The following is a 142,500-nucleotide window of genomic DNA, read 5'->3' on the forward strand; positions in this document are numbered from 1 at the left end:
AAAGGATTTATTTAGATTTATTTCCTCGTGTATTTACATTGTTGCAAGGAGCTCTTTATAAATGCATTACTGATGAATATTGAAAACCTTCTTGGGCACAAGTATTTTCTTGCAGTGGTAATGCATCAGAGGCTTGGCTGGTGGTTATTCTTCAGAGTTACGAGGCATTAGACGTAAATTTAAATATAAATGTAAATTTTACAGCAAGATCCAATACTAAAATGTTCTGGATCTTATTTCAATTAAAGGAGAAGGAAAAGTTTTTAAGAAACACTGGAATCTTGTTTTGGTCATAAACTTTCCTAAGATCCTGAAGTGAGCTGCTTTCCCCCAGTTTCTTGTCCACTTTGCCCTAAAGCACAACAGCCTATGCAGAGCACAGGGCACCCATCCACGGCAGCTAAGCCGGTAACGCCTTGAAAAAGCCAGTTTGCAAAGCAGCCTAGGTATTAAAAAGTGATTGCCAAAGAGTCTGAAAACACAGCTAACAGGGAAGATTACTCCATGAAAATAAAACTGTTATGCAAAGCAGTTTCTGGGATTCATGAGCAGCCAGCACCGCGTTACCAGCAGTCCTTCAGCACGGGCGGGGGGGTTTGGAGAACACGGGACAGCGTGAGCGGCTCCAGCACCGGCGGCAGCCTCGGCACCCGCACCCGGCTCCCCCGAGTTTCTTTGAGGGAAGGAACTTTAAAAAGCCACAGGAAAAAAAAAACCAAAAAAAACCAAAAACAAACCCAAACAAAATAGACCCCCCCCCCAAAAAAATCCAACTTACGCCGCAGAAAAACAATGAAAAAAAGTACTTTTACTTTCCAAGATTTTCTCAGGGGTGGGCTTCGTGTCCGGCTCTGGACGGCCCCCCCGCCTGCCGGTACCGGCCCCGCCAGCATCAGCGACCCTCGGGCTCCGCAGCTGCGCTCCGAGCCCAGGGAAGGGGAGGAGGAAAAAAAAAAAGAGAAAAAATAAAGAAAACACGGAAACCCCCCGAAGTTGCCGCTTCCTAGCGCGGGCGGAGCGGAGGTGGCCCCGGACGCTGTTCCGTGAGGGGACCCCGGGCTGCGCTTCAGCGGCCGCCGGGCTGAGGGGACAGCGGGTCCCGGTCCCCATCCTCATCCCCTATGGTGGACCGCGACCCTGTCCCCACCGCCGTTCCGTCCCGGTCCCCATTGCTGTCCCCGGCCCAATCCCCACGCCGCTGCCGTTCCCATCCCCGCTCTCGTCCCCGTCCCGTCCCGTCCCCTCACACCGCCGCCCTCCGCCTTCCGGGCCGCGGGGAGGGCCGGCCTTTCCCACAATGCTTTGTGGGACGTTGACAAGTGGATCCAAGATGGCGTAGAAAGTAATGACAGGTAAGTCGGGACTTCCCCGACCGCCCCCGCGGGCACCGAGCGCGGCCCGCACCGGCCACCCGCGGCCCCGCCGCGCCCTCGGGGGACCCGCGGGGCTCCGCGGCCGGCGGGGCGGGCGCTGCGGGGCGCGGGGGCCGCGCGGAGCCGGCGGGAGCGGGCCCTGTGTCCGCGGAGGGCCTGCGGCGGCCGCCGCTCGCGGGGTGTTTACGGGGCGCTCGGCCGGACCCCGGCGCCGCCGCGCTCCCCGGGGCCCGCGGGCGGGCGGAGCGGCCCCGAGCCCGGCCGGGCCCGCGGGAAGGGCCGCAGGGCCGGGGATGCCTCGCACCAGCCGGGGGTGCTCCGGGGGGGATGCAGGGGGGGTGGGAGGCAGCTTTGTTTTTGTACCGGGCGGGGCGGGAGGGGATGGGAGAGACGGCCGGAAAATAACAATGGTGAAATAGAAGTGGAAAAAAAAAAATGGGGTAGGTAGGGTTTGTGGAACGATGGAAAAATAAATTGGAAGAATTTAACAGCTGTTGTAAAATTACCCCCTCGGAGCGGTTGAAGGGTGGGCAGATGAGCTTATGTTTTTGTTTTCTGCAGGAGGCTTTGGCAGGGAGAGTGAACTGAAGTTGGGAGGTTTAAGACAGGTCCTAAGAGCAGCTTTTATACCCTGGATCAGCTCTGAAACCGAAAACAGGAGAGTTTCCAGTGCACATTGCAGCACAGCCCTTCCAGCAGCCGCTCACATGTGTATTTTTAGGGCACATCCCCAGGCAGGAGAGGGATCTGTGTTACCCTTCCTGCGGTGGGACGTGTCCTTTTGTTAATTCCAAAAGGAGCGCAGTTGTTTTGGCTTCAGCACTTTGTTAGGCAATTGTTGTTCGATTAGGGTAACACGATTAAACATATCATTGATGGAAATTAAGAAATAACTGCGGGGAAACAGTTGCAGGGCTGCTTCCCAGTTAATGACAAAATGAGTAAGAGTTAACAAGATAATAGGATTTTTTGCATTATCAAAGGTACAGCGAGCTTGAGAGGAAGTTTTAAAATAATACATTTCAATTTTCATTGAAAAAACAAAAGAATTTAGTTATGAGACAGAAAAATACTCTGAAAATGGATATCCCCATTGACAGATTGAGTGTATCACCATGGCTGGTCCTGTTGGGATGGTTTGGGTTGATGACATTGTCTAATGTTGTTGTTCTTAATAATTAGTGTAATTGAAGCAAGGCAAAGCATAAAATACACCACCTGCCATTCTTTATATAAGAAAAGGCAGGTTCCTTTATAAAAAATAAAAAAAATATGCAAGTGATACTTGGCAAGTTTGCATTATTTTCCAAGACTGATAGGTAGGTCAGGGAGGATTTAAAATAATGTGTGTTAAATTGGATTGTTTCAGTACTTTTGAACCATGGCAGATTGTGAATGAAAACTCCCTTTTTATTTTATTTAATTTTTTTTTAATGGGAAAGCTTTTGTGATGGGGACAGTCTGGGAGTGCTGGGCAGGTCTATAGGGAGGAGCTGATTTTGAACATTCAGTTCAAACTTAGAGGAGGGGAAAGTGAATGAGGGGCCACCACATTCCCTCCTCCTCCTTGGGGTGCAAACCAGGGAATCAGACTTTGGTAGGATTGGCTTTTACAGTGCAGAATTGTAAGTGGCAGAAGCTGAGTTAAGCTTTTTTTTGCTGAACTTTAATTAGCAGAGCAGTTTTTCTTTATTGGTAAGTGAAGGAACATTTTATGTGTTATTACTGATAAATTGAGTTCTCTTTGTAATTTGTTCTGAAAGCAGAAATTACTTCTTTATTTTTCCTAGCTGAAATGACATTTCCTTTATCACTCTTCACCTCTGTGATTTCTTTGGACTTATGTACAGTGTGTATTTTCCCTCTTTTAATTCATACAGGCACTGTGCCTTTTTAGGTGAGCCAAATGAATTTTTCTGTGCTAGAGGCTTGTTAAAGTCATGGCTTAAAGACTTGAAAGGTTGTAATTGCTGATTTTGTTGGGGTTTTTTTGGGTCTATTTTAGGATTTTTTTGTTTGGTTGTTTGAGGGCTTGTTTTTACCTGTTCCCATCAGACTAAAACTTAAAGGGAGATGTAGAAGCAGCATCTTATTCTCTAATTTATCCCAGTTCTGCTTCTTGATGTGCCACGGAGGATCCTTTTCCTTTGTGAAATCTCAGTGGTTTCACAGAAGTTCCTGCTGGGCTTTGGGATCAGTGTGAGTGGATCTGGTTGTAGAGGAAGGGCTGTGGTTTGCAGAGAACTCCTGCTCAAAGCCTGGATTTGTAGAGGAATTCTCATCTCTAAAGATGTAAGTCAGAGTGCTGGAAAGCTTCAAGAGGGGACATTCCCAGCTGGGTAAGGTACAGGTCTGGTGCTTGAGAGATGTGGAGAGCCTGATGCAAATCACTTCACCTGTTGGTGCTTTTTGTGCTTCTTTTGGAGGAGTTTAAAGTAGGGATGGTGAATCTCACTGATTGTGAGGAGTCCTGATGCCTGTGGATGAAAAAGCCCATGCAGGAGCTGGGCAATAATATTAATGATGTTTTCCAGCTCTGTTAATTTAATAGTCTGATGAAATATTTTCTCCATTGTTTGCAATTTTTTAAAAATAAAATCCCCTTTGCATTTATAGCTGGATAGTCTTTCTGAATTTCAGGGTATTGGTTTGTTTCTCTTTTTATTTGTTATTTACTACCATCTTATATTTGCTACTGAGCATTATTCTTGGTGTTTTCATTTTAGTAGTGGCAGAAACAATTGCTGGAGCAGTTCAGGTTATTAAAGCCCTTGAATCTCTCACCTCAGTGGCGTCCCCTCCTGAGGTCAGTGGGACCTCACAGGTCTGGCAGCAGCAGTGAAATCTAAATTAACAAAGTTTTGGAATTTGTTTAAATGCATCCCCTGTGTAGAGCCTGAGTAGCTGGGGAAGGTCATGGGAGCTGGAGCAGGAGAAGGAAGGAAGGAGGGATGGATGGATGGATGGATGGAGGGAGGGATGGATGGATGGATGGATGGATGGATGGAGGGATGGATGGATGGATGGATGGATGGATGGAGGGATGGATGGATGGATGGATGGATGGATGATGGATGGAGGGATGGATGGATGGATGGAGGATGGAGGAGGGATGGATGGAGGGATGGATGGATGGAGGGGATGGATGGATGGATGGATGGATGGATGGATGGATGGAGGGATGGATGATGGATGGATGGATGGAGGGATGGATGGAGGGAGGGATGGTGTGCACTGCTCCAGCTCAGGGAGAGAGTGTTGGACAGCTGGAATTCCCCTGCCTGGGGCATCAGCAGGCCAAGAATCCTGTTGGGAATTTGAGAATCCCAACAGCCTCAGCCCTGTCCTGGCGTTCCTCCTGGCACTGCTGGAGCTTTCTTCCTGGAAGGAAGCAGATCCCCAGTGTTCCTGTCTGTGCAGCGCTGCCAGTGCTCATCATTCCAGGGAAAATTCCAGATTTTGTAATCCCAACCCTCCCTCCTGCTCGTGTTTCAGCTGTTGAATCCTTTCTCACTTCTTTTGCTGAGATGCTGTGGCAAAATCTCCTTTTCAGTATGTATTTTCCCCCCATAAATGGAAGGATTGTGAGTTAGATTTTCAGAACAAACAAGACCTTCCTTTTTCATTCTTGTTTGTCTTGCTATCTCTGTGGCCTTTGGCAGCAAGGCAGCATTTGTGTTTATATGTATCAATGACATATATTTAGGGACATGGTACTTTATGTGTTGGATTTCTTCCTCCCCTTAGTGCAAACTTCTGTGGTTGCCATTCTTTTTCAACAAGGAAGAGAGATTGTTGTAAAATAGACTGGTTTTTCCAAAGTTTCCATCAGCATTGGTATGGAATTAAAAAGAAATCTGAAGGAATGTTTGATCTTCTTTTGGTCTTCTAGAGATACTGACTGGGAAAATAAACATTTGTTGTCCCCAGATGTTTTGGGGTGGGAGAAAATAACTGAACTTCATAGACAGGGAGATTTGGAGTCTGCAGGGTCAGAGCTGCTCCCCAGGAGCAGGCCCAGCTTTGGGGGATTTCATGGTGGTGTCACTGATATGTGACTCTGGTTCCTTATTCCAGTCTTGCTTACTGAGCTTTTCTCTTCACACCAATGTTTACAACAGAAGCAATCCCTCATGTCTGAGAAACACAGAAAAGTGAATTTTATTGTAGGAAAAGAAGGGATTGGGAATTGAAGCAGGGAGATTGTAACTACCCATGGGTGAGAATTTGTTTTTCTGTTGCATTTCTATTGCACTGCCAGTTGAAGTTAAAGGATACTTAATGGGGCTATAACGTCATACCCAAATATTCCTCCTTAATTTTGTATGCAAATTCATTGTTGTAAATTAGAAATGGACTGGTTATTTATCCAGTCTTTTCTCAGAGTCCTCCATAATACCAAATTACAGCCTTATTACAGGAAATCCAGATAAGAAATGATAGATTTCAATCTTTTCCTCGTTAAATGTAATTTTTCTATACTGAGAGATTCCATTTTGGTACTGTAAAGTTTGAATGGTGACTGTGGCCCCATCCTATTTCCAAATGAGTACAAACTATCAGATTTTCTGAGTGGGATGGAGTCTTTGTCAGATGTTAGAAGGCTTGAACCTTAGCAGGAAGGTAATTTAGAATTAATAGCACTGAACTGCACAGGCTTTCCAAGGTGCAGGGGATACACAGTGCTGCTGAGCTGGGAGCAAGAAGTTTTGTAGGTGATGTTATGTGGAGATGTGACTGGGAGCTGTTTTACCATTTCTTGCTGTTAGACCTGGGAAATATCCCTTGCATGAAGAATGATGTGTCTGAGGTGAACGTTTTGAATCTTTGGCTTATGTGTGGTTTGGGGAAATAAGTTTTGTGCTCCTGTTTGTAAGCAGTAGCAAGGCTAGTGATTCTTGGAGCTGTGATGCTGAAATATTGGAAGAAAAAGAACAGTAGGTTTGTGTTTGGTATGAAATTTTGAATGTTGCAGCAGCAGGAAGTGAAGGATAGAAATGTGAGCACTGTGTGGACTCTCTGAGCTGGTTTTATGGTAGTTAGGGTAAGTGTTACTTAGAAATGATCTTTCAGTCTGTGAATTTCACGGTCTGGGTTTTTTTCCCCCCATAGTTATATATAGCAAAAATACTGTATTCATCAAAACACTAAAAATTATGGTGCTTAAATATGCTTAAAAGGTCTTTCATAGCCCCTCAGACCCCACTGGCAAGAGGGAAACCTGTAACATGAGCTGTTTTTGAGATTCTTGGTTGTTAGTAATGTGGCACGAGTGTTTAATTTGCTGGAAAATGTTTAGTGGTTCAGCAAACCAAGAAGGTAACAAATCTTTGTGGCCATCATAAATGGAGAATGCCACAAATGAAAAGCGCAGTGGTTTTGGCACCACCTAAAATTAACACTTCTTCCCTGTGTTTCTTTTCACTTAATGGAAGATAGTCTGTTTTTTTTAAGTGAAAATCTCATTTTCTCCTGGGGTAATTTTGGGAGGACAGGGATGGGCAGTTGGCCTCTGTTCCCAAGTAATGTTCCTTCATGGGTCTCAATAGGCTGGGATTCCCAAATAGTGTTGGACAGCCACAATAGCTGCCTTGCATCTCCTCCTCTGCTATCTTGGGAGCCAGAATTTGTTGGATTTCTCTCATTATCTACACAGGGAGGTCATTAAGGGGGATGTTTTTTGCATACTTGGGAATCTGTGCTAAGGCAGCGCTGTGGGTCTTTTATTCCAGTGGTGTTTTTGATTATGGTTGTTTGTGTGAATGGTTTTGAGGTAACTGTGCTCTGGCCCTATCTTGAGACACTCACACATTTGGAATGGTGCAGGACATTTGTTTTGTCGTTTGAACTGACTGATATTCCTTGGCTGTAGCTTTGTTTATGTTTGTTTGGCTGGGCTAGACAGCGCTCCTCTGCTTCCCAAGTTTTGTCAGGATTATGCCTAAACCACAGCAGGATCATTCCTGCTGATGCAGTTCTTTAAGTGGGGTTTCAGATACGTGACTGAATCACTAATGTTCGTTTCAAAAGGAATGAGGAGGGAGAGTTCTGTTGGGAAATGTGTTCTGGATGCACGTCCTGGTGTTGATTGTAGGGTTTGCTGTGAGGGGAGAGCTTGGGAATCCATATTCGAGTCTTGAAAGGGTCTAAAAATGGAACCTGTTGGGGCTGCCATGGTCAGGCATTTGAGGAGAGGAAATAGGGATGTTTGAAAGCATTATCCATATGCAGAAAGGTTAATGTCATTAAAATACAGAGTTACAAGACAACTCCCCAAACTAGGCTTAGCTATATTATGCCAACCTATTTGAAGCATGGTCATGTAAAAATAAATTTCAGGGGTTATTTACAACAAGGATAGCAGTTTTTAGAGGTGGAGCGTTGGTTATTGCTTTGAACTTTGAAAACTGTGCACAAAAATACCATGTACAGTTACATAATAGGCATGGTTTGGGGAAAGATGTGTTTGGAGGATCTGTGGGTGGCATGATTGTGTTATTAAATCTGTTACGGTAGGACCCTTTTGTGCTAAGCCCTGGAAATGCCTAACAAAAACCTCAGTCACAGTATTATTCACTACTATAATAAATTAAAGTTCATTATAGAGCTGCAGTGAAGGCTGAGGTATATTGAAAGAAATTTTTCCTGTTTTGTGCCACAGTGTTCTGGCTGATTCTGGCTCAGTTTGTGACCTGTGCAATGTACCTGATATTCAGCATGAAGATTTTTTGCAATCTTTTTGCCTTTTGAATGGATTGAAAGAGTAATTCAGATTTTGCATCTCAATCAGCAAATAAACTTGGGGCTTTTGTTTTTTCCCAATTTTTCCAGCTGTAAAACTGTGATAGATACCTGTAGCATCTGCACTAGCCCTGGGGTTCAAAGCTGTATTTTCAGCTAGATTTGCTCCCAGCAGAGTGTTGCCTTGCAGTGTCAGGTCAGGGGTGGAGAAGGTTCTTGTGTGAAAGTGAAAGTTTGACATTTGAGGGGAGACTGTTTCAGCATTGCTACAATATCCTGTTAAAATGAGAAAATGTGGATTGAACCACTGAGCTTTGGAGCTGCTGGGGGTGGGAAGAGTTTGCATGGGGTTTTTGAAATGGGAATATGCTGTGATAAATAATTTCCTAGTTTAAAAACACTTTTATTTCTGAAATCCAAATACAGCTGTATTAGATGAAGCTGTGAATTGAACATGAGACTGAGAGTTAGGAACTGCTAATTTTGATTCTGTCTCTGATTAAATTGGTAAATTTGGCAAATGAACTATGGTCAAGTGCTCTCTGCAGACGGTGCTGCGTGAGTGACAGGTTCAATGAGCACTGGAGAACTTTGTGATGTGATTTTGCATTTAAACTTCTGAAATATATTTGTAAATCTGGTGATGTGTTCTGTGTTGAAATGATGCTTGGGAATCTTCTATGAGTCCCCTTTGCATTCCTTGGGAACACAGTTTGGCACTTGCGTGGCATTTTGGAAATGAGGTGACACACGTTTAGTCACACGGACACAGATGTGACTGTACCATAGAGCAGCCATTCCTCAGAGGGGACTTCTGGCACTACCCTGTGACTCACTGGAGAGTAATATCAGCAATTGCAGGACTGGGTAAGTCCTTAAGATGAGTAGTGGTCATTTTTTGGTGAAAATTATTACTAAACCCTAGTGCAGAGACAGGAACAAGGCCATGTTCTGTTACTCAAGTGCTGAGAAGAGAGGTTCTGACACAATCAAGGATAGTTTGGAAAACTGTGGATGATGATGTTTAAACCAGCTTTTAGAATGTGGATATTCTTCTGTAAATTTGAGTTTGAGTCTTGCAGGTTGGTGCTGCTCCATGGAGAGCTGGCTGCTTGTGCAGTGCTGCTTCTTCCCTTTGTTTTTCTCCAGCAAATTTCATTAAGAGAAGCAAAGATTAAATTACTTTTCTAATGCATTTTTTTAAAGTAAGTAATTGGTGATGTTGTTATGGGGATAAAATGGTAACCATGGGACAATATTTCAATTAAAATGTCCTCATCTTGGGTAAGTGTGAGAAACTCTATTCTCAAAAAGCAGTGTGAACCTAGAGGTATATGGAGTACAAATTCCTGTTGTTAACCAGGTATTATGAAAGATTGTTTACGTAAAGATTTTCTATGAAGGAGCCAAAAACTTTAGGTGGGGCAGAAGCACCACCTGTTATTATGTTACCTGGTGCTTACTGTGACATACTCCTCATTTCACTTGGTTATTGTTTGCCAGATTTTAATTATTTGGGTTGAAATTTCCCATGGTAGGTGTCTTTCATAATCTGGCTTTTTGGGTGCTGTTGAGGAGAGAAAGGTTCTGCCAACATAATTCCACCTTTTCTAGAAATTGGGCAAAATATTTTCTTGCGTTCATGCTAAATTAGAAAAGAAATAATCTATTGACCTGTAGTGCTGCTTTGTGCAAAGTTGAGATGTGTTAGTGTATAATGTTTCTGCCAAGGATGTTCTTGTGATCAGCCTTGTGAAAATCTTCTCAGTGCTGGTCAAATCAGCATTAAGTGCAAATGTAAAAGATAATCCCAGCAGTGAATATGCTTCAGCCTCAGCTAAACAGGATTTCTGTGTAATTTGAAGGCTGGATCTCCTGCATTCCTCCCTGGTGTGATTTTGGATAAAAAATGAGAGTGCAGAAAATTCCCTTTCTGTTCTCCTGATACCAAGTTCCTCTTTCTCCCAGCTCTGCCTTTCTCCAGCACAGAGGAAGCAGCGACTGGATTTAAACAGAAACTGGAAAATGCAGATTTTTGCAAAATTACATACAATAAATGTAGAGATGGGGGTGGTTGAATGAGGAGAAGGAGATTGAGAAATATTAGTATTCGAAAGAAATAGAAGGGAGGCTGTGCAGTGAGGGTACATATGATTTATTTTATAATTATAATACATTGTTTGTTGGAATACAGTTTTGCTATCTGCATGAATTAGAAAGTGTTTCTGAAACGGAGTAGGGAATAGCAAAAAAGGAGAAGGCAAATCCCAGTTAATCCCCATCTTTGCTAAACTTCATTTTCTGTATTTCTAGTGAACTTTCCCATGTTGTGATGTAGAGAAGTGTTGGATGCTCCTAAGTCACTCTGCAGACATGAGGTGCTCTGTGTTGGTCATGTGAAAGGGGTGTACAGTACAGGCAGAGCAGAATGGGGAGAAATCACTTCTACATCTCTTCATGTGAATATAAGGAGTTTATAGAAACTTTTGCCTTGTGTGTTCTTATCTTAATTCTCTGTAAAATGGGAGTATTGTCAGAATGATAAAGATACTTTCTTAATTCTTGTAAAGTGGTCAGTCATAGTATTGTAGGCATTATCAAAAAGTTAATGACAACATTCAAATGCTGTGTTTTGGATAGGAATTGAGCAGCATGCAGTAAATAAGGCCTCAGGAGCAGTGCTGAGGTGTTTCACTCTTGGCCAGTGTGCTGTGTGACCAACACAGTCACAGGCACTCTCACAATAGTGCAGGCACACAGAAGGCCAGCAGGAGCTTGTACAGATGCTCTTGTCCTCACACAACCTCAGAGTATCCAACTTTGCAGCCCAGTGTTTGTTGTGTGCAGTTAATGAATGCAGTACGTGTGTGTGTGTTTGCTTTGTTTAACAGGAGCCTTTCTCTGTTGGCTGTGAGTGGCTCTCACACAGCACCAGCACAGGTCACATCCACGCTGTGCTTTGCCTTGCCAGGCATTCTGCTTGGTTTCATCAGGACAGGTGATGCTTTCAGGCAGCTGGGTGAAAAAGGATCTTTTTAAAGGCAGGATGGGAAGGTATTTGGGATGTGCTGGATGATGGGGTGGTTGCAAGTGCTGAGGCCATGAGTTATTTCCAGATTTTGAGCCGTGTCTGAGTGTTGCTGCTGCTGGCTGCACAGATTGTCCTTCTGCTGCTATTTCCAAAATAAAAATAAAAGAGATTAGTTAAGTGTTAATAATCACTTAGTAGTCTGTACAGAAGTCATAACTGGCATGCAAAAAAATGTAACTAGTTAGTATCTGTGATGTATGTAAAGTGGTTTCAAGCCTGCAGAGGATCCAGCTGCAGAAGGCATTTGCTCTTAAATCTCAATTGCCTGTGTCATTATGTGAATGATAAACCACCCACAGGCTCCTGTTCCTTTCCCAAGAAACGTGGCTGTGTTTTTTCTGTACTTTAGATTTACAGGATCAAACTCAAAGCTTCATTTACGTGGCCAGAGATCATTTGCCCTCCTCATTTATGGTGCTGTCTGATTTTTCAGTGTGGAAGGATAATCTGAGCATTTAATGGCTGAGGGCATCATGAGCCTCTTCTTTGCCCATTTTCCCTTCCCCAAACAGGCAGATCATGTTCCTCAGAGGCCTTGGAGCAGGATTCCTGCTGCTGTTCTGCTATGGAATAAAACCTTGAGATGTGCTTGCCTCATTCTGTATGCTCCATTTCAGATTTAACATCATTTTTGGAATTGAAAGTAGGGTCATTTTGCCTGGAGTTGTACAACATTAGCCAAAGTAATTCAGTTACTTCAGAAAACTGATTAGATTGTCCTCTCTCAAGGGTGGAGGCTTTTCTATTTGTTCTGTAAGGTGTGCAGTGCATTTCTGAGAACTCCTTAACTGCTATTACAGACTTCAGCCATAATGGCAATAAATGAGTGCATGAGATCTCTGCTGTTATATTTTTCTTAAAAAAAAAGAAAGCCAAAAGCACCTTTCATATAATTCTTTCTTTTACACCCTGTGTATGAAAGATGCACCATCCTTTTCATCTCTGTTACGTGGGTACAGTGCAGAGTCATTATCTACTCAAATTTTATTAAATGAGTTTTTTAGACTGAGATATTTATGATGTGTATGTCATGGCAGTAGGAAAGTGCATTTTTTTTCCTGTATGTCTCCATAAGTCATTTCTGTGTTTTGTGCAGCTCTATTTTATTCCATCCTGGAGGCTTGAATAAAGGGACTTTGGGTTTTTATTTTATTTTCTGTCTCAAGGCAAAGATTGGGTTATTTTACCACAGCGGGTAAGAAGAATAAATGGATATTTAATTTTATTTTACTGATCTAAAGGTATTTTAGTGGTATTTGGTAATAATACAAAACCAATTGACATGCAGGGATGCAGGCATGCCTTGAGATGGGATCACAAGAGATGCCAGAGCAACTCTCTAATATGATTCAACAGTAGAGAGATGTGCTATTCCCTGTTTTAGTGTGTGGACTGACAAATGCAGTTTGTTTGCAGAGTTTTGAAATTTTAGTTGAATTCCAGTGTCCCATGATTTCTAACTGCATGTTTACAGTACCTAACTTTTTAATTGTGTCATATTCAATATATTAATTCACATTAAACCCCAGGTGTTTCCATATCTGTATAAAATAAAGTATCTTGTCATTTTTTTCTGGATAATTTTGAGTGAGAGGGAAACTGTTAATCACAGAGATTGTAGCAATACCAACATTGGGACTTCCCAAACATTACTTGAATATATTATGGAAATAACAAATTTTTGATGTGTGAATTACTTACATCTCAGTTTACCAATAACAACTTTGAGAAAGGGATGGGATGTGCTCTGCTTGGGTCTGCAGTCTAAAAAGTTTGGGAACTCTGCTTAAACCTGGAGATTATTGGATGGATCCTGGAGCAGTTAAACTGATGAATGCAGCCTATGGCACTGACTGTTAAGGGCAAGAAAAATAAATAAGACTTTTCTTTCAGTGGTGAGTGACACTTTGCTACAGCTCTCAATGGCAAATGGCAGCACGTGGCAGTAATTGATGGGGTAGCTGATGTCTTGGTATCAATAAGAGGCTGAGTTATAACTTAACCTTTCCCTGGCTCTGTTATCTGTCTTGTTACACATTTTTCATGAAAACTGCAGCATCTTCAAGACCCTTCAGACTTCTGGGAAATTCAGTTCCAATTGACTCGAAGCTCAGAAGTTACTGAGGAAGAACAGAGCAACCAGCCTCGTAAATAAATCTAAAGGTCTCTTCTTGCTCGTAAAAGGAATTGCTGGGAAGTTCTGATAAACCAGCTGTCTTTTCTTGAGTATTGCCTGAATTTATTACATGTTTAAAACTTCTCTCCAGTTTGGTGGCCAGCTTTTCCAGTCTGTGAGACGGGCTGAACAATCCCAAAGGATGGGGAAACAGAGTGCTTGCATTTGTGTGGATGAGTGGAGTTCTGCCGATTTTCGGCTGTTTGGATGGCCTGGAAAGGCCCGGGGTGGCCTTGGGGCAGCCCGCGTATCAAAGGACCAGAAGAGGCTTCAGTTCTTTTCTCGGTCTCGGTGTTTATTAATTGTTTATCTAAAAGATTTTCTCTGGGCCCGACAGAGCTCTGCTCAGCAGCCAGCCATGAGCACACTGTGCTGCCCTCCGGACAGTCACCTATCTTTATACCCAAAGTTGCGTGTACAATATTTATCATTTTTCCCCAATACCTTTCACCCTTATTGACCAGTGCACTTTTAGTAATGACCAATCCCAAAGTGCCACCATCACCACAGAAGATGGAGGAGAAGAAGAAGAAGAAGGAGGACAGGACACGCCCCAATTCCTCCATCTTACTTCTCTAAACCCCCCTGTACAGAAATCCTAAACCCTGTGTTTCACTCTCTAACTAACTAATCCCTTCACCATTCACCCCGGTGAAATCCTCCTGTCCTCATACAGGTGTCGTCTCCTGTGCAGGATCAAAGTCCAGCCACACTTCTGGAACATTCCAGGACTCCCGAGCCCCCCAAGGGTGGTCTCGGTGACACCTCAGTCCTGAGGTGCTGAGATCCCACAGAGTTCCTGCCCTGCTCGCGCTCGCCTGCGCCAGCCTGACCGCAATAGGCAGGGGAAGGGCAAATCCATCTCCTGCCTTCCCTTCCCGCAGGACAGAGAGCTGCTGGCAGGAGGACACGGCTGAATGGCCTTGGCAAGGAGTGTTTTGTGCTTATTTCCCTCAGCAGAACTGTTGGAAGGGTTCTGGATTGTAATGGGAGGCAGCTGGAGAGGCTCTTCCCCTGCACGTTCCCCATGGCAATGGGGCTCGTTCATTCGCTTCACTCTGCCATTCCCAGGATGTGGCTCTTGAAGTAAATTCAATTGACAGTAAATCCCTACCAGTCTCACTGTAGGACTGCAAGTTGAACATCATTGCTTTAGCATAAATCTTTACAAGAGATGTTAATGTTTAGTTAAAATATGCAAATATTTACTGACTTGTCTACTGTTTGTCAGCTTGGCATGCGAGACCTTGGATCTGATCCTTCTGTCTTGGCAGACATTGGGAATTTTGCCAGTAACATTAATAGGAACAGCATTGTGCCCTCTAATCTGTTTGTTTATGAAGTACAGCGAGAGTTATCTGGCTAGATGCTTTACAGTGAATTGAAAAAGCATCTGTTTGAAATTTTTTTAGGGACTGTCACATGCTTTAACTTATTATTATCTCAGTGTATGGACCCTTTGATTCCATGAAACACATCAGTAAGATGTGGAGCATGGAAGTGCACAGTCATGAGTTAAACTGCCATGAAACACTGGATTTTAGTTCATGATGTTCTCTCCTCCTACAGTGATTTTAATTTGAAGTTGGACTCATCAGACTGTGGAGTAGTTCTTCAGAGCCTCCTGTGCACCAAGCAGGCGGAGTGTTTACTTGGAAATAAATGACTGTGGATCACGTTGTTTATCACTCTTCCTCTTCAAGCTGTCCCTTCTGCCTTCCCCAGCCCCCTCTGCAGTTCTGGAGGGGAAACATGCAGCTTTATTTGGAGTTTGGATTTTAGTTCCTCACTTCATGTTTTTTTATCCCCTTTGGCAAGAAGGTGTGATACTCATTAGGAATATTGAGCCTGAAAGTCATAAGTTGTAGGGAGAAGAAAAAGAATTGCCATGGTTAGTTGTAAAAGCCACCAAGGTTTAAGTTACACCAGTTGGAATTAATCAGGTCTTTGAAATAATATTTTGTGGAAGATAAGCTGAGTACAAAATCACAGAATTTCTAGGTTGGAAGAGACCTTTAAGATCATCGAGTACAAATTGGCTTTCAATGAAATGCAAGTTCAGTAAGTTCTCTTCTACTTAAGGGCAGGAGGTTTTTTTGAGGTACAAAGCATGATGCCAGATTATATATTTATATATAGAATTTCTTAGGTATGTCCACCTGTTTTAGATATGCAACTTTAGATAGTGGGAATATGACTCTTTACTGGTTCTTCAAGATTTTGAAGATGTATTAAACTTCACTAGAGAATAAATTAGTTCTCAGAATTGAATTTAGAAGTCTTTTGACATGTGGTTTTTAAGGTCTTTGAGAAAATGAATAATCCTGATGTTTGTTCTGTTACATGTTAGTATTTTAATTTCAGTTTTGCAGACAGAAGTGAAGCTCATAAGTAATTTGCTCAGTTTTGCAAAGAGAGTTGGGAATATAACACAGACCTTGTGTCACTTCAGCTTTCAGTTCCAATTTTAATAAATTCTTTTAGAAATTCCAATTTTATGCCTGAAATCTTGAAAATAAAGATCTGTAGAACTGAAAATAAATTTCTTTTAAGAAAATAAATTTCTTTTAACAAGTGCCTTCGCTCCTTGGCTGCTAATGATTCTATGAATGCTTTAAGGTTGGAAAAGGCCTCAAATGTTGAGTCCAGCGTTGACCAAATGCCACTGTGCCAACTAAACTGTATTGTGAAGTGCAGTTGTATTTTGAGCACTTCCAGGGGTGGGGACTCCATCGCTTCCCTGGGCAGCCCATTCCAGTGCTGAACCTCTCTTCCAACCTAAACCTGCTCTGAGTGCTTTTAAATGGACTTTAGTCAGGTACTTCAACAGAGCAGATTTTAGGAAATGATGGTTGTAATTCATGCTCACAAGTCTCAGTGGCTGATTTAGGGTACCAAAACTAGAAAAAAAGGTTTCTGAAGTCAGCAGGAAAAGTCAGGTGTGTCCTGGAGCAGTGTAGAGCACTTGGAGTGGAGTCTGAAGTAGATGGCACAATTGCCTAATAAATGTGCATGTTTGAGTCTGCTTGTATGGCTATAGATGGGCTTGAAATGAAATCTGAGAGCTTGAGTGCATCATTTTCCATATGTTGTCCACATACTGGTTTTGTTTGTTATAATTTGATTTTTTTCCAAACAGCTTACACTGCAGGGCTCCTTATTTATCATTGTGTCCCATGCACTGTGATTTTGGTGGATTTTTCACACTGAAATATCACTGGTGTGACTCAGTTATCCAAGCCAGTTATCCAGCTTGGTCCTTACTGCTCATGTTTCCACTTAATTCACAAGATTTAGCTCAGTTTAGCTTCAGTTATATCCTCTGAAGTGCTCTGGAGTCTTCAAATTGACCAGAGAAATTGCGTGGGCACTGCTTGGTGTGTAAAATCCAGCTTCTCAAACAGCTGAGTTCTGTATTTCTCCAGCCAGTCAGCACAAGGCAATGATAAGGAACACCTTTGTGTTTTTCATGGTGCCATGGTGGAGGAGAAGGGTTTCAAATCTGTCAGCTGTGCTGGCCAGGTCACTCAGGATGGGATCTGTGTTTAATCAGCTCTTTGGGAATAAACACACAGAAGCTCTGCTCAGCCTTTTGGTCAAAGGAATTTTGGTTATATGTCAGCCAGGAAGTGAGGAAATCAAAAGTACAGCAGAGTTCATGGAGTCCTCTATTTTCAGTCCCTTAGGAGGAAAACAGAATGTACATGAGAAAAACATCAATTAACTGTTGTGTCACTGTGGAAGCAGATCCTGGATTTGTGAAATACACAGTGGCCTAAAATGGTAGTGAAGTGGAAACCAGTGCAATTTTTAGTTGTATCTAGAAAAGATCTTTGCATACACAGCTTCAGAATACCTAACATTTATGTAATTGAAAATCTGTGCTAAGTGATCCAGCTGAATCTTTAATAGAATTACCTCATGAATGAATTTACTCATATGTATGGAAATGCAAAACCTACTTGCCTGTTCCTATTGTTTGAAAGTGCAGACTTATTTTTAGCAGAAAAAGAAATATCTGGATGAATGAGGTAATATTTTGTAAGGCTGTTATTGAGGAAGAGGCACACGTCACAGATTTGTACCAGCATAACTGCAAAATTCATGCTTGCATTCCTTCATTTTAGGGAAGATTTTTTATTTGTTGTAAATGAGAAATTTTTATATTAGTGTTTTAAAAGGGAAGCTGGTTTAAGTCTTGAAAAATCAATATTCTTGTATGTAATTATTTTGATACTGAATGGAAATTTAAGAATAGAAGAGAACAAATAGAACACTATGTTGTACAATATATGAATAGAGTTGTTTACATTTCTTCTGAATGTTGGCTTAGGCATGTGCTAATGGGAAAAGTGGGATAATGGATTATTTTTCATAAGAGGAAAATGCATTTGTTTGACTAAATTCTTGAAGTTACTTTACCTTTGGTTGAAAATTGGAAAATACTAAGTATAAAGAAAGCTTTTAGCAGTAAATTTTTAAAGTGGACTAAAAGTATTATTTGAGACAATTGTGATAGCTGGTCTCTAATCGGAAATATTGACAATGTGCTGCTTGCTAAAAGCAAAAATCAGAACTCTTAAGATGTTTCCTCTTTCAGTTATCAGAACCCATTTTTGTGAAGTCAGCTTTAATGTGCAGTGTCTCTAGGGATGTGTATCATGTATTTAAATATGTCAGTATGGTCAGGGGTTACAGAAGTGCTTTGCTTTTCTGCTGGTGGTTCAGATGTGGATAACCATTTTCTTAGTTTATTGGCAGATAATATCTGTCTGTGGACAGATTTTTTTTTCTAACTGTCTCAACCCCCCCAAATATTTACTTTAAAATTATTTAGGAGGTTCTGCTTAAAAGTGTTGGTGTGGCAGGGGTATTTAGACTTTCTCAGCCATAAATGTAGCCAAACCAGCAGAAGGAAGAGACAGGTTGTTGGTTTGCTGTTGACCCCCTGGTTTTCCTGTCCTTCCCTGTCCATCCTTGTTGTGCTTCACCCAGAGGAAACATCTCCTCCTCCCAAGTGTAGGTGAGAAGGTGGTGTGGAGTGCATGGCTGCAGGCTCAGAGACAGCACTTAGGGCGTGAGTTGTGTTCCTGCCAAAGCCAAGGTCGTGGTGCCACTGAAGACCCAAAAGCCTCTGCTTAAATCCATGCTGACTTTAAAATTTGAAACCCCTACTGACATTCTTAAAATCAGTCATGGGCTTTAAGTACCTTCTTGAATTAGAATCAGAATTGAGAGCTGGGAGTGATGAGAAAAGCCTGGGAAGAAATCAGCTAGTGAGAAGCTTGGTGTAGGAAATGTGAGTGGCACAGCACGAGGGGGATGTGATGCAGCACCTTGAGACGGGAATGGAAGTTGGTTGGCAAGTTGTCAGTGCCATTCCACAGCTAACCAACGTTTTATCGTCCCCTCTGCCCCCGCTCTAGGATTTCTGTCCCTGAGTCATGGCAGACAGAAGACCAGAGAAGGCATGTGAACAAGCATGTGAATCCCTTAAGCAGCAGGATTATGAAGTGGCAGTGAAGCATTGCACTGAGGCTCTCCTTTCCCTCAGCCAGTACCCCCCAGCTCACCTCCCGGAGCCCTGCCAGGCAGAACTCGACCGCATCAAAATCGAGACTCTTCTGTATAGAATTGCTTCCTTTTTACAACTTGTGAGTGTCACTCTTTATAGTATCTAGTGAACTGGGAAGAAAAGTCAAATATCTGCTATTGTCAAGGTTTAAATACCAATCAGAATTTTTGGCATGTTGCTCTGCCCACAGAATCCCTCTTGCTATAGCATCTGTGAGGTTTCTGTCTTGTAGCTCTCCCTGATCCGTTTATTTTTCAGCATTTGATTTCCTACACCTCTTGGTTTGGGTCTCAATCACAGTTTTCTAAAGAAATAAGGAAAAATACTTTAAAAAATTTTAAAAAATATATATATATTCCAGGAAAGCAAAATATCTGGGTTAAGGTACATATGCTGAATTACATACCAGATTACCTTATCTTTTAAGAGCATCAAATTAAAGTTTCTGCAAATAAAAACACCAAAAAACAAAGTTAAGAAATGCCAGAATCTAGGTAGCTGGTTCATACCTGCTTTAGCTCCATTTGCATAGGTCTAAAATTATTCTGTTTATGCTTAATCCCAGCTTCCCAAGGCTAGGCTGGAGCACACCTGGAGAAAGATGTAACTTTTAGACTCTGGCAAAAGGTGAAAATGGCTCTTGTAAAGGTTTGTAAATGCAAAGCAAGAGCCATAACCCTGAATTAAAGGTGACCCCACTGCCAAAGTTGTGTCCTTGCTTTAAAGCATCAGAGCTACAGTTTCTTAAAGGAAAGGACATTTCAGTGCTTAAGAATAAACCTACAACTTGCTTTTTCTTACCTTTCTGAAATGCTATTACAGATTTACAGCAGCCTTGTCCACTCCAAATCTTCATATATTGAGTAGGAGCAGTTTCATCCTAGGTGGAAAAAGTTTGGCCAAGTCACAAGGCCTTGCTGGGCAGCTTTAAGACCAATTTTGCCCATCTGATTTAGGGAGTGTTTTTAAGTATTCTTTAAATAAATAGCTGGATTGGACTATTCAGTGTGCAAAATAAGAATTGGGAAACCTCTTAAATGAAGAAGTGACTTATGGCTCCTCAGGGGAAGAGATTCACAAATAAGTGAGGTTGGATTTTCTAATAGAAGTTGTGTTATCACAGACTTGACCTCTCAAAATTATTTCTGTAAGCCAATGTGCAGATTGGTGCTTGGATTATTTAATGCATTTCTGACATCACTCTTTGAAAATCCTCTGAGGCACCTATCTGGATGTTCATCATATTATTGCAGTGAGTCTGCAGAGACTTTGGAAAAACACTTGAAATCAAAACCTTCCTAATAAAGACTTGCATTACATAGATACGTAAAGTCTTAAAAGAGGAAAACAATCCAAATGTTCCTTCTTGTTTTATTAAACAAAGTAATCTTTAAAATCACTACTGAAAAGACAGAATAAAATAATCTTAAAATTGAACATTACTGTTTTAGTGCAAGATTAAAAACCAAACAGTGTCTTGAAAGTTAAGTTTTATATTTTTCCTAGGTCTTGTGAGCCAACCACAAACATATAACACACACACACCTTTGCCCATTCAGGCTCCTTTTTAAAATGTCCACATGCTGAGAATTTGGGAAAAAGTCAGCATTTTAACTGAGAATTTGAGAAAAAGTCAGCATTTTAACTGAGAGTTTGAGAAAAGGTCAGAAATTAGTCTTAATTCTAAGAATTAATTATATTATAATTGACATATGACTTATGTTCTTTACATGTTCTACCCAGGAAAAGACAAGGTAATGGTTTCTAAAAAGTTTTTAAAAACTTGTAATTCAAGCATGTAGTTGTTTATGCTAACTGGAATAATGCTATTTTTAAACTTTTCATGTTTTACCTTTCAGAAAAAGTATGGGCAAGCAGATGAAGACTGTAGGCATGGTATGCTTATTTCTTTTTTTATTACATAGTGTTATGAATTGCAGTCAGTTGTCTGAATTTTTAAAACTGATGCCCAGATTTGTTAGTTTGCTAACAGTCGTTTTTTCCCTATTTAAAATTATGTATCTGCTTTATAATACTTTTTCTGCTTTTTTTTTTTTTTCCTTTCTTTTTCCCTTAAAGAGAGATGTCACTATTTTTCAGCTCTTACTCAAATACATGTTTTTGGCTCAGAGGTGCTATTGGGCTAATAGTTATTTTAGTGCACAAATGTAGGAAGAGTTGATAATGTCAGGATTCTCACAAAGACACAAAGACAGCTGATTGTTCTGCCTTTCTTCCCAGGGACATGGTGGATATTTTGGGTTGCATTTGGGACTTAGTTCAGAGAAAATCAAGATGATGCACATTTGTTAAAGCTTCCAAATGTGCCTATGTCACATTGAAGTCGAGCCTTTCATGTGTCACTGCCTTGCTCAGTTTGGGTATTTTTGAAGGAATTTCAAAAATTCCTAATCCTCTGTTGTTCATTTATAATGCAAATTATTCAAAATTCACTGAGAACTCACTGGGTTTGCAGAGTGTTGAAACAGAGTTTATCAATTAGATTTGGAAAGTAAAGTTGGGTAGATCCCACTTTTTGGTTTTAATTCTTTAACTACTCCTGAATGTTAAAGGAAATTTTTTCAGGTGACAGTTTTGTTGCACAGACTGTGTTCTACTCTTCTGACATTCCTATGCTAGCAATGATAATCTTTAAATTGTTCCTTTCTGGGTTGGTGGGTTTTATATTGTTTTGGGTTTTATATTGTTTTGGGGTTTTTTAATGTGCTTGTCTTCACTGATAGTCAAATCCTGGTTTGGGGACTTTGTGGGGCTCTGCAGGCTGCTTGTGAAGGTCCATCAAAATTGACTAAGAAAAATCAACTTGATTTCTGTAGGTGTAAAATTAAAGTTTAACACCTTTTAAAAAGTCTAATTGTTGCTTAATCAGTATAATTCTTGAAATAGTCTGAAATGTAAAAAAAATTTCTTTTACCTTATTGATGTGTGCTATAAGGGTGTAATATTCTAACTTCAGAGTTGTCTTTCATGATGGCAAATAAAAGTGAGAGACATATGGAAAGCTGAATGATGGTTCAAGGAGGTGGGAGGGAGAATGCTGTTTTTAATGAGCAGTGTTCTCATCAGTGAGCTCTGATGGGTTTGTCATGGGGGACAGGGGGGACTTTCATCTGTGGGACTTCTCTTGGTGTGTGTGTCACTTGTCAGTGTCTCAAAGGAGCTGCTTGTCATCTCTCACTGGACAGGCACAGACGTGGGTGGAGCAGCACCATTGATGTCTATCTTCTTTTTTAAAATTAAGTAGAAAAAACAGCCTTTAAATGTATATTAGTTAACAAAGAAATAGCATCCAGATTTATGTTAATTTACTTCATTAATGCCAGCATATTCTGCACATGTTATTTCCCAGATCTAAAACTGAGGACAGTTTTGAACTTACTAATGCCATATTTATGTGTGTATATCAAAGTGTTATCTATGTGTTTATGTATTAAAAATAAATAAATATATATATTTATGAATATATTAATGAATGATTTGGTTGTGGTTCTCCATGATGTGTGGTTATCAATTGTAGCCCAGCACCTGACATTCAGAGTATCTGCATTTATGATCTTAGTTTTGGTTTTATGTTTGAATTATTGTTGGAAAGAAACTACCTAACATGGGCTACTTGATACTCACACTCCTTGGTACTCACAGGTTTTTTATAATGGGCAAAGCTTTATTCAAGCTGCTCTTCTGCCTTTTTACAAGACCTGACATGTTGCACAGCTGTGATGGTTTTATTTGAACCTGAATGATCAGGGTGTTCTGGAATAGCTGGAGAAATACGAGTTCTTTATAGTTCTTTACATGTTCTTCTGTATGCTGCTTGCAGGGTTATAGGGAATGATGATAACTTAAAATCTGTTAAATTACTCCACAAATCTTTCCCCAGAGAGAGTGCTTAATGTGTTGCAACTTTTTATGTGGAACTGTATGTTTTAGCAGGGTGATATTATGCAGATAATGATATGAAATATAATAATTACAGATTTATATCTTTATATTAGTGGAATATATTAATTGGAGATTTAATATTTGAGATTAAAATAGCAAGCTGTCAGACATGTTAAAGCTATTTTTGGTGCTTCTGCTTCTGATTTGGGAAGTGAGTTCTATTTTTAGCAATGTGGTCTGTACTACCAGAGTGGTGAATTCAGACTAGGCTTTGAGGCACTTTATGGAAGCAGATTTAGTTACCATTGCAGTTTGCAGAGATGCCTGTTGTTTTTATTTATTTATTGAGTCTTTAGTGCAATTTCTGTTGATGATGTGAATGTCTGTTGAGTGAGGAGTTCTGATTTATTATTCTAAAATGCAATCCTGAAGTTGTGGTGAATGTGAAATTCCTGGTACACTGAGAGGGGCTGTTTGCATCTGCATGAGTAGCAGTATAAACACAGATGTTGATGTTGCTTGCAATAACAGTTATTCTATAATTCCTTAATTTTAAACAACTGTCCAGCCTTCTTTTCAATTCACACCCGTAGCTTGCTAAGCTTTTTAGTCACTCTGGCATTGCATTTTCTGGACAGGTAACTGGTGTGGTGAAGTGTTGTTGCAGCTTGTCTGGAGCACGTCTGTGTGGTGAAATAAATCTGTCCCTGCCGCAAGTTCACAGAGTGTCTGTTTGGCACCGCTGCTGCCGCTCCCGTGCTAGGCAGCCTTCAGAAAGTTTTCTGTTACAGGAGCCTGTAAATTTCTGGGCTCAGACAATCGTTCCTATATGCCACACTTTGCAGCATAAGTGAATAAAAGGCCTTTTAGAGGAGCAGGAATTGCCCATGAGGAGGTTGGCTATTTTTGGAAACGACAGGGCATGTGTTTTGTGAGCATGAATGGATCTTCCTGAGCATGTTTGTGTTACTGAGAGGTTCTTGGTTGCTGTTTCTTTTTTACCCTTTCTGTGAGAGGAGGTCCTTTGTGTCTGTGTCAGATATTTGAGTTTACCCTTCCCATATTTAATTTATGTCTATTTTAGCATGTAAACATGACAACCTTTTTTGAGCTCATGTGCAGCATTTATGAGCTGGTGGGAGACAAGCTTCAAGTTAATATTAGACAACAACACAAGATTTTAATTTACACCCATCAAGCCATGGATTTAACCTGAGCTTCAGACTTTGTTTTCTTGTTGAGGATGAAGGAAAACTGTATGTCTGAGTGAAATGGGTGGTGTGCTGAGGGTAACAGTGGCTGATTTGTGTTGCAGTGCTGGGAGAGGGGCTGGCCAAGGGCGATGGATCTCTCCGGGCAGTGCTCTGCTGCATGCATCTCAAAGGGAAGCTGCAAATTGTGTCTAATGTTCTTTCCAAATCACTGATGGGGGAATCACTGGTAAGTGGGTTTGCTGCAATCTACATCATTTCAAGAAACAATTTTGTATTTCCTTCTTGTAAAAAATCTGTTTAATAACAAACGTCCGAACATATGTTTCGCTGGCAGCTTGCAACAAAAATGGTTTGTGTGGAAATGATAAATATATGGGCACACAGATATCACCAGGATGCCAGGTTGTTGCATAACCAGTGTTTCAGAGTAGTTGTGATTTTGAGAAGTTTTTTTATTGCTGGCCCTGAATCCTCAGGGAATGTAAAATAAATTTGCATATTTGTGTGATTGACAAGAATAATATAAATCTCAAACTTTTCCTTGCTTATTCTAAATTGTACCTGACCCCATTTTGTATGGACTTCAGGATTTCTGTCCATTAAAGCAGGAAAAAATATTGATTGGACTTTTAAATAACTGGCCCATGATAACTAATAAGACACCATAAAAAGCTTTTTAGGAAAAGAGAAAAAGCTTTACATTTCAAGATGGAGATAAAGGTTTGAGTTCAAAGCTTCTATTTTACCCTTAAACTGTTAAAACTTGTAAAGATGCTTTTAACCCCAGACATGTAAGTAACTTCAAACTTTTATGTGACTATTATATGGGTAAATGAGGGACACATGTAAGCCTCTAAAGAAGTGTCCTTTTAATTTCTGTAGTCTGGATTAAAGAGGCAGTGAGTTCATCAGCATGAACTGCTGGAATTAATACACCCAGAAACCTTAGTCAGACTGAGGGGAATGTGTGACATCAGGAACTTGCAGGAGAGCCTCTTACCTTGAGATTGGATGCTGCTGAACTGAGTCAGGAGGTTGTTTGTCAGAGTTCTGTTTGTCTGTCTGCTCTGTATCCTGAATTCCCTTCCCCCCTGCCATTGGCTATTTTTACATAAAAGGTTTTTTTTCTTTGTTTAGCTGTTTTCTCATGAAAAAAACGTTTCATTGAAAAATTCCTGGTGAGGTTGAAGGAAACTTGCCTTCAGGAAAAATGAGTAAAATAGTCTTATTGCAGGGAATGTGGAGTGCCCTTGTTTTGAGCTGTTGTTGTGCAAATAAAGGTACCTTTGTTTGGAGTTCCTGAGTGTCATCCCAAAGCGGGGTTTGAGAGGTTTTTACAAGCTTTAGGTTGTTAGACACAGTTGTTTTCAGTAGGAATATTAAAATCAGCAGCTGATTTACTGACTGTGCCATTGTCTGAAAAAAGAAGTGAAACAAAGTTTTGGAATGAATTTATTGAAGAGTTGGAATCCATCCAGTTTCCTCCCCAGTGGCTAAAGAGAATGATTCTTGGTAATGTTTTTTTGCTCTGTTACATTTAAGCTCAACAAGTTCAATTTTCAGCCTTCTGCAGAAAAAGTGAAAAATCATTTTGGAAAAAGCCTTAAGTGTGAGGATTGCTAAGTGTGTAAGTTTTGAGCAAAGAGTAATTTCTCCTGCTCAGTAGCACAGTCTGAATGTGGAGAAGGCTAACAAATGTAGTAGTACTTAATTAAATTTCTGCCAGAGATTATTGAAATAAACCCCACAGGTCTGGGTTCCTTTAATCAAAGTTTTGACTTACAAGAGTGTGAAATTGTTACAAATACCTATGTATTTCACATAAATTCAATTTTGAAAGATTTTTACTTCAATTGTACTTGACTATGCAGTTAGTCACATGGCTAATCTTTGCTTTTGAGGGAAAACTCCAAAAATTACACAGTCTACATCAGAGCAGGAAGAGTTATGGAGCTGCAGAAAGTAAAGTAGATCCTTAAAAAGAAATGAATCCATCACTGCAACAGCAGTGAAAGATTATTACAATAATTCTTCAGAGCTGAAGTGTTGCAGTGACCATGGTATATTTTTTTCCTCAAGTTCTTGTTAATATGGTGATTTCCTGAATTGTCCTGTATTGGTACTTGCTGTAAGTCTAGTGCTGGTTTGGCCATTGTGGTGAAAAATTCCCTTTTTCTCCACAATGTTTACTCAGTTTTATTTAGTGTCATTTCAAACTGGTGCTGTAAGCCAAATTCATTTTTATTTCTCCTGGTGTTGAGGGGGAAATGAACTTGGTTGCTGTGGTTTAATGCAATAATGAAGGTTTATTTGTTTAATAATTAATATTCTTTCTGCCCCCAGAACGGGATGGTAACTAAAGATCTCACACGACTGAAAACACTTCTTGCTGAAACAGAGGTAATGATGAGGATATTGTTGGGAAATAATGAGCAGGACCTGAAGCTTCCCATGTGTCCCAGGAGATCCAGGCTCACTGGAACAGGCTGCTTCAAAAATTATTGTTTCTGCTGTGTTGGTCTTTACCCAGCAGCCTCTTCAGGAACTTTTCATCACAGTCTTGCAGGATGTAGGAGAAAATAAAAAATGATGCTAATAGGTTGTTGATTCCTTAAGTAGCAAGTAGAAAGAATTCCAAGCATTTAGATCTGCAGTATTTATTTATTTATCTATCACATTTTTCTCTGTTGGAAATTAGTCTGGAGTAATAAACATGACTTCAGAAATTTTTAAAGATTATAAATACCTTCTTAACCACCTTTTTTTCTTTCCTTTTTTTTTTTTTTGTACTGGAGGTCAAACTTATGTCTGCTGATTAAATTGTCCCCTCTCTTTTTTTTCTTTATGCTTAGTCATTTATTTGAGCTTTATTTTTATTGTAGATTGAAAGCTGAAAGACTTAGCAATGTAGTTTTGTTTTATTGTTTCAGAAATTCACTGCAGTCCATGTTGAGTTGATTGTAGGGTGGAATTTGGTCTTGTAAAAATCTCTAAAAGTTTTTTCTAACCAGTTGACTTGGTATTCCTGTCAGAATTCCTGTTTTTATCAGAATCCCTGTTATCAGCAGGGTTTGTGACTGGAAGTAATTTCAACTTATGATTGATGTTTTTTGTAATAATTTTTCTAAAACCCATTTTGACAGCAGTTCTTGTTGATGAAATTTGTTTGTGTTCCTTTATAACTGTGTGCTTTTTTATATAATTGTAGGCAGCTGGTAAGGTACCATCAGGATATCATGTAGAAGATTTAGAAGAAGGTATGTAACTCCATTTTAAATGATAATTTCCTAGTGAGAAGACTTGGATCCTGCTGAATGCTCAGCACTGCATTGCAGGCAAAAAGCAAAAAAGGGACTTGACTGTTGTGATGAGCTCCAGTGAGGTAGAATTGTCTCAATGTTGACTGAATTTGGAGGCAGAAGTTTCTGTTTATTGACCAGGGGGCTGTATCAGAGCCTGCTGCCTTCTGCAGATGGTTTGAAATCCACCTTCACCACCTTTGCTCTAAATGAGCTTATCATCCATTGTAAATCAGTTTGTGGGGAGGGGTTAATTTTGCATGTGTTCAGATACACCTTGGGCTGATGCTCAGGATCCCTGAGCAGTTACTGTCTGACTGGAAAACAGAGAATTGAGGAATAACCACTGTTCTGTCCCAGCAGGGTCACGGGATGGTTGGCACTTCCGCCCCCCTCCCAGGGGCGTCACCAGCAGTGAGGAATACACACTTTGTAAAAGGTGAGAGCAGTGAGAAATACACACTTTGTAAAAGGTAAGAGCAGTGAGGAGTACACACTTTGTAAAAGGTAAGAGCAGTGAGGAGTACACACTCTGTAAAAGGTAAGGGCAGTGAGGAGTACACACTCTGTAAAAGGTAAGAGTAGTGAGGACACACGCTCTGTAAAAGGTGAGAGCAGTGAGAAATACACACTCTGTAAAAGGTAAGAGCAGTGAGGAGTGCACACTGTAATGAGAGCAGTGAGGGATACACACTCTGTAGTAAGAGCAGTGAGGAGTACTCACTTTGTAAAAGGTAAGAGCAGTGAGGAGTACACACTTTGTAAAAGGTGAGAGCAGTGAGAAATACACACTTTGTAAAAGGTAAGGGCAGTGAGGATTTTACACTCTGTAAAAGGTAAGGGCAGTGAGGAGTACAAACTCTGTAAAAGGTAAGAGTAGTGAGGAATGCACACTCTGTAAAAGGTATGAGCAGTAAGAAATACACACTCTGTAAAAGGTAAGGGCAGTGAGGAGTACAAACTCTAAAAGGTAAGAACAGTGAGGATTTTACACTCTGTAAAAGGTAAGAGCAGTGAGGGGTGCACACTGTAATAAAAGCAGTGAGGGATACACACTCTGTAGTAAGAGCAGTGAGGAGTACTCACTCTGTAAAAGATAAGAGCAGTGAGGGATGCACACTTTGTAAAAGGTAAGAGCAGTGAGGATTTTACACTCTGTAAAAGGTAAGAGCAGTGAGGATTTTACACTCTGTAAAAGGTAAGGGCAGTGAAAAACACACCCTCTGTCAAAGGTAAGCTCTTTTTCTTCACCCCCTCCAAGAGAGCAGAATGGTTCCTCTTTCATTCACCTGCTGACAGAGTGGTGAAGAGGCCAGGAAAGTGGAGGTGCTTGTTAGAACAGGAGCTGACCTGTTCACAGCTTTTTGGAAGGGTCAGTTTATCCAGCAGCACTTCAGTTTATGGAATAGAATCACTAACTCAGTTTTCATAGTACTGTATTTGAGGGGCATGTTTCTAGTGGCAGGTCAGCATCTCTCTTTCTCCCCTTCCCTTTCTGATTTGGGTGATTTCAGAGGTGTGAGAAGTTCCCCAGGCAGCAGTGTAAGCAGTCTGAAGCACAGTCAAGTTTCAGTGCTGCCTTCTGAAAAATGAACTTTGTTGGTAGATGGGCTTTGTCTTCAGATAAAAAGCCCAGAATTTCCCTCAGATCTCATTATTTTCCCTTTTGCATAAAGTCAGATAAACAGAGAGGATCCAATGGCTTGTATTGGTGTTTCTCCTTGTCTTTTCCAATAATCTGGTCAATATTGCCTGTACTTTGTGTTGTTAATTGTCATTGCTCTCCATAAAACTGTATTAATATATATGGGGAGGAATCATCATTATGCACTTGGTTCTGCCATTTATGTAACTAATGCAAATTATTTTCAAAAGCTCTGGCCTGCTTTTTAAGTGGCATGACTGAACTGCTGATTTTGAGCTACTTTTGGCATGATTTTCTAGAGATGCTAAATCTTGGCAACTCTTCTTGACTCTTAATCATGTCTGGTGCTTATTCAGCAATTTAAAAAAAGCAGATATTTACAATTTTTAGCTTGTGGTGATCTTTTGTTGAGTAACATCTATCCCATGTTTCCAACCATTGCTCTGAAACATTTTTCCACTGAAGCTGTAATGAGCTTTAGGCTCACTGTTAACCCTTCCAGTAGGAAGGATTGTGCCTTGCTCAGCAATTCCCTGTGAGCAGCATCATTCTGAGCAGGGACTGAAGGTTTTAGTTCCTTAGGAGGAGGCAGTTGCAGGTATGAATATGAATTTTTGAAGGTCTGGTTTATTTTCCTCTGTGCCATAAAGCAGTAGGAGTGCAGAATATTTATTCTAGATAATGAAGCTATGGAATTGCAGGAGGTATTAAATAAGAAAGTAAAACTGAGGGGAAAAAAAGTGTTAAAAATATGAACAATAGGATCTTGGAAAACCTAAATAATGATGACAAATTTTAAAGTAATATGCTTTCCTGTTAAATAATGAAAAGGAAGCTCACTTGATTTTAAATCTGCTATGTAGGTTATAAGAACAGGTCAGCAATTTTTTATGCTTGCACTCCATTTACTTTAGGAAGTGAATTCATAATTGTACTTTAGCATTCTAATGCAGTGGTGAATTGGAAAATTGACAGAAAGGATACTGAAATTGACTGCCAAGAAAAAACATTTTAATTTCAACTATATTAAGAATCATAGCTTGAGAAGGCCTTTAGTGACACGTTATATATCATGTTTATTTTGTTTACAATTTGGGCATGCAAACTTTCAAGTGCATTTCTTAAAGGAAAATTTCTTTGCTAAATCAAATTAGAGCCACTGATGCAGGTGTGACCTAGATGTGCAGGTCCTGCAAGGTTTTCAATGGCACAGGCAGGGCTGGCTTGGCTTTGTCTCACAGCTCAAAGTTCACACTTTAATTTGCATTATATAACATATGTACTGTGGAAAAAATTTATGCAAACATCACATCAAAAAATGTGATGTTTGCATAAATTTTATAGTTTCCTTTTGCAAAACAAACAAACAAACAAAACAATCTCCTGGCCAAATTTTATTTTGTATAACCAGTGCTTTCCTGGTAGCTTCAGAACTTAAATCTCTCCCCTTATTTAATTTTCATTTTGTCATCTATTTTTTAAGTGCTTCAGTTTTAAAGAATGATGGAGCTGCAGCTGCTGCCTTGTGGTTTATAATTTTAATACAAAGTTCAATTATAAAAATAATCCCCAAATTATACAGGCATTTGCCCAGACTTGCAGTAAATTCTGAGAACTAGAATGCTTCAATTGTGTACAGGCCTTTGGAATAGCATTAATTCAATGCATCAGCACATGCCACTAAGTGGAAAATGTATTTCTTTAAGAAATTCTTAGTGTGTGCAAGAATAGATCCTTTTACACTAATACACCCTTTGCAAAGAGGAGCATTAAACCTTTTCCTGGAGGTTTCTGTGCAGGTGTATTTAGTAGAAGGGACCATGTGATGTCACTGTTGCTCCAGGAAAAACTGCTGATTGAGTATTTATCAGCTACTAATGGAATCACTGGAAGAAATTATGCTGCATCTTTCCTTTGCCCTTGATTAACAGGGGGCTTTGTGCATATTAATAGAGTGCCTAGTCATTTCAGGGATGCTCTGTGATCTCCTTGTGTTAATTGCTGTACAAACACTTGATTCTGTTTTCTTTAAAGCTGGAAATTTCTTAAGACTTCCATCCCCCTGTATTTCTAAGAAGAAATTTTATATATTTTATATATAATTTATACATATTGGGCTTTGCAATGAGAGAAGCTGCTGCCTCTTTTAGAAAATGCTGTATAAATATAAAGATATTTCCAAAGTAATTCACATGGACTAAACTGCCTTTAGTTCTGTGAGAGAAACTTAAAATCTCCTTCTGGCTTTACAAGTAAAAATGCGTTTTTTTTTTTTTTAATCATGTTTTTTCCTATTTTGTGTAGATTTTTAGAGCAAGGGATCTGCAGGTATGGTGCCCAGTGTACTTCAGCACATTCCCAGGAGGAGCTGACAGAGTGGCAGAAGCGCTACGCTTCCCGCCTGATCCGCCTGAAACAGCAGAAGGAGAACAAGCAGTGCTCAGGCACTTACATGGAAACCCTCATTGAGAAATGGATGAATTCCTTGTCTCCTGAGAAAGTGGTAAGGAGAATATCCTGCTTCTCTGTGTGATCAGAGTTAAAGCTAACAGAGCCTGGTTTTGGCTCTATCAGAGCTGGTTGAATCACTCCTCCCCAAGAAATTGTCCAGCCAATTTGCCCTCCTTTCCATCTTGCCCTGGGTCTTGCAAAGAGACTTAAGCTGAATTTTGGGTTAATCACAGCTCATTCTTTTTGCATATTCACTATTCCCAGTGTAGGATGGGTCAGCAAGTCTCATGGTAGTGTTCCTGTTCCCTGACTAGATGGCAGAGCTTCCTAAAGTGGAGAATAAGTAGTGAAGGTTTCACAGCTTAGTGAGGAATTCTCTAACTCTTACTCTAAAACTCTAACTCTAAAACTCTAACTCTAACTCTTACTCTTACTCTCTAACTCTAACTCACTCTTACTCTCTTAATCTTACTCCCTTACTCTTACTCTAATTCTTACTCTTACTCCCACTCTTAATCAGCAGGGGAATACTCTTACTTGTGTGTGGCTCCTTTCTCTGCCTGCAGCTGCAGGCCCTGGTATGAAGAGCAGCCAATCCCCCAAATATTCAGAAGTGTTTGACTACCAAGGAGTGTGGGATATGGATGGAATCAAAGTCAGCAGCTCTTTGGAATTAGAAAGATCATTTTTTGTAGCATTCGACCAGCTCTACTTAGCACTGACCCTAAGGAGTTTTGGTCCATCTATTGTTGATTAAAATCTGAGAAAAATGGACTTTAACAAAATACATTGATGATAGAAAGCCTGATTATTTTTTCATGTTGTCTCAGTAGTCTCATTGATGTCAGTGAGATCTGAGATCTTCTGGGCCTCACTGTATCATAGATCCTTTTTACCAAATGAAATTCTGTTCTACTTTAGACATTTACAATTAAGTTGTTTATTGAAAATCAAGTCTTGTGGCTAATTGTCCCTAAATGGTTCTATTCTTCACTTACACAGTGTGGTCTGGCAGATTTAGCTTGTCTCTCTGCATTAGCACATATTTACATCAATTCCTGTGTGGGACTTGCATCAATCCTGCACAATCTGGGAGGCCATTCTTTCCTCTTTCTATTAAACTAAATGCTACCTTTTCCTGAATGTTTGTGTTTTGATACTGCCTGTAGAAGTTTAATGTTATCTTCCTTTTTTTTAAATCTAGCTTAGTGAATGTGTAGAAGGAGTGAGAGTAGAACATAATCCCGAGCTCTCAGTCACTGTCACCACCAAAAAGTCTCACCAGACATGGACATTTGCTCTCACATGTAAGGTAGGACTACTTATTTTTTGAAAGCTACTAATAACTAGAATGCTACCCATAACCTTTTGCAATTAAGATTTCAGTTGCATCTTCCTTAAAATAGAGAAACCTCCTAGCACCATCCCTTCTCCCTCTTTTTTCCTAGCAGTGATGATGTATCAACTGCCCAGATTTCTGGAAATCAGGCAGGACCTATAGCTGCTCTGAGAACTGATAGTTCTTATTAACCCTTTTGATGTGATTGCAAACGAAGATATTGCTGGAATGATTTCAGTATTTCAGCCTTTGCATTTCCTTTGCAGCCTGCCAGGATGCTGTACCGAGTGGCATTGCTGTACGATGCCCATCGGCCCCACTTCAGTATCGTTGCAATATCTGCTGGAGACAGCACTACCCAGGTATCCCAGGAAGTCCCAGAGAACTGTCAGGAATGGATAGGAGGGAAGATGGTCCAGAATGGAATAGATCACTATATATACAAAGTCAGTATAGCCTTTAACACAGAAATCTTTGGGACTTTCCGCCAAACTGTGGTGTTTGACTTTGGATTAGAACCAGTCCTCATGCAACGAGTGATGATTGATGCTGCTTCCACTGAAGGTAATGTACTAAAACTTTATTTTCTTTTTTTTTTTTTTTATAGTGGAGATCTTTCATGCCATCTCTTTCCTTTTCAGTTTTGGGCAGAACAGCATCTCTGTCAGCTGCTCATGAATGTTGTGTGCTGTATGTTGTGTTCTTCATAGATGTGAATAGAAATAGTGGGCAAAAGCTTCAGAGGGTGCAAATCAGGCAGATAATTGGAATATGACTTACTTTGTGTCAGGATAGGGCTCCTAAGTATGATTAAAATGCTGGGGATTTCTAGTTTGGTGTGTGTCTGAGTGCAGCATGGCAAGTTCTGCCTTTATAAACACATGTTTATGTTTTTATAAACATTCTTATATTGATGAAGACATTAAATATGTCAGAAAAGGTCATTAGAGAAATGAAGTGTTTCTGTATAAGAATACACAGGGTAATAAAACAGTAATTAAAACAGACTATCTGAGAAGTTGGTATTTTTTTTCTCTTGTAATACCTGCCTAGGTTTGTCAAAGGCAGGAGGCTGAGTATAGGCTTTAACTCAATAATTTGCTGCTGACATGAATTTTGAAAATGTTAAGAAAATGTAACTATATTTGTGTTTTCAGATAAAGAAATGAGCTACAAATTACTGTGTTTAATCTGTTTCTTAAACTGATCTGTGTCTCTCAGTTCAAACCTGAAATAACTCCAGTATGAGAAAAATGTCAAAAAATGGAAAGATGTTTGAAGAGGTGCAAAAAAAGAAGGAAGCACTTTGATTTATGGTGTAAGAGAGCTAAATATAGGTCACTATATCACTCAGCAGTAAGCCATTGGGTGGGATACAGGATTTTAATTATTAATGAAAATTTGAGAGATAAAAACACCAATGAAACAGAATTGTAGCACTGGGATTTAAGCAGAAAGAAGAAGAAAATGGAAAAGGAAGGAAAAAAGATGAAGCTGAGCAGCAGTTTTCTATTCCTGGCCTTGATTTCCGTGTAACAGATTAACATTTGCAGCATTCATGGAACAAAGCTGTAAATAGCAAATACCAAAGATCATGATCTTTGGGATGCCTCCAGTGGCTGTAGGCAGGAGCAGGGGGCAGAGCACGGTGTGACATCTCTGGAGCAGAGATGGCACTGCCAGGAGTGGGAGCCCTCCATGATCCCCATGGAGCACGTGGGTGATCACAGATCCCCTAAAGCCCTGGAGAGCAGTCCTTGCCTGGTGAACCTGGGCAAGAGAAGGGAACCAAGCCACGAGTTACTTGCAGAATCAGAGTTCTGTCACACCAATCTTGGTCTGGAGCCTTAAACCAGGTTCTGACCACAGGATCCCAGAGCAGCCAGCTGAATTCCACATGGAGGTGATGGGTGAGGTGGAGGTGGCAGCCCCCAGCATCAGGTGCTGCTGTTTCCTTCACTTGTTTTCTCTCTGTGTGCACAGGGACACTGAAGTCTTCAGGCAGGGCACCACTAATAATTATTTCAAATGGAAAGAGTGTTAGGAGCTTTACTGATACTTGTAACTACAGAATCCTGGGCTTTTTGCTGTGTGTGTAATAGGCAAGGGAAAGGGATCTTTGTCACTGCATTGGATCTGTGTCATGATGGGTGAGGTGGAGGTGGCAGTCCCCAGCATTAGGTCCTTCCTTTACTTGTTGCCTGTCTGTGTGCACAGGGACACTGAAGTCTCCAGGCAGGTCACCACTAATAATTATTTCAAATGGAAGAGTGTTAAAAGCTTTACAGAAAATTCTAACTGCAGAATCCTGGGCTTTTTGCTGTGTGTGTAATAGGTGTGTAATAGGCAGGGGAAAGGGATCTTTGTCACTGCATTGGATCTGCATCATGATGGGTGAGGTGCAGGTAACACCCCCAGCATCAGGTGCTGCTGTTTCCTTCACTTGTTTTCTGTCTGTGTGCACAGGGACATTGAAGTCTTCAGGCAGGGCACCACTGTAAAAGTGCAAATTATATGGCTCTAGGCAGATATCACTATGTGGATTTTGATGTATTGATTAGTAGTGCTGTATTAACATTTTAATAATATAGTAAATGGAGTCTTGTAGTTAAAAGGTAACTTTTGTAGTTAAAATAAGAACTATGTAAGTGGGATATTTTTTTAAGAAAGGAATGAGGCACTCACACCAGATAGCAGCCACAGGACACCTGAATCTTGCAGAGAAAAAGAATTTATTGCCCTCATATCAGAAGAAACGAACTTTTTCCCACCTTGAAGGCGCTGTTAGGATTAAGAGGAAGAAGCTGACACAGACTAGACAGAATCCTGTGTTTGAATGGGATTTATGCATCATGTATGAAGTGTATGAATATGCAACAGGCTGTTGTTTTTCAGGGTTAATATTTGGTAATGTGTGTCCTTTTTTGGGCTCGTGCTGCCCAGAAAAAGGTACCTGGACGTCCGTAACTCTTTTGTCTTTATTGTCTCATATTGTCCTAATTCAAATTGTCCAAATTATTATTACTCTAATTGTATTACTATTTTCATAACCATTTTATTACTATTAAACTTTTAAAATTTTAAAAACAAGTGATTGGCGTTTTTCACAACCACTAATACTTATTTCAAATGGAAAGAGTCTTAAGAGCTTTACAGATAATTGTAACTACAGAATCTTGGGCTTTTTGCTGTGTGTGTAATATTATTATTATTATTATTATTTATTATTATTATTATTATTATTATTATTATTATTATTATTATTTAAGATACTGAGGTTTCCTGTTTCTTTTAACTGGACCTGAATGAGTCTGGAACAATAATATTTGGAAAAGGTCACCAGCGCTTAAATGTACATTCCTGCTAATTCATTGAAAACAAAGAGTTTGTATCAGTCTGTGTAATAGGCAGAGGAAGGGGATTGCTACATTGAATCTGTGTCCAATTCCATCATTTCTTTTACTTTTTATATATATGAATATATAAAAAGTAAAAGAAATATTATATATATGAATATATGAATTGAGATCTTGTGGAAATGCTTTTCTAACAAAAGATGCCTGAGGTCTCTGTGTTTGTGTGTAATTCAGGGCCCTGTTGAGATGTTTAGGCAGGAATGAAAGGTCAACATTAAAATATTTTAATAGAAGAGCCTCCATTCTGCATGTAGAAATCTTTATTTCCAGCAGAGGAAGGGAGCTGTAGGAAGGTTTCTGTGCACTGATGATGCACGAACTGCTCTTTGAGGAAGTGTCCCTGTGTGTGCAGGGTGTGCTGCCAGGGAAAGCCTCTCCAGGGCTGGGAATTAAGTGGCAGTTCCAGCAAGCAAGGAGTCATTCCCAGCATAATCACTGAGCTTTTGGGATCTGAGGTGTGATTTGTGGCAGGGAAAGCTTCACTTATGGTGATGTTATTTCAGACACACAAACCACACAAACTTGGACTTTTTCTTTGCTGTACAACTGTAGCTACTGCTATGGTTCAGGCTTGAGGGATATATTTAAATGTGTCTTCTTAGTGAACACATGAGATCAGTAAGATAAGCCATGTTCTTGTAGTCAGAGTCAAGCTGAACGAGATTTCTTTTGCTAAAATGTTGGGTTTTTTTCTTATTTAGACTAAAGACAGTCAAGATGATGTTAAGCATTTAATTTGAATTTGAAAATGTCTTTTTTGCACATTTTCAGCGTTGGTGTGATATCCTGGATACCTATGTTAAATCTTACTCAGAGATTATACATTAAGATAGCATAGCTTGACTATAAATGCCAAATATTTTCAGCTCTGCAATTTAACTGCAATTCTGTGAACTGATTCACTGTTGTCATAGTGGTTTTGTGGTTTTAATGGATATATTCTAGGGGGCTGTAGACAAGTGCTTGGTTTTCTGTTTCTTATCTAAGTTATGTGGTCCCTGAAATTAATAGTAGCTGAAAAATCAGTTTCCTTTGAAAGGAAAAAGATGAAAAATTAATTTCCTTTGAATTTTCTAATTTTATATCATGTTAGGTTACATTTCCCAAGTTTTCTTCGTAAAGTATCTTTAGCTACTTTATGTAACTGCACCACACACAGATTAGAGGGCTGTAGAACTTTTTAAAAGCCTTTCACAGTGTTGCAAATGCAATGATTCCTTACCAGCTGATTTATCAACTTTATAATTGTTTTTTTATTTATCAACTTTATCATTGTTTTTATGACCTTCTAAATTTTGTAATATACATTGTGGGGTTCCACACTATTTAATGAGTTTGAAATGAGGGGATGTTGCAGTTGGGTTTTAAAGTTTATTGCAGTGCCAAGTCCTTCAAAGCTGTTCAAGTAAAAGTGCTTTTTTGTATTTATTGATACTAACTGATATGTATAGAATGATTTATTTTCTGGTACTCTTGGAGAGCCTGCTTGTTCTATGTGCACACCTGAAAAGCAGAATAGTAAATACCAGCAGAGAACTTCCTGAAGGCGTTGTGGGCAGAGGAGACTCTGAGGGTATCTCTGAGGGGATCTCTGAGGGTATCTCTGAGGGGATCTCTGAGGTATCTCTGAGGGGATTGGTTTTGCTGGTGGGTTTTGTTTGATTGGTTTATGTTTGTAAATAAAACCAAGCCAGTTTTTGGTCAAACCAAAGCTCCCCTTCCCTGCTGTGTCCACGCAGACCTCGAGTACCTGATGCACGCGCGGCAGCAGCTCCTGACCACAGCCAAGCGCTGGGATTCCACCTCCAAGACCATTGTGGAGTTTGAGCCCAATGAAACTACTGAGCTGGAGAGGAGCCTTCTCAGCAGATACCAAATCCCTCTGTCTGCTGACCAGCTGTTCACACAATCTGTCCTGGACAAATCACTGACCAAGAGCAACTATCAGTCCCGGCTCCATGACCTCCTGTACATCGAGGAGATTGCACAGTATAAGGAAGTTAGCAAGTGAGTGATTCCTTTATGAAAATATTCCTATTAAAATCAAGGTGACAGCTTTTTTCATTAAGATTTTATAATTCTTATTTTATTTTTATTTTTATTTTTATTTTTACTAAACAAATAATTACATTTATTTAATTAATTATTTAATATTTAAATATAAAATAATATAATAAATAAATATAATAAACAATAAATATATAATAAATTAATAATGAAATATAAATATTTATAAATATAAATAATAAAATAAATAATAAATACAATATAAATAGCTATATTTATATAAATATTTTTATAAATATATTTTATATAAATATATAAATATTTATATTCATTTATTTAAATAAATGTTTATATTTATATAAATATAAATAAGTATAAAATAAAATAAATATTTAATTATTTATTATTACTATTATTATTATTAATATTATTATTATTATTAATATTATTATTATTATTTAATATACTGAGGTTTCCTGTTTCTTTTAACTGAACCTGAATGAGTCTGGAACAATAATATTTGGAAAAGGTCACCAGCGCTTAAATGTAAATTCCTGCTAATTCATTGAAAACAAAGAGTTTGTATCAGTCTGTGCTTACAGTTGCAGGCACTAAGCAGCTGTTGGATGTGGTTTTGTTAATTAATTTTGTTTGTCTATACAAACATATATTAATCATAGTTATATTTTTGTTCTGTGGGAAAGTAGGTTATAGCAAAGGAATATATAAAATCGTTGTAAAAAGAGTTGAATTGTGGGTGGATCAGACTGATCTTGTGATGATGTGGCAGCTGACTTTATTTATTTCCTAAATAGGTTGATACCCAGTTTCTGAATAAAAGTTCCTAATAAAAGGCATGTAATATACATTGTTTGGTTTGTTGTGTCTTTAGGTGTTAGGTACAAATTACCCAACTCGTGTAGATGCTTGAAAAATGTGGATTTAGGTAAAAGATGTGAAATTCACACTTACAGACCTTCATGTGGACTTTTTTCTGTAGTTTAATATTTATGGTCAAAAATCTTTCCTGTATTCATGGAGTGCTAAAGAGTTTTAGAGTTTTGTCACTACTCAGAGTGGAAAGTCTAAAAGATACAACATCATTGTAGCCTAATTTGGCAGCAAATTTAGTTTTATCAATTACTTGAAGTTCCAAATCAGGAAGTCTTTTTTAAGATGAAGAACCATTCCTGGAGCTAGAGAGGTTCAGTTGAACCAACCCCTAGAACACAGAAAGAAAATACTGTGAATAGTTGTATTTCTATTGCTTTTAAAGCAGAAAAATGGTTCAATTTCTTTTTTAAATCTCAGCTGAAGGGCAGTATTTGAGCTGTTTCCTATCTTTTATCCCTGCTGCACTCTGCTCTTGAGCTGGAGCCTAACACATGGAGCAATCGTGCTTGAACACTGTTTCCAGCTTACAGAAATGTTCTCCATCATACACATTTATAAACAGGTTGGCTCTTAGGCCTTTTGAAATAAAAGTGGATTTAAAGTAAATATTATGAAATACCATTAAAACATGAGCAGTATTTTTACTGATAGAATTTTCACCTTGGGAGTTACACTCTCATGCCTCATAGGAAACCAAAGAGTAGCAAACCTGGAGAAATGAAAGATAAATAAATGTATCCTGTATGCAGTGCTTTCCCTTTTGACTATTTGGTGCAGCAGTAATTTATTGCTTGATTAAGTTAAAAGTAAGTTAATATGTTCTTGAAATCTTCTGTTTTGATAGTGTTGATGACAAACATTCTTTTGATCTTGTAGCTGACCCACTTTATTGCAAGGAGGCTGAAACCAGCAGACATTTCCACTCCTCTGTGGCTGAGATCACACACTTGGTATTCTCTAGTGAGGTGTCAGGGTTGGAAGCCGGGAAATGGCTCAGAAATCCAGATGCAAGTGGGTTGTAACAGCTCTGAAGCGGTGCCACAGTGACAGTGTTGATGAGCTGTTGCACTTTCAGGGCTTTGTGAATGTGCATTGTAACAGGAGGAGGATTGGCAGCCTGCTCTGCTGACAGCCCTGGGGTAACACCAGTGCCAGAGTGGAGTGGGTCCTTGGCTTTGGAGAAGGTTGATGGTTTCTCACTTTTAGGAAGGTGCTGGCTCAGACTTGGTGTGGAATCACCTGGGTGGAACTGGACAGTGTTGGGTGAAAGTTGCAGTGGCTCAGTCATATCTTGAATTCAGTTATAAGGGAGTTCTGGACAGTCTCAGAGAACTTTACTTTAAAATTGTGTTTATTTATACAAGTTATTCCACATGAGTATCACAAAATAGAATAATAAGAGAGTCACTGCTGTTGAATTTCCAAGTGCAAACACACCATTTTTGAGGAAAACCAAAACAATGTTCCAGTCTTGAAAACTCTAGTAGTTGGGTTTTGGAGAGTCTAAATATCTGTTCATGGTTTTAAAACTTTTCCTTTCTCTCTTGCATATTGAAAGAAAAGCAATATATGCTTCTCAGAGTGACTAGAACATTTTCTTGTATGAACATTGAAGGGTGTGAGGTGACAGACAGCTCCTTCCCTGCTCCCAGAATTTCAGAGCAGATTTCTCCTCAAGGCTGTGAACACGTCAAGTACTGGCTCTGATGGGAAATAAATTGGCTTTTGTTGTTGCTGTGTGTTGCACTGGTCCCTCCCCAGTTTGTCCCACTGCACACCCTGGGCCCTGCAGGTGTCACAGCAAATGTGCTGAATGTGCTTTTGCACAGTGGCACCTGGGGCTGTGGCCAGGATGGGTTTGTTTGCCTCTGGGGAATTTATTGTTTGCATTGGTACTGGGTGATTAATGATTTATGAAGTCATTCTTCATAATTATTCTGTGGTTTTAAATGTGAACAACAGGTTTTCGTGTGGCTGCTTCATGAACACTGCAGGTAGGCTGGCATTTGCAGTGCTTAGGAGGAAATAAAGTTTTTGGTTTTTTTTTTTATAAACCTGACTGAAAAGCTTATTTTGTCTAACCCTGCAAAACAAGGGTGAGAAATGGATGAAAGAAGATTTTCTGATTTTTAAAAAATCAAATCCTAAGAGGATTTTGTAGTTTTGTAGTTTGCCAGAAGGTGTCAGCTTGCTCAATGGAAATTGCTTGATAATCTAAACTTGAGATTCCCTTTAGCACAGCAGATGCAGTTCAGTCATTTATGAAAACACTAACCTGTGCCTTGTCTCAGAAATGCAATGAAACCGTTTTGCAGCACGTTTTTGTGAATCTGAAGTTCAGCTGATACATATTCAGCAGCAAAGGGATCAACTTTAGGGAAGTTTCAACAAAATAAATTCACAATAGCAAATGATTGTATCTCACTAAGAATTCCCAGCCCTTGTTACTCAGTGAAATGTTTTTTATAGTGTTTTAACAAGGAGCTGGGAGTTGTGTTTCACATGTGGCTGACTTGTTGATAGCTGCTTTGGAATAGTGCAGCACGTCAGTAGAAGAGAATTTGTCTTTTTGTTCTGGGGTTTTTATTGGAATTTGTGGAAATGGGAAGGATTGGGTGAATTTTTCACTGTGGCTTGTGCAGTAACCTCTGTGGTCAGTGATAACCAAACAGATCCCTGTTAGGTGAGAAAATTTCCCTCGTTTTTGGAGAGTGGAGGACTGGGAAATTCAGATCTGACAATGCCCATGTTCTGTAAAGAAGGAGCTGTTGCCACATGGGGGCAAACTTGCAGTTTTTGTGCAAGATTCGTGGCTTGGCAGATCTGAAAAAATACATCTGATTGGTTTGGTAGATGTTTAATTACCAAGCTAAAATGTTGGATTTTATTGTTATTATGATTATTGATACTGCAGGGCTTAAATGAGCAATTACCAGTTTGTTAGGTTAACATAGAAATTATAAGAAGAACAGATGAAATCAAACTAGTATAAGTATGAAAAGTATTATAAGAAAATAATGTATTTTTCCAAGAGGTTTTAATTCATTTGAATGGGTTTTACTTTTTTTTCTGTAATTTGTTGCAAATTTAGGAAAAAGTTGCTGGTGAGAAAAGAACAGAATATTGTTACTCTGCTATCAGACTTTTTTCACCTTTGTTCTTTTGAAAACCAGGTTGAAGCAATCTGTTTTAAAAGCCCCAACACACTAGGAAGAGATTATTTTTTATTGGTGAGAGGTCAATAAAGTGTGCTAATAAGTCACTTTAATGTGTTGTGCATGTGACTTCTGGAAAATGATAACTGCAAGGGATGAATTTGTTACATCTCTGATTACAGGAGGAAGCTGCTGCTGATAGGAATTCTGTGGATAGATGGTTTATAGGGCTGAGCCTGTGTTCCATTCCCTCATTTCAAATAAAATGATATCATTTTAATGCCTACAATCTGATTTGTTTGAAGGCATTTTGATCAATCCCTCTGAATTATAGGTATAATACCATTTACTTTTAAGGATGGAGATTGCCCTTTGGTGTGCAGCCTGGAAGAGGCACATGGGATAAAGAGGAATCTTTCCCTGCTTGTCTCCCCCTGCATACCTACCATAAGATTGCAGACTGTTTAAATAGAAATTTTACTGCTTTGGGTCATGTATTTCATTCACTCTAAGCTTTTATTGGTATCTGGTATTTGTGTCTTGTGAGGGTTCTTTTTTTTAAACTTCATAGATGTTGATTCTTTTAAATATGTTCTTTATAAGCTACAAGAGAAAAAGTGTGGATATTTGATAGCTGCATACTTACAAAGGGCCAGTTTGACTGTACTTGTCCATACTTAAAAATTAATTAATGAGGTGAATCCTCACTCTGAACACCTGAAATTTCAGAATCTGAGAGCATTTCTGTGCACTGACTCGATGCTTTCTCTCTTAGGTTCAACATAAAAGTGCAATTGCAGATTGTAGCAAGCTTCATGCTCACTGGTGTTTCTGGAGGTGCAAAATATGCCCAAAATGGACAACTTTTTGGCCGCTTTAAGCTCACTGAGACCCTCTCTGAAGACACTTTGGCTGGACGGCTGGTGATGACCAAAGTCAATGCTGTTTATTTATTGCCTGTCACTAAAGAAAAGTCAGCCCAGACCCAAGGAACCAAAGAGAAGGTTTATGAAGCAGCTATTGAGGAGAAAACAAAGGATTATATCTTCTTGAGGGTCTCCAGGGAATGCTGTGAGGAGCTGAATCTTCGGGCAGATTGTGAAATGCAGGTAGGTCTGCCTGGAGGTGGTTGTGCTGTCACAACTCTTTGCCTTCTGTTTGTTTTGCCTCCTTGACTGATCTGCTTACCAAACAGAAATAACCTCAGATTAAGGTCACTGGAATTGCCTGGAATGAATGCGTTTTCACCCAAGGTTTATCTCATCCTGTTTGTTTTGTTTTGGGGAAACATATGCAAGAATCTTAATGTCTTAATTTAACATGGATAATTGGTCTGGGAAGATTTATGTCATTCTGAGCTCTTGGTTTTGTGTTTGTTTTCTTAAAACAATAATTAAACTTACTAATTGATTGTATTTGAAACTTGACTGGAATGCAAAATGAGCTGGGGCTTCAGGAGCTGGCTAATTTTTCCTTTAGTGTCTTAATAATCTTGGCCCAAGGCAGCAGATCTATTCTGCATTAGAAATTGGGTCCTAAAGTTGTTTGTAAAATAATTTAGTACTTTATATGTGCATCACTGAACTGGTGGTCAGATTCTTTAAGCATTACCTATCTTTAAATGAATTTAAATTATGAGGAATTTTTTATGATTATTATTAACTGAAATTTTGGAAAGCAATCCTCAGGTTAGAACTGGGGAGGTTGTAATTTGGATGTGCAGAGTTTTTGTTAAAGTTGCTGGAGGTTCTGCTGCTCTCTTCAGTAGAGTTGGTATTCCCTGTGTGATTCTTAAGCACTGATAAAAGTGCTTTGATTTCTGTGGATTTTGGATAAGTTGGGTAGTTTCTTTCCTTTTTCTTTTCCTTGTAATTACTCTCAGAAACTTGGTGGTGCCTTGTTTACCTGCTGTTCTGCCTTAACTATAATAAATACACAATTCTGCTTTTATCAGGTAAACCATTGATAAAGGTGGGGTGGAGTGAGCTTTAAAGCACCGTGGCTGCTGCCACTCTTTTATTTTTGGAGTGGTTCCTCTGTTCTCTGTCCTGCTCTGTGAACCTGGCAATGGAGTAACTTCCTTTCCCACTGTTTTCTGATTGTGGAATGTGTATTAAAGCAGGTTACATGCCTCTCCTTCCCAGGTGGCCTCATTCACTACTCTGCAACAGCAAATAAAACTATTTGATTCCATCCCAGCAGCATTCAAAGCAAAACAAATCCCAAGCTGTTAAGGAAGTGGTGAATGCAGGTAGATAATGGGAGGTGTTTAATGCAGGCACCTGGCTTGGACTCCCAGAAGGGGCTGTTAAAGTGTCACCCAGATGAGCATCCCAGCTTTTCTGCATTTAAATTACCCTTGTTAGGTTGTGTGGCTTTCTGTCAGCCTTGGGGCTGCCTGGGCAAGGGTTTTTTCCTTGGATGGATCAAACCAGGAGTTTGGGAGCATTGCCATTTGAGTGACAATCCTTGCCACACACCTGCAGGTTGTGCTTGGGGACAAATCAGTGCAGGGGAGCAGCTCCAGGTGCCCATGGGCAGGATGAGCTCTGCTGTCCCTGCTGAGAAGTGCCAGCCCTGTGTGCAGAACGGGGCTGGGTGGCACAAATTGCACAGAGTGGAAAAAGAATTCTTGAATTTTCATTTAAAAAAAAGTTTTCTTAGCAGCTCCAAACACCTCTGTGAGCTCCGTGCTTAACGCTGTCAGATTTGTTGCTGCCCTTGTCTTCAGACTTATGGTTGTACATCTTGCTGTAAAATGTGGCAGTCAAGATGAATATTTAATGTCTCTATATCTGCCAGAGATGGAAAGTTAATGGCTGCACTCTGCAGGGATACAAGCAAACATTGTTTATTTACAGCAAAGCTAGTGTTGATTTTACATGCTACATAATGATATGAATGCTGTAATGCTGAAATAAGAGTACAAAAAAGAAAATGCTAATTTACAAAGCCTTTTGAAGGAGATGATCTGCAAGTAGTAAACATTGCTGGTACAGCAGAGTGATCCCTGTGGTGGGCAGATAAAGGAGTACAGGTACAACAAGTAGTTAAATCCAGAAGGATAAATGATTCCTCTGTGTGGGGAATTCTCCTCTGCAGGAGGAGGTCCCTGAGAGGTGTTTATATGGCTTTGAAAGAGAAGTGATCATTTTTCTTTTCCTTCCTTCTGTCCTTCTTTTAACTGTCAAGGACTTAAGGTTTTTATCTAAGTTGTCAAAAAAGATAATTGTAAAAATATATTCTGGTATTGCTTTATGTTTGTTGAACTTTCTGGTTGGTAGCAGTAATTACCATGAGATTTAAGTGTGATTGAGTAAGAATGGGCCAACATCAGATCAGTGAGTGCTAGAGGAGAAAATCAACAGATCTGAGGCCAGGTAGTTGCTGTGGGCATGGGGGCACATTGGAATGGCTGAAACCTCCATGGCTTTTCTCTGGGGTGACCCAGGGGCTGCACCTTCAGCTGGGGTGCTGCTGCTGGACCAGGTTCAGCTCATCCTTGCTCTGGCTCTGTTCTCATCTCCTGTTTGCCTGGGCAGAACCAGCTTCTGGCAGCTGGTTCTGGAATCTCTCTCAGAAATTGTTAAATAATTGATATTTCCAGGTAAATGAGGGGTGCTGTTCCAGACAGGTTGCAGTGATGTGGCTGCTGTTGGTAATGTGTTCACACTCATTGTAAATCTCAGAAAGAGAATTATTTACTCCTATTTAATCAAAAATGCTTATTAGATTTGTAGCACAGTAATTACATAACTATATAGGGACAGCAGTGCTTTGGAAATAAACCTGAAAATGTGTATTAGTCTCTTGGAGTTCTTCAGCAGCAGGTTTATGCAGGTTTTTATTAGTGCAGATCTGTGTCAAATTTTGTCTAAAGGCTTCTGTTGTGAACGTGGAGTTCTGTGGCATAATACTGTGATCAGATTCATTTGTTTCTGGAGAGATTAATTACTGCAAATTTAAATCTGTGTAAATGATAATCTGAGTGAACTGTTTTTATGAATAATTTCCCCAGGAGCTGCTTTTATCCCTTGTTCAAATTTAGAATGTGCTTTTCTCTTTACCCTTTCAGTGTGTGTATGTGTCACCTACTTTCAGTATCCATTGTTCCATTCTGAATTGAATCAGGGATGTTAAGTGCTCTGTGTGATGCTTCTGGCTTTGCACCAGAATTTATGTTGGCAATATTTTTATTTACTAGCATTGAAACACCTGTAATTGAGAGAACAAAACCAAGAATGTATTGGTAAGCAGCTAATTGTTAGAAATTAACTTTTGTAGAGTCCTAATAATTGAGCAAAGATGCAAGTGATGCTGTTCCAGTGTGTTTGACTAGAAATAATGTTTGGGGTTTATCTTTGCTGATTTATATCATCCGTTGATATGTAAAATTTCTGGCCTGACATTTTCTTGAGGTTGTTCTTACAATAAGAGATGAAAGCTTACATTTGTAAAAACAATGTTTTAGGACAATAATATTTTTTCAGGACTATTTTTGTATTAAAAAAATTTCCAGGAATGCTTTGCCTTTAATTTTTTCTGAAAGTACAGTGGAATCTAATCTTAAAAGTCAAACAACAAAATTAAATTAGAGAAAATGCTGTATTTATCTTTGATTCTAAACAACAACAAAAAAACCCAAGTTAATTTTATCACAGATCTTTGGATTAAATGCTGTTTGCTGTTTTCTTCTGAGAGCCTGTGGTGTGCAGGAAGATAAAAATGTATCATGCACAGCAAAGTCTAATGAGCATTTTCTGAATGAATCCTTTTTGTTCACCTCTCTGTTTCTTGGTTCCTTGTGCAGGTTGAGCTCCAGTTCCAGCTGAACCGGTTGCCCCTGTGTGAGATGCATTATGCCTTGGACAGGATTAAGGACAACAGCATTTTGTTTCCAGATGTCAGCATGACTCCCACCATACCCTGGAGTCCCAACAGGTACACAGACACTTTGAAATCAAAGGTTGGGTGGGGATGCAGCTCTGAATTTCTCAGAGCAGATGGCTGAGATCTGTCCTGAACAGAAACAAGCCGTGCTCCTCATCAGTGCTGGGGGGTTCTGAGGAGGGAGGGAAACTGCTGAATACACAAGAGGAGTGATCCTCCAGGGCCAGAACACACTGAGGGGCTTTCCCTGGGTTTGGAGGCATCACAGTTGTACCGTGGGTGCAGAGAACAAACCTGCTGCTGGTGATTTCTGTGCTGCCATCCTCCTCTGAAAACATTGTACTTCATAGGAGTGGCAGTGCCAGTTCCAGGAGTGTCCCCAGTGGGCAGAGTCCTGGTGCCAGGGGCTGATCCATCAGTTCTTGTTGAGCTGCAGGGAGCCCAGATCTGGACACATCCCACAGGGTGTGGTTATGGAAGGTGTGGCAATGGCTCCTAAAGAAGCAGCCCAGAGATTCTTTCTATACACATCTCACAGTTTCCTTTATGAAATTATAAACCCCTGTGTTATATAAATACTTGTAAAGAAACTTAAGGCTGATGCAGTGGAAATAGTTTGTCTGGAAGAGGAAGCTTAGGGAGGAGAAATGTGTGGCTCAGGGAATATGGTCAGTATTCTTGCTCTTGGTAAAGAGGAATGAGCTTTCTGTGCTGGAGAGCAGGGAAATGAGAGGAATGTTGATATTCTGCACAGCCTGGGAGGAGTCCTGTGGGGTCCTGAAGGTGAGAATTAGGAGTGTGGTTGTGATGCAGGAGAAGTCAGGAGATAGTCCAGGCATTGAAAGGAAAACAGTCTGTCAGAAGGCTGAGACAGTGAGTATTGTATGGCAAAAAACACTGGAAAAATTGTAGTTTGTCCCTGGAGCTGCAAGAACAGGTCCAGTGCAAGGGTGGGATCAGTGTTCTGGGTGGGATGATCCCTGTGTGCTTCAGGGCTCTGACAGCACTGAGAGGAAGAAGGGATAGGTTCTGTTTAGAGTTACACTGCAAAGCTAATGGAGGTCAGTGACAATCTGTTCACTGACTTAATTAGCTTCTGAGGGAATCTTGCAAGGAAATAGTGCTTAAGAATAGTTTGGAAGTAAGCAGTGATTTCAAAAAGGAGTCAAGTCAAGTAGGATAGAACTTTTATCTTCTATGTACATAGCAGCTGCACGTTGGTATAATGTTTTATGTTTTTTGTATACATAAATAAAATATGTAATGATTATAGTTCAGTTGAAATCAGTTCCATCTGGTGGCTTGATTTGTCCTTCCTTAAGAATCAAGCTAACTCCAGACTGTCTTTCCTGTTTTTCTTCTATGTCTGCTTTATGTCCCTGTTCCTTTCCTGTTTCTCAGTCTCTTGCCAGCTTGTTGTTCATAGGCATCTTTAAAGTTCAAATTCAGTCAATTCCCTCTTGATCTTGCTCTCTGTTGCTAACGACTTCTGAGCAGAAACTTTCCCAGTCTGTGAGAAGCGTGGTGCTTGTACCAAAGCAGATCACATTACTAAAGTATGGCCATATGTGCAGCAGTGACAGGTGTTTTTTACTATGCATGTCTACTTTTAAATCTGGCTGTGGGAATATTAAAAACTCTGTCTAGAAATCTTTAACTTCTTATGCTCATTGGAATTTTCTGAAAGCGTCTTCCTCCCAGTGCTGGCATCACTGGCTGCTTACAACAAAATTCCTTTTTATAGATTGCTTTCCCATTAGAGGTATGTGCCCTGGTGATCTTAAAAAAAAAAGTAAAGAGAAGTCTGTCATTAATTGGTAGCCAGTAGTTTTAAAATTTGATTTTAGATACCTTTTGCCAAGCCCTGGGGTTGTGTAACTGGTTCCTTTTAAAGTTAACAGTGTAAATGCTGCAGGGAAAAAGCATAACTACTGGAACTATTATTTGCATGATAATAGTAGAAAAATCATTGTATGTTTACCTGTTTTTGTTATCAGAGAATGGTGCAGTGTGTCCTTTTTGTAGAATTTGTGCTCTGCAGGTTAACTGTTGTTAGGTGGGATGATGTGAATTGAGAATAGGTTGAAACCCCACCCCACAACTGATTTATTACAAACAGCAAATTTTTATGATTACAGCATGTGATCATTTTACTAGATTTGTTGATTTGTTTCACGTGCCTCAGCCCCACAATCCACACAGCAGCTCTGTAAAGGCTCTTGAGCTTTTGAAATCACCCCTGGTTAGTTCTGGCTGCCAGTGGAAGGTGGGAGCTGTTGTAACCTCGGTGGGCTCTTTGCACAGGCAATGGGATGAGCAGTTGGACCCCCGGCTGAACGCGAAGCAGAAAGAGGCTGTTCTGGCTATCACCACCCCCCTCTCCATCCAGCTGCCTCCTGTTCTTATCATCGGTCCCTATGGGACAGGAAAAACCTTCACTCTGGCTCAGGCAGTCAAGCACATCCTCCAGCAGCAGGACACCAGGTGAGAGGGGGCACTGAGCACACAGCGTGGGAATTTTGGGCTAAAATTCAACTCAAACGTAGAAATACGGAATTTCCACCCAGCTTAGAAACCAACAAACCCAAGCCACCCTTCATTGTTTGGGATGATAAAGTAATTTTATAATCTTGGCCTGTATTTGCCATATAGAACAAAACTAATTAAAGTGGAAGTTATGTAGAATAACTTCCACTGTGATTTGCTCAGCATGGGAGCTTTTGCAGCGTGGTGGATAACAAAAGCTTTAAAATCAAGTCTAGATTAATAATTACAAAATTATTATTGAAAACCTGTTTGATAATTGATAACTGAAGGCTTTGAGCTGAGGGCAGAGGATGGGATTTTTTGGCTAAAATTCAAGTCAGAGCTAGAAATACAGAATTTCCACCCAGCTTAGAAACCAACAAACCCAAGCCACCCTCCATTGTTTGGGATGATAAAGTAATTTTATAATCTTGGCCTGTATTTGCCATATAGAACAAAACTAATTAAAGTTATGTAGAATAACTTCCACTGTGATTTGCTGTGATTTGCTCAGCATGGGAAGCTTTTGCAGCGTAGTAGATAACAAAAGCTTTAAAATCAAGTCTAGATTAATAATTACAAAATGATTATTGAAAACCTGTTTGATAATTGATAACTGAAGAGTTTGAGCTGAGGGCAGAGGATGGGATTTTTTGGCTAAAATTCAACTCAAACGTAGAAATACAGAATTTCCACCCAGCTTAGAAACCAACAAACCCAAGCCATCCTTCATTGTTTGGGATGATAAAGTAATTTTATAATCTTGGCCTGTATTTGCCATATAGAACAAAACTAATTAAAGTGGAAGTTTTGTAGCATAGCTGTGATTTGCTCAGCATGGGAAGTTTTGCAGCGTGGTGGATAACAAAAGCTTTAAAATCAAGTCTAGATTAAAAATTGCAAAATGATTACTGGAAACCTGTTTGATAATTGATAACTGAAGAGTTTGAGCTGAATCATGGGAAGTGCAGTAGGTCCATGAAGAGGAATGTGCAGGAAGATGGCCACTGTTCCCTTTTTGTTGTATTCTACTGCTTTGAATTGTTTTCTGTTTCTTCATTGCTTTTTTATTTGCATCCATTTATTCCAGCAGGATTCTCATTTGCACCCATTCTAATAGTGCTGCTGATCTCTACATAAAGGATTATTTACATCCCTATGTAGAAGCAGGCAATCCCCAGGCAAGACCTCTCAGGTATTTTTTTAAGGCTTATTATATATCTGTGAAATACTATTCTTAAGAAAAGGTGTCTATAAAAAAAGGTTAAAGAACTTTTAAAATATAAAAGCATATTGGCATTACCAGCAGTGCATTTAAAAGCAGCCTAAAAGGAATGTGAAATATTGTAACATAATTTTTGGTCATTTGTTAAATAAAAATAAAGACATCCTTTTTTAAGCTTTTATTATTCTGTTGATAAATGTGTCTTTCCTAATGAGCAAACTTTTGATACACTCCTCTAAAAGCTACTATGATAAAATAAAATGGATTTTAGTTGTGTTTTAATTTCTGAAAAATTTGACTCGCAATTACAAGGTTAATTTGGAAACTGGGATTCCCCACCTGGCTTCTTGAAGAAACATTTTGGTGTCATAGGAGAGATGTGTGAAAGTAGTTTGGCCTCTTCTGATAAATCAGTGTGAAGTGCTTGTTTATGTATTGAAATGTACTTACTTAATGTGCATTGGGGAAATGGGTTTAGGTAAAAAAAAAAAAAAAAAAAAGCAGAATCTCAAGAGCAAGGAGGGCAAACTTGCATGGAAATAGTTAAGGAGGATTTATTTCTGGGCATAAATCTGCTCCTGGGAACGTTTTGCCCAGTAATCACAATGTATACTTTATACTGCTAACTTAGTGTGTGTGTATATATATATATTATAAATTATGGGCATCATTTTCTGAATGCCAGGGGTGAGTTTATAATATTGCTAAGAAAATGACTCTGTGTTTACTTGCTAGCTATTAAAAGCCATCCTGGACTTATATTTTATGCAATGTCAGTGAAGCCAGTGAAGTTATGTGAAAAGGCTGCATCTGCCACAGGTGTAAATTCTCTTGGGTCTGTTGGCTTTGGTTGCCATTGACATTTTACAGACACTGAGGGTCCGGCCAAGGGAAGGAAGGCAGTGTTGTTTTTTAAAAGATATCTTTGATCTGGTTGTGTTTTAACACAGATTGTCTTAAGGTGATTTGTAAAGCACTTTGGGATGAAAACCTTTACGGAGTCTTAATTTTCTGAAGGGAAAAAAATGTGTGTTATTCACCTTTTTGGGAATATTGAAATGTAATTTAACAGTGCAAGGAGTTAAATACAGTTTTATTGTTGCCACGTTGTTGCTGCCTTGTTTTCAACTGTGTAGTCCAGTCTCAGAATTATGAAAAACATAAAAAGTGATATTTTTCTTATGGTTAAAATTTATTTGGATATTTGCTAAGAGAATCACAGCATGTAACTTAAAAGTCACTGAGTGTTTGAATGTAAATTTAATTGTTGTAGCATTTGTTAAAGAGCCTTCAGAAAGTGCTGCTGTAGATTGTCTGATGCTGTTCAAATAGCCAGGACACCTCTATAAAAAATTGAAATTTAAGGAAATGGAGGCACCTCTGGAGTTGTGTGTGTATGTTAATAGAGCCACAAGTATGTATGGTTCCAATAAAAAATCTGACAGATAAAGTTGTTTGAACTCACAGTGCATTAACCTGCCCTGGCAGGAGTTAAAGGTCAATTTTTCTGAATCCAAACTGGAATTGTGTGAGACTCCCAGTTCAAAATCATTTATGGATGTACCTCCCTTATTGACTGTTGTAAAGGTGTGTTTTCAAATTAAAATCATTACTGTTAGATTAAACAGGGGGATCTGAGCCTCTGCAGTATTTAAAAGGAAACATCAAGTGGAGTGGAAGCAGTTAATTATTCAAGGTAGATGTGCTGCTTGCAGAGCTCATTGTGGTTCTAAATAACTGAACACTGCTGTAGATTTTATCTCTTATTTGCTCTACAAGTGATGAGTTGGCTTAGTGGGGAGCAACACAATATTTTATAATATTTATGTTGTTTTTAAAGGAAAGCTAAATTATTTAACGTTTTGTACTGAAAACCATGTAGATCTTTCCGTGGGTAAGATGTACATTAAATAAATTATCCTGTCAGTGATGTGACATAAAAGTTTGAGAAGTAGAGTTGGTGGAGCTTTTTGTTTAAATATCAAGTTATAAATTTGTATTATCTCTTAATAAAATAACATCCTCTGCCCTTTGGAAAATACAGAGTCAGAGCGAACAGTGAGAATTTATGTTAAATCTAACTTCTGCACCTAAATGAAATACCAGCAAAGCCTGAAGGCCAAATTCTCATAGTCCTGATGCCCATAAACAAATTATTACCCAGAAAAAACCTGTGCCCCTGGGTTTGATCAGATGAGTCAACTGTATTAGGGGCACACTCCAAAATCTGCCTTTTACTGGAGAAACTTGACACTGAAACACTTTCATACACTTACATAAATGAATGCAGAAATGTTTCTGAAGGAATGAAACCAAACCCAAGCTTCAGCTGGGAGGAGAGAGCTCGGATGAAGTGCTTCTGTTTGATGGTGAGCCACCTGATTTTTTTAAAGGCAGGCACCTTTAGATGGTGAGTCAGAGCTGTAAGAGGGAGTAATTGGCTCCTGATTTGTATTTTCTTTTACTCCTTGGATGTGCCTGTCTCCATCAGCTGCTGGAACCTTCTGGAGGTGGCTGCTGAGGCAGGAGAATTCACATTATCACCCTCTCCTAAAAACTCCAGCAAGCAGTAGCAGCAATTCCTCTGTATTTTGCTGGGCAGTGGTTGAGGCATTATTATCATATGAATTTAGTGTTATTTTACTTGCATATTTCAGATTTAGTTGTTTCCATACGCTGGAATACTAAGGGAAAAGGAAAGAGGTTGATCCAGCCTTTATCTGTATATTGAGTATTTTTATTTATTCCTAAGCATGGTCTTGCTTAGGAATAAATAAACTAATATCTTCAGTTCAGCAGTGTCAAAAAATAAGTTGGTTCTGTTAAAAATATCTCACTGAAACCCCTTCAGTTCATTTTTTACTACTTTGATCATAGCATTCATATGTAAGTTCTGCATATATCCTGGAACCAGGTAGCTTTAGTATGTGGCTGCTAGCTAAGAATTACCCAGGTTATAAAAAATAATCCATAGGAGCCAGAGTTGAATTAGAAAAGAAAGCAAACAGTAACTCAGACCAAAAACCCTCAGCAGGTTTTAAAACACCATTGCCCCCTTTTCCAAATGAATTCTTGTATGGAAAATGGAATTAATTTATCTTACCAAACGTTAGTTTGGGAAATAAATTACTCTGTTGAAACTCTAGCTTCCACCTTAAAGGAAAATGGGATTAAAAAAAGGGAACTTTCAAGTTGTGGGACAGGTTTTTCACATGTTTTCTGCCTCTCAAGGAACAGATTTATTTGTGAGAATGAGCCTCTCTTTGGAGATGGATCTAAAGAAATGGAAGAAGGAAATCACAGGTGCTTTTAAAGTTTCCTTTAGGCTTCTTGAGACTTGATAGATTTATTTATTTTAGCGGTCTCTTAACAGAGACATGAAATTACCCTGCTAAATTGCTTTCCCTGTGAGTTTTTGTGCTCTTTTTCCTTGGGGGATTTCAGGTGAGAGTTCCCAGCACCAAGGCTGAGGAGGTGGGATGTGTCCCAGAAGGGTTTATTGCAGTGCAGAGTCCTGGCCTTTCTGTTCTGAACTGAGAGGAGTCAAGATCAGAACGGGAAGAGAAATTTTGAAAACTGAAGCTTAGTCCCCACTGTTGTAAGGAGTCACCAGAAGAAATCACTGTTGTAGGACAGGAGTGCAAATTTAACTCTTTTCAGCCTCCCTCAGAGGTTCTGACTCCAGACTCCCCCTTTTATTTCATTTCAGAAGTGTATTTTAAGTGGCTTAGAAGCAATCCCAGCCTGGAACGACTTGATTTAACTGACACTTAGTTGAAATAGTTGGGGAAATTTTCTTTTGTGCTGCCATGCAGGGAAGATGCTGGAAGCACAGAGAGGTCAGCTGCCAGCTCCTTGCATTCCTCATTGGCTGGAGATGCACAGAATTGAGATTTCTGTTGTAGGTACCCAGATGCCCCACTTAGAAATAAATTTCTACAGGAAATGCAGATTCCTTGCATGTTAACCAAGCATTAAATGCAGTGGAAATATTCAGTGCCTTTGTTTGCAGAAGATTGAGCCCCTAATCTATAATCTTCTGGGATTTCCATTTTGAGGCAATGCTCCATGTATGTACAATAATTTCACTGCCTGTGATTTGGGTAAACCTTACCCTGCAAGGTTTTCATTTCTCCAGAATTAAAACTTTGATATGAGGCATGTGATGGGAAAAAAATATCTTGTAAGCTGTGGTTGGGTTTGGGTTCTGTACAAAGAACAAAGTGGTACAAACTGGCTGCAGCCTTTTCCCAAATAATAATAAAATATGTTGTGGGTACTAATGAGTGTTTTGATTAGTAACTACCTGATTGCTGGAGTTCAGGGGCTCTGCTCATGCAGGGTTAAGACTAATAATTTTAGAAGTTTAGTCTTTGTTTAATCAGAAGTTAAGGGCATATTGCAGGGTGAAATGTTACGATTTCTGTTAAGCTGGTAAACCCCATTTTTGTAATTGGTTCTTCCAACTTGGAGGAAAAAATCCACCCAATAATGAAATTATGGGTGATTCTATCAGCCCAAGTTGCACCTGAGAAAGAAAGTCCTTGTTCAGTGAAGCTTAACTTCTCTCATGACATTTTCCAAGTAGTCACATCTGTCAGGTGTTTTTATGCCAGTGGTGAATAATAGCTCTGGGATACCTATTTGATCTCACATCAAAATAAAAGAAATTAATGGGTAAGCAGCAATGCAGTTTGAAATGCTGTCAGCCAATCTGTGAGTCACCCAGAGTTGAATTTTTGTAATAAAAGACAGTGCATGGTATAATAATGTCTAATAACCATAATATTTTGCATTTCAATAGCACCTTTCATCCAAGAATCTCAAAGTGCTTTACAAACATAAACTCCCAATAAACTCAGTAATGCTCACAGTACTCCTGTGAGGTGATGGGTAAGTAGAACCTCAGTTAAGGTTGGGAAAGTGAAGCACACAAAAGCTGAGGATAAAAAGCTGGGATGAGTGGAGCAGGGGTTATCTTGCTCCCTTGTTGTAGCTGTTAGGCCCTGACTTGGTGCAATAACAGTTTATCAAATCAAACTCATCCCTTTGATAGCTGAGAAGAAATAAATATGTGGGGTAACATTCGGAGCCTCTTGTTCTGAGAATGACTCAGGAGCGTGGGGGTTGCTCTGAACCCAGATTTACCTGGAGTTACCTTTGGTCTCCAGTGTGGATTTGCCTTGGTTGTGTTGTCAAATCAAAAGTCATTCAGGGTACTGAGGTGCCTTTGAGTTTCATTTTGTCCAAAATGGGCAAGGTATCTTCACAAACCAGATTTATTCTAGTGCTGGTACTCGTTTCCCTCACATCACATGGAGCTCAGCTGTAATTTTCAGACGTGGGTGGACATGTGATATCCAGAGTCCAGCCAGTGCAATCATGCTCTGCAATTAGGTGCATAATTACACATTTCCAAACACTTTATTAATGATTTGGGATTTGAACTATGGGTGCAGGAGAAATAAAATAATGAATAGATAAACTGAACACCATTAAATCCTATATTTAGAACTGAAATTATTTTAATTAATTTCATCTTCGGAAATAAATTTAGGCTTTAATTTCTGTACAATAATTTCTTGTAGTTTAAAGGTTCCACTTCAGATTTATAGTTCTTGTTAGAGATTTGGTGGTGAGGAGCACCTGATGGAGGTGTCACAAGGCATCTTTATCCAGCTCCTTGCAGGATGTGCTCACCCTGTGGAGTTACCTGTACCCTGCATTCTGTGTTTCTCTTCCATGTAGCCAAACTGGCTGTAACAGATCATCCCTTCCTGAGAAAAATCCATCACTGATCCCTGGGATGGTGGTTAAAATAACCTGATGTGTCGTGGAAGGGTGTCTGAAATCCAGTCAACGTCCTTATATTATAGACTCCAGTCAAACTTCTGGCATTGTTTTCCCATTTTTTTATCCACAGTATCACAGTTATGGCCCTGTGTGATACAAAGATGAATCCACCTCATGTTTGGTTTGTGGAATTCAGCCAACACAGGGGATGGGTGGGAGGAACAGCAGGATTTGAGTGTATTTCATGTATCAGCTGCAGTGGCTGAGATGGGCAGACCACAGTCAGTTCCATACTCTGGGCTATAGTTACATTTCAGGTCAGCAAATATTTACTAAAAATGAGTGTATTGTAAGTTTAAAATTAAATAGGCATTGATGTGAGGATCACAGGACATAAATATTTGAAGAATTTACCGATGTCTATATGTGAAATAAAACCTGCTAACTGTTCATATATGGAAAACTGCACTGCAATTACAGAAGGTGAATCCAAGACATTTTAGCGTGTAATTCTGCACAGTTGCGCCATTTTGCTTCTTGAAGATGATACTTATTTTTCAGAAAACAGAATATTATTGTTTGAAATATTTGAAATATTAAGCAGTGTTCCAAGCTGATGGAAAATAAACCCCTTTTTCTCTCCTAGGGTATATTTCCGAAATCGCTGGGTAAAGACTGTTCACCCAGTTGTGCATCAGTACTGTTTGATTTCAAGCACACATTCCACCTTCCAGATGCCACAGAAAGAAGACATTCTTAAGCAAAGAGTAGTAGTTGTTACTTTAAATACATCACAGTATCTATGTCAGCTGGATCTTGAACCAGGTAAGATAATTTCTAGACCAGAAGTGGCCATGCTTAAGAAATATCTCCCTTTTGACACTGTTGGTCCCTTACCCAATTCTTGGAACTGTTAAAAAATAAAGTAAACAATGATAATCTTAAAATGTTTGTTTGTTTTTTTATGAATAAATGTTTATTACAAAGCTGTAAACTGCTGGCATTCTAATTAACCTTTTGCTTGTTTTTTTTTTTTTCCCCTTCTTAAAAAAAAAAATTAAATAAAGAAGCAGTACTATCTATGATCTGGTGTTTGTGAGATCCAAGAGGGAAAATTCTGTTTGAGATTCTGACTTTGAATATTATGCTCATTAAGGTCATTACTCAGTGGAGCATGTAAGCATAAATAACAGAGAGCTTTTTCCCCTTGTTTTGTGAATTGTTTAGCTTTGCAAGCAACTCCCACACATACAAGCCCTGTCTTTGTTAACATGATACATTTAGGGTTGTTTTCTAAACTGAAAGATATTAGACTGATTTTTGGGGGCAGAGGCTGCTCAGGGTTTATTATTTTCCTGATCTCCAAATTAAATCCATCTGCTTTTTAGAGAATGAATTTCTTTACATGAGTTGTTAGGATTAGTTTTTTATGGCTACATTTAAGCATTTGTTGCAACAGAGAAAACGAATATGGAATTCGTGGTAAATATTTTTGGATCTTTAGATAGAAATAGCTGCTTTGTTTGGCAGCAGGCTGTGTACAGTCATGCCATAGCAATGTCTGTGCAGCTGTATGAAATTCATAATTTCCAAAGAAAATTGCTGCATTTTTATGTATGTAATCTGAATTGGATGGTGCACCAAGTCCTCTAATACTTTGTTTTAAACCTTAATATATCACAGACATCACTGTATAAAACCACTTCTATACCTATCCTGAGTTTAGATTTCATAAAATACAAGACTACAGTGGCCAAGTTTCTTTTCAAGTGCATGTTCTCCAGTGCATAGATTCCCACCAAACCTTTGGTCCAATATTATCAAAAGATTGAATTTAAATTTTCCTTCAACTTCTGTTCCTTTTTTCCCCCCCAACATTCCTTTAAGCCCATAACCAGCAAAATGCTCAGGTATGTGTGCAATTTTAATGGGAAATTTAGTATATAAAATAATTACTAGGACTCAAGTACATGAGGAATTCCTTGTTACTGTCCAAAGCTCTTCAAGTCTCATGGTGGCAAAATAACTTTCAGATTTGAGAAACCTCTTGAGGGATGGTCTGCCAAGAGATATTTCATCTTGGGGTAAGGAGGGCTCAGATAAAATGTGTTTAATTTCATGTGTATCACAAGAAAGAGGCAGACCTGGGGCTCCTGCTCATGTCCCTGGCCACCAGGTGACCACTGTTGGTCATTTGATGGGTGTGAAAATTGTGTGGTTTTCAGTAGCTGCTAGAAATTAATTTGTGGAAGCCATACTTTTTTAAATTCTAGTTTTGGTCACTATCAGAATACAGAATGTTAAATTCAAGTTCTGGTTTTCAATATTCATTTTATCAAATTTCAAATTTCATTTATTTGGTGAAATTTGTGTTTTACAGGGTTTTTTACACACATTCTGTTAGATGAAGCTGCTCAAGCTATGGAGTGTGAAACGATTATGCCTCTGGCATTAGCTAATAAAAACACAAGAATTGTCTTGGCTGGAGACCATATGCAGGTAAGAGCTGTGCAATTTTTGAGTATGAAGTGCATATGTACAATATTTGTATTTATCTATTTAAGTTATTTATCTGCACCAAATCATATAATAGATGGGGAAGGCAAGGAGAATTCCAGGGATGTTATTTAAGATATGAGGGTATTTATTACAGTCAGGAGTTTATGACTGGTAATCCTTGCTGATTTTTAAAAGAATTCAAGAATATGGAGAATTAGGATTGAGAGAACTTTAAATTTTTATTAGAAACATCTAATCTGGTGAAGATTTGAACAAGTGAGAAATAAGAAGCTGAAACTAGCCAGTGCTTTTATGTTGCTGCAAAGTGCCTGGGAGCTGCTTGGTTTGGAGAGTTTCAAACACTGATTCTGCCTGTCATTTTTCAGCCTGTAGGCATGAGAAAGCATGCTTGGAAAAGTCAGCTTTACTTGCTTTATTGATTTAGGGCAGATTTATTTGGTTTTATAGATTTGCCTTTAATTCTCCTTGCATCTCACAGCAGCAGTAGGGGGGAAGTGTGCTTTGGTACAGTAACAAACTCAGAGTGGTGTTGCCACCAATAATTTAATACTGCTGGATAATTTCAATGATATTAATAATGCCAAGTAGTGGGGTAGTGCTTTTTAAATATTACTCTCAAAATGCTTTTCAAGAGCTTGGAATTGTTACTTCAGGCTTGATCTCACCAGCCCAGCTGTGTGGATGAATTCCTCCCAGGGCCTGTGTCTCAGGCTGCTCTGTAGCTCAGGGTCTTACAGAAGATTCTCCATCAGCTGTCCAGTATTTAAATCTCAAAAACTAATATGTAGCTGAGTCATATGAGTTCAGAATGACAAAATAGATTGGCTTAATTTCTGCATTTGGAAATTTTGTTTTAAGAATCTAATTTTCATCTTCTTTGGTTCTATTTTTCCTGCTGTAGTAAATGTTGGCTTTATTGTTAAACAAGCCCAGTAGGAGTTTAGTGTAACAGTAAATAGGTCACTGGGTTTTTGTGTTTTTCAACAACATTTCTGTTTAAGTTTTTAAATGGTACTAAAATTTTTTTGTTTTCTGATTTGTACTATTTGTGGTAATAACTGAATTGTAGAAGTGGTTGTCAGAATAATGGTGTAAAGTCATTCTAAACACAGTAGGGAATGTTAAACTTCAATAGAAGGGCTCTTTGCATAGTTATTGAGTATTTTATTGTTCCTTTAAGACCATGCTGGTCTTTTGTTACTTTTCTGGGAGGCAGGAGCATTTCTTTGGAATAACCATGGTCTGTGTCTTCCAACGATGAATGTCCAGCGAGAGGGAGGTTTCATTTCTGGGTTGATGCAAGTACATATGTTGGGAGCATGAAATTCCGAGTCCACCCATTTAGTTACATTTTCTTTGTGTGTGTGTGTCTATTACAGCTCAGTCCTTTTGTCTACAGTGAATTTGCCAGGGAGAGAAACCTCCACGTGTCCTTGCTGGACCGGCTCTACGAGCACTACCCTGCCGAGTTCCCGTGCAGGATCCTGCTCTGTGAGAACTATCGCTCCCATGAAGCAATCATCAAGTAGGTGTGAACTTTTTCACTCTATCCCGTGCTTCTTCTGACTGCTGACCCTGGACAAAAGAGCCAAGCACAGCTGAAGTGTTGCTGGCATGAAATCTTAACTTGTTTCAAAGTTAATTAGTAATTCTGTGCGGTCATTTGCCAGGGCTGTGGGACAGAGCCCTCATTCAGGTTGGGCTTGCACACTAAACCAAAGAAGAGCCAGCTTTCCCTTTTTAACCACCCAGCAGTTTGTTATGTAGGCTCTGTGCTCCTTTGAACCATTTCAGAATTTTAGATTTACTGGGGATGATTATCTTGGAATGGTGAGCTGTGGGCAATGTAAGGAACATATGGATATCCAACTGTGAATGGAAAAAATAGGTCAAATTTTGAGCATGTTTCTTTACTGTTGACATCTTTTATTACTTCTTTCAAGACACATTAATCAGTGGGTTTGCATTTTTATGCTATGATAAACTAATGGCTGCCAGTGTAATGAGCTCATCCATGAGCTGTGCTGGAAAGAATAAGTGCAATCATGGGGAAAAATGCTAAAGTTTAAATCCTGGCTCAAATATGTACTGAGGAATATTATGTTGGTACCCAGTCATACTAATTAGGTTATCACTGTGTTCAAAGCAAAAGCAGAAATATTTAAGTGCTCTGGGGAATCAAAAGTGAGAATGTAAAATATTTTTTTACATAGCTTGATCTATCTTCACTCTATGGACTTTGTAGTTATAGGCTGAGTGCTGCTAAATTTCTTACCCGTATTCTGAGTTTCTGAGTTTGAAATGAGAGAACATCTGTAAAGGAAGGGATCATTTCAGCTTTTCTTTAGACATCACTTCCATGTCATTTACCTCAGAAAGATCATGAAAATTCACTTCAGCAGCTGGAGCTCAGACAGGGAGTCCCAAGAAAGAGCCACTTTGTTGAACACTGAGGTGAAAATGCAGAAACACCACTGGGGCTGCTTGGCCCTCTGGTCAAAGCCCAGTGTGCCCAATTCCACTGGGAAATGTTGCTGTGGGAGGTGAAAGCAGCTGAACACTCCCATGGTGGTCCCTTTAGGAGATGTCTCAAGTCTCCTTTTTGTGTTTTGTGGAATTTCCCCTGACAAATGGGACCATGACACTTAGGACAGAAGTGTAGGAAGATGAAGGGCTCATTAATCATCTCTACCTCACTGAAGCAGAGACACCATGAGAAATAGAGGAAAGAAGGAGCCATTAGTTAAGCCTGACTTTGGCATTGTAATTGGAAAAAACAGCCCATACAGAAAAGTTTTGTTGTTTAATGAGATCTCATTACTGAAAGTTAATTTGCAGAAGAGATGGTTAGATTTGCCCCCTGGCTGCTGCAGCCTAAGCCAGAGAGGAGCCCAGTGTTCTTCAGGGCTGTCCAGGGTAAGGCAGTGCAGGTCAGGGTGGGCTGCAGTGCTTTGGTGGTGATTTGGTAGCAGAAAAGTTTCTGTGGCTTTTCCATGAGCAGCTGTTTCCATCTCAAGCTGCAGTAGCAGGAATCCTGGAAGAACTGGATGGAGCCACCAGCTGCACAATCTCCTGCTTTGGTTGTCTTTGTGCCAGGCTCTGCTCAGGTTTCTGCAGCCTCTGAGTGATATCCAGAGAAAATTAAGGTTGGAGGCTGAGCACTGAAAGTGAGATGATAGCAAAATTCACTCATTACTGAATCCAGTGCATTAATTTAGCTCTACTGTGCAATAACATTTACAGCACTCTGCAGCCTCTCCTTGCTGCCTTTTTGTCTCATTCCATTCAGGTTGCCTCTTTCCCTCCTGCTTTTCACCATGAAGTAGTTCTTGCCTCATTTCTTTTTCAGTCAGAGGAACTGTCCTGGTTGTGTTTCTGGTCTCTAGCAACGTAGATCAGCCTGGAGTGGAAGCCACAGAAGAAAAGCTTGGTTGACAGCTGAACACTTGGCCTGCATCATGCTCAGTGCACACGAAATCTGTAGTAAATTTATCTTCCAAGTTCAATAACTCTTAACTGACATGAGCAAGCTCATTGTCCAGCCTGGGGAATAACCAGTGCCAGACAGCAAGTGTTCTTCTTGCCCACTTTCCAGCCATCAGAACTTCTGAGTGAAACATCAGTGAGAATGTTCATAACTTTGTCGAGCTTTAGATGAGAGGAGAAAACAGCCTTTGTAGAAAAAGTGTTGGAGAAGCATATTTTTAGTGCCTTCTGCTGTGTCTGTAGAAGGGAAATATCAGTTCAGAGAAATCATTTGAAGATGCTGAATAGTAATCAGTGGTTCTGTTTTCCTTATGAAGTATTTTGTGGTTGCATATTTCATCAGGGAGATTTGCATATTTTATCAGTGAGCTCATGTGTAGACTCCACATTTTCCCCTGTTTTGCCTCGTTACAGTTACACATCTGAACTTTTCTATGAAGGCAAATTGATGGCAAGTGGAAAGCAGCCAGCACACAAAGATTTCTACCCTTTGACTTTCTTCACAGCACGTGGAGAAGATGTGCAAGAAAAAAATAGTACAGCTTTTTACAATAATGCAGAGGTAACTCTTCTTTGCTTTTACTGTTGATTGTTTTTTTAAAGCTCCACTCCCCCAAATTTACTGGTTTATGCTGTGTGGGTGGAAGACATAAATTGTCCTCTGCTAGGAGAGTGGAACATGGAGTTTGCTAAACATGATGTAATGAAAATTGCAATTGTAGTAAACATTTCCACTAATTTACCTTCTTTTTTTTCTCTGCAAATTATAAGCTGCATCTCATTCTCCCAGGCTCATTCTTCAGGAGAGAAGATTTGTCTTTCCTGATAATTTATGTGACATTCTGATAGATGTATCTTAGCAACTGAGAGTAACTGCAATTTGAAGTAAAACTTAGATTTCTTTGACTGTTGTAGAAATGTTCCCACTCAGATAAGAGTCCTCAGGAGTAACATTTCACATTTCCTTTAATATGTTTGGGATCAGTGTCTAACTGATAATGTGCAGATGAGATTCTTTTAGGTGAGAACTTATTCTCTGTTTGTTTCATGTAGATTTATTGATATTCTTCAAAAATTGCTTTCATTCTCATTCCTTCCCTTGTGTTTTAAAGAACCAAACAACCCAAGCCCACAAAAACAAACACATGCAGCAGCACCCACCTCCCACCTTCTGCCTTGATAATGCTGCTCATAGTGGAAGATGCCTTTTTCCAGTTAGGGAGGGAGGGAAAATCAAATAACAGTGATTTTCATAAGCTTAGGAGGAATTTCTGGGTAGTGCTTGTTATGAACACTGCAGAGCTGCCTGTTCCCCCTTGTTGATCATGGTGGGGTTCCTCTGCTGCACAATTTGAAACCTGTTTGTTGTTGTTGTGCTGCATTGTTAAACATTCTTTGCTGCATTAAAATATCTTCTGAAATAAGAAGCTCCAATGACTTCTGGACACCTGACTGCTTTCATTAATCTACTTGGATTGCTTTGCCATTTAAAAAAAGTTGTAAAGGACCTAAAAATATCTTCAGTGGCCAAGTAACTGTCTGAAAACTGTGAGTCATTAATGGCCACAGGCAGAAATGAAGGACAACGGCTCCTTAAACACCAGCAGGAAAAACTGGGATTAGATGATGAGGGAGATTTTTTCTGTTTGACCCTTAATGGATGCTTGCATTGGGGCATCTTGTGGTTCATTGATGCCTATATTAAGAATTATTCTGGGAAATGCACTTTCCCTTGTTGGTCTTCATTTTAAAATTTCCCTATGTGGTATTAATTCTAAATACATACCTAGAAGCTATATCCTTTCAGAGAATCTTGCCAAACTTCCTACAATAGATCCTTATTTTTGTGCTGTAGTTTTTATAGATATCAAAGTTTATTCTAATTGCCTTTGTCAGCAGAGCTGGCTTTTAAATGAAAGAATTGATGTCACAAAAACATTCAGGACTTGCTTAAAAACAGTCCCATATTTTCACTATCCTCTGAAATTGCCAAAAATAAACTATTTGTGACTTTTTAAGGATTAATAGATTTTTTTTTCTTCTTTAAGAGGCTGAGCTTGCATTTGAAATGCTGTAGGAAAACAGCACCATGAATTACCATGCTTTAAATAGCTGGAGAAATATTTTTTGAATGTAATTAAAAAAAAAGAAAAAAGAAAAGGAATCACAAACCTTCTGTAAGGTTACTCAGAAATGCCTTGTGCAGCGCAGTACCTCTGGTGTGTTGAGGTGAGCTGCTCTGGCAGGAGGTTACTTGGAGGCTGTCTCCTCACAGGGGGAGGTTTTCAGGTTTTAATACACATTAATCTTCTCAGGTAGCACATTTCATAATATTTCACAGAGAGGAACTAGCAGGTGATGAATTATCTGAAACTCCCAATGGTATCCTTTGGAATGGGAGATCATTGTGCTCTGGTACATGGATGCTGTGTCTAGAGTTATCAGACATGATAAGATGACATATATCAAATACAGAATACAGATTAAATTACAGCTATTTAGGCAGCACATTTACTTACAGAAATAAATTGAAGTATGGCAAGAAAGGTCTAAGTGCACTTGATATTTTTGTAAGAATCTAGGAATGAAAGAATCTAGAATCTAGGAATGAAAATCAAGGTTAATAATGTAATTTTCAAGTTTGTAATTTTAAGTGAGGAAACTTACTTCAAGCTAAAGAAGGGTGCTGTATAGTGAGTACATTGTTTTACTCCAGGATACTTTAGAGTATCCCTGTGGGATGCAGCAGTATCAATGCTTGTGCAGCACTGTGTCATGTCAGTGTTTCAAAGCCTTAAAGCTCCAATCCCTTTCTGTCAGAGAGAATGAGGGCCTTTGTCGGGGTCCCTGTTCGGGCGCCAATTGTCACAGAGAAATGAGGGCCTTTGTCGGGGATCGAGCCATTTGTCGGTGAGGGGAGACTCAGACACTCAATATGAGTGATAAGCAAATTCCGTTTATTGAAGAGAGCATCAGACACTTATACAGCGAGTAAAAAGCTTATGAATATTCTGTAAGCTAAGCAATCCATTGGTTAAACTATACTGTCAACTCTTCCTCATTCCTTAGGGGTTACATCTCTCTTTTCTCGTGTCTCTTTCACTGTTTGTTATCCTACCACAGCTAGGCCCAAGGACACTGCTATCTGTGCAGGACTTGGAATTAGCCATGGTTTTGTACTTTTCCATTTTCTAGCAGCTAAATTCCCAACACCTTTCTATTGAAGTGGAGGGAGACGACCCATCTTCCTTGATCAGCATCGACTCCGTTTATTGACTCAATCAGTCACTTTTTATAACCGTGTTAATTAAGTTCATGCATATTGCAAACCCGAGCTCACAATAGGTCAGAGATAACACACCAACCCCTCCTTTTGTTTCCAATACCAAGATTTGTGTTCTCAAAACTTACTTTTACTTTCCCAAAACAGCCAAAGATAGAATATCTACTTGTTATGAGAAAGCTGCCTGAGAACTCTGGTATGCAAGGATCTCAAGGCCTTCATGTTGGTCACTTGTAATTAAAAACAACCTGAGAACTTGTACTGTTTACAGAAACAGGCTGTGAGAATTTGCTCCTCACAGCTGCCTTCTAAGCCATTTCTGAAAAAATCTCCAACCCCTTTCCATATCAAAGAGCGCTGCTGAGTGGGACACAACTTTGGAGAACGCTGCCTTTTTCCCCAGGTGTTTGAGGTGGTGGAGCGCGTGGAGGAGCTGAGGAGGAAGTGGCCGGTGGCCTGGGGCAAGCTGGACGATGGCAGCATCGGGGTGGTGACCCCGTACGCCGACCAGGTGTTCCGCATCCGCGCCGAGCTGCGCAAGAAGCGCCTGTCGGACGTCAGCGTGGAGAGGGTGCTCAACGTGCAGGGTGAGCTGGCCTGGCCAAGGGGAGCTGGCTGCTGCTGTGATAACTGCAGGGAATTACCCTGGAGTTTGCAGAAATTGCCCTAAAGCTGTGGCAGCAAAAGGAGAGCTGTGGTGCAGGTGTTGCTCCAGCGTTCGATGGATGTGAGACGTGAGATTGGTCTCATTTATCTCAGTGGATGTGAGATTAATCTTCTCCCAAAAATATATCTTTATCTTTTCTCAGAATTAAGTTCATCTTTACTTAAACATAAAGTGAAAATTGTAGAAACCAATAGATTTTTAACAGAATTTTAATGTTTTTAACAAACTGATTGGTTTTAGAGTTCCAAATACAAATGGAACAGAGCTTTATGGATGGGAGATTTATCTTTTCTCAAAAAGATATCCTTTCCTCAGAATTAAGTTTAGCCTTGCTTAAAAAATAACTTGAGTGAAAATTGTAGAAACCAATAGATTTTTAACAGAATTTTAATGTTTTTAACAAACTGATTGGTTTTAGAGTTCCAAATACAAATGGAACAGAGCTTTCTGGCTGTGAGATTTATCTTCTCTCAAAAAGATATCTTTATTTTTTCTCAGAATTAAGTTCATCTTTACTTAAACATAAAGTGAAAATTGTAGAAACCAATAGATTTTTAACAGAATTTTAACATTTTTAACAAACTGATTGGTTTTAGAGTTCCAAATACAAATGGAACAGAGCTTTCTGGATGTGAGATTTATCTTCTCTCAAAAAGATATCTTTATTTTTTCTCAGAATTAAGTTCAGCCTTGCTTAAAAAATAAGTTGAGTGAAAACTGTAGAAACTAATAGGTTTTTAACAGAATCTTAATGTTTTTAACAAACTGATTGGTTTTAGAGTTCCAAATACAAATGGAACAGAGCTTTATGGATGTGAGATTTATCTTTTCTCAAAAAGATATCTTTATCTTTTCTCAGAATTAAGTTCAGCTTTACTTAAATATGAAGTGAAAATTGTAGAAACCAATAGGTTTTTAACAGAATTTTAATGTTTTTAACAAACTGATAGGTTTTTAGAGTTCCAAATACAAATGGAACAGAGCTTTAGCCTCAAAATGTTTTACTGATTATCTTTTCCATCTGTGGAATCTTTACTGATTTCTTTTCCATCTGTGGAATAAACTGCAAGGAGTCTAAAAATTTAGGTGTTTCTTCCTGAAATCACATTGATAACAAGGATTTTGTGTAGGCATAGCCTGTTGCTAGGTTGCACTTCTAGTCAGTAATAAACAAAGGCAGATGATAAAGTAACTGAGTGACAGTGAGTGGTTTGCTCTGTTTTTTCATGGTGGGTATTAATGCATTTGAGAAATTTAAAAATATGAATCAAGAATGTCCAGAATTTATTTTTAAGATAGAATAAATAAATTCAAGATTTGTTATTGACTCATAGGCGATGCTGTAAAGATAATTAACATTTCAGAAAGTTCAGGAGTGATTAATATCAAGGTGAAAAAAGTAAGTTTTTTAAAGAGGAAATTTTCTTGTAATGGAATATGCTATTTATAGTGCGTCTTTTAAAATTTTTAAATCTTATTACTCTTGCATAAAGCTCTTCATGTGAAGGGTAGCTATGAGTTCAGAACATGTAGGTGTGAAATGTGGCTGGCAAGGGCAGTGGTCTGGCCGTGGCAGGAGCAGAAATAGCAGCAATTATCTCAGAGATGTTTTTTGTTTCATTTTAGGAAAACAGTTCAGAGTTCTGTTCCTCAGCACAGTACGAACACGGCACACATGCAAACATAAGCAAACTCCAATTAAAAGGAAAGAGCAGTTACTGGAGGATTCCACAGAAGACTTGGATTATGGTTTTCTGTCTAATTACAAACTTCTCAACACTGCCATTACAAGAGCACAATCCTTAGTAGCTGTGGTTGGAGATCCTATTGCTTTATGTTCCATTGGAAGATGCAGGTACTTTCTCTATGTTCCTTGGTTAATCAGGGCTGAGGGTACTGGAAAATGTGTTTATTTGTGACTGGTGGATTTAGGAAAGTGAGGGTTGTCATCATATATAACAGGGAAAAATGTGAGATACCCACAGCTGGCCATGGACAAACTGTCCTTTCATATATTTATAATTGCTCAAATTTTTCACTTAACAATTGAACATGCTTGATTTTACTTTCTAGTAGAGTTTTTTGTATACTCATTACAATTTTATATACAAATAAAGGTAATGCATAATTTGGAGTTTAAAATTGTGATTTGAATATTATGGCAGTTGTAGGATGGTAAAAGACTTGAAAAATATTATTTATGTTTTGGTAGGTCTTCATGACATTAGGAAAAAACTTGTTAAGATTTGAGTGGATTTACATTTTATAGACCTAAATGAAGAAATGTGAAAAGTGCTGAGATATGTAAACACTTAATGATATGTTAAAGGTTCCGAGTTCTTGTTCTTCAAAGGGTTTTTTTGGATGGAAGAGCTGAAATTTTGAGATGATCAGAGATAAACCCTGCAGCTTATTCTCCAAGAGAGGAAACAGTGCACTGACTACATTATTAAAATAAAGCTAAAAATACATGTTAGTTGTTATATCTATGTTGTGTTCTACTTTCCTGAGCAATGCTTCTGCTGCTGTGTTGAGAAGGGATGTGGTTTTCAAAGATTAGAGTTGAAAAAGCCAAATGCAATTCAAACCTTTGTTTACTGTATTTATGAAATATAACCTGAATTTCACCACTTCCCTGCTGGGGCCATGTCAGGAGTGTCTGTACATGAATGCAGTGATCTGCTTTAAATGGCTTCTAACATCTTACTGACAGAGAAATAATTGTTGTGGGGTTAATTCACTTTTCCCTTACCTGGTTGGGTTTTTAGGCAAGGGGTATTTGTGTAATGAGGTGATGGGAAGGAGCCCCTGTGCCTCCCAAGTGCTCCTTCAAAGTATTTGAAATAGGGTGTGCAAAAACTTAATAAAATAAAAATATAGGCTGTCAGCATGGTAATAAATTACAGTGCTGGCAGTTGAGGATTTGGTTTGCATTTTGAAGACCAGCAGCTGTTTATAGATGTAGAGCTGCTCCAAATTATAAAACTGAAAGATAATTAAGAAACAAGGAGCACTGGAACTTTATTAAGATGTATCTCGAGCTTTCCCTTTAATACACCATTGTCTTGTTTCACTGAATAATTGAACATTCACTCTTTGAAAATAGTGCTGGAGGGGCTCAGGGAGGCTGCTGGGAAGATGGTTCTTTTTTAGTCCAACAGGAGTAGGGAAGTCTGAAAGAAGTGACATTTCGTTAGGAAAAACAGACCTCAAAAAAAGTTTCGAGTGTACTTGAATTTTATAAATATTCTAATACCTGTCAAAATGAGTCAAGACTGTAATGATAGTTGTAGAGAGCTTTGTGAAGAATGCCCAGGGTGATCATTCCATTGCTGTGTGCTCCAGCTGGACTAGACAGAGCTGTTTTGGCAGACACCCCCTTTAAACTCACACTCAGAGGCAGCAGCGTTTTGTTCTGTGTTCTTCCAGCCCAGAGCAAGTGTTCCATGTGTAGAGAGACTGCTTGGGGCATTCCCAGCATTCTCAGCAAAAGTGGATGGGTCTCAGTGGATTTGGGCTACTTGGCAGTAGGTTTGGTGACTGAATTGATTAATCAGAGGGAATTCCATCATTAAAGCATCCCGGTGATGCTTTTAATTTTGGGGTTTAATTCTCATTTAAAGCCTTGCAAGATCTATTTGCCTTAGAGCAAAATACAGAAAAAGGGCCAACTTGCATCCTGAATTTTAAAAGAGCATTTCTTGTCTCTATGAAATCACAACAGAAATGGGCTTTTAGGGGAAACAATTCTGAATTCTTAAAAGCATCACAAGCAGCACAGTATTCTTGCAAAACAGACATTTGTTCTTTCTCACAAAGTCAGCTAGTCAGCAGAATGTGACACTGCTGGTACAATTAGTCTGCTGCAGTTCCTCATTTTGCAGGTTTTGGGGAAAGAACAGAGTTTGCTGATAGGCCAGACCTTATTACTGAAGGGTGAACAAGCAGGAGTTATAGTCAAGCACACCTTTACCCTTGATATTTTTGAAAGAGACAGCACAGTCAGGTTTGTTGGGTTTTTTTTAAAGTGACATCTTCAGACCTTATTAAATAACTTTTAAGCTTCAGTAACTTCACCCAAAAAGTTCCTTTGAGGTTAAAAAAAATATCATAAGTGTAAAATTTTGTGTAGATCCTGCTGGGGATGTTAACAAAAAATGACTTTTCTTTTATAAAGCAGTAGAAAGATATGTCATGAGAAAGCAGAAGACAGGGAGGAATGTTCTTTATTGCATGGTTTGAAAAACCCCTCCATCCTCCAAAAAGTTGGAAACAGAATTTTCATAGAGAAGTTATGCATCATCTGATGGTTGTTTTCCTAGCTCAAAAATACTTCTGTATGTTATAGAAAAATCTGACATGCACTAAAGTTCATGCTTTTGTTTGTTTTCCACTAGAGGATCTCAAAGAATCTCTAGAAACTCCCCAAAATATTAATTTTCTCATGCCTCTGAAGTGTTTCACAAGAGTGGTTCTGAGGGCATATCTCAGAACCCTTTGTATTTGTTTTTTGTTAGCTTTGGTATTTGTTACACTGAAGGATCTGCCTGAATTCAGAGAATGTTCTTGACAACTTCTGGGACTGAGAATCTCTGTAATTCCTGTCACTGTTTGAGCTTCAATAAATGCCTTAAATCATACATTCCAGAATTTTAAGCGTGGAGTTTGCTGGTTTTGGTTTTCTAGGAAAAAGCTCTGAGTTGAGCTGTCCATGGCATTGATACCACACGTGGTGCCCAGCCAGGGCTGTGGCCTGGTGCCCGTGGGCAGAGCTGTGTGTGCATGTGGGGTGCACACAACTGGGGAGCTCTGCACTGTGCTGTGGGGCTCAGGGGGGATGGATGGGTGTGGAAAATGAGCACCCACAAACAATAAAAATGTCCCACAGTTACATTCAATCTGTTTTCATTTTAATAACAGCCATTGGAGCCTTCCTCACTGTTTGTAAAAATCATTTCCATAGGAAATTCTGGGAAAGGTTCATTGCCCTGTGCCACGAGAACGAAAGTCTGCATGGCATCACGTTTGAGCAGATCAAAGCTCAGCTGGAAGCTCTGGAGTTGAAGAAAACCTACGTGCTGAACCCGCTGGCCCCCGAGTTCATCCCGCGCGCGCTGCGGCACCAGCACTCGGCCAACCCCAGCAAGCAGCAGCAGTCGCCTCCAAAGGTACCCTCTGCCTGCAGCTGGCAGGGAATCTGCACAAATAACATGAAAGGTTTATGGAACAAGCTGTTTGTTTTAAAATTGCATCAGTGCAATCAGATATGAATGCAAATTCCAGAGGGATCCTCAGCTCTAGGCTTGTGTTGTCGTGAAGTTTTTAGCAATATAGCTTGGGGTTGTCCAAGCCTTGTTTCCTTCCTGCAGCACACCTTGGCTCGCTCTGGGCTGTTCATTGGCAGTTTTGCAGTGTCCCTGGAGAACCTCAGCCCTGGAAATTCAGGATTTAGATAAACCACATTAAACCCTCTGAGCAAGAGCCAGTCCCTGTCCCAAGCTGTGCTCTGACTGTACCCCAAGAAACAACAGGTTGATACAGACAGTGATAAGGAGTAAAAGAAGCCAACAAAATAATAGCCAAAAGGGATTTGGTTTGGTCTAAATATCACATTTAAAATTCAAGGACTTAAGTTATGTAAGATAATTTTTGATGTAATTAAAAATATGTTGTAAACTGGTTTATTGCATAGATTAGCTCAGTGATAATGTCCTTCAGAAGACCAGATTTCATTAGCATCAAGAGGACAGAAAGATAAAATTACCTCTGAGTGGTAATTTCATCAGCTCTTTTTATAAAAGCAGGTGAAGAAGTGATGAAAATACATAGCTTCCTTAGGATGATAAAGAACAACTCTGAATTTTAGAGCTTTCTTGGGGGGTGATATATTAGTAATGAATTCTGTTTTAATAATTCTTCGTAGTTTATATCAAAATCATTTGGGTTGTAATTTAATTAAATTGTGTTTAGAGATAGAACTGAAATGCAGGTTGTCAGCTTTGTGATGGACTCAGTGTACAGGAAGGAGGAACTGCACATATTTCCCATAGCTTTGCATTTTTGTTCCAGGCTGTATCATTGAAATGAAATTTTTACGACAGGTTTTTCTAATACAAAGAGGAAAGCCTTCCCTTTGGCAGTCCTTCCCTAAAGAGAGCTTGTAAGGGAGAACATTTGGTTTCTTCATCAAGATGCATGCATTACTTTCTGAAACAAACACCAGATTTCTAAAGCTTCTAGTCATGTGTCAAAACACTGGGCCTACAGAAAACCAGAAATTACAAAATTCTTTTTAAAAGCCACTGCTGCACTCTCATTTTTCATGAGCTCTTCAGTCTTTTCCTTAATAATAGAATGTCATTATTAATACTTCTAGTTTCCTAAATGAAAAAAAAAAAGTACTTGAAAATGCAGGTATAGTTACATTTAGGAAAAAAAGGGGAGTGAGTGTTGGGGAAAGTGAGAGTTTTGTAAGTACACAGCTCTGTTTATTTTGCTTTAGTTTGTTGGTAAACTAAGCCCTTGTGCTGCTCCAACTGCCAACACTCTATTTTCATCTTAAGATCTGAAGTGTTTCAACCACCTGTATCACAATTCTAAATAAAATCTTCCCTCTGAATGCCACTGATAGGTAGTGAGTGTGTGCAGTAACAGCACAGGTAATAATCAGATACTCTGAGAATACAGCTGGGATCAGGGATGCATTTCCCTTTGCTGAAGTTTTAAAAGCAGATGGGTGGCGTTGCTTATTTTAGACATCCTAAGCAAAGTATTTAACATTAAAAATGAAGGATTAAAACCTAGTGCTGGTAGGAAAATGTTGTAGCAAAAAAAAAAAGAACAGTTTTCAGTCATGTTTTGTGGTGAGTTTATGGACATTGTGCAAGTCAGGGCTTGTTTTTCACATGTGCTGAAAAGTGGTTTTGTACAAGCAGCACTTCTTATTCAGCAGAATTGCTCCTGGATTTATGTAGGGGCATTAAAAACCTCTTTGCTGTTTAGATTTTAAAGAAGGGGAAATGTTTGAGTGGTGTCTGAGAGGCCAGCAGGCAGCTTGGAGCTGTGAGTGCCTTGTCCCCTGTTCTGTGGCCAGGCATGGCAGGGAGGGTGTGGGATCTCAGCCCCTCAGTCCTGAGGTGCCGAGTCACCGAGAGCACCCTTGGGGGGCTCGGGAGTCCTGGAATGTTGCCAGAAGTGTCTGGTGGCTGGACTTTGATCCTACACGGGAGACGACACCTGTATGAGGATAGGAGGGTTTCACCGGGGTGAATGGTGAAGGGATTAGTTAATTAGAGGGTGAGACACAGGGTTTAGGATTTCTGTACAGGGGGGTTTAGAGAAGTAAGATGGAGGAATTGGGGCGTGTCCTGTCCTTCTTCTTCTTCTCCTCCATCTTCTTTGGTGATGGTGGCACTTTGGGATTGGTCATTACTAAAAGTGCACTGGGCAATAAGGGTGAAAGGTATTGGGGAAAAATGATAAATATTGTACACGTAACTTTGGGTATAAAGACAGGTGACTGTCCGGAGGGCGGCACAGTGTGCTCATGGCTGGCTGCTGAGCAGAGCTCTGTCGGGCTGAAAGAGAAAATCTTTTAGATAAACAATTAATAAACATAAAAACCGAAAGAAGAACTGAAGCCTCTTCTCGTCCTTTGATACGCGGGCTGCCCCAAGGCCACTCCGGGCCTTTCCAGGCCCTCCAAACAGCCGAAAACCGGACAGGAGGGAGGGCTGGAGCTGCATGGGGACAGCCTTTATTGAGGGTGATGATGTGGAAAGGGAAAGTTTCCAGAATGCAGAGCTTCCCTTGGGGTAGTTCACATAGAGCAAATTAAGCTCTGAGTTTACAACTTCCCTACCTCCCACTCGCTGCCTGCCAGCTTCTGGTCTGGGTTCAGGCTCTTCAAGCAGGGAGCAGCATCACCCAGAGATTTCCTGCAGTCAGGGAGGGTCACAGGTCAGGGTAAATCTCTGGAGAACTCCCTCCACTCCTGTTTGTTGACTGAAGGAATGACAAGGCTGTTAACACCTGCACTCACCTAAATCTTGGTCTGGGCTTCCTCTCAGAGCCTTTATGTAATGTGGATTTTTATATTGCCAAGGTGGAGCCAGTTTTTAGAGGAAACTGAGTGTATTTGTGCTCCAGGGTTGTCAGTCACCATCAGTTCTAGGGTGGGTTTAGGTATCCTGGAGATGGGTGGGGACATGAACCTTGGTGTGAAAATCTTTGAGAAATGATAACAATTGAGTTTCATAAGAGACTGTTATGAAATAGTAAAGCCTTCAAAACTGTGAGGAGAAAAAGAGAAAGGAAAGGCAGCAACTCCCTTTGCCAGCTTCCTGGTGGCCTCAGTTGACTTTTATTTACCAATCTGATCCTGAAGCTGCCATTGATCAGGGCAGCTCCTCTTACAAACTTAGGTCATTATTTTCTTACAAACTTATCTAAATATGTGGTATTTCAGTTTGAAAAATGTGGCACCTATAAAATCCAGGTCTGACAGGTGAGAGCAGAGCTTTGTCAGACCTCTGCATGTGCTGCTTGCCTCTGACATTGCAACAGATACAGAAATGCTCTGTGCTGGCCGTGAGTGATTAAGGCTACAGCTCCTCCACGTTTTCAGATTGAATCTTTCTCTGCTGAATAAACAGGCTTCCTTTGTTTAAGTGCTGCAATGAAAAGCAATTATTATTTTATTTTTCCATAATTCATTTTTCAAATGAGAGGAAAATTTGGAGACCGGTTCTTTAATCTGGTTTATGCATGAGTCAACATTGTCAAACAACCTGTCTTTGTAGCCTGACTAATTTGCTCAGAGTGCTGGAAAACTGCCTAGACTTATCTCCTGGGCAAGAAAAGTTTTACAGCATCAAAGCGTTTCTAGATTTATTTTAAATTTCTGAACGTACTTAGGTCCAGATTAAGTAAAGTATTTCTGTGCTGCAAAGGACTTGAGAGCATGCTGGCAGTGTTCACAGTTTATGAATATTAAATAATTAGTTGATGCTGCAAACTCATGAGAAAAGTAGAAGGGATAACTCAGGTTTGTTAAAATCCTTTTCTGATGTTTCACCAAGGAAGAGCAGTTCCCCCAGCACTGGGGTTCTTTCCTCTCCTGTATTGCACTTTTGGGGAGCAGTCACAGCCCAGCAGCTGATAAATGAGATGGGGCAGGGAGAGCACCTGAGTAAAACTGGGGCAGCTCCTTTGTCTCCAGCGTTCCTGAGCTGCAACCTGGAGCAGAAAATGGATTTTGCTTCCACTGAAGCTGCTGTGGCAGAGCAGTAATGAGGGTTACAGTGGTGCTGCTCCTGGAAGATGTGGGACAGGGGGAAGTAAAATGGTGAGAAAAGAAACTCAGAATATCTGCTGAAAACAGGCCTTGGAGAGGGTTTTCCCAGAGGGAGCTGTAATGACCCACTGGTTAATTGAATTAGTGGTGTTTTATGTCCAGCTTTGTGAATTCATAGGCAGGTGGTGGAACTGGATGGTTGAATGTGTAAGAATAAACTGTTGGGCTGACTCCTTTAAAACTGTTTTATGTTTAATTATCATGTTCACTTGAAATAAAAAGCTTTGGTTTGTGTAAGAAGGCAAAGATCACTATTATTTTTTTTTTTCCTTTAAAGGGCAAGGTCCATCATCATAACCAGAATGATCATTTCCCACCTGATGGAATTGGTGAGTGCCTCTGCAGTTCCTGGGGAATTCCTGAGCCCTCTGGAGCTGACAGCAGTGTGACATTGAGAATCTGCTCTCTTCTCTGTTTGAAAGCCATTTACTTGTTGTTTGCATGTGGGAATCAGATCATAGACTGTTAAATGGACATTTGGTATTTCCAAGGCTCACCATTTATAGGTGTTGTGTGCACTTATTTTTAAGTTTTAACACAAACACAGTTGTTGGCCTTTAAAAAAAACAGCTGTGTTTGAAATTCATCATGTGCAGCCCTGTACCAGGGTGTTTGCACTAGAAGGGTTTGGACATCATTTTGCATGCACTGCTTTCTGAGGCACTTTGAAGTTAAATTGTGCTGTCATACATCCAGATATTACTGATCATACCTTTGCAAGGTAGCATGCAACAGCTGAATAATTTTGTTATTAATTTGGAAAAGCATTAGTTTAGAGCTTGTCTTCCCTGCTAAAGAAAGGAGGGTTATTTTAATTTTTGATCAGTGCTTACAGCCACCCTGACTGTCAGCATATTTAATTGGTTTGGGACATTCTTTCATTAATGCACTTACCAGCTACCTGTTTCTCTGTATCTCAACTTGTATTTTCTGCCTCTTCAAATTTTGGAAATGGAATACAGGATTTGATTAATGCTTTCTGTTGGTATATCAGACCTGTGCTGTTAGAGAGTTGCACGCTTACTTTATCAAGATAGATACTGTTAGGATGAAAAAACAAAGAAATGGTCATCTTCATGTTCTTTTTGTGTATAAATCTTCTTTTTTTGGTATGTATATATCTTTTATTTTTATCTTTATTTTCAGTTCAGCCCAATCCTTCTGTTCTAATTGGAAATCCTATCCGAGCATACACTCCTCCCCCTCCTCCTCTGGGACCTCACCCCAACCTGGGGAAATCTCCAAGTCCTGTTCAAAGGATAGATCCACACACTGGGACAAGTATTCTCTATGTACCTGCTGTCTATGGAGGAAATATGGTCATGTCTGTGCCTTTGCCTGTAAGAATTCATTTTCTGTTTCTCCCCCCTCTCCACCTCAGTTATTGTGGGCACGTAAATGTATGGCAAAATCAGATAGTGAATTTCTTGCAGGTTTTTTTCAGCACTGCCAATCTCTGGGCTTTGCTGGCTGTAGGAGTGGCAGTGCAGAGAACAAGCAGAAAATAAAGACCTGAAAGCTTTGCTCCCCCAAATAACTCCAGGCAGGCTAAAAGCAATTTCATGTTCATGTAATCTGTGTGTTTTAGGCACACCAGTGGAATCTGTCTCATCTGACTTGAGACACCTGCCTCTGAATTATTTGCCTGGTTCAGTTCTTAATCATTGGAGAGACCTCAGTGATTCACACCAAGTTTGTTTCTCTTTATTGGCATCACACAGCCTAAATTACAAGTTTTGGATGTCTGCAGTGCAAGGTGTCTGAAGTGAAGTGATAAGAAAAATAAGCATAATGGGATGTTTTTCCCTTCCAGAACCTCATAGTGAACCAGTTTCCTCTCCAATCCCTTCCCTTAATGACATTTGGGAACAGAATGAAGATCTCTAAGCAGGTCTTTTAGGCTACATTTATGCATGGAATTTTGGATTACAAATAAAACTGTCCCACCAAAATTTGCACACGTTAAAGAAGCAGTCTCTGCTTTATTTTTGCCCTTCACAGTCAACATATTCCAGGAGGAAAATGCAAGGAAAGAACAAAGGCTGCAGAAGCTTGTGGAGTAGATGTGTGTGTTGTACACAGCTCCTGAGGACCGTGCAAAGGATGTGGAACCCACACATGCAGATGTGTTTAATTCCATTCATAATGCTAAATGTTGGAATACAGCTAATTTGGTTTTTGCAATAATTATGGGTCCACTGTTGTAATTTGAGTTGTGGATGCTGAACAGGGGACTTGCTGTAGGTTCAGTTTTGTGTCTTAGATCAGCTGGCAGGTGTAAATTGGTTTGCTTTGCTAGGCCAATGAATTTTCCTTTTTCCAAGCTTACTAGAAATCTGCATTTGATGGATAAATTTAAAAGCAATGAGAAGGCCAGCAGCTGTACCTTTGTCATGCTTGCTCACATTATATTAATATCAAACCAAGGTAATTTAAAAACTCTGTCTTATTGTTCCAAGGTTAATATATTTTTTATGTGTTTCCAATCAAAAGAAATGTAATAAAAACAAGTATTTTGAACTCACCTTCCCTGAGGATGGATTTTTAAATAATTAAGTGGGAAGACTGAGGTACTAATGAGACTGCTACTTTTGAAAAGAGACTTGGAGGTGATTTGGGGTTGTACAGATGCAATAGTAGCCTAAAGCTGAAGTTCAAAGTGCACATTTCAAGGGCAAATAGTAATTTAAAAAAAGAATTGGATGAAAGTTGTTACACTTGAAAGAAGCAGGGACTGAAGTAAAATGTGTTTATGTTGGTGGAAGATAAAATGATGTCTTTGTTTAATGCAGCTAATTCCATAGCCAAGGTAAAAGCTGGAGGAGGTTTTCTGCTGCCATCACTAAAGGATGCTGTGGCAGCCTCAGTGTTGGGGATGACTCCCTGCACTCTCCTCTTGTTCATAGATTTCCCTTCTTTTAATAAAGTCCCTCCAGGACGAGTTTGAACTCATTTGATGCAGAGCTGCCTTCCTTAGCATTCCTTTTAGGAATAAACTCGAAGCCATTGTAAAAATCCTGACTTTGTAGCTGCTTCCAGGAGCTGGACTTTGCTTTGCCTCTGCAGCACACATGTACACATGTACAGTACAGTGTCCTGTAGCACAGACACTTGGGACTGTGAGTCCCTGTGGGCACTCTCTGGGTTCCACCAATGCTCCTGGGAGCTTCCATGAGTGTCCTGGGGTGCAGAGGTGCAGAATCCCAGCCCTGGGTGCTGCAAGCTCTGCCCCTCACCTTTGAGGCTCCTGTCTTTGTCCCCTCTGAGCCACAGCCCAATATCTTGTAGCTACCAGGAGAAAGGGCTTTGGATCTGCTTGAATTTCACAATTTCTATTTACTAGAGAAGGGTTTAATCTGAAATTTATTAAAGTATAATTTGTCCATCAGTCTTTTCTCTCTGAACTTCGAAACCACTGAAACAAGAACGGGTTTTGAAAAAATTTAGAAAAATTTTTGCCCAAGGTTCTCCTCAAAAAATGTGTGTCCTTGTTTTGCCTGCCCTTAGAGCTCTCCCCTCCCAGCACCAGCTGTAGTTGTGTGTAAGTGTGTCAGGTCATCTAATGCTTGAAAAACTCTTGTCACTGACCTAATATCAGCATGCTTGATATCACTGCCTTTAATTTAATGTACCTTAACAGATCACATCTCTCTCTTTTTTTTTTTTTTTTAATTTTAATTTTTGTTTTAATGTTTGTTTACCCCACAGGTACCGTGGACGGGGTATCAGGGTAGGTTTGCAGTCGACCCTCGCCTCATTACTCACCAAGCAGCCATGGCATATAACATGAACCTGTTACAGGCACACGGGCGAGGGTCCCCGATCCCCTACGGCCTGGGCCACCACTCCCCCGTTAGCATAGGACAGCAGCAGCTCCCCCACCAGGACAAGGAGCAGCACGAGCAAACTCGAAATGGTCAGTGCTTGGCATGCCTCTGCAAGCTGCTCTGCTTTGGGGGGCGTTTCTGCTTGAAACGGGATGGTGGGAAGGATTTTCCTTCCTCCATCCTTTCCGTGCTTTGCCCTTTCCTCCCTAATCGAGGGATCCGCAGATGGGATTTGCCATTACAAATGGAATAACTGGGATGTTGTGAGATTCAGAGGGAATGGGAGGTGGGAAGGGCTGTTGAGGGTGTAATTGTTCCATCTCCCTTCCACAGTACTGCTGATGTTATTTGCAATTAAGCTGGGAGAACTGCTTAGTGGTTATTAATGAACAAAGTGTAGAGATAAAAGGGAAAGTGTTATTTAGGTAGATGATACTAAATGTCTGTGGTGCTGTAAATGCCTTACTAATAAGTTAATTTTCTTGTGTCTGAGGGAAAAAAAATCCCAAAAAAATAATTTTCCTATGGAAATGAAATAATGTTGTAAATGTTTTTAGGTAAAAGTGAAAACACTGCTGGACCTGAAATCAATAAAATTCGAACACCTGAGAAGAAACCTCTGGAATCCAAGCAGGTGGGTTTCCCTTGTCTGGGTATCTGGTTTTGTTTGTTTGTTTATTTTTTTATGGATTTGGGTATTTTTGTTTGTTTGTTATTTCATACTCCCTCTTAATGAATTTGATCATTATGTTTAGTCATTCATTTAGTCAAACCGAAATGTCTTTATTTCAATTTTTAAAATACAGATTCTCAAAGCCTTTCACTCTCGTTTTGCAGGTTGATTTAGAAGCAGCCCCTCAGCAGAGAAGCCCAGAGTCCCGTTCCAGTGTGGGTTACCCCAGTGCTAAATTCCATCGCAAGGACAACCCTGCCCCCAGGCAGCTGAACCTGCACCTGACCCCGCCCCACTCCCAGTTCGCGGTGCCCAGCCGCCACTTCCAGCACCTCTCCCAGATCCCGAGGCAGCCCTACCCTCTGCAGCAGCAGCAGCAGCAGCAAAACCTCTTAAACCAACAGCAAAATCACTTGCCTGAACAGCCCAACCAAATGCCACCCCAGCAGAGCCAGGTAGTTCAGCAGCATAATCACTTGAATCAGCAGCCTCCACCACCTTCGCAGCTTTCCCCTGCTTTCCAGGCAGGCCCCAGCCAGTCCTTTTTTAATAATCCCATTCCCCACCGACCACATTCTCCTGCTGTAGATGCTGTGATTTCAGAGCAACACCCCCCACCTCTGTTACAAGAAGTCAATAATCCTTTGAGGCCTATTGCACAGCACAACCCAGTTCTGCCAACCCACTTGAACAACTTCATTGAAGAGAATCCATCAGGAATGCCCTTAGGGGACACTTTAGGTAGGTGACTTTTCTTTATTTAAATTCAGAGTGTGCAATTATAACTACATTGAAGTGAATATGAAGGAGGTATTTACCTTTTTCAGGCATATTGCTCTGAATTGGGTCATTGTTGGGTTAGTTTCCATAAGTAATGTCATTGAGCATAATTTGCTGCTTGAGGCATGTTTGAATATTCAGCACTTTATTAGAAGATTCATGTTTATATGATTTTCCATATGATTTAAATAACCAGGTTATGCACTGCAATGCAGTTAGTGTATAATAGACCCTGGAATAAACTGTATAAAAAGTATTCTTTCTTTTTTTTTTTTCTGACATAAAGATCTTTAAAAAGGGGCATTAGATAAAATTTTTTTTTAAAACTATTTTTATAGATCGTATGCATGGAAATGTAGCTTTGGAAACAATAAGGCAGCAACAACAAGCCAGGTTACAGCAATGGAATGAACATAATGCCTATCTCAGTCAAGGCACTATTCCATATCAACACCATCACCATCCTCATCTACCACATCTTCCTCAGCAACCAATTGGATTACATCAACAGCAGCAAGTTAGGGCAAACTGGAAACTTGCCAGTAATACAGAAGATGAAACAGAGGCAACATATTCAAGGTATTTGTTTACTGAGTCATCAGAGCTTGTGTAAAATTGAGCAGTGGGCACCTATCTGTAACACTGTGATCAAGTGCAAGGCACTTAAAGGTATTGCTTTTTGCTGCTGTTATTATGAAGGTTAAAATAGTTGGCAGGCTGACTTACAACTATGCTTTTATTATGTGTTATGCTTTATTCTGTTAGTATATTGGGTAGTAAAGCTGTAGTGGAAAAATATTTTTATGGAGCTTTTCAGTGCTGTATTTATGGAATGAGGAATGGATAGAGAGTAACAACCTTGTGTTTTTATGAAAGAGGTGTCTGAGTGTAGTTAAGGCCTATTTAAGTTGTAAATTCTTCAATTTGAAGTAGCAGTCTGAGATTTGTGTGCTTAAAAAGAAACAAAACAGCCCCTCCCTAAACACTGCTCCCCAGTGAAACCTGAACTTTTCTTCCTTTGCAAAAAAGCCTTTGCTTTAAAAGCAGATTTTAAAAAATATGCTTGTATTTGAGATGGAGCTTTAGGGGGCAAGAAAGGAAGCTGTTGAACATCAACAGAAAAATGGTTCCAGTGGTCATCAACTTTAATCATGTATATTGTAAAGGCTGGATTTTTAAATTGCCTCTGTTTACTGTCATCTCCCACTATGCTTTCTTTTCCATCTGGTTTGTTATAGCCATGGTAAAGCATCTGAATGACCTCTTAGCTGACTCTTTGAAGTGCTGAATTGAATTGACCTTTTGAAGAAGTTTAGAAATATATTGTGAAAGTGAGGGGAGTCCCTGATTGTTCTGGCTTTTGCCTTGAAAGGGGTTAAAATTGTCTTTAACTGTGTGAACTTTTTACTTTGTGTAGTAAAGCAGGAAATCCTTACCTTTAGTTGTCTCTTAAGAGATAACAAAAAATTGATTCTTCTGACTGGAAAGGAAATCTCAAGAGTTATTAAAACTTTGAGATGATTCAGGTGGGTATTTCATCCAATTAATCCTCTTGTGCCTAATTTCTGATTGCTCAGTCGCATCCTTTGAAGTTAGGGTCAGCAAGTGCAAAGATGAGAATATTTAAATTCAGTGTTCTGTTCTCTGAGTTTTCTGCATCTCAAAGAGCGAGATTTCAGCAAAACTTCTTTTTTTTTTTTCCCTCTTTCCCTGCTGCATTTGTTGTGTTGGTGCAGATTCCAGGACTTGCTCCGGGAGCTGTCGCAGCGCGATCCCAGCGAGAGCCGGGACGGCGCCGAAATGCCGCCCCCGCAGTCGAGACTGTTGCAATACAGACAAGTGCAGCCCCGGAGCCCACCAGCACTCCCTTCTCCTTCCTGCAACTCCAACCACTTCCCCACCTTCACTGAGAACAGCAGAGACATTGAACTGCCCACTAACCCAGCATTTCAGCAGCATTTACCCCAAATGTACAACCCCCCTTTCTCAATGCCATCCGAACACATAACCCCGTCTCCCTTGAAATACCTGCAACCTGATGGGTCCTGGACTTATGCTAACCTGCAGCAGAATCACCTCCTGGGGCAGGGCTTTCACTATGGAATACCTCCACTGCCCCACAGGTCGCAGCAAAGCCCTTTTATACAAATCCAGAATCATCAGCACGCAGTCGGTCAGGAGCCATTTCATCCACTCGCATCTCGAGCAGTTTCTGCTTCTTCGCTCCACAGCTTAGAAGAGGTGGGTGTTCTGTCTGCCCTGCACTTGTCCTGTCCTTGTAATATCAAATTGTGTTGGGAGGTGGTCAGAAATGCAAAACCCCTCACGCATTGAAAGCTCACAGTGGGAATTTCTGTGAGGTTGAATCGTTCTCTGCCTCTCTGCTGTTCTCCCTGAGCAGATCTGGGGTTCCTGTTGCTGTAGGTGTAACGTTTTCTCTGCTCAATGGAAAGCCTTGGCTTTTGGAATGTTACTCTGGGTTTTCATGCAGCCATTGCTCTGTGTCTGTGTGTCATTTATCTGCAGTGAAAATCAGCCACAGCCCAGGTGGAAGCTCAGGTCAGTCAGCTGGGATCACCCAGCCAGTCGGCTCAGTGTTGAGCTGTGAATGTGCTTGGGTTCCCTCTCATACGAGACCAGAGCTGTGGAGTTGTTCCAGCATGGTCCAAAACCTGATTTCATACTCCCACCCTGCCTGCATTGATTTGTTACAAAGCCATCCCATGTACTGTGAGGGCTGTGTGTTGGAAATCAGAGCCATGCAGCTGTGCTGCCTGAGGCTGGCTCCAGCACACCCTGCCACACACAGCTGCCTCTGTCCCTGAGGGGTGAGCCAGCACACACAGCTAGGACAGGTCACGTCTGAGCAGGAGGATTTAATCCTGCTGGAATCTGAGGTGTGTATGATGTGCAAACACAGAGTATCCTGGAGCCAGCTTGCATTCCAGGAATGTGAGAATTAATATTCTCACTGAGTGCATGTAATCCAATATTTGTACATAAGTGGCTTGTTCTGTGATGCATTTCTGTTAAGGTTTTTGCAGAGGCTGGGGAGGGAGCCTTGCTCGTCGCTGTCTCACACAATACATATTTAATTTGTTTATCAACTTCTGAAAACAGAAAATATTTAGTTTATGAGCCTGAATAAAATAAATAAAATTGAATTTCAGTGCATTTTACAAATTTCTGTCTTACACAGATCCAGAGAGGTTAATGGAGTCCTCAGGCCCAGCCAGAGCTGTAGTAAGGTTTGAGTTTATAGACATTTAGAAATTTGCTGTCTCACTCCATTAAGTCATAGCACCCTGTATAAAATCTAATACTTTGTGACAACAGTTAATGCTGTCAGTACAGCGGGATGTAGGAACAATGGCTTTTCAGCAGTAATAAACCAATAAATATTCCTATAGAGCTTGTGACAGTTCTTGCTATTTGAAGACAAATAGAGTGAGCCTTTATGTAATTAGTGTAAATTCGGTTTAGTTCTTATTTCTTCTTCCTTTCAAAATATGTGACAGAAATGCCAAATGCAGTAAAAGTGTTACAAGACAGAGACTTGCTTATAAACTTTCCAAAACTGCTTCTTCAGCTGGTGGGTAGGACTGAATGCACAAAGAAATCAAAATGGGGTTTTAGGTGTGTTTTTGACAGACAAGGCACTTGTCAGGGCAGATTTCTTGACTTTTGCTATCCTTACTAAACTGTTTCCTCAATCACTACTTAAAAAGCTGTTAATTGACTTGATACTTGAAAGCTTTTGCATGTGTTTACTGAACCCAGATCTGAACTGCACATCAAAGGGAATACTGGAGTTATTCTGTGTGGTTCTGTACTTGCAAGTGTCCAGAACTTTGATAAATTCCTGATTGCTTACCAAAATAGCCCTTTTAAACTCAATGAATGTATACTTTTTGGGTTGCTTTGGGCAGTAATTTATGAAATTGTTTGTTTGTTTGTTTTGTTGTTGAAGAATTACCTTAGGGGAGTGGATTGACAGGATATCCAAGTGTTGATCCCTTAATTGTGGCAACAGAAATAAGATGCATAATAAGAAGTTTCCTTTCATGCACTTTTTTCTCCTATTTTTTGTAGATGATATAGTAACAATAGTTGGACTCTGCAAGCAAGTTATTTAATGTTTGTTTAGCTAATTTCTTGTGACGTTTCATTAGGATTTTTTTCCCCTTTACCAAGTCTTGATTCACCTCTGTGACTTTTCTGTTATTGGTGCTCTTGTTAGACAGTGCAGATGGGTGTAAATACTGTATTTATTGTTAAAAATAAACTGTAATACAAGAGACTTGCTTTGAATCTTGAGAAAGCTTAGAGGGCCCTTAAATCTGAACTCTTGAAGCCCACAGGTTAATTGATGGAGCTCCTGCCGTTTACATCTGCATGATCTACAGGGTTTATGGAAGCAAGTAATTTCTGTGGTTTCAGATAAAATTCCCTGCATTATTTCTCCTGAGGGCACTTGCTTCTCCAGAGCATTTGTTTTGTATGTACAAAATCCAGTATATAAATGTATCCTGCTTACCCAGATCCTGGTGTACAAGTCACTAATTTATCCTTTGGAAAAGGAAAAGCCATTTTTTTCCTGACTGTGTTGTAAGAATATTTTTGTTTTCTTGCTCTTCTGTGTTTCCTTTGCTTCATCTGTAAATGCTGGGTATCTTCCTCCTCACTGTGTGATCCAACACCCACGGAGGAGTGTGAGATATAAAGGTTGATAAGAATTAAGAAATCCCAGTTGATGTTCTTTGCACTTCCTTTAAAATTCTGTGTTTTGTGTGATCAAAATACGTGATCAGTGACTGCAGTATGCAGCATATAACTTGAAATGTGTTAGTATTTTGGAAATGCAAAGAAGTAAGGGGTTTTTGGTAAGGCATTTCAGGGAAATTATTGAATGGGAAAATGGTGTTTGATACATGCACTTGAATCAAAAGAGCATAATGCTATTTTATGGTTTGTTTTTTTTTTCCCCTTTTGTTCACAGTATGAACCAAGAGGACCAGGCAGGCCGTTGTACCAAAGAAGAATTTCCTCTAGTTCAGTCCAGGCTTGTTCTGAAGAATTAAGCACTCCTCAAGACAGTCTTGGTCAGTGTAAAGAGCTTCAGGACCACAGTACCCAGTCATCGTTCAACTACTCCTCCCCTGAGCTGTGGGTGAACTCCTCCTCCTCTGCCCCGTACCCGAACATTCCATGCAACGGAGCCAGCAGGGCCGTTCCCCCCCGGGAGCTGCTAGGTGGGTACAGCTCAGCTGCCTCCTGCCCACTGCCAGTCCAAGCAAAGGCTTCTGAGTTAGTTCTTGGTTCAGTTGTTGTAGGTTTGCTTGGAATAATCTCATTTCTTGGTGACATCCTGTGCCGCAGACATCTTTTATGGAAAATCCTTTCTGTAGGATTTTTCCTCCTGAGAGGCCTCAGGAACAAAATGTGAACAATGGTTATCTGCTGCTGTGGAATGCAACAGGTGCATCTGGGATTGGTCTCATGTGGTTGTTTCTAATTAATGGCCAATCACAGTCAGCTGGCTCAGACTCTCTGTCCAAGCCACAAGCCTTTATTATCATTCTTTTTCATTCTATTCTTAGCCAGCCTTCTGATGAAATAATTTCTTCTATTCTTTTAGTATAGTTTTTATATAATATATATCATAAAATAACAAATCAAGCCTTCTGAAACATGGGGTCAGATCCTCATCTCTTCCCTCATCCTCAGATCCCTGTGAACACCATCACAATCCTGCTCTTAGCTAAAAAAGCATTGCTGCTTCTTAGGCTTCTCCAAAATCTCCACTAAACCCAGAAAGTCTCTTGCAGTGGCTTCAAGTGCAGCTGAATTTGTGCTGGAGGGAGCTAAGGTGACTGGTGGGATTTATTTCCAAGATAGATTGATTGTTTCCAGAATCAGTGATATTTTGTGTTGGTATTACAGTCTGAGGGAGCAACACATAAACTGAATTAGTGCTCTCAGCGTTTCTCTAGTAAATTCTGGTACTTCATCAAAGGAGTGACGAGTTTAAATTCTCCCTCACCGTGGAAGAATCTCAGTGGAATGTGGCTTCCCTGGTGGTAGCAGCAGTGCTGATTGATTGAGCAGACAGAAACTAAATTAACTTTTCAGAGATGAAAAAAAGCTGCAAGGAGAGAGCTGGAGCAGTTCTTCTGTTTTCTGTATTTCTTGTGCTTATGAAAAACAATACTACCAGGATAGTACAGTTTCTTCCCTGTGATTTTGCTTTAAGGATCTCCAGTGGTAATTTAAAAACAAAATTAATAAAAATGCAAACAGTATTCCAGTGTGGATATTAAAACCACTTAATAATGTGGAAAAATATTTATAAGCTGGTTTTATTGGCCTTAAAAGATTTAATTGCTTTTCACCAAACTTTATAAACGTAAAACATCTTGTAATTTCATAGTAATTCTGAAGTAGGAACATGCAGAGTAGAATGAATGAGAAAAGCTCTTTATATCAGCGACAGCACTCAAGAATTAAATTCCTAATGTGCCTTTTAATTTCCAAAATGTGAAAATGTTATTTTGCAAACCCATATTTATGGCAGCATCTTTCATGCTAAGTTCAAAGCTTCAAGCTCAGGGCACCTCCTTCAATCTATTTCTATTTTTACTGAAAATCAAGGAGCTGAATGCACAGCATTATGTGGCATTCATCACTGAATTGCTCACACAGAGTTGCTCTCCAAACTCTGTGGTTATCTAAGAGGAACTCAGGAACCCTGGCACATTTGGGTTGGGATCAGCCAGTCCCACATTGCTTTGCTTTAATGAAAAGCTTGAGAACCTGTTTGTGAGTAAAGTCCTCAGAGGACAGATGTAAAAAGTACCATATACACACATTTGCTGTCAAATACTAAATTCTAAGTGAAAATACCAAGTTCTCACTGGTAACAGCATTCAATGAAATGTTTTTTATTGTAGTTAAGCATGGTTTCTGTTTTGTCAATAAATGTATATGAAACAGAGCCGTGTATCTAATGGTTCATGCAAACACATCTCCATTTAATGGCTGCTGTGGCTTTCCACGTTTACAGCTCACTGCCTGTGATCATATTTACAGCCCAAATGTGTTTTATAGAGCTAAGGGTTAATGACCAGCACCTGCTCTGTTCTCGTTGCTGTTGGTTTTTAGCCCTGAAGTAAAACCCCATGAGGATGTGATGCTGTGCAAGCCCTGTCCCTGCCTGAGAGGGGATGACCCTGACCCCACACTGATCTCTCCTGCACACCAGGAGTGGCTGTGCCCCCAGTGTTGGGCTGGGGCAGGAGGGATTCACGGAGCACAGGGAGAGCTGCTGTCAATCCCTCTGCCTTGTTCTGTGCAGGCACTTTCCCCAGAATTGCAATTTGAGAGTTTGATATGCATTGCTTTTTCTGTTCATGGAAAGAAAATTATTTAAGTTCTCATTCAAGATGTGTATTTCATATTTTTCCTTCTCTTAGACACCTCTACCACACACAACTTTCACCTCTGGCCCTGCTTGTCATTACTTGTCTTCTCTTGAGTGCTGTGGTTATTTTGGGAGGTTTTTTGCTCGTGTTCTGGGTTGTTTGTTTTTTGTTGAATCATAGCAACCCTAGCAAAATTGCTTTGCTTGTGTTCTTTCCATATCCATTCTTCTATGGGTTGGTTTTAGGGTTGTTGGATTTTTTTTGCTGATTTTTTTTATTTGTTTGTTTATTTGTTTTTTTTGAGTGCTCTATAAAAAGCAGAAGCCTGTGTGTGACCCTTCGAGTGAGAAACTTTATGTTTTTCTACTTTTGCACTCATTTGGTGGTGCATTTTTGTAGATGCACTTGAAAAAAAAAACATTCTATGATTAAAGACTGAAATAATGACAGAATGTATCTGTTGCCCAGTTCCTAGACTGTTGCAGATAGAACATGGAGCTGTGTTTCTGTGTAGTGTCTCTCTGGCTGTGCAAGACAGCAGAATTCTCCAGACAAAAGTAAGGGACCTCATTAGGATTCAGGAAATTCATTTGAAAGCAGTTTTATACCTATGGTTTAAAGCACCATTTTTCCTGATAGTTACAGGAGTTGTTAAATGTGGAGCAAGAACATATCAATTAGCAAGAATGCATTCAGCCTGAAATACCAATAATTAGTTGGTTGGCATTCAGGACTCTGAATTGCTGTTGGAGAATGAATTATATATGGTGCTGTAAATTTTAATTTTAGCCTATTAAGCTGTAAAGCAAGAAGAATGAAATACTCTTTGTGCTGTCTCAGTGGATAAAGTGCTTAAATTAGAGTAGATCCCATTGGGAAGCAGCTTCCCCTCAGTGCGCCCGGAGAATCCGCTGTGCGGAATTGCAGGTTTGGGGTTGCAGCTGCAGGGTACAAACACAGGGGGATGGGCTCAGTGATGGCAGCCTTGTGCTGCTGCTGCAGCTCCAGGAGCTGGGAATGAATTGAGACACTTCAAGGCCGGGCTGGATGGGGCTTGGAGCAAGCAGCCCTGGTGGAAGGTGCCTGTTGTCCGGTTTTCGGCTGTTTGAAGGGCCTGGAAAGGCCCGGAGTGGCCTTGGGGCAGCCCGCGTATCAAAGGACGAGAAGAGGCTTCAGTTCTTCTTTCGGTCTTTATGTTTATTAATTGTTTATCTAAAAGATTTTCTTTCGGCCCGACAGAGCTCTGCTCAGCAGCCAGCCATGAGCACACTGTGCTGCCCTCCGGACAGTCACCTATCTTTATACCCATGGTTACGTGTACAATATTTATCATTTTTCCCCAATCCTTTTTATTTTTATTGTCCGGTGCACTTTTAGTAATGACCAATCCCAAAGTGCCACCATCACCAAAGAAGATGGAGGAGAAGAAGAAGAAGAAGAAGGACAGGACACGCCCCAATTCCTCCATCTTACTTCTCTAAACCCCCCTGTACAGAAATCCTAAACCCTGTGTCTCACCCTCTAATTAACCAATCCCTTCACCATTCACCCCGGTGAAGTCCTCCTATCCTCATACAGGTGTCGTCTCCTGTGTAGGGTCAAAGTCCAGCCACCAGACACTTCTGGAACATTCCAGGACTCCCGAGCCCCCCAAGGGTGGTCTCGGTGACTCGGCACCTCAGTCCTGGGGTGCTGAGATCCCACACCTGTGGCCAGGGATGGAGCAGGATGAGCGTTAAGATCCCTTCCAGCCCAGCCCGTGCTGGGATTGTGTCGTTGTGTGAACTCCATTTTCAGAGTGACTAAACACAGCAGATGGGCGCTGTGGGAGGAGGTTCCCAGCAGGGTGGGGTGGTGGCAGCTCTGCCTTTGGGCCTGCTGCAGGTGGATGGGCTGAGTCAGAGCCATTGCTCCAACTGCGCTTTCTCCTTCGCAGCTCCCCCGAAGGCGGCCAAGCCCCCGGAGGAACACCTGAAGGCTGAGAACATCCAGCTCTCCAACTCCTTCAACTACAACGTGCTCCAGCACCTGGGCCAGTTCCCCCCTCTGATGCCCAACAAGCAGCTGGTGGAGTCCAACAGCAGCAGCCCCCAGCCCGCGGGCGGCACCAAACCCGTCATGTCCTACGCCAGCGCCCTGCGGGCTCCCCCCAAGCCCAAACCCCCTCCTGAGCAGACAAAAAAGAACAGCGACCCCCTGTCCTTGTTTCAGGAACTTAGCCTAGGTAGTTCATCAGGTAGCAATGGCTTTTACTCCTATTTTAAATAATCAGATTATTTTTTTTAGAGAGAATTTAATTTTTATTTGTGTCGGTAGATCTAAGATAGTTGGGGCTTCACCTGTAGTTGCAAATATTCCCTTTGTTTATATTGGTAAATATATCCTCACTTAATTGCTTTGCTGCTAGACTTGCAACTAATTTTTTTTTTTTAATTATATTCCATTATTTTGCATTTTTTGATGTGGGTCGGGTTTTTGGAAGCTTTTCTGTAGGAAGACACACACGTGTTATTTTTTAATTTGTGTAATGTTAATGATATGTTGCATTAAACTAGCAGCTGAGAGATTACCTGTACAACTTGAAAAAAGGAAAAAAAAAAAAGGAAAAAGAAAAAAAAAAGAAAAAAAAAGTTTGTCTAAATTGTATTTAAGAAGATTGTAAGTAGCATTTACATTTATTCAATAACATTAGCATACTATGCTGGGTTTCTGTACCAGAAATGGCCAGTTAATGTAAAAATGTATGTTATTTCTGCTTAAATTCATTTAATTTTTTTTTTTTTTTTTAATAAAGGTGCAGCATCTTCTAAATAATTTCAGTTTTATCAGCTTTTTTGTGAAGGGATGCTGCATTCTCAGACTTTTATAGTTTTAGATTCTGTATGATGTGGTATTGTATTTTCCATCCACTGTAGGGTAAAGTAAAGGCATTCTTTGCAGACACCTATGCCATTGTTTGGAAACATTCAGATAAAAGTATTGGTATACTTTGAAAAAATAATAAAAAAATAGAAAAAAGAAGAAAAAAAATTAACAAAAAACCCAAAAAAACTCTACATTTTATTTTTGGACAAGCTAATAATATAAGCTTGTTTGAAAAGTTAATTTGATAGGTTTTTTAAATGAATCATGAAGCTGAAAATAAATTTTTAGGTATGTTGGTGCTTAGTAGATTTAATAACTATTTTAAAAAAAATGCGTGAATTTAGTAAAATACTTTTTTGTTTGTTTGTTTAATTTTTTTCCACTATGCATGTGTAAATGTTTGTAATCTGGCTTTTTCCTCCCCTCTTCTCCAGTGGTATAAAGAATTGTGCCGCTTTAATTTTTTTTTTTTTCCGGTAAAACTTTTGGTACATTATTTGATGTTTACATTAAAATGTGACATTATACAAGGAAATTCAGATATTTTGCTAACTGTTTTGTTTGAGGAACATCATTAAAGAAGAGATTTAATGTTTGTCAAAGCTGTATCCAAATTAATCGAAATCTTCTGGGGATCAGAGTGGTTACCAGGTTATTTATCTCCGTGAACCTGGCCCTTAAGGAATCCAGACTGAAAAATTAATTATGGGATATTAAAAAAAAAAATTAAAGAAACAAATGTGAATGAAAATTCAGAAGATAAAAACTTTGTGGATAAAGATTTCTGGTCTTGCACACTGTCCCTGGTTTGAGGCTGGGGAGCTCCAGAGGGGGGTTGTAGAGTTTCTCCTTTATTTCTCCTTAATCCTCCTTTTTACACTTGAAGTAACTTTAAATCTGGGAATTGGTTTACAGGGATGAGCTGGGTGTAGTTCAGAATTCCTCCACTTATTACCTGTGAGAATTGAAATTTTAGAGCTGTGAGGGGGCGATTTCAGATTTTTACAGCTGTCCATGGGACACCTTGCTGGGGAGCAGTGGCTCTGCTCTGCTCAATCAGATTTTCGCTCTAATTACAATCAATCAGGTTCATTTTTTTTTGCATTTGACTTCCTGTGTTAAGACAAGGGTCATTATGTAATGGGGTTGATTTAAACTCAGTACACTGCAGAGGTTTGCATATAAATTTTTTATTATAAATCTTTGCTGGGTTATGATTCAGAAACTTATCTGAAAACTTTCTTCCTTCTTTTTGCTGTAAAGCAAAGCTTGTGTAACTCCTTAATTTATTTCCTAATGTTATACCAAACAAACAATGCTGGGGAGGGGACAGCCCCTGCCAGGTTCTGCTCAGCACTTCAGCACAGGGCACGGAACCCAGACGACCCAAAAACGAGGAGAGGCCAAATTCTGCAACCTTGAATCAAGCAAAGCTGCTGTCCAATGGGTTTTTGCCAAGCTGCTGGCTGCAGGAATGGGAAATTCACTGGCAGAGCTGAGGTGGGATCCAGTGGAGGGAGGAACAGGACTGGCAGAGCAGAGATGGATCCAAAGCACTTCACGTCCCCAAGTCAGCATTTTGGAATTTCAGGGGTTTCAAAGTCACTCAGTTCTATGGAGCAGCCTTTTGATTCTGTTCACCATTTAATATTGAATATTAAACTAATAAACATCACTTGTTAATTTACTGTTATCTGTCAATCAGTTAAGGGGGAGATGGTTGCATCTCACCACATTTTATTCTGTTTTACACTGGTATTTTATCTACACTGAAAATATAACAGATAAAATCCTATTTTCTCTCTGATTTAGAATTTCAGTTCTTTGACTTTATGAAGACCCCAGCTGGTTTTGGTGCTAAATTTTCATAAGTGCTCTCACCCAGGAATTTGAGGATGATATGATAGAGATGATCTGATTTAACAGCTTTGGCATGAATCATTTGGATTTCTCAGAGTTAGTTTTTTTCCAAAAGATTATATTTTTTTGAAATGTCTTGTCTGGCCATTGTATGTCACATATACAGCCCTGAGTGAGATCTTTGGTTTTTGGAGCAAGTTATCCAATATTTGTTGAAGTCATGTTTAGAAAACCCCAAAACTGTATTTTCAGCTCTCCTAGGGCTTCAGTCAAACTCCTATTAAAGTGAAATTAAGCCTTACAGATGGCTCCAGTGGGCACTGCTCAGGCTGCACTGTAAATATGGACCTGTTACAATTACAGGGAAAATTCAAAATTGAATTTGTGTAAATTATCTTAATTTAGGGGAAATTATTGGAGGCTGAGGCATATGCACCTACTGGGTATTTGGCTCCTTGACTTTTTTTATGCTTCTGTTAGTGCCAAATCCCATGCTCCTTGCCCAGCAATAAACCCCCCATTGTTGTCTGTGGAAAATTTAAATGACAAATCTAAATTTACTAAGCTTGTATTTGATATCAAGAATAATTCCTGGTTTTATTTTCTATAATTCCAGTTTTTGATGAGAAAAATCTGGATGCCTCACAGAAGGTTGTCAGGGTAATAAGAACTAATGAAGAATGAAGGGAAAGATTTAAAAAAAAATAAATTATTTATATTTTAAGAAAAATTTTTTTTTTTTTTACAATTCAGATCCCGGAGGGGGTCACAGGGACAATTCCCCTCCATCCCCCTTTGTGCTCACGTGGCAGCTTTCAGTGTTTCCACAAGACAGCTCATAAATTGCTGTTTGGCATAAAGCTGGCTGCTTAGAACCAAGGCCCCAGCATCCATATTTTCTCCTGGAGGTTGTCATCTGCTACAGTTTGTCCTGGATTTTTCATTGTGTGGGCTGTGGTGTTGCTGACCCTTTGCAGGCTGTGAGTCCTGCCACTGCCTGCGAGCCCTGCCAGTGCCATTCCCTGTTTGATTAATTAATGTTTTGTTCCCAGATTTGTCAACTTCAGCTGGTTTTTTTGCAGAGATCGTGCTCCATAAGCAATTCTTTTGCTATGTTTGTAGCACCAAGAGCAGTGTTTGACCACTCCAGATTTTCTTTTTAGGCTGAGCTGAGGCGTATCAGAACCTGCACATTTCCAGGGCAGTGAGCCCACATGCTCTGCCCATATCATCCTTCAACTCATTTGTTTTGTTAGTTTTTAAAGGTTCTAGTTTTCCTAGAAAAACTGCAGACAATTAACTTGTCAAGACAGATGGTGATGATCTATGGTGCCTATAAAAATTTGCACATCGTATTCCTTGACATGAAGGATGGGCTATTTCTGTTGGTGTAGCAATACTTGCGCCAGTCTCTGTGGCAGGGAGCAAGGGCTGAATCCTTCTAAATTTGCTTTTTCTTTCATTCAAGAGAAGTAAAAGGATTTGCAGCAGCAGCAGCAGCAATGGAAATGTCAGTTCGGTGTGGGGGTTTTTTGGCAACTTTAGCTGAGAAATGTTGAGGAGTTTTTCCCTCATTAAGGATTAATAGATGCTTCTGACAAATTACAGAACGCTCAGTGATATGAATTATCCAAGACTGGTTAAAAGATGTTGTCAGTCCCTTTTCCAGAAGACTTGGCTTCCTGCTGGAGGGTAAATACCTCAACAAGAGCAGCTGTAAAGCCACTGAGGTGCTCCCAGTGAGACTGGTGATACTGGGCACGAGGCTGAGCCACAGCCTGCGGTGCAGCCTTGCCAAACAGAATTGTGCTGCTGCTTCTGTTACGTAGAAAATAGTCCAGAAATCTGAGTTTATTCCCTTTCTGCATTTCTTTGAAGAAAGCAGCAAAGCAGCTCAGTGTCTGATGCAGAGTGGGCATGTGTGATGTCTGCATGCCTTGAATTTATGTTCAATAGCTTCAGTGGAGCCCGAGCATCGCTCAAGTGTCACAAAGCAACGACAATCTCATCCTCTACTTCAGTCAAAACAAAGTTGTGACGCTCTTTTCTTGTCCCTTGGTGACAATGGAAAGGGGAAATAATTGGAATGGATGCTTTTAGAGCAGGTCCCACTGCTGTGTGTGTTTTATGGTACAGAGCAGCCTGATGCTCCTGTAGTTAAGTCATAAAGTAATGCAGTGTTCCGAGGGGCACTGTCCCACTGTGGGCAGAGGAAGCTCATTTTAAATTAAGTTTAGGCTGAGGTTGATTCTCTGACAGTTTCTGACTGTGGTCAGGTTGCTGGCATGTGACTGCCCAGCTGCAGCTCTGGACAGAGCCCAGGGCCTCCCTGTGAGTCCCCAGGGCTGGCAGTGCTGCAGATTTCTGACTCTCCTGTCTCGGGTGTGCTCCTCAAGAGCTGGCAGGCCCAGGTGAGAAAGTGTCCCTCTGCAGCAGGGCCAGGGGTCTCATTGGAGGGGGGAAATTCCCTCATCTTTGGGGCTTCCTGGAAATAATTTCTGAGTGAGGAGAAAAAGGTGATGGCCACAAGGAAGTCACAGAGTGGAAAGGCATCAGTGAAAAAATAAATTCTGTGCCTTTGCAAAGAGTTTGATCAGGGTGATCAAACACCTGAGCATCCTGGATGTGCTGGCTCTCTCTAGGTGTGGACTAAAGGAGAAATAGAGGTGTGTGCCAGGATTTCTGGGTGAAATCTCTCTCATGCTCCCATCTGTGCTGCCTTGAGTGCTGAGCTCTTCTCCCCCACCCGCCGGTGCTGGGCTGTGCCTGCAGAACCTCCTTGCAGATGAAGGGTGTTCAAGAGCTCAGCTTGCTGCTAAACAGGCAGTTTTCTTCTTCAGGGTTGCTTGTCTGACACCTTTTCTGCACATTAAATTCACACAGCACAGCATTTAAAAACAAGGGAAGCAGATTCTCTCCACGCCTCACAGCAAATCTTACATAAACAAAAACCTTCACGTCTTCTGTTGTGATTTAACACTCGGGCTTTGGCAGACTGGAGCAGCCCAAATCTCAGCACTGTGGCTTGGGCAGTGCCCTGGGGCACCTCTTGGGGCTCTGAGGAGGGGACAGGCACTGGTCTTGGATTAGGGAATGGCACCTGCCCTGAAGGTGTCCCTGGCTCTGGAGTGGCAGGGCCATCACTCAATATTTTGTGGTGGCTGGTGGTTGTTCCTTGTTCTGCAAATTGATTTGCCTCTCTCTCTTTGGTGCCTGTTTCCCACCTGGTTCTTTGGCTGTGTCCCAATCCCAGGAGTGCTCCTGTTGGATGAGTAGCAGCTGGGTTCCCGTCCCTCTTTGGCTCTGGTGACTCCCTGCTGGTGAAGACATTTCCTTCACGTTTTCATGGTCCATCCCTGAGGTTCCAGTGGCTCTTCCCTGCTGTTTGCTCAGCTGAGAGAATGAAAACTGAGACTGGTTACAGCTCCCCCTCCAACATTATATTCCTTTTCCTTTATGAAGGCCAATTACTTTTATTAACTCTCTTAAAACACATTATCAGCTCTGGCAGAACAAACCTGCTGCAGGAGCAGAGCCCTTCCCACCGTGAATACCAATGACTGATTTAATGGATGGGTCCCTCTTCAGCAGTTCTTAATATCTGGAAGAAGAAAATGAAGTTATCCATGTGCTTCTCAGTCTAGCAGGGACCATAGAGAGCAGGGAATGATCACAAAGCCTTAGCCTGGAGCAGAAAGAGAATAAAACTCAGTGAGTCTTAAGGGCTTTAGGAGGCATCTGGCTGAGCTGCCTGAGCTCTGGCTGTGGGTGTAGGATCTCGATGCCATGAGCTGTGTGTTTTCTCTGCCTCGTGAGTAAAGTGATCCCAGGGAGGCTGTAAAACCTTGGATCCAGGCCAAAGCCCAGCACTTACCAGGAATCTTTCCACTGCCCTCCCTGGGGCTTGGGTGAGGCGGATCAGGAGATGGGTGAGACCTTCCAGGGTGTGTTTATCTGAAATGTGAATATCTTGCTCTTGAATATCAGGAAGGGGACTGAGTGGCACCTTGGCTGGGTAAAAGTTGGCCCATCAGGATGAGAACCCACCTAGGAATTGCTTTCTCCCAGCAGAGGTATTGAAGGAGAGGAATGGCCCTTCAGAAAAGGTGTGGGTGCCTGAAGGGCTTCCCCAGGACACAGCACCTGCCACTGTTCCTCTGTGAGGAACTCAGATCCTGTCCCCAAACCTTGCTTATCTCAACCCATGGCATGGCTGAGGCGATGATGAGGATGATGATGATGCTGGCTGATCTGGGAATGCTGATGTTCCTTCCAGCTGCTCTGCTTGGATTAATCTTTGCTGTGTGGTTTGGATGTCCCAACCCAAGGTCAGCCACCCTGGTGGTCACACTGACCACTTTCCTTTCTGTTGTTGCATGTAAAGGTTCTCCCTAGGAACTGGCCTCTGTTTTCCTGAACAATGAAAATGCAAATTCAGGATGTCAGCTCTGTACCCAAAAATAAGATTTCAAAACCATTTAGCATTTCAGAGTGGTTCTGTGACAACATGAAGACTTGCAGTTGTCTCTCATGATGAGAGACAGGCAGAGCTCCTCGGTTCACACTCAGATCTGAGCACCAGTGAGTGCTTCATCCCAAAACTTTATAATATATGTGTTATTTGTACTGCTTTTCAACTTCAAAGAGCTTGGAAAACATTAATGCAATTTCACGAAAGGCTTCTGTTCTTGCTGCCGCTCTGCTGATGGGGAAAATGGAGATGAGCCTGAGTCTGGCTGGGGCTGCTGGGGCTGAGCCCACCCCAATGGTGGGGATCAGGGCAGCCCCTCCAGCCAGCACAGAACTGCTGGGGAATTTCTCCACATGTCGAACATGCCATGATTTCAGACCTCCTCAAATGGACCAGAGATTTTTCTGTTAGGAATTCTGGTTTTCTTTGGGATTGTGAACAGCTAAACACAGAGCACTTCAGTTCCCCTTTGTCCTGATTTTTAAATTGCCAGGTAAAAAGAGCACACTGTAAGCCACATATGTTTTACTGCTTGGGGGGAAAATGCTGAGCAGATTCTGAAAATTGAACTGTAAAAAAAAAAAAAAAAAAGAAGAAAAGAAGAAAAGAAGAAACCCCCCACCTCCTGGTGCTGGGTACCACGAGGGAGAAGAGGGCTTCTCACTCACATGTGCACCGAGCAGATCAGGGTGTTTCTACAAAGCTCATTCACGGGGAAGGAACGAGAGCTCCGTGCAGCAAACAGCACCCAGACCTGGCAGAAAATGATGGGCCAAGTGATTCATCCATCAAAATAATTTCCCAGAAAATCATGCTACCAGAAGATTATGCTTTTTATTAAAGGAAAATATCACTCTTCATGTTCAGTACTTCTTGGCTTTGCCACTGAAGTTTAAGCAGAACACAGGACTCTTTTGTGGGTTTTACGGTTGATTTAAAAGAATGGAACTGCAGGGTGTAAATTTGGAGGGGAGATTTTTATCCCAATGCTATGCAAAGTTCTGTTTTGTTTTTTATCAAATGTTAACATTTTAATAGAAAGCATAAGGATCTCCAACTTACCCTGGGGGAACAAGCTAACCCTTCTGAGGGAAGGAGAGTGGCATAAATGGGGATATTAACTCCCCACAGAGTGTCTCCCTGACCAAGTAAGGTATAAAAACCTGATATCCCTCATGGATCTATGCCCAGCTACACCAAACATCTCCATAACAAAGCTGTCTCCTCTGTGGCCCAAGCTGTCTCAGACACACACTTCCCCTCAACTGCATCAGCACAGGGCAGCCCCAAATTGGCACAGAGCAGTGCCATTCTCACACACCCATGATGGTGTTAAGTGGTCTGCTTTCTTAAAAAAAGAAAAAGAAAAAACAGAATCAAAAAAGAGAGAAAAAAGAAAGAAAAAAAAAAGAGAGGAAAAGAAGAAAAAAGCAACAATTGCAATCGAACATGCCTGGGTTCAGTAATGACTCACTTGGTGGAGAGCACATTGTGTAGTGAGACCCAGGCATTTTAAAAAATACAAATATTTTCAGAACACTTTCTGGATATTTTTCATGGGTGCAGGGACCATCAGTGCTCGGGTTCTGCATCCATGCAGGTCTCCCAGGGGTTCTGGGGGAAGCGGGGCAGCGCGATGAGGAGGAGCGCGATGCCGCAGACGAAGAGCAGCACGAAGGCGGAGCAGGCGCAGGCGAAGGACCAGGAGTAGCTGTACTTGATCCAGGCTGTCTCCTTGCTGTCAATCATCCTCTTCACGGATTGTCTCATGACTTCTACAGAGATGATGATGCAGAGACCTGAAGGAAGATAGGAGCAGTGGGTTGAATAACCAGCTGTCAATTTTTCATCCTTAATTAACCGCCTCATCTGTTGTTTTGCATACAGGAACTGCAGTGAGATTCACAGGTGAGTCACCGACTTCAGTGTTTGAAGGAGCCAGTGCTCAGAGCTGCCAGGAGCTCTGCCATACCTGAGGTCAGCCACTGACTTGTTGAGTGTGATCTTTTAGGCAGGCTTGGATGGGGAATTCAAAGTGGGGGAGGAATAATTGCATTCCCTGGGGAGCTTTTTCAGAGGTTGACGAAGATTTTATATTGAGGTGACAATTTGCACCTCTGTCTTTCACTCATTGTGGCATGTCACAGTATTCCTGGCTCATGTACAAGTGCAGTCTTCGTGTGTTTGGGAGACAATTGTGTATTTTGGGCCTGGATCAGCTGTTTTGTTGGTTTGAATTTTAATAAATGAGATAGAATATTGTGTGTCCCTGGTTCAGACTGGGACAGACAGTGAATATACTTGAAGGGAGTGAATATACTTTTAAAGGGGGTTGGAGAAAACACAGAGCAGCTGCTGAACAGGACATTCTCACACCACACAGGGACCTGTAGGCTGTGGCCAGGAAGAAAATGCCTTCAGGGCATTTTTAGAAGTGTCTCTGTCCCCTCAGGATCTATCTTAAATTTCTCTGTGTTGTCCTATGAACCAAGCCCAGAAATGTGAGCAGCTCTCCCCGTACCTGCAAAGGTGTAGAACATGGATGCTGGCTTCAGCAGATAATCCCTCTTCTTCCTGAAGGACAGGAGCACACAGATCGTCCCCATGATGGCAAAGCCAACGCTGAAGATGGCAATGGCTGCAGCTGAGATGCTGTATTCTGCCAAAGGGAAAAAACCACCAAAAATGACATAGTGCACATTTGAGCCTGCTGCCATCAGCTGTGGGGATGTTACAGTAGCTCACTCTGAGAAATCCTGGCTTTGGTGAATTGTTTTCTTCAAGTGATAATGGGGACAAGTATTGGCCATCTATCTTTGGAATGTGAAAAAAGCAGAGTATAAAAGAAAAAACAGGTATAAAAGCAGAGCAGGAAGGGGAAACACTTTCTGAACATCCCCCAAGATAGCCCAGGGCACCTTTGCTCACCATCTCACCTGTATGGGGCTGCTGGAGCTGCTTTGGCCCTGCCATGGAGATGTTCTTGTCAAAGCCTTGCTGGGCTCCATGCTCTGGTCCCATCACCCCACACCCTGCTCCCAGCATTAATAGACTAGCTCAATAGCTAGAATAGCTCTTTCTGCTTTTATTCTGTGCTTTCTGCAGAGCCCTGGCCCTGCATGGTCTGGTGCTGTCCCAGTGCCCCATGGGCTCAGCTCCTGAGTGGACACAGCAGGCCAGGGTTGAAGTGTTTGCACAGCTCATTTTTATTCCTTTGCCTTCACAACAGAGATTTCCAGCTCTGTACAAACCCAGCTTCTTCAGGACATGGGATTCAACCCTCCCCAAAAGTCCTTACAAAAGGTTTTTGTAAGCCATGTGCTGGACACTCCTCCAGCCCAGCACTGCTCAGTGCCTGGGTGGAGGGGGAGAGTTGCTAATTGAGTAATTCAAACCTTCATTTGCATATTGAGTTCGCTTTCAGATTAGTTTAATGTTTAACACATGTAGCCATGCATGAACATCACACTGCCTGATGATATTTGCCTTTCAAGCCATTTAAATAAAATATCTCCCAGGCAAAATCATGAAGAATTTTTTTTGCCTGTTACTAATTAGCTCCCATCCAAATGAGCTATTTCTGCAAAGGGGAACAGCAGATTACTCTTTGTTCTCACTGCTTTTCATATCACTGTTTTATTATCATTTTCTAAATGTTTCTCTTTTCTCTGTGCTGGAACTGCCTGAAAGTGTTCGTTTCATTGTAAAATCTTTTGCTGGGCTTAAGATTTTCTTTTTTGCCCCAAAGAAAAGAAGTTCTTCCTGACTTTTTTTTCCCCTGAAGAAGAAATTATTCCTGATTTTTTTCTGCATTGCCCTGAAGGCATTGGGTGCATTTTGAAGATCAGGTGGCTGGATCAGATAGCAGATAACTGAGCAAAAGCAGGTGACTCAGATATATACTTTTCTATCTAGTTTAAATTCCTGTCTTTCCTGTCTTAGGAAGCTACTTTTTTAGGGAACCTATCTTCAGGGTTTTCCACCATTAAAATTTCTAGAAGCAAAGCAGATTAATACATGCAATGTATCCAATGGCTCCCATTTCCCACAGTAAATGCGTTGTGTTGCAAACTGTGAGGGAGTTTGTCCCCAAAGAGAGGATGAGAAAGAGAGAGGAGCATGTTAGGTAGGCCCTGAAAATATTTGGACTTATTAAATATGTGAAATTTGTCCATGGAAGACAATTTTGCTGTAAACACTGACAGTTCATGTCTTTGCAGGATCCCTGTTCTTTCCATCCATTGATTGCTCTATTTTTTACATTACTTTCATATAAAATCAATATGAACCATAAAATTCCTAATGGTCCTCAGAGAGCCACTGCACTTCTTTTCAGGGTCAAGACTCTGCTTGGGGTATGATTTATTCATTTAGGTTTTATTAATATCTTCCCCTTCAATGGCAAAGGCTGAGTGTCACGGATAGTGCCAATGTTGTAAAGTCATTTTTATGCTGGAAGGACTTTTTGCAGTTTTCCTGGCTATTGACATTGTTATATATTTGTGGGACAACTTATGTAAAATCATGTTTATGGGTGTGATCATATATAAAAATAATTGTCCCCAGGAAGCTGGGATTTGACCTTGTCCAGGGCATTTTCCACATTTTTCCCAGTTGATGGTGCCTGTTAGAAATTCTGCTGCTTTCAGCAGAACCAGGGCAGAACCCTCATTTTGGGGATCCCTTTCCATTAAATCTTGTGTGCCCATCACTTCATACAACATTAGGAAAATATTCTTTTGGAATCATTCTTACCTTTCTGGGTGGTTACTTCAAATATCTCCGAGGTCTCTCCTGGAGTGAAGTGCTTGAAGTAGGAGCAGTTGTGGTCTGAAAGAGAAAAGAAAATTCAATTTTGTGCTCTTGGAAGCCTGTGATAAAATGTAGTAAGACTGAATTAGCTTTTTATTGATGTACCAAGCTTGCAGTGGTTTGGAGGCTCCCTGCCCTTGGTGATACTGAAGAACTGGGGTTGGATCTGATTTCCCTGGGAGCAGATGAGGACACCAGACTCCAGCACGGACAAGGCTGAAGCCCCTCTGATACCTTTTGTATCCCTCTCAGAGCTGATTGCTCTCCTGCTTAAAATATGAATTACAGATGATTTCTCTCATTGTGTCTTTGGCCATCACACGTTTCTGCCTCTCAGAGCTGCAGCATTTCCTGGGGCTGGGATCTGCTGTGCCCACAGCTGAGCTGGCAGCTCCCTTCCCTCGCCAGCCCACTCCATGGTGACCTTGGGGTGCAGGCAGCGAGGATGGAGGGTCCTCACCCACCTTTCCCTTCTGCTCTTCCCTCCTGCAGCTCACAGAGCCCTGTGTGCCATTGGGGGGGGTTTGCTGATCTGGGGGTCCCAGAGATGAGGCTGCTGCAATGCAGCACGGCACATGGTGTTTGACTAAAATAGGGATGCTAAGAGCCTTTTTTTTTTTTTTTTTTTTTGTGGATGTCAGTAAAAAAAGAACAAAGCAAAAAAGACCAAAGCTTTTTGAAGCCCAAGCAGTTGCCCAGGGAAGGGAAGGCTGTGTGAGCCAAGGGCACAGAGGCTCTCATGGCAGGCATTATCCAAGTTTGATCCCATCAGAGCAGCATTATCCAAGTTTGATCCCATCAGAGCAGCCTGTTAAGTTAATTTGATAGGACAGCAGAGTTAGATGGAGGGAGCTTTATGAAGTTCCTGTGTCTGGACTTCACATGAGCACAGTGCCAGGTTCAAGGTGTTTGTAGGGAGGTCAGGAAGCAAGCAGGGATCAGGATTGTGGGGCAGGGGGTATGGGGATGCTATTTCTGCCATACTCATCATCCTACTAAGAAATTTTATTAGCTGTGACACTGAAAGGAAACTTGACGGAGGACACCCATCATTAGCAAGTGGCATTTCTATTCCTATGGGGAATCCTCTGATTCTCTATATTCTCCAAGACCACTTGAATAAACATGTAAATTTTCCTGTGCAAATAAGAAAATGCTTTCATGGTGTTTTGTGTGATTTGAACTGCAGTATATGCTGGGATTAGCCTCCAGCTCATGCTCTGTACCACATTTGTACAAGCTTGCTTCTCTTTCATAGCTTTGGTACATTAGGGAGGTTGTTAGCTCTCTCCGTGGCCAGGATCCTTGTTGGTCCTCAGCCGGTGAGGGTCAGTGAGGGCAGCAATGGCACTGGGGCCTCAGCGGGATGGGGAGGCTCTGCTGAGGAGGAGCTGCTGACTCGGGGCCTTGGCAGCAGCAGGGAAGGGTGGAGGGTGTTCTGCTATTTATAACTGATTTAATTGAGGCTTTGCAGGGGTGTGGAGCTGCGAGAGCAGTTGCTGGCCGGGAATTTGGCTGGAAGGGTGGCACTGGTGGGGACGCGCTGAGCGGTGCCAGCCCCGACTGTGCTGCGTCCTGCTGGGCCGAGCCGGGCTGGGCCGGGCTGAGCTAAGCTAAGCTAGGCTGGGCTGGGCCGGGAATGGGCTGGTTTGGTTTGATTTGGTTTGGTTTGGTTTGGTTTGGTTTGGGCCAGGCCGAGCTGAGCTAAGCTAAGCTGGGCTGGGCTGGGCTGGGCTGGGCTGGGCTGGGCTGAGGGGACACACTCAGCACCTGCCCAGCACCCCTGCAGCACCCAGGGGCTCCCAGTGGCCCAGGCTGCCTGAAACACAAAAATGGGGCCCCTTCCCTGAGGGGCTTCCCTTCTGTTAAACAACAAATTTAGCACCAGCTTCCAGAAGGTTCTGGGGGGAAGCCTGGGAGAAGCTGTGGCCTTGTCCCCACCCAGGCTGGGACAGGCACAGGGTGAAGCCTGAGCCAGGCTGGGTGCAGGACATGCAGGGACTGCTGAGGGTTTCTGCCTGGGAGCATTTCAGTGCCTCCTTACAGCATTAATTTCTCTGGCAGAAGGTCCCTGTGCTCTACCTGTTGGTTCTTGTGGGTTTTTCTGTCATGTAAATGGTGGCTGCTGGAGTTAGTGACTCAGAGAGGATTTATTTTCCCTCTCCCAGGAGATGGGTAATTGCAAAGCAGCGTTTTTGGGCCTGTTAGGGGAAGATTCCTTGGAGACACTCTTATCTACTTAAGTTTATAAGCTGACTTTTATTTCATCTGCAGATTCTCCTTGCTGGAGACAAGGTTAATGTTTAGCTCTGGAATCTCCTGACCTGTTCTTTATTATCCTTGCAAATGACTGGAAAAAATACATTTGAACTCGTCCCTCTGTGACTCTAATTGTGAATTTTGAGCCCCAAGGCAGTGGTTGTGTACCTCCAGCAGCAACTCAGTGGTGACAGAGGCTGAGCACTGTGTCTGGAACGCTTTATTTTGGGATTGCTTGGTTTAGCTTTTCATTAATTCTCTAAAAAGCCTGAACTCAAAGGAGCCCCCAGGCGTGCAGTGCAAAGGTGGAGCCATCCAGACTTGGTGTGGTGTGAGCACAGCACAGCTCTGTGTCCACTGCAGGGGAGCCAAACCAGCCCAGCCCACCCTCCATCCCCATAAACCTTTCAGAGGTGGATTTGTCTGCAGGAGATGGAGCTGCCTCTGTCCTTTATGGCCCTTAGCAAAGCTCTGCCAGTGTATGATAAAAGGGCCATCACACAAGCGGGTTGGTGGTTTTGGAAAATACACTTGTTGTGAGAAAATAGAGCTAGATCTGTTTTGGTGAAATGCTGAATTGTTTTCAGTTTGAAGGTGCTCCCATGCTCTGTTGAGCTGGGGGTGTCTGTTCCAACAAGTCTGGTATTCAGCAGAGCTGGGGCACTGCAATGACTCTGGTGCCACCATGAATAAGAGAAAAGCCCATTTATGTCACAGCACATTTACATATCAGACAGGATTTCCACTGGGGTTGATGATGGATGGACACTGTGTGGCAATCTTCCTTTCTCCCCACCCCAATTCCATTATCTCTGCCATGAGGCCACCCCAGGGTGCTGATGGGGACAGTCCAGGGCTCTGTGGTCACACAAACCTCAGGGTTGTAGTTTGGTTTATCACAGAGTCCTCACCCGTCACAGCCTTCCTGCTCCCTGCCCCTCAGATCCATCACTCCTGGATGAAGCCATGAGATGCAGGAGAAATGCAATCCCACTGAGCTGTGGTTGAACCTTGGGGAATTGCAACTTGGAGACTTTGGGAGGGAAAGAAAGGCTGGAAAGACCATGAGATGTTCAGGCCATGCAGAGTTTTGGGTGTCCCCTGCAAGCACTGGAGTGACAGGCTGGGAGAGGGCTGGAGCCCACCTTGCTCTGGAGCCTGAGATGGACAGAGCATGGGGAGTTTGTGGCAGGGTGGATGCTTGGAAAATCCTGGGTTTTAGTGTGGGGTTTCCACTTGTGCTGAGTTTGGGAGAGTTGTAATGAGTTTGGCAGCCCTTAGAGGATGTGTTAAGGTGAGGGCTGAGCCATGGAGGGGCCAGGCCTTGGGCTCTGACCTGGCCAGTGAGGCCTTTGACACTTGGACACACACAGAGCTTTGGAGATGGTCTCTCCAAGCAGTTTCATTTCACACCTGTCCTGCAGGGTGAGTCTCCTGTAGCAGGGAACAGAGCCCTGCTGACAGCCCATTTGCTCCAGCACTTCTCTCCAGCTGCCTGTGCTCAGGCTCCTGCATTCACAAGGCCCTGTTTAAGCTGTTGAACACCTCTGCTGCTGCCCAGATCACAGGAGCCACTTTTCAGCACAGCACCAGCACCAGAGTTACGGGCAGTGACACTGAACTGCATTTACAGCTGGCAGTAAAATGCCCCAGTGCCCACCACCAACCACAGTTAAAAATGTCTCAGTATTAATCTGAATTTGCCTGGTTTTAACAACCATCTCCCTGATCTTTTTATTTGTTACAGCAGCATGCTGAACCCTTTTCAATTTGTCAACACCCTCGGATGGGTGCTGTAAAATTTTAAACCTCTGCCTAAATCACAGCCCTGCTTTGTGGACTGCGAGCCAAGTCATCCTCCCCACTCTGCGCTGTGCTGAGCTCAAAACCCAATAAATAACGTTAATCATGCCATCCATTTCCTCCACAGGGAGCGACTGGTAAATGGTTATTAATTCAGTGATAAATTCTGATGCCTCTTTCCCAGTCCTGGCAGTAATGTCTGGTTATATCTCATGATTTTCAGGAAAAGCAGCGCCTGCATCTGCTCTTTTACTGAGCGTTGGTTCATTCACATTTTCTTGGCTGCTGCAGGTTTCACAACCCTGGTGTTTCCCTGCCGACATCCCTTCCCAGAAGTGTGAAATCAATCGAGCAGGAGCCGTGCGGCCGCAGCCTCCCTCAGCAGCCCCAGCCCCGGGGCTCCTCTCCCCTCCCTCGCTCTGATCCTCTCCCGGCTCTAACAGGGATGAAGGTATTTATGTTATAAATGAGGTGCGAATTTCACCCTCTGGAACGTGATTACGACGCAGGCTGTCATCCCAATTCCCAAATATCTTTTAAAAACGGGATGAAGCAGCTCTGGTGTGGGGGCCAGCCCAGCCCCTCCATGATTCCCAGCTGCCCTGTGCCTGGCGGAATGCGGCGCTGGGATGTGATTCAACGTCTGTGCGAGCACATGCTGATGTCTGTCAAAGATAGCGGCTGCTTTCCTGTGCCCTGCCTGCGAATCTGCTTTGTGCAGACAGCTGGATATTTATGAGTTTTATATTTACCCCACGGTCGTGCAGTTTTGCTGTTTATCCACCAATTTCCATTGTTTTTCCTTTAGTGGGAGTTCTCGGTGCGTGGGGGAAGGCGTGCAGCGAGGAATACGTCTCTAGGCACGTAAGTACCTTCCTGAGAGACATTAAGCATATGGATGACACACTCCCAAGTTTGGTTAGAGGCAGATCCACATGCTGAGGCTCAGCTCTTCTCTTCACAACATGTAATTTGGCCAAAGAGATAAAGAATTGCAGTAATACAGGCAATATACAGTCAGCCCAAGCAGGAAGATTTTTCACAGGAAATTTCCAAATATGTGTTAACATATATTTCATTTCAAGCAGTGAGTCTAACACGAAGGCAATCCTGTTATTTCTGTTCTGGAAAGCATCCAGTACCCTATAAGCCTTCTAAAAAAGCAGCGTGGCTCAGTCACAGAGGGAGTGTATTAGTGCAAGCGGCGCGGATGTTGCTGACTTGGCAATCAGCAAAAACATAATGAGCTCCTTTAACCAGGGAATGGAGCAGCCTTCCCGGAAAGCTGCTGTGCCCACTGCCCTCCCCATCCACTGAGCTGCAGGTGCCTCTGGTGAGAGGTGAGGAGGCTCCCTAAGTCCTTGAGAAATTGATTCCAACTCCGTTTATGACTCTTTTTTTTTCTGGAAGTTGGCAAACCATCCTGCAGGTCCCTCTCCCAGCCTGCCCTGAGGAATGGCTGTTATTGAACAGCTCAGAGATAATCCACCGTGGATGGCTGTTCCTCTGGGATTATATGGATCTGGAAATCCTAAAGATCCAGCTGGATTTGGTGGACCCGTAAATCCTCACTCTTGCCTGCCGCTGTCAACATGCCTGTAGGATCCTTGGCTGGGGTTCAGCAAGATTCCCTCCATCCCAATCTCCCTTTGTGATTCCCACTGTGCCCAGTCCTCCTCCCCTTCTCCCCACCACTGTCGCTGCTGCACGGGAGACACAAATATGGTCACAATCAGACCAAGGCAATACAGCAAAGCAGCCCCAGCAGGAGTTGGCAACTCATGGAGGTGTGTTTGCACACCACCACGAAAACGGCCCCATGCACCCCATCCCAAACTCAGTGCCCATTTTCCTTCTGCCCCGGAGGACATGGAGCCTTTTTCCTTTGCTGTGTCCTCCAACCTCCCAAGCAAAGCCTGCTGTGGTCCTGGTGCTCACGTACCTCCTGGCAGGCTGATGGGCCCACAGCTCTTCTCTTTGGGACTCGGCTCCTGCATGAAAATCCGCTTGGTGCAGAGTCTCCAGAGCCCGAAATGCGCCGCCTCGCAGCTGGTGGTGTTTTCCTCCAGGCTGGGGCTGAGCACGGCCCAGTGGTCGGTGACCACGGCGGCGAAGAGCAGCGAGATGCCCACCAGGATCACGGAGAACGTCAGCCGCACCTTCAGGGGTTTGCTCTCGTCCATCTCGCTCGGCACCGGCGCTCCCGGCCGAGCGCGGCGGGGGATTCGCCAGGGCCCCCGAAATCCTGGCACATCTGAGAGCCTGGAAATGTCAGCCCCGGGCCTCAGGCAGCTGCTGGGCTGTGTCAGGAGGCTCCCCGTGCACAGCTCAGCTTTCGGCCCCGTCCCACCCGGGTTGTTTTGGATTCCCACGCCCGGCCGGGCGGGCGCTGCGGCCGCCGCGCAGGGGCTGAGATCTCTTCACTTGCTGCATGCCCAGAAATAGGCATTAATAGGATGATTAACTTTTCAGCGAGGTTATAAAAACAGCTGTGTTTATAATAGTGCTGGGCCTGAGTGCAGACTGATCCTAAACAGCATAATAGCCCTGGAGCTGTCACCCCACGCCTGCAGCTCACAGGAGCTCTGACACGGACCTGCCTCCATGTCCACCAGAACTGTGAGAGCCCAGAACTGTGGCAGAGAGTGATAAAATAAGGCAACTACTCTATTTGATTGCTTTTTAAAACTTACAGTTATTTTTATTCTAAGCTTTTATTATAATAATTTTTAGTTAACCTGAACTGTTCTGAGTTGTTGGGGGTTTTTTGTGAGTTCCATTTTTTTGTTGTTGTTGTTGTTTTTGCTTTTTTTGTTGTAGGGTTTTTTGTGTCTTTTTTTTTTTCTTTTTCTAATGCAATATCTCTCAAATACTCATTTGCTTTCCTATCAACCAGGTTCCCCGTGATACCTGCAGTAACTCCAGCAGCCACCCAGCACATCCATTCCTTTCTCCAGCAGTGACTTCACTTGCCTTGAGCCCAGATTGCTGGAGCTGGGCCAACCTCTCTCCTTCCCTTTGATATTTCAGCTGATTGTAAAGCCAATTTGATGGGAATGTCAATGCAGAGGCCACTGTGGAGGTGACATTACAATTGTGATGTCAAACTGAGGAGGGTGACAGTACCTGAATGTTAAAAGAATGGTTAAAAAAATGCCAGTGGAAAGCTGCAAATATCATTGTGTCAAGATAATGTCAGAGCTACTCCAGTCCTGCTTTATTAACACCCCAGTTTGATGTCAAAATAAAGGTGCAGAGGTGTCAGCTCAGGTTGATGAGGACAGTGTGGAGCAACAAATTAATGTGTAGGGAGAGCATGGGAAAGGAAGAGAAAATAAAGTGTAAGTTAAAAAATATTGGTCCAAAAGAAGTAATTGAAGTACGGCTTGGGTTCACATTACTCTGCTTGATGTGTGGCAGGGATGGCTGAGACACCCCTGTGGGCAGAGGGACATGTGGCACCCAGGATGGCATCTGGAGCCCCATTCTTGCTGAGATGTGGGAACTGTGGGCAGGAGTGAAGGTACCTGGGGTAAAATTGGAGGGGAAGGGAACCAGGGATGGCAGTGGGGACATGGAGCAAGGCAGGGACCAGGGACCACAGGCACATCCATGCTGGGCTGGCAGAGATATTACAGGCTTCCATTTAAGCCAGAACCAAGAGTGAAAGCAGAAAGACCTAAAGGGAGCAGACTTTAAGCCAGAAAAGAAAAGCATTAAAGATGTAATGCCTTTTCCTTTGAAGTAGACTCTTGTTAAATTTCACTAGACATCAGTTGATCTCAGGAGCTGCATCTCAACTTCAATTCATTGATGCTACAAACTCCACAGGTGGAGCAGAGGGAAGTGAATATGTTTGCAAATGTGGGCACAAAGTGAGGCTCTGGTTGCTGAGACATCAAGTGCTAATGATCCTGCTTTAGACTAATTACAACCTACAAGGACTGCAGGGGTGGGAACTCATTAATTTTGTTCACCGGTGTTGGTCTTTGTGCCTCTTCCAGCGTTGGCAAGAATCACACTTTCTGTTCTCATTTAGATCCTTCATTCTGGAGAAGTTCTATGGGTTTGGTTTGGCTTTGAGTTTCCTAATTTCCAGGAAACAACTGGAGTGAAATCAGAAGTGAATAATTGATCCTTGCCTGCTGCTGAGTGGAGCTGGGATTGTGAACAGGCTCCAGTGAGCCCCAGCATGGGCAGCAGTGGCTTCCCAAGCTCACATTGCTGCAGCTGAGGTGAAAAACTCCCCCAGCCCCCAAAAATTACCTAGAGCTGCCAGCCCATGGGAAAAAAATGGGTTTTGTGTGTTATTTGTGGGCATAATTTTCATAAATTTGTGGGACAAAAATTTCTAGAGGAGCACAGGACTAAAGCAAACCCTGGAAGTTTTCTGCACATCCAGAAGACCATGATACCTAATCCTCTGGGAATCGTTCCTGCAGCCTCCCTCTGTCAGCTGGTAAATATTCACATTTAAAAATCAATATAATATAAAATATAAACAGATTATTAATGATGACCTGTTGGAAAGCAGGGAGGGCTGCAATTAATTGCATTTTAGCAGCAGCAAGTGAGGGACACAATTCTGTTTCTCTTCTGGAGAAAATGCCAGAGGAGGCATCCGAAGCCCAGTTACTGTGTTGGTTTTTTCCCTGGCAGAGGTGGTGACTTGGCTCTGCTCCCCAGCACTTGCACTCTTCTGTATTTCTTTCAGAGCAGCCTCAGCATTTACCACAAGCAGATTAAGCTCACTCTGTGGCTCCCTGCTCGCAGAACATTGCTCTGCAGAAACCCATCCCAGTCAGAGTAACCCGGAGAGGGGGAGGCAGCACTGCTCTGCTCTCAGCTCAGATGGGGGTGCAGCAAAGAGCTTTCCTCAAGCAGGGTCTCCTCACCAATATCTGAGCTCCCCAGCCTGCATTGCCCCAGTGTGCTGAGAGCACTGGGACTGGGGAGGGGGCTGCACAGCCAAAACCTGGGAATGCCACCAAAGGCACCCTCTGAAAGCTCCCCAATTCTGGGGGGGCAGTCATGGAACACAAGAGCTGAATGTGTGAGTTTTGGCTGGCTGCTTTATTTTTCAGTAGAATCCCACCCTGCTGTGTGTAGCTGGCCATCCCTGCTGCCCCTGGGAGTGACCCAGAGCTCCCAAAATACCGCGGGCAGAGCTGGGAAAGCGATCCTGGCCCTGTGAAAGCTGAGCTGGGCTGCAGACAGATGCACAGCCTCTCCTTTCCCTTTGGAAACAGGCACTGCCCGTGTCTGTTGGTTCTCTCATTCCAAGGAAATGCCACATCCTCTTTTTCCCCCTTTCCAAAGCCTGTCTCTGCTTTCCCCCTCCTCCAACATCACTTCTCCCAACACCCCTGTTCACAGTGGGGCAGCCACAGCCCCTGGGGTCACCATTTACCCACAGACTTGCTCATAAATGTGGGCAGAACCTTTCTTTATTTCAAAGGGAAGCAGCTTTGGGCCTGAGCTTTAAATGAATTCACTACCTCGTGTCAGAGGCGTGTGAGAAGAAGAATCCTGTGGCTCCCTGCAGACGTGCCAGTTCATGGTGAGCCTGGGAGAGGTGGGCAGAGAAGGCAGCCAGAACTCATCCTTGAGGCAGTCTGGAGGCTGAGGAGCTGGGAGGTGAAGCTGAAAGAAGTGTTTGAAGAAGGAATCCTGTCTGTGATGCGGGGATGGCTGGGGCTGGCTGGCTGGGGAGAGGCTGCTCAGCTGCTGACCCACGTTTGGCATGTGGGGCCAGCACATGGGAGAGATCAGGGAGAGGAGGAGGCTCCAGGTGAGCTCATAAGAAAGCTCAAAAGCTGGAGGAAGGCTCAGGCTCAGGCTCAGGGAGGTGCTTCAGAACACTCTGGGTTGTTTTCCTCAAGGGTGGTTTGCAGTGGCCTCTGGTCACCACACCAGGCTCAAACTGGGCACTGAGACACAGTGTGTCTCATATAGGACAGGTTTAAGATGGAAATAAGAAGGTTTTTCTTAATTTCCAACCAAATAACTGAAAATATCATGAAGATAGCTTATCTTGGAGATTCTGTGGTCTCTGGGGCCACAAGAATAAGTTTATCTCCTCTGAAATACCGGTGCCCAGTAACATGGCCAGCTTCAATCAGTGAAAAACATGAAAAAAAACCCCTGAAATCTCAGCTCAGAGAATTTGGAAATTAAAAATCTACATACCTTTCTCCACACAAAACCAAATACATTTAAAATGGTTTATTTAAAAAGTAAGGATTAAGTACATTATACATGGTTGTGATTATACCAGTAGAACTGAAGCACAGTGGAAATAACACTTTAGAACTGCAGACAGAAATGTAGCCTCAAGGGACATGATATATTAGCCCTTGTGGATATGTGATCCATACAGAGAGAAAAAGAAACAGAAAAAATAGTTTATTGTTAGATGTCTGGGCAGCTGAAGTGATTTCTCCTTTTACTCCTATTGTGTATGAGAAACAAGGAAGAGAGAGCTCATGGTATACCTGAAATTTTGTTTCTTGGAAAATCAAATCTGATCCAATAGCTTTTTTTTTTTTTTTAGTTCTGTTTCTACAGTGTGTTATATACCAAAAGACTGATAATTGCTAATGATATGGTTTTATGGTATCTGCAGGCCTTGCTGGGAAATGGGGCTCATTTGTTAGATGCTGTCCAGGGAAACCAGAGAGATGTGGAAGAACAGATAATTTTTTTTAAACTATCACTGGGTGGTTTCAAAGGCTGAGCACAATCTGACTCTGTTGAGATAGATCAACCATGGAGCAAGACTGCTCATGGGCAGGAATGCTGCAAATTTTTCAGTTTTGTCAGAATCAAAGTTTTTCATGGAAAAGGACCAGGGTTTTGAGTTTTTTGAGGGGTTTTTTGTGGTTTTATTTTTGTTTGTTTGTTTTCTGGAGTTGTCAAATGATTTGTTTTTAGCTTTGGCTTTGGTTGAACAATTTGCTGCACTGCAACTTAACTGCTGAGTTTTCAGTCGCAGCCCTTGTTGCCTCACAGGAGAAAAGCTCTGGTCCCTGTTATGTCCACATGACTTTGTTCCCTGTCCAGACCCCATGAGCATCTCATGATCCCCACTCCAGCTCCATTTCTTGAAGGTGCCTGCTGGAGAAGGAGCAGATGCTCCAGCTTGGACCAAATCAGGGCATCACTCCTGGAGAGCTGCTGGACCCAGCCCTGCCCCGGGGGAGGAGGCAAAGAGCAACATCCCAAAACGCTCAGCAAGACTTTCTCTGCCAAAAACACTGCACGTGCCTCTGCAGGGCTGAGCTGGGCTGGAGAAAATCCTTGGACTTTGTCTGGAATCAGATGGGTGGCTTGAAGCACATTCACTGGAGAACGACGACTAAAAGAACAAAACCCACGCGCGAGCAAACCTGACACTGTCCACTTCCAGTTCAAGGTACATGAGATTAGAGAAACAGCCTATATCTAACTCCTGGTTTGAAAGGGAATGGTTTTATTCTTAATTACAGGAAACACGGATGAGGACTTAGTTCTAACTATTAGTTTTTTAACACAGTGGGAAACAAATAGTTCTGGGAAATTGCACTTGAAAAATACATTGACTATAATTAGATGTAAATTAATTAGCACTTAGTATGACACACTAATGAGACAGAAGGTTGGATTTTTTTTCATTGCAAACTTCTACTTCTATCATAGCTAATCAAAGTATTTTAATATTACGAAGTCTCAAAAAGTAGGAAATAATTTATTGTTTGAAAGCATAAAGATTCTTGTAAAAAAAACCTTTCATCAAGAACTTTAATAATTTTAGAACCCTTTTATGTTGTCCTAGCCGAAAAGTAGGTAAAAAAGTTTTCTTTTCTGCCTCTGTTTGAATTTTTTTTAAAAAGCTTGTGTAACATCTTTCTCCATAGTGTGTTGATACAGAAAGTAGCACAACATTTTCTAGTTTTAAATCATTCCCATCGCTCCATTCGCTTTAGCTCTCAGAGTTCAGAGGTTTGAAAAAAGGATCCCAGCGGAGTTTTAACCTGAATGGAAACTCTTAATGAGCAGGGATGAAGGCTCCAACCCACCCCTGCCAAAATAACGATGAGGCTGTGCCAGGCTGAGGGCCAGGCAGAGCTTAACAGTGACTAGGGGAAGACTCTCGCTTAAAATTGAGAATTGTGTCTTGGTTCTTGCAAGGAGAGAGGCTTGAGTGGGTTTCTCTGGGGGGAGAGGGATTCAACTTCCTTTTTGGGATGTTAAGGCAGCTGCTCCAGGATTTCCCTGGAGGACTTGGTTCCACTAGCTGAAAGCCTCATATCCAAACCACCACTGAGTCTGACTCTGGGGCCATCAGAGGATAAATTAAGACTAAAGAGGTTTTAACAGTTTGGCTGAGATCTCCCACTACCAGTGACCCAAACTTTCCAAATTATGGATTTTTTTCTTGTGGAGTGTTCTGCTAGCAAAGATTTTCTGGGTGAAGATGATGGGGCTATTCAGAGGAATCTACAGGAATTAGATGCTCCTCTCTCACTGCATCTAATTCATCTGAGGGGAATCGGGCACCTCATTCTCATATGGCTTGGTCGAGTGGTCACTAAAATCAGCATGAGTACTATTAAATTAAATTACCTTTGAGTCAGGCCATCGAGCTTTGAGATCCAAGCCTAAGTATAAAAACTGAAAGCAGGAATTTATAAGAAAAGAAAATAATATTCAGACTCTTTTAGAAACAGACAGAAGCAAAGGGTACAAATTAGTTCCCTCCTTACGTGATGCATAGAGTTTGCTGTGGGCTCTCTGCACGTAAGTAGATGCATCATTACAAAATAAATTAAATTAGGTCAAACCACCATTTCCATCTAAAAGCAACTATACCTTGCACCATGCGGCACTTAATTCATAATAAAAAGAGTTTAATAAATATCTCATAAACGGTGATTATTTTTTTCCTTTTTTTTTCTTTTTTTTTTTCTTTTTTTTTTTTTGTTCTGTTTTAAAAAATACAAAGTTGTCATCTGCTCTGCTGACACTCGGCTCCCGTTGCTGCGGGAAGGTTCGCGAGTCCGGGCGCGTTCTCGTCTGGTTGCTCAGAGATCTCCGTTTCCCATTCCCTCCTGGTTGCTCAGAGATCTCCGTTTCCATTCCCTCCTGGTTGCTCAGAGATCTCTGTTTCCATTCTCTCCAGGTTGCTCAGAGATCTCCGTTTCCCATTCTCTCCAGGTTGCTCAGAGATCTCCGTTTCCATTCTCTCCAGGTTGCTCAGAGATCTCTGTTTCTGGCTCTCTCCAGGTTGCTCAGAGATCTCCATTTCCCATTCCCTCCAGGTTGCTCAGAGATCTCCGTTTCCCATCGTCTCCAGGTTGCTCAGAGATCTCCATTTCCATTCTCTCCTGTTGTTCAGAGACCTCTGTTTCCATTCTCTCCCGGTTTCTCAGAGATCTCTGTTTCCAGTAGCGTTAGTGTTGCACTTGTGAAGCCGAAGGGAATCGGGGAATCGGCGGCGGCTCTGCCCTGCTCCCGCCGCGCTCGGGCAAATCTCCAGGGGCTCCTGACAGCCAGCACTCAGCACCTTGCCGGATCAGGCACTAGGGCTCGTCGAAATGAGAATTCAAGTTTTCTAAACGTTAGGCAAGAAATGATGCTTGCAAATAGGCTCAAGTCCCACCTGCTTTAATCTGTTTCCCTTTCCAGGTGTTTCAAGACGCACCCACCCTCTGCTCCTCGGCCTGTGCTGCCCCAAGGGATGCCTTACCCCAGGAATGGGAGACCCCCTTCCCACCCCATCAGAGAGTCTCTAATGCTCAGTACGTGGGTGCTCTACGGTTTCAGTGGCACAGGTCAGTTTTAGAAAGTGTTGCCTTCAAAAATATTTTCTTTTTTTTTTCTTTTTTTTCTTTTTTTTTTTTTATTTTGAAAGAGGCAAAGCTTACGCCGTGTTGAAGGAAAGTGGCTCACTTGATGAGTAGCTCATTTTCATCCTTGGGCTTGGTTATAAATTATATTTGCAAGTTTGTATTAAGGGATCTCAATATTAGAAAAAAAAAAAAAAGTACAACAAATTTTCTGTAATCCTTTAAAACACACTGGTGGCCAGTCCTTTGCAGTTTCTCCAAGACTGTGTAGACACTACAAAAGTGCAGGAACATGAACTGCCTTCATCTTGTGACACCAAGAACGGAAATAAACAAACTCCAAATAGCTTCAAAAAAAGCTACGAGCGTGTAAATATCTTTATGTTGGTCCAGAGGATCTCCACTTGCTACCTCAACACATGCCACAATTAAAGAGGTGAGAGGGTATTTTAACATCACTCCTGACAGATCCATTCTGCTTGGGCATCTCTTCAAAAAGCACGAGGAAGGAAGGTGCTTCACACCGGCGTCGTTCTCCTGTTGACCATGTTGACGTGGAGTCCTTCCTTAAACTCCTTCTGGAGGAAGTTGTGGACCTGCAGGAAACTGGCTTCTTGGTCTGCGTTGTAGCTGGCAGCCGTGGTAACCTTCAAAGGCTCCCTGGAAAGGGTGTACATGGAGATTTCGTTCATGGGGATGGTGCCTGCTATCTTCATGCCAACTGGAGAAATGTCCCTGGATGGAGAAGGCTCCGTGGAGCGGGAGCTGGATCTGGACCTCCGCCTCCTGTACCTATAGCTTGGCATCCTGGCATAAGGAGAACTGGAAGAAGTCTTAAGGAATTCCCTCTTGGTCTTAAACCTCAGCTCTTTGTTCTTCTCAATATAAATGTTCACAGCCAGAACACCTATGGTTTCGGCCACGATAAAAGACAAGGCTCCAAAATAAAAAGACCAGCCATAGTTGTAATGGTTCTTTTTGTCCTCATCTCGCTTGTCACTTGGGTCACCTGCATTGCTCGATATGTAGACAATGATCCCTATGATATTACTGAGACCTGGAGGAAGAAAAACATAAATCAATGTTTATGTTGCTGGGGAGATAAAATTCAAGCCATGATACTTTCTGGACCTGAATGGTTCTAAGACTGGGACAAAGAAATTTTATTACATTTATTTACTCTTACATTTATCTCAAGGATTCATTTATTCTTGAAAAACAACCAAAAGATCAACATATGGATCATGTGTGCTCACATGGATCCTAAAATACTCAGCAGGACTTTTCCCCATCTCTTTGCTGCCACAGTGGAAAAGCAGCAGCTTGTGGGAGCTCACTAATATTGTGAGCAGGATTCTAACATCCAGAAGAATGATAAAAATACATTTGGAGCTCAGGGCTATGGCTGTTCACCTTGATCAAAATAAGTTCTCTTCCACCTTGCTGAATTTTCATCTAAATGCTGCATGCTTAATCCAGGCTGCAGGGAGAGCCATTAACAATGGGGCTGACTCTCTCAGATGTTTCTAGTGTGAAAAACGGGCTCACCTATCAGAGGTGAATGTTTTCTGCCTTCATATTTAAAAAAAAGGCCCTAGGTATAAGAGATGCCTGATTCATCGAATGTTTAATACATTTTAAATAGTGTAAAACATGCTTGTTACTGAATTTCACTTCTTTCTACAGGAAAACCAAATGCTTTTCTAGAATATACTTATTGTGGGGCTTCAGGAGCATAATTTTGTCTTGAGAAATTTGCCTGCTGTGGTGCTGTTAATGCACTCAGCCCAGGAAAGGGATGCAGGGAAAGCACTGCCAAGGAGCTTTTCCAGAGTCTTTTCCATCTGAAAACAGCAGCACTTCTTAAGAACTCAATTTAAACAGAACATACCTGCTGCAACAAAGAGAATCCCAGCGCTGAGAATAATGTTGTTTTTGCTGTTGTAAATCCTTCCTGCTCCGACACAGAGTCCTCCCAGCAACAGCAAAATTGTGCTTAGGATGGGGAACACGCTGGAGGCACGGACGATGCCTGCAGGGACACAGGTAGGGAGGGAAGACACAGCAATCATTCTGGGTGCCTCCTCGGGTGCAAGTGTGGAGATTAGAGTCTCAAAAGCCCTGTTTTTTTCCTAAAATTGTTAAGAAGAATGATTTAATAGAACCAGAGGATTGTTAAGGTTGAAAAAGACCTTTTAGATCATCAAACCCAACAGTGAAACCAGCACCTCCACTAAGCTATATCTTTGAGTGCCGGCCACATCCACACATTTTTTGCACATAGTCAGGAATGCCTGTTCTAGTGCTTCATAACCCTTTCAGCAAAGAAATTTTTCCTAATATCTAACTTATTATAATTTTTAATTCCTTTTTCCTAGAATTATCACTGATTCTGCATTTCTGGGTGTGTTTTTGGGACGAGGGAGCCATGAGGTGACCAGTGTGACACAGACTCTCAACAGAGTGGCTTCAATCTTTTGAGCTTTCTCCCAGGAAGTCCAGCATTATTGGCATTTTCTGATGCCACCGTGTGCAGAATATTTCTGGCAAAGCATGAGGTAAGTGACAGTAAGACCCAGCACCACGCAGGGAGCAGCAGTGAAAAATTCATGAGCTGGCTATGAACCCTACAAGGTTTGGGACAGCTGGAGCAGACGGATCTGTTCCGTGGTGCACACACAAGGTGAGCAAATTACAGCTCTTGAAGTCAGCAGCATCCATGTTGCCAGCAAGCACAGCTAATAACCCCTTTTTCTTTTAGTGGATATTAAGGACATCGAAACCTTTCAGATTTCTAAGGAAGGAATTTTAACAAGTGTGTTTTAGATGTTTGTGTTTAGTTCCCTGACAGCAAAGTAGTCATTTAAAATTCTGCATGCTTCAGTCCATTCATCAGCGTATAAAATCCCCCACAAAAATATTAAAACACCACTTCAAGCCAGCTTTCAAAGTCGGGTCACAAGAAGACAGAGCAGCAATCGACAGGGAAGCAGCAGGGAGGGAACAAAAGGGCTGAGAAAAAATAAACAAGCATGAGAAGAGAGTAAAAACCAAAGGGGTAAAAGCTGCCGGGGGTTCCTGAAAGGCAGAGTGAGGAACCGAGTTTTATTGCTGTAGAGAGAGGATTTATTTTTTGAAGAAGGAGAGATAAGGCGCTGAACACTGCTGTGGAAAATGGGATCCCCCTGAAGCCGGGGAAGGGCGAGGGCACGGAGGGGAGCCCCGGCAGAGCGAGGGGCGCCAGGCTGGGGGGATCCCAAGGCGAGGGAGGGTCAGAGGCTGCTGTGACAGCGGCACGGAGCCCCTCAGCACCGCGGGGCGGGCGGAGAGGAGCCAGCGCCATCCGGGCCGTGCGGGGCCGGGAGCGCCGCGCTCCCTCCGGGCGCATCCTGCTGGCTGCCACGCTGGGAGCGGCAGGAACGGGCAGATGTTCCAGCTGCTGCTTTCCCATTCACTGCCCATGGCCCTGGCGTTCCCGACTCACTGAATCGCTTCCTGACGATTCCCCTGGTAACTGGTGGCAGAGCTCCAGTGGCTGCGGAGGGACGGGGATGGGGGCTCCGCTCACTGAGCCCCGCTCCGGACACAAACCCAAAAAGACAAAGGCAGCGCCTGCCTGGGAAGCTTCTGCCTGTATCGATCTGTAAGAGCGAGAAAAGTCCATCCTTTCCCAAACTGGCAGCGTCGCTGCACGTGTCCTTCACAGCTGGGGCATTTTCCAGCCGGATCTGAAGCCGGGCCAGGCGGGCGCATTGCTATTCAGGCAGCGTCTGGCAGGAACTGCCAAACGCCACCGATGGGAGTGGGTGGAAGGGCTCTGGGCAAAGCCTGCTGAGAGGCGAGAGCCTGTTCCCTTGGCCTGGGTGTATTCCTACATGAGTGCTAGGAATTAACAGCACTTGGCTTTTGGGTCAGTTTTTTCAGTCAATTGTTAGAAAAAGATTCAAAGTCAGTCTCTGCTGCTGGACTTTAAGGCCCCCCAAATCTCTGTCTGTCTGTTTTTGTGCCCTGGCTAAAGGCTCAAAATCGCCTCTGGCCCACCCTTTCTGGATATTGTTTCCTGCACTTTATGGTCATGCTGATTATAATGATTTCAGTTAAATCAAGGAGCTTTCCCAAAATGCTTCAGTAATATCATTGGAAGGAGCTTTGGTCAGTGATATCATTGGTCAGACGCACCAAATATATGGGATGGGTTGTTCTATTTGTTCTATTTCTACTAATAAATTTCAGAGATAATTTTTCTATAGTAGGTAATTAATGAGAAGAGAAACAAAACACACAGTGTTCTCTTCCTGAAAAATTCCACAGTATATTTCTTTCTTACAATGTGTACTTTTAGCTCTGAAATTTCAAAGGAAGCTCATAAGGTACCACGTAGAATTTACATATGTCTCCTGATACTGGTAATAAAGTGACAGCACATCAAAAAACATTAAGGCAATCTGGTTTTTGCTTTCTCCCTGGCTTTTCTCCCCCCCTTGTTTACCGTCCTGTCGGTTCGCATCGCCTGCTGCGCACCGCTATGTGCGGTGACACCTCCTCCGGTGGAGCCGCTCCTCCCCATGGGGCTGCAAACCCTGCTCGGCTCGGGCTTTTCATCTCCGCAAAGGCGGGAGCCGAGGGAATGGCTTTGCAAAGAGGATGCTCTGACATGCAGCGAGGAAGGGCACGAACGTGTGGAGATGCCCCCGAAGCGGGGTCCCCCTGCTCGGAGCAGCAGAGCCCCGACATCCCCAGCGCACAGCGAGGATGAGATGGATCCCCCTCCTGCCAAGGGAGAGGAGCCGGCGATCCGGGCTGGATGGGAACAGATCGGGTTCGGTGTGCCCAGAGAGAGCAGGGAAGGAGGAGAGAGAGAAGGAGGAGAGAGAGAAGGAGGAGAGGATGGAAGCAGGAGAGAGGGAAGGAGGAGAGAGGGAAGGAGAGGATGGAAGCAGGAGAAAGGGAAGGAGGAGAGAGGGAAGGAGAGGATGGAAGCAGGAGAGAGGGAAGGAGGAGAGAGGGAAGGAGAGGATGGAAGCAGGAGAGAGGGAAGGAGGAGAGAGGGAAGGAGAGGATGGAAGCAGGAGAAAGGGAAGCAGGGACAGGGAAGGAGCAGATAGGGAAGCAGGCGATACCAGGGAAGCAGGAAAGAGGGAAGCAGGGACAGGGAAGAAGGAGACACGAGGGAAGCAGGAGAGGAGGGAAGAAGGAGACAGGGAAGCAGGGGAGAGGGAAGCAGGAGAGAGGGAAGCAGGAGAGGATGGAAGAAGGAGGGGATGGAAGCAGGAGAGAGGGAAACAGGAGAGGAGAGAAGCAGGAGAGAGGGGAGAAGGAGAGAAGGAAGCAGGAGACCAGGGAAGCAGGAGAGAGGGAAGCAGGAGAGAGGGAAGCAAGAGACAGGGAAGCAGGAGACACCAGGGAAGGAGGAGACCAGGGAAGCAGGGGAAAAGGAAGCAGGAGAGAGAAAAGCAGGAGAGAGAAAAGCAGGAGAGAGGCAGGAGAAAAGGAAGAAGAGAGGGAAGCAGGAGACACCAGGGAAGCAGGAGAGAGGGAAGCAGGCACAGGTAAGCAGGGACAGGGAAGCAGGAGACACCAGGGAAGCAGGGACAGGGAAGCAGGAGAGAGGGAAGCAGGAAAGAGGGAAAAGGAGACACCAGGGAAGCAGCAGAGAGGGAAGCAGGGACAGGGAACCAGGGCACGTTTGCCACTGGGGATGCGGTGGCAGCCCAGGGTCCGTGCTGGCACTGGGACATCTGCTGCTCACTGGGGCCCTGCTCAGGCATGTGAGGGGGATTATTTTAGACACACAGATGGGAGTGTGTTGCCACGGGGAAGGTTCAATAGGAAGGGTCTTGTCTGAGCTCCTCTGCACGTCTCAGCTTGTCCCACACTGTCGTTTGCTTGGTTTTGTAGGGAGCAGCTTGAACACCAAAGGGCAAAATCCAAACTCCTGCCTCTACCCACTCCCTAGACCAAAGTTTCCCAAAATCAGTCATTTTTGTCACTGATTTTCATGGGGTTTTGAACCAGGGCTTGATCCTGCAAACACTACAGTGTTTGCATTTCTCTGAAGCCCAAATTAAACTGGGGGCTGTGGAAGAGGCTGAGACCCCTCACGCTGCTGCTTCAGGAGCACAAAACACATGAGTGTGGGTGCCTTTGCCTAAGCCAGGCAGGAAAAATAAATATTAGTCCTAACATGTCCCTCTGAGAAACTGTGCCAAGAAATGGCCAGAAATAGTGGAGAATGGAGCCAATAGACTGCAAAAGTGTTGCAGAGGGCAAAAACAGGACAGAGGCTGTCACGTCCCTGTGAAACAGGATGCAAATATCCTGCTGTCTTAGACAATGATTTGGTCCCTATTACATATAGGTATGAGCTCATCTCCTCTGGATTTAGACATGATACCTTTCAGTAATCTCTAAATCAACTCTGTGCATGGGAAATTGCAGTTTTCTTATGAAAGTTAGAGCCAAGGAGCCTTGTCTTGTGCAGACTCTGAGAGGTGAGCTCTGCTCTGCGGGGGAGACACCAGAGACTGATTTTGCAGAAGACATAAAGGGTTGGACCAACTTGTTTTTAAGATCTGTACTTAGTCACTTTTGCAAACAGCTTTTAGGAACACCCGTCACAAGCACACTTACAAACAATTTACCAGTCTCGTAGCTTAACGTGGAGCTGGAGACTGTTTTTCCCAGTTCTCACTTTTCTCCATATAAAGAAGGCATAATGTGCTTTTATCATGATGCTACTTAATTCCTCTTTCCTTTTACTAATGATGTTTGTTTCCTAAAGCTGACTTGGCATCAATTTAACATTAGTTCCAAGGCTTTTTATGAAAGATAAATGCAGCTGTGCTCACACTCTGCCTTTGCCTGAGCTCTGAAATCGTGTCACCCGGGTGCTGTGACTGATCTAAATCGACAAGAGCAAAGAGGAAAAAAACATCTGGGTTTTCTGGTGAGGCAAACTTTTCAGAGATTTTTTTTCCCTTCTTCATGTCTTAGCAACAAGAAGTTGTTGCCCAGAAGTGAGCAGAAGGGCAGAGTGGTTCTCTAAGTGGTGTTTGAGGTAATTAATATTGTAATTGAGGAGTTCTCTGCTTTGCCAGCAGCGTTGGTCTGTGCTCCCTGATTTCCCAACACCTTGTGAGCTGCAGCTCCTCTCCCTGCTAAAGGGCACTGCTTTCAGCTTGGCTGCTCAGCTCTTTTGTTCACGAGGAACAACAAGGCAAGGAGTCCTCTGGGGAAGGGGAATCTAACTCCAACTTTGCAGGCTTCATGGTTGGGTTCCAAGACTTGCCATCAGCGGAGAGAATGGTCAGGTGGAGGGGATGAAACAACTGCCCTGATTCCAAGGCCCAGGTTGGTGGGTGGGATCCCTTCTGGGGGGAATTCCATGCCAGAGTGGAGCAGCAGTGGCTGGCTGGCCAGGCAGGGAAGCCATGGCCCCTGATCATGCTGGGATTTTGCTGTTACCTGCAGAAATTTCAGCTTCCTTCCTATAGTGCAGTGATTTCACTGCAGGGGGATGTGGCTCACCAGCTGCAGAGGCTGAGGCTTGAGTAAGGGTTGGGTTTAAGCATTTGGTAAAGCTTCCTAATGGGCTGGAACCCACTCCTCAAACCTGTTTTGTTACACTAACCCTATAAATACTCCCTCTGTAAAATATCCTTGCAAATCTGGGCAAGATAGCTGCAGTTTTCATTTGAAAATTTGTCATATGATGTTTAGACCATCTGCACCAAAATTGTGAGCATTCCCCTGGAAAAAATCCTTGAAACCCCATGGCAAGAGGGTTGGAACTAAATGGTCTTTAAGGTCCCTTCCAACACAAACCATTCCATGATTCCATGACCATGAAGTGTGGATCCCAGGGGTGGTGGCTGTGTCAGCTGCTGCATGAACTGGACATGTGGGCACCACTGGGCTGTGCTGCCCAGTTTGGGCCAGTCTGCAGTGAGTAAAACTGGGGTTGCCCTCTGCAGAAGAGAAGCCCAGGGAAGCCCCATCTGTGTGTTAGGTGTCAGTGCTCACTTACGGAGAAGGTACTCTGAGCTGTCGTGGTCGTAGTCATTGTCCTCAGGGAAGTGGTTGATCCGGAAACAATGTCCTTTGTAGATTCCTGGATGGAAACAAAGCAAACAGAACCCATAAGGAACACAACCAGGCAAATGTGCTTTTTTTAACCATCTCTGAAGTAATGAATTTTGGGCAGATTGGCTGAATGAAGAGACAGCCAGGATTCCTGGGCTCTTTCCTTCAGCCACTTCTATCATCCTCTTGAGATTTTTAATCTCTAAGTGCTTCACTTTATCAGCACTGTGCTTATCTTACAAGCATACTGAGTTTGCAAAGCTTCTTTTTGTTCCCAGAGTGGCTGTCAGGCTGGGTCCCTGCTCCATGGCTGGGGCTCCCAGGGCCAATCTCACTCCCATCACCCTTCCCATCTCACCACAGTGAAGTGCCAGTAAATGCTGAATTGTCTGAGCCCTCTTCAATTACTCTCTAGGCTGCAAAAACAAGTCCATAAATCTCTTCCTGCTGCAGTTGAAGCCCTTATGTCCCACTCAAGGTTGGCTCAGCTTTTAATGGCATATTTGTTTAGCTAACTGGGAGTAAAGTCAGGGCACAGCATGCACTCCTGATGCACTCCTGATCCCTGGAGGGACAGCACCAGAGCTGGCTGGACAAACCCCTTGCTTCACTGGACACCTCAGCACTTTGTCTGTGTAGGTAAAGCTGTCCATGAGCATTTTGTGCTCTTTCCTGTCACTGTTACCCACAGTGTGAGCTGCAGCTGGGTCGCTGTGGCACCGGGAGCTGCACGGGGAGCTCTCCCCAGAGAGCTTCCTGCAGGAGCGAGCCCTGAGCTCTGATTGTGCCGTGCTGCTTTCATTATTCATTAACCAGAGCTCTCCTGCTCGGGAACACATCACCCAGGCTGAGTTATCCCTGCACAGGAGCCTCAGCGCTTACAGCTCGAGCTGGCAGAAGGATTTAAAACCCATCACTTAATACTACTTTAACAGAAGCACAGCTGCAGTCTGTAGGATATAAATGTGGATTTATTTCACTACCTATTACCAATGATTACAAAAATCTCAAAAGAATTACTAATCCAGAGGATTTAAATTGCACCCTGTGAGTGTCAACTGCAGGTTTGCTACTACAGCGCATTAAATTCTCCCAGTAAATGATGTATCAGCTCTAATTGCAGCAGCAGCAGCTCAGGCTTTCTCTGCACAGCACTTCAAAGGCTGTGGGGAACAAGATGCAAGTGGCTCATGTCACATCTGGGAGTGACACACCTGTCCTGGCTGCCAGGTGGGGAGAGCACTGCAGCTGGGCTGCTCCTGCAGAGCCTGTGCATCCACAGGGGCTGCTGCTCCTCAAGGCAATGCAAAACTCACATTTTAAAGATCCCAGTGTTTATTTTCATGGCAGTTCACACAATCACCCCCAGCATTACAGAGCCTCTGAGACTGGATGGTCATTTCATCAAGTCTCTCCATAAAGGTGTGCAATTTACAGGAAATACATTCACAGTGTGATTTTTATTCTCTCTATTTATTAAGGAAAAATCTAAATAATTTTCCCATCCTAATTTCTGTGGAAATAGGCTTCTCAATGACTGTGTTGTGTGTGTATGGGTGGGGCCACCTCAGCCTGCACACCTTGTCTGTCTGTAGGTGTTGTGTTCTGTTGTGTTCTGTATCCTCACACTGACAGAAGGCAGGGTTAGAGGAGATAAAGGGTGAAATTCCTCCCTGTGCTCAGAGAAGCTGTGGCTGCCCCATCCTTTGAAGTGTCCAAGGCCAGCTTTGATGTGGCAGCCTTGGTTAGTGGAAGGTGTGGGTGGAACTGGGTGAGCTTTAAGATCCCTTTAAACCCAAACCATTCCATGATTCTGTGGTCCTCCAATAAATCTAAATAATTTTCCTCCAATAATAAAATAAATAAATAATAAATTTCCTCCAGTAATAACCTCCAGTAAAGGTTAAGGTAATTGGCTGAGTTTACCCAGAGCTGATATAAAAGCAGAGGCATGGCAGGTGACTGAGCTGCAGGGCAGGCAGGGAGAGGCCTGAAGGAGGGAGCTCAGTGTCCCCACCACAGGCTCCTCTTGCACGTTCCCCGAGTGTGGACATGGCAACAGCCCAAACAAACACCTCACCCCAGAAACTCCACAGATGAGGAGTCTGCAAGACTGAAATATTCCCCAAGCCTCTTGTGTTGCAGCACTGATGGACTGATGGAGGGCTTTGGGCTCTGTGAAATGGCTCAACGTAATTGAACTGCTGAGTGAAATGGGCCCCTCAGCAGAACTTTCAGAGAGGCCATGAAGCCATTCCTGCCCCAGCAGGGCTGGAACGCACCAGCAGGACAGCACTGGTGAGACCTTCATTTCCTGGCTCTTCTATTTACAGCCTCTCACATGAAAGAGCATTAGCAAGACTAGCAGAGGTAAAAAACAGGTTAATCAGAGGTAAAAAACAGGTTAATCACCTCTCTGCCCTGCCCCCCCCACCCCAAAAAATTTAAAAAATCTGAATGAACTTGAAAGTTCCTTTCTATTTTCAGTTTTTAGGAATACTGGGATTGGTCATTATTAATTGGTCATTATTTATCTGGCTAAATTATTATAGAAATTGGAAATGACTGTGAAATTTGGACCTGTATCAAAGCCTAGGAATTCAAAATATTCTCCTCAGTACTTTTTATGTAGTTCAGACCAGAGATACTGGTTAAGGGTCCTCTCTAGTGTCTGTGATGTTTGATAGCTAATAACAGCAGCAGACTGAATAACTTTTTTTCTATAAACTTAACAAGTGCAATGTAATTCAGCAACAGCTTATTAAACTCTCAGCAAGGCTTGAAGTTGCTATCAAGAACTCTGGTGACCTACACAGTGTTGAGGCCTCTTTCAAGCCACAAAGTATCTGAAATAAAGGCTTGCTAGGAAAAGTAACAATACCTCTTCATAACAATGGACTTTGAAGTTCAGATTTGGCAAAAATTAAAAATTAAAACTAGCTGGAGAAGCTACTGAAGCAGTGGTCAGCTCTAAAAGGTGACAGCAGAGTCTGAGTTGTACTGATACATAAAAAATAGGAGCAAGTCAAAGCTGGGCTTTGGTGGGATATTCATCTCCATGCCCTGGCATGTAAAGCAATGCATAAAGAATAAAAGTCATGGAATGGCAGAGGTGGCAGAAAAGGAAAACCTCAATGAAACCCAGTAACAATCATTCTGCAAGCACCTCCACAAGGGCTGAGCTGTTTGAAGCTTTTCTCCAAGGCTTCTCAGGAGCTGCCCTGAAGAAATGTGCAGGCAAATGTGGCCACAGGTCCACACTCACAGAGGCACACAAAGCCATTTCCCACCAGGAAAGGATGGGGGACAGAGATTTTCCTTCTTGCCTGAGTTTGGGGATACAGTCCCTTACATCCTTGGGAGAGGAAGATGGAATATTTAACTCCTACTGCTGTACCCACTAGAGAGAGAGATAAATAAACTGCAATCACTGCCTAACAGATACTAAAATATTGAGAAGCTCTTCTGGATACCTCTTGAGAGTGAGATATAATATCCCACTGAGATGCTGTAAGTATTACTTCTTTCTTTGAATGATTACTGATACGTTTTTAATGATGCTTTTAGAAATACAAATATTAGAATGCATTTTTTCTCCTCATAATAACAAAAACTTTGTTCTGAATTTTGAGCCAGGACTTCAGGATCTGCATTAATGATAATGAAGAGGTAAATTTTCTGGAGTGCTGTTGATGGTGTTAGAACAATTTTTTTTCCACTGGTTGCAGCATACTTAGCTGGCAATTAGGAACTAAAAAGCATTTCTGACTTGGTTCTGCTCTGTGTTCAAGGGCTTCTCTGGCAAGGTTAGTACTTCCCAATCTCACTAAGTGTTGTTCAGACAACTATAATTAGAGTGTGATGTACTCAGATAACATGATAAGGGAGGCAACTGTAGTGCCTAAGTGAAGATTAAGCTTTGTTTTGGGCTTTGAGATCTCAAAATACATAGAGATTTCAACAGCAAATCAAAGTAGTGATCCCACATTCTGATGACATCCTGCCTTCTCCTTGCTCTTTCTCAAATAATCCTTTAATAATCCTGCCTCTACCACTGCAGATTGTTCTTTGGGTTTTTATTTTTTGATGATTGAGAGTGAAGATTAATGCTTAGGATGTAAATGCTCGTTAATTTGGTAGCCATGCATGATCCTGTTATTGTCCATACCATCAGCCATGTCTGAGAACAGCCATTTCCTGTGGTTAGTGTTTATCAATGCCAACATTCCCTGATGCCCTGGAAGTGTTTGCACCAACCAGCACTGGAAAACAGAGTCCTCAAATGTCTGACAATATTTGTCAATACAAGGCTGTACTTTTGTTTTCTCCCTGCCCTGATCTTGAAAACTCTACACAACAAGATCTTCCCATAGCACTACTGCTGTGTTGTCATTTAAAATAGGTTTCCAGCACTGCAGACTGGAGCAGCTCTGCAGCAGAGGGCCCTGTCTGCAGGGGACTTCTGTCAATAGGGATTTGTGTCTGCCCGTGCTGAGCAGGGCTGAGGGAGGAATATCTGATAGCAGTGGGGGAGAGGGGCTGGGCTGCTCCCTCCTGCTCCATCACCTCCTGCACCCTTAACCCTTCCAGCTGCCAGCCCTCCTTATGCAGAAAACACTGGGTTTGGGACCTGGTGGAGAAGCCTTTCTTGTTTCCTCATGGGACACCAGACATGTGCAGTGTCTTGGATCCAACTCTCCCCTGCCTACACACCCCATTCCTGCAGCTCTCCAGCAGCTCTGGATACTTGGGGCACACACGTGCACACTATTAATAGTGTGAAGCAGGGGATTCTCCCAGAGGAGCTGCACTGGTGGGATGGGAGCTGTGGAATTCAGCTGCAGAAGTGGCCACTTGGCTTCAGCAATCACCTGCAGGTAGATAAATACACACACAGCCATCCACCCCAAAACTGTGTTTAGGACTAGTGAGAGGTCCATTACCTTCACTTGGATTTGCACCAAGATGAGTGGCTCCTAAGATCACTGGATTACTATTAACCTTTGAAAGTAAGGTTTGGGACCTGGTACAGAAGCCTTTCTTGTTTCCTCATGGGACACCAGACATTTGCAGTGTCTTGGATCCAACCCTCCCCTGCCTACACACCCCATTCCTGCAGCTCTCCAGCAGCTCTGGGGCACACACATGCACACTATTAATAGTGTGAAGCAGGGGATTCTCCCAGAGGAGCTGCACTGGTGGGATGGGAGCTGTGGAATTCAGCTGCAGAAGTGGCCACTTGGCTTCAGCAGTCACCTGCAGGCAGGTAAATACACCCACAGCACCCACCCCAAAACCTCACCAAGCAGCCCATTGCTTCCTGGCAAATGTGGGACTTTTGGAATGGTTTGGAGACATGAAATGAAATCATTTTCAGGATCATTTGACAGCAAGTGCTGTCAACACCTTCCACTATCCCAGGCTGCTCCAAACCCCATCCAACCTGGCCTTGGACCCTTCCTGGATGGAGCACCTCTGCTGTTGGGGGCTGACTTCTGATTCTGGTAGAAACAATTTACTCTCTGAGCAAAATACTCTTGGTTTTTTTTCTCTGTTGCCTGTGGAAACAGGGAATACAAGTTGCAAGGAGCTGACTGTATATTAAAAATAAGGCAATTAGTAAGGTACCAGGGGAAATTTGGACCGATGGTTCTGCTTGTTGCATCTATTCTGTGATTAAACACTGTGCCTCAGTTCCAGAGCCAGCTGTCAGCCTGATTTACTGCAACACATGAATATCTGAATGGTTAAATGACAAGTTTTCTGAATACATCAGCACAGATAGGGCTGACTGACAGAGCCACAGACCACGAGGAAAGTGTGACAGCAGAGTGGGGCTGCTGTAACAGAAGTGGCCTGAACACAGTGTCCATCCCAGCACCTCGTGCAGGCCTGGCTTTCCTTAATGGCATGGCTTTACACTTCCCTTGGACATCACCTCTATTTATAGGAGTGAGAGTGTCTCAGGGCTGGACTCTGCCAGGGCAGAGGAGAAACAGTTGTGTATTTTCTTCCTTAGGAGGATTTCTCTGCTGACAGGTTCTGAAGCCCTTTGCTGACTGATTTGAGCAATAGTGAGCAAAGGAGATCAGACATGCCAAAAAGTGTTCATCTCCACAAAAATATCTATCTGTGCATGTTGTTCATTTGTTTGATTTTCCACCAGCACAGCTCCCCTGTCTCACTGGGCTGACACCACAGCACATGCAGCTGCTGCCTTTGCTTCCTTCTTTCCTCTTGTCACAAAATAACCCTCGAGAAGAGGAATTGAGGGTGCACCTCCTTTTACTTTCAAAACCTGCTTTGTGGTGCTGCTGGCCAGACAGGGGTTATTGTAGTCCTGAGCTCTCCCCTCAGACCACAAGGAGCAGCAATAGATATTTTCCTGTAGCTTGGAACTTTGTGTGTTAAGCTGTCCCAAGTTTGATTATTTGTCTCCTGCTGCTTGCTGAGAGTTTCACAAGCCTGTCCTTAAGTTACTCCAATGAGCACAGCTCCCACGGGCCTCTGCCTGGAGATGTTTAATGCTGTCATTATAAAAGAAATCATGAACTATTGATGCAGGTCATGTGCAAAACACACCTCATGTGAATTTGCTTCTCCACAATGCTGCTGTGAGCCGCCTTCACCACCGTGGAGGATGCAGCCAGCAGAGGAAGAAGCCTCAGGAGGTTAAATACACATTTATTGGGTGTCTGCCTTTGAAAAAAGTTTGGCTGTTGTAAGAGCTGGAAACTTCAAAGCACAGGCTGGTTTTGAGACAGATTCTGTCTGACACCCTCCGAGTCCTGCCAGTCCTGGAAATTTGTCCATATGACAGTTTGTATTTTTGTTTCATCCTGAAGATGAATTTGATGAAGAGCACTGCTCGTACCTGGGGTTATTGTCATACTTTTGCCAGGGTAGATCCTGTGTTCAGAGAATGCTCAGGACATAAAAAGAGTAGGAGTTTATTCCCATAACTGTGGGCTACCCTAGTGCCATGGGCAGGACAAGATGCCGGTGTGTGTCATGGTCAGGCCAAAGCAAATACAGCTCAGCTGAGTCTTTAAATGGAATCCATCCTTACTCTTAACCATGTTTCTCTACAGGTCTGGAGACTGTGAAAAAAAGAATATTTTATTTCACTTATAGAAGCCCTTTTTAGCTTTATCTTTCATTCCCTACCTCAGAACTCACTTGTTTCTCATTGCAGGGAGAGGAGCTGCCTCCTTTAGGGCCAGATTCTGATTTCCCTGTACTGGGCTCCAATCTGGCTCACCCAGTGATATCAGAATCTGGCCTACTCCCTTTTGTTTGCTTCCCATCTACTTCCCGGGCACAAAGACAATTATTTTAAAATGTTGAAACGTATGAAATTTGCCCCACTTTCTTCCTTAGGAGCTGTCATCTCAAACAAACCCTTTGGGTTCTTCTTTTGATCTATTTTCAATTGTCTGGTGGGCAAAGCAAAACTCCTCCTCCAGTCTCTTATTTTCTTATCTTCTGCTGTGACATGAATTTCCCCTTTTCCCCGTCCTCCCCCTCTGCTGCCTACAGACCTTCAGCTGCTCGGAGCTGCCTGGCAGTGCCCTGGTGTCAGGTGAGGAGCAGCCACTCAGGACTCGCTGCCTGCCCCATTTTGCTCCTCTTTAAGGCTTTTAAAGGCAGAACACCTTCCCGGTGTGCTCGGCACCTCGGGAGGGCTCTGAGGAGCTGGAGGAGCTGCTGGAGCAGCTGCTGCTGCCCACGCACTGCAGAGGAGCTGGGGCTGGCAGGCAGCTCTTGCCTGGCCTTTATTCAGTGCTCCCCAATCCCCCCCAGCCTGGCAGGAGCAGGTTTTCTCCAGGAATAGGTCTTGGTTTATCTTGTCATTGATGTGCTCACTCCATTCTCTTCCCTTCACGTAGTAAATGCTCCCTCCTGTATTTACTGCAGCCTTTCTGTGAGAGAAGAGTCTTACACCCCACTCTCCAGTATTTAGAATATCCTAATCTGCGTTCCCCAGCTTGCCTGTGGCAGTGCTTGATCTGATTCCCTTTGCTGCCTGCAGCCTCTCCCTGGACATTGCCCTGTGTGCTGGAGGAGAGGCTGCTCACAGCCCCTCGGCCAGCCCAGCCCCACAGAAGGAAGGCTGTGCTGCTCTGTTCCTGCATTGCTGTTTCTGCAGCTCTCACACTGCACTGGAGCTCATGCCTGGTGTGGGCCCCTCTGCTCTGAGTGCCAATTCCAGACTGGAGAGGTTCCTGCTTGGGCAACTCGACCTTCATGGCACATGAACACACATGGCAACCCCTTTTTGAACACTCCTGAGTTCTCTGTGGCCTTGGCTGATCTCCTCCAGGTGCCAGGGGATGCTCACCGTTTCCCAAGGAAGTTGGCCCCATGGCAGGAGGGGTACTTTGTTAGGAGATAAAAAATATCCACTGCTCATGGAACGACAGAATGGTTTGGGTTGGAAGGGACCTTAAAGCTCATCTTGTCCCAGCAACCTTCCACTGTCCCAGGCTGCTCCAAGCCCCATCCAACCTGGCCTTGGACACTTCATGGATGGAGCACTTCTGACTTCCAATTCTGGCAGGAACAATTTTACTACTCTGAGCAAAATACTCTTGGTTTTTTTGGCATTCTGCAATCCAGGATGCACCAAGCACTGTTTCATACAGCCTGGTAAAGCATCTCTAGATTCTGGATCACCTACACCAGAAGACATCCCAGGAAACGCCTACAGAGGCTCAGTCACTTATAATTCATGTGGAAAACACACAGCCTCAGCAGCTGACCTCCTGTTTTCAGCTGGGCAAATATCATCAGAGATGTTGTGCATTTGTATTTCTGTGTAAGAAATGAACAGATTCAGAGAAGATGCTTTGCCAGAGATGCCTTTCATATTCTATGACAGCCCTTTGTTCCATTATAAGATTTTGAGGCCTTGAGGGATGTTAGAAAACTCGTGGCAGCAAAACTCATTTCCCAAAGATTCACCTCACCTGCACATCTGGGAGCTAATAAAACACATCACAGTGTCTGGCTGCTGTCCTTTGAATCCTCTTCAGTCATTACAAAACTGCTGCCAAAAGTACCAAGTGTCCTTGTGCTACCACAGTGAATACCAATGGTACCAGGGAAAGGCAGAGTAGGGGAGAGTTGCATGTTACATCTTGGTTTAGGCTCCTCACTTTCCAGTTTCTTCAAATGTTTGCCCCGTAAACCAGCATTTTGGTCATAGAATTAATGACTGAGGTTATTCACAGTGCTCCTGTCCCTTCCCAGCTGCCTTTCCTTGGCCAAGCAGCAGATAACAGAGTGTGCTGTGGAATTCCACAAGCCTTGCTGATGGGTCTTCCTTCTACAATTTGCAATTTTCTCCTTATCAACCACAGCCTCTCCTGCTGCTGCTTGGATGGCAAAGTGGGGCAAATTTCAGAGGCTTCTGTTTTAGTCTCTTTTGTTGCTCCTTTTTACAGAGCTTATTGAGGGAATGTCTCTGTGTTTTCTGGGGAGAAAGTCTGACAAACTTCCAGCCCTGATGTTCAGTTTGCATTTTGTAAATCAACAGCACAGGGAAACAGGGGCAATCCCTCAGGCTGCGTATGCCGTGCTTGTTTTGGGGCAACACTGGTGATGCTGCTGGAGGAACATTTGTGTTCAACACTGGTGATTTGAGGAACATTTTCAAGTCAGACACAAGTCAGGCCTGCCACGGTGAGCATTCTCATGCCTGGCTCAGCCCCAAGGAACTGTCAGCATTCCTGGTTTGTCGTGGGGTTGCTAACTCACTTCTCTGTGTCTGCTTTTCTCTCCACCAGCCCAGCCCACACTCGCTGTGTTCTGCCTTCACACCTCGGCTCGTCCTGCATCTCCTGCCTCAGTCCTTTATCCAGCAGCCCAGAAGTTTGTCTCACCACTCACTTCCATATTTTTCTCTGCTGCCACTTTGCTGAGGCTGTTTCTGGGTGGCTGATATAATCCTCCTCATCCTTTTCAAGTGAATTTGGAGCTTGGACAGAAAGCTCCATTAGCGTTCTGTAGCTGGCTTTTCTACCTTAGCTAAAATTAGTCTAACACTTGAGGAGCTGGTGTTGGCTTCTGAGGTGAGAGCCTTCATCCATCAGAGCTCTGAACTGAGAGTCATCCTCTGATGAGTTTCCAGCTCTTACTTACATTCTGGCTCCAAACACCTTAATTTAAAGAGGTACTTTAGTAACTGGCAGTGCTTTTGGCACAATATATCAGAGACTGAGTTGTTTTTCACAACTGTGAATGGCCCCACAGGGACCATCACCGCCCCAACACCTCAGTGTGGGAAATGAATGGTGCTGGCCTGAATCTAGCCAGGATTTGCACCAAAATCTGCTCTTTCCCCCCAGTATTCTTGACCCTGAGATAGATTCAGTGGTACTCCACGGAGGCTGCTGCCAGTCCATCAGACTGTGAGAGGGCTGGAGTGCCAAACTGCATCGGGTGCAGTTCTGAGAACAGGCCCTCCTTCAGCCTGGTGAAGTTCATATGCTGCAAAATGACAAATCATGTTTATTTTCACAATGTCAAACCCTGCCTTTCCCCTGCATCTGCACAATTGGAATCAAGTTTCCCTTAAGGGGCAGTTTGGTTTTTATCCATATGGTTTCCCTTCCTTTGGTAAGTCATCAGTTCTCCCTCATTAACCTGTGATCAACCAGGGCTGGATGGCTTCACCTTTGAGGATCACAGCACACCTGCATGTCCTGTCCCATGGCTTGGCAATTCCTGGGGGTGGAATTCAAGCAAATGGACATTAATGTCTCTCCAAAATCCCTACTGAGTTTATAATTTGAATCACTGTCATGGTCACCTCTGGGGTGCCTCCTGAACTACCTGAAACACCCCCAGTGCAATGTGGGGTGTCAATCTCCTCTATTTTCTTCCACTTCAACTTTCATATGTGCACAACCTCCCGCTGTTGCCTTACTATTCTTAATTTCTACTTTTAAACCCTCTTAAACTGCCATTTTCTCCTCCATTTTCTGAAACATTTTCATTTCACACCAGGCAAGGTTTATAGCAGCCTAAAATTTAAGAAACAACTCTCCAGAATGAGGACCTGGGAAATCCTTGGGGATGTTTGGGGTAGCTTGCACAGGGTGTGTCTTCTTCTCTGATGGAAAATCCTTCCAGATCAAGTCAGTAGAAAAAAATGATTCATATTATTAATCGTTCATACAATTGATATTATTGAGGAGATGGTTAATATTATTGATGCAATCAATACTGAGAATTGATAATTGGTTGTTCTGATTATTGATGGTGAGATCTCTTGGTGTAGCAGAAGCTTGCAAGGCACTAAATAATTACCTCTCTGCATTAAATGAATTATTGTCAGCTCCAATAGCAGGAATGTCTCTAACCTGACATCCTTCACAAACTTTCTTTTGGCTCATTCATACATTGCAAAGTTGGGGTTTTTTAATGAAAAAGCATGAGGTTTACACTGGAAAGGAGTGATACAGGACCTTGTTAATGAATTGATTAGGAATATGCAGGATATTTGGACACTCCTGGAATCTTGTAACGATTCCACATCTCTTAATCCATGTAGATTCATCATCAGATGATGGCATTCAGAAAAATAGTTGGATATTGAAGAAGCAATAGGGAAATAACAGTCCATAAATCATCTTAGTTGAAAGGAATGCTTGTAATGTGTCTGTCTTTGGAAGGCAGTGACCTTGACTTGGATCTCCATTCGTTTTGGAGCACACAAATGAGTCTTCCTGGTCTCTCTGCCAGCTTGTTGAGTTATACATAGAAGCCAGGCCTCTGGAGATTGATCATGCCCAGCCAGTGATGCAGGACAGAAACAAGGCAGATGACAACAGGGAATCCAAAGGTTGGGAGAAAGGGGTGGAACTGCCAAGCCCTGCTGATGGCTGGGTTTGGGAAATGCAAGGCAAAGGTCTCAGCAATCATCTGCAGGATGTATCAGTGTGAGAGACACTCCACCAGGAGAGATTAGTGCTGTGCAGGCTGTCGGGCTGAATACCCAGGGCTGATGTCTAACCTTGGGAACAAATAGCAGAGCTGCTGGAGGGACTGAGCAGCTTCCAGTGGGGAAAAATGAAAGGAACAAAAATATTTTGCCATTGTTAAATCCTGGAAGGGAATATAAAGGCAGCATGTAGGATTTAAACTTGAATTAGAGTTACTACTGCTTTGGTTATTCCTGATTCCCAGCAGTGCCTGCAACCTGAAAGGTGCCGCAGAGCAATGTGAAAAAAGAGCAAAGGAGCAGAAAAAGAGCAAAGGAGAACTTTGGGGCAGAATGTGGAGGAATGGGAGGTGGTTCACAGAGGAGGAGGAAAAGAAGCTTGGGAGAAAGTGGGAGGGAGAGAGAGCTGAGGAGGAGATAGGAGGGGTGGGCAGGGGGTGACTGGAGGTGAGTGGGGGGCCTGGGAGAGGAGCAGGGGCTCGGCTGATTGGGGGGGGGCCTGTGAAGGACCGGTGGCAGTCTCCTGAGAGCGCGCATCAGCCTGTGATCAGCCTGCAATCAGCCGCTGACCAGCCCTGCTGATCCAGGGTCCAATTCCCACCCTGCCTGATCCCACCTGAAGCCACTTGCTGAATCCCAGCCCTGCTGAATCCCAGTGTTCCTGAATCCCAGCCCTGCCTGCATCCCAACTGTGCTGAATCCCAACTCTGCTGAATCCCAGTGTTCCTGAATCCCCACCCTGCCTGCCCCCCAGCCCTGCCCAGCTGAGGAGCCAGTGCTCCTTCCTGCCCAAAGGCAAAGGGGTGCACAGCCACTGCCTGATGAAAATTAAAAGCCTTAAACTATCTGATTCCCAGGACTGATTTAAATCACTACAGCTAACAAATGACCTAATACATAAAAATGGAGACAGCTACCAAATAGATCTGTTTAAATGAACACATGGAGAAGAGATTCCATTTGGCTCCTGCACCTGAAACTTCCTATTTCCTAATGCAAACTAAGCAGTGACAAATAAAAATGAGGCTGCAAAACCAGCATGACCTCTTTAAGCTTTAATTATTCATGAGAACTGTTTTCTTCTCTGCTGAGATTCAGAGCAACACATTTAAGTGGGTTCCTCTCAGGTTTATGGGAGATGTACGTTCCTTGTTACACCAGCTAATAAATGCAACTAAACACAATGACCCAACAATATTTGTAGAAACAGCATTTGGGAAAATGTGTTTAATGAATCAGAAGAGCCTTAATCTAGTCAGTCTTGAAAAGCAAAACATATCATGCAAAATTACAATGCACCAAAGCACAGACTCATAAATATTTTATGGTCGAGATTTCTGAGTTTACTTTCAGTATTTCAGGATTGTGTTTTTACTATGAAATGTCTCTACCTGCACTGGGGAAGGACAGTAGTGATGGGAGCTTTGAGCAATCCAATTTAGAATCCCAGAATTTGCTTTAAATAATGCATGTGAGAGTCCCACATCATCAGGCACATCTGCCATTGTAACCAGAAATGCTCGCTGCCTTCTGCTGTCCTGGGATGGCTTGGAAGAAGCCAGGAATGTTTAGAGCTGGGAGGAGAAAACCAAAACATTTTCCTTTTGCTGGAAAGACTGGGCAAAGGGCAGGTGCCCCGTGCCTGGTGTGGTGTCTGCTGTGCCACTGACTCCTTCCCCCTCAGCCCTTTGTGTTTCCCTGCCCTTGGATAACAACATCCAGGGCTGTTGGGAGAGATGAAACAGGAAAGCCTTATAAATGTGATTGCCTGGCAAAAGATTTTGAGAATGTGGAAGCTATAAGCGAGATTGAAATGAAAGCAAGTTTTGAGATCCCTCAGTTACTGAACAACTGGAAAACAATGGTGTGGCTGCTGAAGGTGATCCCCTTTTGATGGAACAACACCCTCTGCTTGCAGACAGGCCCAAGGGTCAGAGCAGACCCTACAGCTTGGCAGGAGGGGCCCAAAGAGGAGTTTTTAGGGTTTAAAATGTAACACAGAATGGTAATGTAATGATTCTTATAGGCTGTATGTAAATGCTATAGGATTTGTATCTTGGACTAGATTGGTTAGTGAGAATTAGAATATTCAACACAGAAGATTTATTTTACTGGAACAGGAACCTTGCTCTCTTACACTTTTGCTCTCTTACCCCTTTTACTCTCTTACCCATTTTACTCCCTTACTCTCTTACCCTCTCATCCTCTCTCTCATCCTCTCTGCCCCTCTCTCCTCTCGGGCCTGCTCTGAGCTGTGGCTGCAGCTCCCAGCAGGGCCCTGCCCCCAGGCCCTTTGCAATAAACCCCAAGTTCCAGCCCTGGCTGCAGAGATCTCTGCTCTCCATCCATCCTGACCATCCTACCCCTGACTCTCCTACACTGGGGCCCTGATTTCCCCCTGAGTTTAGGAAGCAGGGGAGGGCCAGTCTGTCACCCTTGGTGCCACCTCCTGCCAGGGCCACATCAGGAGCCGCGCAGCAGCTCAGGGAACGCTGCCATGCCCAGGGGGGGATTTACAGCTCCTCTCCCATTCAGACACCTCCTCTGGCGTGGTGCAGAGCTGACAGCTCCTCATTTCCATGGAGTGCAAGCTCCTCTTCCTCTCAGGAGCCTGGGTGGGCTGCTTGGGGCCCCTGGGGCTGAGTGCCCCCAGGGCAGTGTCCCTGCCAGGCCCTGGCACACGGGCAGAGGCAGCCAAGGGGCAGCTTTCCAAAACCTGCTTCACGGGGCCGTGCTCTGGTACTTACTCAATCTTTACAACTCACTGAGATGCTGCCAATATATTTTTGCCAAGGAGACAAAAATACGTCTCTTCTTCCTACTCCCTCAGCCTATGAAAAATCTCAGTTGTGTGCACGAAGAGACGCTCTGTGTGTGTGTGTGCATGTGGGAATATTTAGAGGGGGGAAAAATAGAGTTTCTGTTAACTTATTTTCCAGTTGAAAGTCTGCCTTGTAGCCAGGGAAGCACAGTTTTCATTGGTTATAACTTTGGGCAAAAAAAGCCTTACTTTGTGCTGAGCAGAAATGGCAGTGAGGGAACTGGGAGCAAATCCTTTGACTTCTCCATGGCTCATGCTCTCTGCTCCAGGATGGATGCCTCATGGCTTATAAATAATTTGGGGATTCATGGGTCAAACAGCCCTGTATAAGCAAAGTTGCCTGATAAAGGGCAAAGAAGAGAGGCATAATCCTTTCAGGGTGGTGGGGTTCAACTCCCCAGGGGCCTGAGAGACTCTAGGCGTTTTCACTCTTCCACCTTGCCATGATTTGGAATTCCAGCTTCGTTTTCTGAGTGGTTGGGGTCCTTTAAAACCACCTGGTACAAAAAGGAGGGGCTGGAGGCTTTTTCTAAGCTTCCCAGCAACTTTGCTCCAAAAAGGTGTGCTCCTTTTCCCTCCTTCCCCTCCCTTTCCCCCCAGACCTTGCATGACTTCAAGGCATCAAATGTTAATGAAAGTTTGCCAGGCTTCAAGGGCTGTGAAATGGAAGTTAAAAATCCTGCACTATAGGATGGCTCTAAAAATACTCAGTCATGAAACATCACCCAGCCTCAGCAGCTCTCCTGCACCCAGCAGCATGCAGCAGGGCTTTCTCTCCCAAATAAGCTCTGGACAAAGTTTGCCCAGTGACTGTGGATTACTTCTGCTCCACAGACTGGAATCACCGGGTTATGGCCAGCAAATACCAGCTGGGACTGAGGATCTGCTGCATCAGTGAGCTCTGGTGCTGCTGCCAGGGCAGGGCAGGGCTCTCCTGCACTGCTGACTCCAGGCTCTGAGATGGGATGTCCATCCCTGGGGATGGGCACAGCCCCAAAGAACCCTCTGGGCTGGAAAGGGAAGGGCTGATGTCAGCCTGCTCACCATGAGGGTCCAGCTCCTGACTCTGCTCTTTGGTGTCTGTCACAGACATCTTTTATGAAAAATCCTTTCCTTAGGATTTTTCCTCCTGAGAAGCTGAGAGGCCTCAGGAACAAAATGTAAACATTGATTATCTGCTGCTGTGGAATGCAACAGGTGCATCTGTGATTGGTCTCATGTGGTTGTTTCTAATTAATGGCCAATCACAGTCAGCTGGCTCAGACTCTCTGTCCAAGCCACAAGCCTTTGTTATCATTCTTTCTTATTCTATTCTTAGCCAGCCTTCTGCTGAAATCCTTTCTTCTATTCTTTTAGTACAGTTTTAATATAATATATATGATAAAATAATAAATCAAGCCTTCTATAACATGGAGTCAGATCCTCGCCTTTTCCTTCATCCTCAGACCCCTGTGAACACCGTCACAGGTGTTATTTATTGTCCAGGGTGCTGGGGTTGGTTTGTAGGCTGAGCTTTGATTTTTTAGGCACAGCATCACCTGAACTCCTCTGCAGACCCACTCCTGCAGGCTCTGGAGAGCTGTGCCCTCAAGAGACATCAGTGCTTTCCTGCAGCAGCTCCCCACAATCCTAGCAGACATGTCCTGCAAGTGCTGGATACACCAGGGGTCCCTTCATGGACTGCTGGGGGGCTCCAGCAGGGATAGTGCCATCCCCTCGTGCTTTAATGTGTTTTATCTTGGATTTTTTTTTCTAACAATGTTTTCATGAGTGAGAATCTGGGAGCTGCTTTCCCCACACCTTTCCCACAGCCTCCTTTTTCTTCTCAGAGAAGGACAAAGTCCTTTCTCCTCATGAAGCAAAGAAGGAGCCTGAGCACCAAGGTTTGGATGGTGATTTGAGGCCCAAGCCCAGCACGGTGTCTGAGCTGTTCCATCACAGGAGGAGCCAGGGAGGCTGTGACAGCTGCACCTCTGAGTCACTCAGCCTGATGAGCCCCTGCTCCCAGGGGACAGCACTTTGCCTTTGGCCTCCAGTGACTCCAGACTCTGGCTCAGAGCTCATCAGCACCCCAAGCTCTGGCTGTTCCCTGAGGAGCCATGCCCAGGCAGGGACAAGGGACACTCAGAGCGTGTCCCCAGCTCACACTGCAGGGACACAAGGTGGGGTACATGATCCAGGTGTGTGCAGAAAGTTCTGTGTCCCCAGGCCTGGCCACACTCCAGCCCTGTGTGAACACATTGCACAGGCTCAAATCGCTATTTTTGAGCCAGTCACTAGAAATAATTCATGTATGTGCAAGTTAAGATTCTGCTTAAAAATTACCCTCTGCCTCAGAAACTTAAAACCTGAGACATCTACAGAAGCAGATGCTGAATTTCATTTTACAAGATTCTTTCCAGCTGTTATGGTAAGCTCAGAACCTCATCCTGCTTTTCTTCACTTTAAGGATCTTTTTTCATTCAAATACCTCCAATTTTAGTGCTGGCAGGAGCAGGGCAGGTGCAAGTGTTGTGAAGAATCTGCCCCTTTTTACTGAACCAGATAAAGTCTTGCACCAATCACTGAGATCCATGCTAGTCCTTAAAAGGAAAATTCAAGTCATAAACATTCAACTTTTAAGGACTTCAAAATAAATTTCTGCATATGCTATTAATTTATTTGATGGCGTGAAACAGGTTTTGGAAAGCTCAAGGTGCAGGTTTGTGTGTGTTAACTGTAAGCAACAGTGCAAAAGGAAAATGCTTTTTTATCCATATGAGGTTCTGTAAAGTGTGTTCTATCCTTAGGAGAGTAAATATAACACATAAAAAAATATGTAATCATTTAAACTTTGCAGGAAAAGAGGCAGGAGTGATGGGAACCTTTGAAATGATAAATGCATGGATTTATTTCACTGCCACTGTGGGGTTTTAAATTAGTTTTATTTTTCTTTTATTTCTCCTTGTTGACAAGCAGGGCTGCACTGCTCTGCAGATCTAATGTTTACAGATAAGGAAAGATGGAAGGTCAAAAATTCTATTCTTAG

At 42.3% G+C, this 142,500-nt stretch overlaps 3 protein-coding genes and 1 long non-coding RNA gene across 9 annotated transcripts in view; 2 read left to right on the forward strand and 2 right to left on the reverse strand.

The window, feature by feature from the left end:
* Window positions 1–1,306: 1,306 nt before the first annotated feature.
* Window positions 1,307–92,371, forward strand: HELZ (helicase with zinc finger). Of its 6 annotated transcripts, none has more exons than XM_064728216.1 (31): window positions 1,311–1,352; window positions 18,808–19,035; window positions 20,816–20,852; window positions 24,175–24,299; window positions 26,417–26,473; window positions 27,282–27,330; window positions 27,733–27,811; window positions 31,322–31,520; window positions 32,673–32,780; window positions 33,074–33,371; window positions 37,963–38,230; window positions 43,055–43,388; window positions 47,090–47,220; window positions 49,474–49,653; window positions 50,786–50,890; window positions 57,360–57,538; window positions 59,094–59,212; window positions 60,613–60,758; window positions 63,134–63,281; window positions 66,406–66,589; window positions 68,296–68,524; window positions 71,633–71,837; window positions 76,302–76,353; window positions 77,171–77,364; window positions 79,733–79,940; window positions 80,409–80,485; window positions 80,689–81,265; window positions 81,643–81,883; window positions 83,041–83,545; window positions 86,304–86,556; window positions 90,662–92,371. In XM_064728216.1, exons 2-31 carry the CDS (start codon window positions 18,826–18,828, stop codon window positions 90,991–90,993), a joined length of 5,829 nt encoding a protein of 1,942 aa, XP_064584286.1. In that variant the 5' UTR covers window positions 1,311–1,352; window positions 18,808–18,825; the 3' UTR covers window positions 90,994–92,371. The 6 variants fall into 6 exon arrangements, with proteins under 6 accessions (XP_064584290.1, XP_064584286.1, XP_064584288.1 ...); XM_064728218.1 differs by having other exon boundaries at window positions 50,789–50,890; XM_064728217.1 differs by having other exon boundaries at window positions 27,736–27,811.
* Window positions 92,372–99,401: 7,030 nt separating this feature from the next.
* Window positions 99,402–108,978, reverse strand: CACNG1 (calcium voltage-gated channel auxiliary subunit gamma 1). Its single transcript, XM_064728241.1, has 4 exons — window positions 108,738–108,978; window positions 102,677–102,751; window positions 100,443–100,580; window positions 99,402–99,720 (listed from the first exon to the last, which is right to left on the reverse strand). The coding sequence occupies exons 1-4, from the start codon at window positions 108,976–108,978 to the stop codon at window positions 99,494–99,496; spliced, it is 681 nt and encodes a 226-aa protein (XP_064584311.1). The 3' UTR covers window positions 99,402–99,493.
* A 4,033-nt stretch (window positions 108,979–113,011) lies between these two features.
* On the forward strand, window positions 113,012–116,923 carry LOC135455225 (uncharacterized). The gene is made up of 2 exons (XR_010442291.1): window positions 113,012–116,024; window positions 116,130–116,923. It is a non-coding gene; the product is annotated as an uncharacterized LOC135455225 (long non-coding RNA).
* The window catches only part of CACNG4 (calcium voltage-gated channel auxiliary subunit gamma 4), a 42,475-nt gene continuing 16,433 nt past the window's right edge, over window positions 116,459–142,500 (reverse strand). Inside the window, exons 2-4 of the mRNA XM_064728239.1 lie at window positions 124,649–124,732; window positions 118,514–118,654; window positions 116,459–117,679 (exon numbers count right to left, since the gene is read on the reverse strand). Coding sequence (XP_064584309.1) covers window positions 117,141–117,679; window positions 118,514–118,654; window positions 124,649–124,732 — 764 coding nt within the window. The 3' untranslated portion in view covers window positions 116,459–117,140. The remainder of the gene's footprint in view (window positions 117,680–118,513; window positions 118,655–124,648; window positions 124,733–142,500) is intronic.

Source organism: Zonotrichia leucophrys, chromosome 18 (genome assembly GCF_028769735.1).
Source record: "Zonotrichia leucophrys gambelii isolate GWCS_2022_RI chromosome 18, RI_Zleu_2.0, whole genome shotgun sequence".
In the NCBI taxonomy this organism is placed as follows: Eukaryota; Metazoa; Chordata; class Aves; order Passeriformes; family Passerellidae; genus Zonotrichia; species Zonotrichia leucophrys.

What these genes read in the sequence shown, in the direction of transcription:
- HELZ (XM_064728216.1), top strand. Translation starts at nt 18,826, where the DNA reads ATGGCAGACAGAAGACCAGAGAAGGCATGTGAACAAGCATGTGAATCC. An exon ending in GGGCAGATTGTGAAATGCAG is followed by an intron (nt 43,389 to 47,089) that starts GTAGGTCTGCCT and finishes TTCCTTGTGCAG; the next exon opens with GTTGAGCTCCAGTTCCAGCT. An exon ending in CGCTCCACAGCTTAGAAGAG is followed by an intron (nt 83,546 to 86,303) that starts GTGGGTGTTCTG and finishes TTTTGTTCACAG; the next exon opens with TATGAACCAAGAGGACCAGG.
- CACNG1 (XM_064728241.1), bottom strand. Translation starts at nt 108,978, where the DNA reads ATGGACGAGAGCAAACCCCTGAAGGTGCGGCTGACGTTCTCCGTGATC. An exon ending in GCCCATCAGCCTGCCAGGAG is followed by an intron (nt 102,752 to 108,737) that starts GTACGTGAGCAC and finishes TTTCTCTTTCAG; the next exon opens with ACCACAACTGCTCCTACTTC. An exon ending in TGAAGTAACCACCCAGAAAG is followed by an intron (nt 100,581 to 102,676) that starts GTAAGAATGATT and finishes TCCCTTTGGCAG; the next exon opens with AATACAGCATCTCAGCTGCA.